The 107,436-nt window shown below is 34.9% G+C and overlaps 8 protein-coding genes across 9 annotated transcripts in view; 4 read left to right on the forward strand and 4 right to left on the reverse strand.

The window, feature by feature from the left end:
- Window positions 1-5,064, reverse strand: part of LOC109049884 (complement component 1 Q subcomponent-binding protein, mitochondrial-like) — a 5,557-nt gene extending 493 nt beyond the window's left edge. The window contains exons 1-6 of the mRNA XM_042757285.1: window positions 4,842-5,064; window positions 3,078-3,228; window positions 2,717-2,804; window positions 1,514-1,609; window positions 1,285-1,410; window positions 1-230 (exon numbers count right to left, since the gene is read on the reverse strand). The exon at window positions 1-230 is cut by the window's left edge and continues 493 nt beyond it. Of these exons, the coding sequence (XP_042613219.1) occupies window positions 81-230; window positions 1,285-1,410; window positions 1,514-1,609; window positions 2,717-2,804; window positions 3,078-3,228; window positions 4,842-5,064 (834 nt within the window). The 3' untranslated portion in view covers window positions 1-80. The remainder of the gene's footprint in view (window positions 231-1,284; window positions 1,411-1,513; window positions 1,610-2,716; window positions 2,805-3,077; window positions 3,229-4,841) is intronic.
- Window positions 5,065-5,218: 154 nt separating this feature from the next.
- On the forward strand, window positions 5,219-7,059 carry LOC109049875 (zinc finger HIT domain-containing protein 3-like). The gene is made up of 5 exons (XM_042757297.1): window positions 5,219-5,371; window positions 5,472-5,509; window positions 6,222-6,284; window positions 6,403-6,486; window positions 6,570-7,059. Exons 1-5 carry the CDS (start codon window positions 5,304-5,306, stop codon window positions 6,761-6,763), a joined length of 447 nt encoding a protein of 148 aa, XP_042613231.1. The 5' UTR covers window positions 5,219-5,303; the 3' UTR covers window positions 6,764-7,059.
- Window positions 7,060-8,354: 1,295 nt separating this feature from the next.
- Window positions 8,355-32,410, reverse strand: LOC109066446 (unconventional myosin-XIX-like). Its single transcript, XM_042757299.1, has 23 exons — window positions 32,121-32,410; window positions 26,198-26,345; window positions 25,705-25,826; window positions 23,572-23,703; window positions 22,113-22,239; window positions 21,928-21,997; window positions 21,742-21,844; window positions 21,447-21,543; window positions 21,271-21,347; window positions 20,809-20,899; window positions 19,856-20,021; window positions 19,609-19,682; window positions 19,238-19,473; window positions 18,786-18,962; window positions 18,497-18,637; window positions 18,094-18,201; window positions 17,889-17,959; window positions 15,894-15,973; window positions 12,938-13,095; window positions 12,670-12,799; window positions 10,954-11,039; window positions 9,964-10,305; window positions 8,355-8,779 (listed from the first exon to the last, which is right to left on the reverse strand). Exons 1-23 carry the CDS (start codon window positions 32,238-32,240, stop codon window positions 8,663-8,665), a joined length of 2,973 nt encoding a protein of 990 aa, XP_042613233.1. The 5' UTR covers window positions 32,241-32,410; the 3' UTR covers window positions 8,355-8,662.
- Window positions 32,411-35,738: 3,328 nt separating this feature from the next.
- pigw (phosphatidylinositol glycan anchor biosynthesis, class W) lies at window positions 35,739-38,263 on the forward strand. The gene is made up of 2 exons (XM_042757276.1): window positions 35,739-35,994; window positions 36,674-38,263. Exon 2 carries the CDS (start codon window positions 36,677-36,679, stop codon window positions 38,153-38,155), a length of 1,479 nt encoding a protein of 492 aa, XP_042613210.1. The 5' UTR covers window positions 35,739-35,994; window positions 36,674-36,676; the 3' UTR covers window positions 38,156-38,263.
- Window positions 38,264-39,018: 755 nt separating this feature from the next.
- LOC109066454 (gametogenetin-binding protein 2-like) lies at window positions 39,019-50,787 on the forward strand. Its single transcript, XM_042757270.1, has 14 exons — window positions 39,019-39,173; window positions 40,879-40,989; window positions 42,273-42,353; window positions 42,497-42,750; window positions 43,099-43,197; window positions 43,841-43,954; window positions 44,055-44,264; window positions 44,403-44,577; window positions 45,434-45,616; window positions 46,473-46,620; window positions 46,719-46,844; window positions 47,076-47,230; window positions 48,198-48,422; window positions 50,044-50,787. The coding sequence occupies exons 2-14, from the start codon at window positions 40,897-40,899 to the stop codon at window positions 50,218-50,220; spliced, it is 2,040 nt and encodes a 679-aa protein (XP_042613204.1). The 5' UTR covers window positions 39,019-39,173; window positions 40,879-40,896; the 3' UTR covers window positions 50,221-50,787.
- A 902-nt stretch (window positions 50,788-51,689) lies between these two features.
- On the forward strand, window positions 51,690-74,236 carry LOC109066456 (dehydrogenase/reductase SDR family member 11). Its single transcript, XM_042757287.1, has 7 exons — window positions 51,690-52,084; window positions 66,300-66,509; window positions 68,666-68,760; window positions 68,855-68,984; window positions 69,986-70,078; window positions 70,156-70,221; window positions 72,130-74,236. Exons 1-7 carry the CDS (start codon window positions 51,944-51,946, stop codon window positions 72,169-72,171), a joined length of 777 nt encoding a protein of 258 aa, XP_042613221.1. The 5' UTR covers window positions 51,690-51,943; the 3' UTR covers window positions 72,172-74,236.
- A 65-nt stretch (window positions 74,237-74,301) lies between these two features.
- On the reverse strand, window positions 74,302-88,205 carry si:ch211-283g2.1 (sodium- and chloride-dependent GABA transporter ine). Its single transcript, XM_042757271.1, has 13 exons — window positions 88,040-88,205; window positions 83,281-83,415; window positions 82,720-82,924; window positions 81,463-81,595; window positions 79,758-79,892; window positions 79,205-79,308; window positions 78,786-78,910; window positions 78,573-78,685; window positions 77,636-77,776; window positions 76,389-76,488; window positions 76,190-76,290; window positions 75,928-76,095; window positions 74,302-74,746 (listed from the first exon to the last, which is right to left on the reverse strand). The coding sequence occupies exons 1-13, from the start codon at window positions 88,170-88,172 to the stop codon at window positions 74,588-74,590; spliced, it is 1,752 nt and encodes a 583-aa protein (XP_042613205.1). The 5' UTR covers window positions 88,173-88,205; the 3' UTR covers window positions 74,302-74,587.
- Window positions 88,206-89,745: 1,540 nt separating this feature from the next.
- si:ch211-283g2.2 (C-type lectin domain family 4 member F) lies at window positions 89,746-104,866 on the reverse strand. Of its 2 annotated transcripts, XM_042757275.1 has the most exons (18): window positions 104,715-104,866; window positions 104,481-104,567; window positions 103,957-104,052; window positions 103,788-103,883; window positions 103,288-103,392; window positions 103,091-103,186; window positions 95,468-95,575; window positions 94,677-94,769; window positions 94,494-94,583; window positions 94,313-94,411; window positions 94,022-94,114; window positions 92,884-92,964; window positions 92,693-92,791; window positions 92,215-92,307; window positions 91,852-91,911; window positions 91,448-91,602; window positions 91,258-91,367; window positions 89,746-90,038 (listed from the first exon to the last, which is right to left on the reverse strand). In XM_042757275.1, the coding sequence occupies exons 1-18, from the start codon at window positions 104,779-104,781 to the stop codon at window positions 89,891-89,893; spliced, it is 1,776 nt and encodes a 591-aa protein (XP_042613209.1). In that variant the 5' UTR covers window positions 104,782-104,866; the 3' UTR covers window positions 89,746-89,890. The 2 variants fall into 2 exon arrangements, with proteins under 2 accessions (XP_042613209.1, XP_042613208.1); XM_042757274.1 differs by lacking the exons at window positions 103,091-103,186; window positions 103,288-103,392; window positions 103,788-103,883; ... (1 more) ...; window positions 104,481-104,567; window positions 104,715-104,866 and adding exons at window positions 95,699-95,791; window positions 96,358-96,453; window positions 96,618-96,698; window positions 97,761-97,919.
- Window positions 104,867-107,436: the final 2,570 nt, after the last annotated feature.

Here is a 107,436-nt window from a genome sequence, read left to right on the forward strand (position 1 = left end):
CGTCTTCGTCTTCGTCCAGTCATCACATCAGACCACGTGAGCCAGACACATCACAGAGTTTTGTGATAAATCTAGAAAATCTATTTGCATTTGACGAAAGTGCTGAGATCTTCCAGGAACTTGATGTACTCCTGATGCTCCAGCGCCGTGCTCAACTCCGTCAGCTCGTCCGCAAACGTGTTGTCGACGCCGCGGTCAGCCAGGAAGTCCATCAGATGGTCATACAGGGCCTAGAGAGTGTGAGGGGTCAGAGGTCACCGCTGTGCATTCGTTAGAGCTCTTTGAAATCGGTTTTATTTCTTCCCCATTTTCATTTTTCTGGATTCTAGTTTAATGGTTAAATTCAATTTCAGTAATCAAAATAATAATAATGAAACCTATACAATTTAACAACTATTTATTATCAAAAATTAAATTTTTAGGGCTCTGTGAATGGCCTGTTTTATTTTTTCTGAAATTCCATTTTAATGGCCTAATTAAATTTCAATAATCAAAAGGCGCGTTTAATCAATTAAATTAATAAAATAAAATGTTAAAAATTAAAAATTTTACAATAACAAGGCTCAATGAAATGAATTAAATTAATAAATTAGAGTTTTTATGGATTCCTTTCCCCCCATTTTAATCTTTCCAGATTCTGATTTAACGGTTATATTAGATTTTAGTAACTAAATTAAACTAAATAAATTAAATATTGAAACTATACAATTTAACGACAATTTATTCCAATTTTTACAACAAATTAAGCTTTTAAGTTTTAATTATTCTGGATTCAGTTTTACTATTTTAATTAAATTTTAGTAATAAAAAAGCAAGCCAATGAAATAAATAAATATTAATATATATATATATATATATATATATATATATATATATATATATATATATATATATATATATATATATATTTTTTTTTTTTTTTAGAAATTCTGTTTTTAATTTTTTTTTCTGGATTTATGATTTAATAAAATTACATTATCAAAAATTGTGGTGATCAAATTAAGGCACAAAACATCAACAATTTAATTAATCTTTTAAAATGCAATCAATTGAAAATGTTACAATTCCTTTTTTTCAACGTGAGGCGTACAGTTAAAATTAAAACATTCAAATAATAAAAATTGTTATATTCCTTAAAAAAAAAAAAATTTGTAGCAATTGTATTATTACTTTGAAAGTAGTCTATTGTGCAGAAGTAATATACTTCTATTAGAATTTCAAGATTCAAGTTAAATCAAAGTTTTATTTTGACAGGTTGCCATGGAGACAGTGTTTAGCTCTCACCCAGTCCAGAGAGTCTGTGTTGAGTGTGTAACTGGTTTCCTTCCACTCGACGTCTCCCTCCGGCTGGAAACTGACCTCACGGATGGCGAAGATGTCGCTCTCCTCCTCACCCTCACCGTGACCGGTCTGCTCAGACACAGAGCTTTGGATATGACATCCATTCATTACGTTCCACAAGCTCTTTATGATAACGGGACCCACAACAACGAGAGAGAGAAAACCCACCCACCTCATCCTCGGGGAAATGACAGTCAAACACTAGTGAACTCTTTACTCCTGGTTTGGTCACTTCAACCACAAAGTTGGGTGTTGAGACAATTTCAGGCTGAAAAACACAGTAAAAACATGTTAAAAACATGCCGTGATGAGGTACAAGCTAGTGCTCAGTTATGTCCCGTTTTTAAAGCATAAAGGGCCTCAGCATGCTTACAAGATGACTGAAAACGACTAAACACAAAACAAGCAATAAAATCAGCTAGAAGAACTAAAAATCAAGAGATTTCTTATTTTAATTGTTTTTAATCTGAAGAAGCAGGATTCACACAGTTTTGAAAAACATGATTTTGATTTTAACGGTGTGATTTCCAGACAGTAAAGTCACACAAATGAATAAAACTCAATGACTATGTGCATTTTTTGAATTTTTGTATATGTTTTTGTATTTTTGCAGTTATGTAAAATTTTTTATATGTTTTATATTGTAGGTATTGAAAATATTTGCTAACATTTATTTTAAAGTGCTTGTTAGTAGTAAGTAGATAACCCCAAAATTACTTATTTGTGTACTTGCACTGCAGCAAAGATTTTATATATGTATATATACACATTTATATTTTTTATATTCTCTAGATCTTTTATATATTATATTCTACGGTGAATTGCTTATGTTCCTCTCCTTATAAGCTGCTTTGAATAAAATATTTATTAATATAATTCATCTAATAATAATAATAATAATAATAATAATAATAATAAATATTTAAAAAAATGAATTTTAAATCTTATATTCTCTAGAATTATATTCCTTGGTGAATTGCTTATGTTCCTCTATAAGCTGCTTTGAATAAAATATTTATTAATATAATTCATATAATAATAATAATAATATTTTTATTTATTTTTATAATGATAATAATAATAATGATAATAAATATTTTAAAAATGAATTTATTTTAAATTTTATATTTTCTAGAATTAAATTCTATCATTATTGCTTTTGTTTCTCTACTGGAAGTTTGCTTTGGATAAAAGTGTTTGCATACTGCAAATTGACATTATGTTCACTTTCATGTAATAAAAAAAAGCCATTTTATTAATGCATTTATGACTCACGTGTGATTTCATGCTGCAACCTTAATCTTATAAAACAACCCAAACAGCAACACCTTGAACAGTTTGAGAAGATGAGGCGTGTAGTTGTCTGTGCTTTTACCTCGTCCTCCGGACTCTTCTGCGCGTGCTCAGGATCCTCCTCCAGCTGCGGCGGGATGCTGTTGTTCACGTTAAAAGTGATGGTGACTCTGTCAAACACAAAACCCCACATAAGCATAAATATGATCAAACTATTTCTGCAAACGACACTTGATGAATTTGCTCAATGCATCTATTAATAATAAACGTTTGCTTGTGTGCTCTTGCATGCAATGCAACTGGATAAAAACATCGGTTTACTCTAAACAGAACTGATTTATAAAGCAATAATGCACGTGTGCCATCAGCCCTTGAGATGTGAAATAGCCATCACGTTGCTTGCATCTGATTCTGGTGGAGCGGATTAAACACACAGCGCTTACTTCTCTCCGGACAGCGAGCGGATGAGTTTGGCCTCCGTGCCGTTGAGCTCGAGCTCCCAGCCGCCGGACATTTTAGGAAGACTCTTGTTCTTCTGGATCTTCTTTTCTTCTTTGATTTCATCGGTGAGGAACTCTGCAAACGCTTTATCACCTGCAGAATAAAGACAGAATTAATAGACAACATACTGTTCTAGTGCACTAGTGATGAACCACACCTCACTGGTGACTTCATATGACCCCCGCACAGGAGAGGAATAGAAAGACATGTTCAACTTTTAGAAAACACATCTCGAGAATTTGTGGGGTTTTATTCCATTCCGCAGTGTCTCATATGTTCTGAATCTCACTCGTGTGGTTGGCGCCTTGGCTATTTGTATTAAGCTATGCATAAATACATGATGCTGTTTTGTTCTTATTGTTTATGCAATTTACTAAATTACATCGGATTTATAAATATTAGTTTAGACGTATACACTTTTTCACAGACAGTCGTTATTTCAATGCACTGAATGATCAGTTTAACGAGGAGCTTTATTTTGCTCATCGCGTCCTAACACTTATTTAATCTGTGTATAAAACATAAAGGAGATATTTGTTTAAATTTTATTTAGTTTGACTGTTAAAACTAAAATAAGCTGTCGTTTGATTTCGTAAACTGGGTAAATTAAAAACACAGTGGTTAAATTTAAACCCTTTTTCTGCTGCTCATTGTTTAAGAAAGGTTATTAAAAAAAAGTCATTAATTATCGATACCCAACGATAATATGAAAGATTATATCGTGATCCTTTTTAAAAATTATATTGCACAGCCCTGCTTTTACCGTGGTACTTTTTATTAGTTACCGTCAGTAGTTTTACCATAAAAAACAACTTTACCATGCTACTTTTTAGTTTGTACCTATACCTTTTACCATAAAAACTAATTTACCATGCTACTTTTTAGTTTGCACCTATACCTTTTACCGTAAAAAAAACCAACTTTACCGTGGACTTTTTAGTTTGCACCTATACCTTTTACTAATAAAAACAACTTTACCATGCTACTTTTTAGTTTGCACCTATACCTTTTACCGTAAAAAACAACTTTACCATGCTACTTTTTAGTTTGTACCTATACCTTTTACCATAAAAAACAACTTTACCGTGGTACTTTTTAGTTTGCCTATACCCTTTTACCATAAAAAAACAACTTTACCATGGTACTTTTTAGTTTGCACCTATACCTTTTACCATAAAAAAACAACTTTACCATGGTACTTTTTAGTTCGCACCTATACCTTTTACCATAAAAACAACTTTACCATGCTACTTTTTAGTTTGTACCTATACCTTTTACCATAAAAACAACTTTACCATGCTACTTTTTAGTTTGTACCTATACCTTTTACCATAAAAACAACTTTACCATGCTACTTTTTAGTTTGCACCTATACCTTTTACCATAAAAACAACTTTACCATGCTACTTTTTAGTTTGTACCTATACCTTTTACCATAAAAAACAACTTTACCGTGGTACTTTTTAGTTTGCACCTATACCTTTTACCATAAAAAAAAACAACTTTACCATTCTACTTTTTAGTTCGCACCTATACCTTTTACCATAAAAAAACAACTTTACCATGGTACTTTTTAGTTCGCACCTATACCTTTTACCATAAAAACAACTTTACCATGGTACTTTTATTAGTTAGCGTTCATAGCTTAAGCATAAATATAGGTTTCTGATGGTAGTTGGCTCGTGTGAGTGCGGAGCAGCGTGTACCCTCGGTGTGCAGGCTCCCGCAGCCGCAGGACAGTGTGGGCAGAGCCCGTGTCGCGGTGAGCAGCCTCGGCCTGGATCCGGACGCCGCTCCGCTGCTGCTGAGGCTCCAGAAGGACCTGCTGAAGCTCCTGCGGAGGGACGGCGCGGGTCTGACGGCGGGAGCGGAGCTGCTGAGGGACAGTCGGGCTGCGAGCTGAACCGCGCGGCTCACGGACTTCAGCATGACGGAGGTCGTGTTCGGTTGAGCTCAGAGCTGCTGGACGCGGATCACACCTGATGACACACACGTGGGGAAGGACACCGCGACCTCAGCGCTCTAACACCGGAAGCGTTCCGAAACGGAAACGAGATAAAAGTCTTGCACGCTGTCAACAACATAAACACGTGGCTCCAGTAGCTACAAGCGGATTAATACAACTCGTTTTATTCTGTTTGTTTGCTTGTTGATCTTCTAGATCCGTCATGCAGCTTTGTGGAGTTTGTAGCGAACATGTTCCTAAATACAGATGTCCGGCCTGCAGAATCAGATAGTGAGTCATTCATTCAACACTTTATACCATAAATAGATTTATCAGCTCACTTTTGCTTTTGGGACAAATCCTGATCATAACACCTTCCTTTCCCTTCTAGTTGTTCAGTGAGTTGCTTTAAAAGACACAAAGATGATGGTAAGTCTCTACTAAGCTATTATTCTGTGGACAATTATTTAGATTACATTTACATTTATGCATTTGACAGAAGCGACATACGTTGCTTTCAATGTTTATACTTAATCAGTTCATGCATTTCTTGGGAATAGAGCCCATGAACATGATGATGTTCAACTGTTTTCTTCTTAAAAGCTTTATTTTTTTATTTTTTTTTTTTTTTTTTTTTTTTTTTTTTTTTGTTTGTTTTTTTTTTTAATGTATTAATTTCATTATTGTTGGTATAATTTTATTATTCGTATTATTTATTAGATTACTTTTATTACTAACTAATAATTAATGTTTTAATAAAATTGTTATTGATGATATTTATTATTGTTATTTTTAATTAATTATTTTTTACTGATTGCATTATATTTTATTATTTTCTACTGATATTATTTTTTTTGTATTGATTTATTGTTTCATGTATTTATTATATTTAATTAAATAGTATTATACTAATTATTATTGGTATTCATTCAATTATTTTATTATTACTAATATAAATATCATTATTTTTATTATTATAACTATTAGTAGTAGTAGTAATACAATTTTTGCAACTGTTACTATTTGCTATTATTATTATTAGTTATTTTGTACCTTAAACTTCCAGACTGCCCTGAGCACAAAGTCAAAAAATTAGTCAAAACCAAACTATTGAAGTGATTATTTCTCTTTCCTCTGACAGATGCATGCCATCCAGTTAAAGAATCAGATTCAGCCTCCAGCAGCTCAACACCAGCGAGCAGCGGTGAGTACATGATCATCAGTAATAGATGTGATGCTTTATGGGCGATCAGGAGAACTTTTCTGCCTCCTTTTGATGATGATTTTGAACAAAAAAGTTCAGTAAATGTGTTTGATTTCAGCTGAACAGCCGTGGACTGTCGAGGATCGTTTTGATGAAGACATTCAGACTGACAAAGTGCCGTTACAGAAACTTCAGCAGCTGGGTATGAAATGATAAACACCCCGTTCTCATGATCTGTAATGCTGTTTTTGTGAGATCAGTTCCAGACTGTTTTCATCCACACAGCTGATTCAGAGGCACTGAAGGGTCTGCTGAGGAATCCTCATCTCCGCCGGTTAATGATGTCCGTGGACTCGGCTGAAGATAAAGCCAAAGCCACGAAAGACGCCATGCAGGAGCCGCTGTTCGTGGAGTTTGCTGATCAGTGCTTAAAAATTATTGAACCGACAGAAGCAGAGAATGACGATGATGGCTTCTGATTGGACCGAACTGTCACATAACGGACCGATTCCTAACACAAGTGCATCAAGTTTTCACACAAATGTTAATACAGTCATGTACAATTTTGTACTAAACCAAGGCCTTTTGAATGCCAACAATGTCTTAAAGGAATAGTTCACCCAAAAATTAAAATGTACCCCACCTCAAGCCATACAATGATGTAAATGAGTTTGTTTCTTCATCAGATTTGGAGAAATGTAGCATTGCATCACTTGCTCACTGGTGGATCCTCTGCAGTGAATGGGTGCCGTCAGAATGAGAGTCTGGTGAAAAAGTGGTCTGAATCAGGAGAGAAATCCGCACAGATCAAGCACCGTTATATTGATGTATTTTGATGTGAGAGACAACAGGAGGAAGCGTTTTATGGATTATGGACTCATATTTTAGCCGGAAGCAACGGTCTGAAGTTAAAAACTTCTTAATGATGGATTTGTTTCTTACAAACACGCAGCTTCTGGCTTCTCAAGACATTAACTGATGGACTGGTGTTTTTTGTGATGTTTTTATCAGCTGTTTGGACTCTCATTCTGACGGCACCCATTCAACAAACTCCCCTACATCTTGGATGACCTGAGGGTGATTACATTTTTCATTTTGGGGTGAACTATTCCTTTACGAGACTATCTGCGGCGTAATTCCAGCATTTGCACAACTTGTTCTTCAGAGGTTTAAACATAGACTAAGAAACACGTTTTGTCATTCCTGAGGGATTTAGACTCCTATCTGACAAATAAACCTTTACGATAAAATAGCTGTCACTTTGTAGCATTTAGTATTCTGAAAATGTGTTGTTGAATATTCATGTTTTCTCAACATTACTGAGCTTTTGTGCTGTCAGACTCAATACAGCAGTCAGTAATTAATTACATGCATTTTACAATTAATTTTCCAGACTACAGATTGTGTAAAAAGAAATCAAGAACAGAACAAGTCTGTAAAGATCTTTATTGGCATTATCAAAGTTTGACAAGTCTTGGATTGGTTCGTTAAAGAAGCACTGTGTGTTTTGCTGATTAACACCCTGAGAGTATAAATATACAGAGATCTAGATTATTATTGATCATAAATGCAGTTTGCACATGCAATTCAGTGTTTCATAACCAAAAACTCATATTTAAGGAGAAATGTTGTGTTTTGCTTTTGAGCAGTTGGTGTTTGAAAATACTGTACGTTTCGGTCTAAAACAGCAAAAAGTAATCTGACAAAATTAAGAACTATAGATACATATGCATATAGTATTTTAATTCAGTTTGCTTTGGTAAGAGCATCAACAGCAATGCAGAAACCATGGCTTTTCCCAGTATTTACCATGTAGTGTTTCATGTCTTGCATTGTGCAAAAAAAAAAAAAAAAAAAAAAAAAAAAGTGCAAAACTTGTAATAATTTAGTTTTTATGAATACTATACTCTCCAGTGTCTCCCTCAATTATCATTATAACTTACTGATATCATTATAGCATCATAATGTTTTAAAGTCTGTTATTTTATCAGTTTGTACACAATCAAATGCAAGGTTCTGAAAATTTTGGTTTTTTTATATTTATATTATTATTATAAATAGAGAAAAAAATATAATATTTTATATAAATATCATTTTCAAGCTGTGCAAGAAACATTATTTCAATCATGACAGCTCATGCTAGTATAAAATGGAAGTTTTGTTGTGTAAAGTAATAGTTCTAAAAAACTCTAGTGTTTACTGATTGAATGCACAGCAGAATTAAAAGGCACTTGTGCTTCACGCTGAAACCTGAGAGAGTAAAAACAACTAAACACTGAATTGCACTAACAGTAAGGCAGCTAAATGTTTCATATCACTTAATGTAGTGTATTTCAAAGGTGCATTGATTGCATGACAGCTTTTAACAGGATGAAATCTCAGGTCCTCTCCTCCAGCAGGATCTGGTTGAATCCGGTCACCACGTCTGTCTTGTGCACTGGGTGCATGTCAGCGTACAGCAGCGGAGATCTCTGAAGATGCATCTTAATGGAGCCCTGTCAAAAATATAGAGTTACATAGCAGTTAAAGCAATGTTTAAAAATATACTCACATCTCTCATTAAAATCTGTCTGGGTTATTACAGTTAACTAGAACCATAAACATTTTTGTTACTTTGTGTTAATGTTTATTTGACACATTATTACACACTTTTTGTTCTTTATTTTGTATTTTATTATATCTTTATTTTGTACTGTACTGTCTTGGAAACTAGCCGAAATAAAATGTGTTTAACTTGAAGTACTAAAATAAGTAAACAAAAATTAATAAAAACTTTACAGACATTTAAAAACTAAAAAAAGACAAAAACATACAAGACGATGACAAAAACTTTAACCAAAATTTAAGTGAAAAAAAAAAAATCTAATTCAAAATAATAACAAAAACTATAAGAGTATATTAATACTAAAATAACACAGCTCTGAGTAAACTTGATTTACAAAGTGTTATTGTCAACTAAAACTAACTTAAAAAAAAAAAAACCATTCATAAAGTAATAAAGCTAAAAAATAAAGATAAAATAAAATAAAAAAATCTAATGAAAATTAGAAATGTTACCATGGCAACTAACTGAACTAAATAAGTTTAAGTACTAAAATTACTAAATAAATAAATAAAAATGAAAGCTAAATAGAAATAAAATTACAAAAGCACATTACAAAATGACAAAAAATAAAATTAAATACAATAGTACATAAATATTACAGTTTACAAAATTTCATAATACATGAAAAAAAAAAAAAACTTGATCTACATCAGAGTAAAGATCTATTAAAAATATTTTAAGAAATAAAGCAAAAATAAAATACAAATATTACATGAAAAACAAACTTAAAACCAAGAAATGTTACCTTGGTAACTAACTGAAATTAATCTTAAACTGAAGAACTAAAACATAAAATAATAAATATAGATATAATTTTTTTTTTTAATATTAAATATAATTATAATTGTAAATGAGTGAATTGCATAAATGAATGACAAACTTAAAAACTAAAATGAAAATGAAACCTGAAAATAAAAAAATAAAACCTAATTCAAAATATTAATAAATACTATAATAGTATATAAATAATACTAAAGTAATTGACAGCATGTCATTGACATGAGTGTAAGGTGTATTTATCCTGGAATCACTCAAGGTCACTCAGATAACCCGTGTGTGTGAAGCGTCTCTTACCCGCGGCTGAGCTCTGATAGACGCCACACCCTCATAGACGTCAAACTGGTTGGTCTTTACTTTGTATTCACCGTTTCTGAATGGGATCCTCAGACAAGCCATCATAGACCTGATCTGCTGGAAACCCGTGGCTGTCAGAGAGACAGTGACGCTGGGAGCAGAGGCCATGACCAGACCGATGGGCCAACCTCTGACCAGCACAGGCTCCTGGATGCTGGAGAGCTGCACGGAGCCTCTCTCCTTCAGCAGAGGGTCCAGCTTCGGCAACACAGACGATGCTTCCTTCTCCATGAAATCCTCAGCATCGTCCAGCTCCGCCTCTGCTAACGCATCCATCCACGCCTGTCGAGGAGGAACGCAGAACGATTGCACAAAACGCATTCATCTGAAGCTAAATCTACACTTAAACTCCGCATGACACTGCGTTCAGAACCCATTTTACTTCTGTAACGTTACACTTTTCTAAAACACAAACATTTCATTTGATAAAGATTATCAAATAAACACAGAAACTCAAAGGTCTTCACTACAAAACAGCAAAGTTAATGTTGAGCAAATTTACACAGAAATATATTAATATAAAAATTTTCATCCATGTTTTCATTTTAAACAGTGTGGCACTCATTACAAATCGCAAAAAAAAAAAAAACTTGGAGAAATTCCTATTATATATAATAATGTACTTCTCAAAGTAGTAATAATAATAATAATAATAATAAAAATTTTAAGGAATATCACACTATTTATCATCTATGTTTTAATTTAATACCTCTATTCTGCAGCAGTTTGTTTGCCAAAATATATATAAAAAAAAACAATTGTTACATTTTCATTTGATTACATTTTAAAAGATTAATAAATAATACAAATAATTGTTAAATTGGCATTTTAATTTTTTTCACAGTCCAAACAATTCCCAGTAGAGAGAGAAAAAAAAAGTCCTGTCCGACCTCTATATTAATAAAAAAAAAAAATCGGCACAATGCTTACCCTCCAGCGCCTCCATCTGGTCTGGATGACTGATGCAGCTTTGTGCCATTTCCCAATCTCTCTTCTGACCAGCCAGGATCTCACACCTGTGATAAAGATGCACATAAAGAGAGTTAAAAACACTACATAATACTGTACAAATACTGGATTACAGCGGTTAGTCCTAGAATATCCCTTCCCTCACACAATAGCTAAACGCATCTGCTAGTTAGATAGTTCATATGTATTAAATCATAAAAACAGAACAGAGAAGAATTAAAACAGGCTGAATTTGGGGAAAAATGCGGCATGTTTTATAGCACCCTATTTACTGTTTAAATTTTAACTAGTTATTAAATTGTTAAACTTAAGAGGTCTATGTGAGTGCAACAGTGTTACAAATCAAAACAGAACCACAACCAGATAGAACAAGGTGATAAACAGTCATCATTATACTGTAATCCATCAATTAACCACCTGTCTTTGATTTGCAGGTCTAAATCAGTGTAGTCTGATTACAGGACACACTCATATTTCCTGAGATCTTACTGTGACTCAGTTGGAGGCAAAAGTATGTTTGGCTCTACTGATCTCAGTGACGCAGGTATTTGGCTCGGGTGAGCTGCATCTGTTCTGTTCTGAGTTTAAGGGATAATCAGGAGGAAGTTTACCAGGTGACAGCGTCTAGACGCACAGCAGATGTCTGCTCCTTCAGCCAAGCAGAGGTCAGAGAGTAATGCACAGTCACTGGGTCTACGGCTTCTCGCTTGTGCACTTTATCTCTAAGCTGTCTGAAACTGTCCTACTAACACACCCAGCTGATTCCCGGCTTTAGGTCTAGAACAAGGTCATGTGTCTTTAGGGTTGCATGCTTAATCGAAATGAAACAAATTGCAATATAGCTTAATGCAATTATTAAACTGCAAAGGCTGTGATTTAATGCATTAAATGTATGCACGGCGTGTTTCAGAGTGAAGCGCAGGACTGTGTTCATTTACATCCGCTGGTGTTTCAGCATCTCAGAGCGGCTCGGTTCACAGTAAATGCTGCTCCACATCAACATCTCTGCATTTGCTCTGAGTTTAAGTCACTTTAACCTGCATTTAGGAATGCAACGTGTCAACTATCTTCACAAAGTTGAAATAAGTGTTTTTCAACAAAAGCGAAGTTTTAACGTCTCCATGCATTTTTCTGTCAAAATAAAAGTTCAGTGGTTTAATGTAATGGTTAAAATGATTAAATTAAGACGGCCACAATGTTAGTATTGTTATTTTACTGTTGAAGTGCAAAAACAAATAATAAATAAATACATACATAAATAAATAAATAAAATTCGTAAATTAGATTTTTTTACAGTGAAATGTTACTATAATATAAGTATTTCTTATTTAGTTTTTTAGTATTTCTTCTATTTTCATTTAGTAGTTGTAGTAGTAGTAGTAATAATAATAATAATAATAACAACAACAATCATTTATTATGATATTAATAATGTTTTTTTTTTTTAATAATCATAACAATATGATCAAAAAAATTTGGCCAAATTGTGCAGCCCTACAAACAAGCAAATTTTGATTTTTTTAAAATCGCAAATCATTATTTTTTTTTTTAAATAAATAAAACAAATAAATTATTTAAAAAAAAAATCTATTAGATTTTTTTCCCCAAATTGTGCAGCCCTATTTGTTATACAACCATACTACCCGTAATCACAAAATAAAGATGTTAAATCCTAACCTGCTTGTAAGCGGGTGGCAGCCTGTCTCTTGAGGTTACGCCGACGGTTCTGGTGCCTGCGCCAGCAGCACTGGATACAGAACGCCTTCTGTGAGCGCACCCTGTTCCTGTGCTCCTCCAGCATCTCCAACTACACAACATATGATAAATTAACTACTGACATTACATTAAATCACATCTGACCGCTTGTGATTGGATCAGCCGAGACAGGGTAAACAGGGCGAAAGACTTCAATGAACTTTCAACAGCTGCTGACTGCATGCTTCACCAGGGAGTGTGTGAGAAAGACTTTGGTCCTGCCACAGTGCACCATGTTGTTGTTGTCATCAGGGCTGAGGGTGGAGTTCGGGGCACGTCTCTTGAGAAGCACATTGAGCACATCCTCTACAGCAGATCCCAGAACAGCCTGATTGCTCATCTCAGAGCCTGTGGGTGAAAGCGGCGCTTTAGAAATACATATTTATGATACTTCGTTTGTGTTTTACGGCAAGACACTAGACGTAAAACCAATGCTTTTTTTTAATGCACTGGGCAATTTTGAAAATGTAGGCTTTTTTTTCTCCATTGATGTGAGTTGGAGGGTGGGGCTTAGTGTGAGTTTAAAATCGCTCTGGCCGCCCTGCTCACAACGCTGCAGAAAGATTCGCAAGCGCTCTGACGCTCTGACGTAGATCGAATGCTTATCGTGTATTTAAAGTGGCCGCAAAGCAAACAAGCTTGTTGATCTTGTGCAGACTGACCATAATGAGCGTAACGTTATAAGTTAACCTCATTAAATATTGTTGTGGACGAAGTATTAAGATCCTTTACCTAATAATGTATAAAGCACTGTAAAAAGACTCTCTGATGCAATGAAAAGTCCTGCATTAAAAATGTTACTGAAGTAAATATAATCAAGTGTAAACATTACTTAATGTACGTATAATCAAGGAAATTTTTTTAAAAAGTAAACTGGGACTACTGTAGCCTAGTATATTTATTATATCATTAGATTATTATTCTTATATCGTTACTGCACATCAGCAACTCACCAGAAACATGAACAATTTCAGACACCTTGGTCCACGTATCATTTTTATTTAATTTTTTATGTCCCTGTACGCAAACAGGGACACATAATAGATTACTGCGAACCCACCACAGCAATAATCAACCTTTTATTTTGAGAACTAATGTGGTTGGAGCTGCGTTCTCTATCCTCTCAAGCGGTGGACTTCTACGTTCTGATTGGTTGCTGCCCAACCGCGTCATAGATCATTACCATAAAGTTGCCCTGATTTCAACTCTCCTCGACGCTCTCAACGGCCAAGTCGCGCCGCGCCGCTCCTCGACGCCGGCTCACATTGAAAATGAATGACTTCCGGCCACTTTGACGCTCTCGACGCTGGCGGTGTGAACGCACAGTGGCTTGTATTGTTTATGAATGACTTAAGGAAAATTTGAAGATTTCGAAGTTGGGTGTTTGTTTTATAACACTTTATGTAATTGCGTCTGTGGATTTCAAATACAATGTATATCTTTGAAGGCTGTGAGATCCACTTCAGCAGCACTTGCATACACCAAACTTTACGCTTTTTTTTTTCCTATCTATATTCTGAAGGTTTTTATAAAGGGGTTTGTTCATATATCATTCACCTGGATTATATAACAGTTTATTCCTAAAAACAAGTATTTTTTCTGACTGTTGACAGTATTTTCTGATGTATGGAGTGATGTTCTGGAAATGTATGATAATTTATTCATATTTTATTCAATAATGCCTCATTTGCATATTAAACAAAATTTCAGAAAACCTGTAATACAAACAACTGTCGTAATGTACTGTAATTAATCAACTGGGGAAGTATAATGACATTTATTAGTTAAAAACTTTACCCTATTCACCTGTGATGTCTTCACAGCAACTGAAATCAAGCTTTTTAGTGTCATCTTATAGGTGCATCATGTTTAGTTAAAAGTTTGCTTTGACTCTCGGTGGTTTGAGGTATTAGAGCAGACATGTTCAATCCTGTTCCCATAAATCCACCTTCCTGTAGATTTTACTTCCAATCCTGCTCTAACTCACGCCTGTAATTTTTTAAAATACCTAGCTTAGTTAGTTTAGGTGTGTTTGATTAGAGCTAGACTCTGCAGAAACGTAGATCTTCAGGACCTAGGCTGAGCTTCCTTGGTTTATCTGAGATGTAAAACAGCTTTTTATTGGCACTAAACCAACTAATGTGCACATCTAAGAAATTCTTATCTGTGCCAAATCCCACAAGCAGTGACAAGAAACCACATGCAAAAAAAAAAAAAAAAAAAAACACTTGGAAAAAAATTTGTCAGATTAAGCCAAGATTTAAATAACACACAGAAGACAGTCCCTCCAGGAATTCGTGGAACTTTTTTCTGATTATTGCAGCCTAAAATGCTTTTTTCTCAAAATTTGCGGTGATATTTGCAGCATTTCTTATTGTTTTGCAGTGAAAATATACCACAGACAACATTCTCCTAACACTGTTATGACTTTTCTGACTTCAAGAACCACTGTAGGTCTCCAGATTAACGTTTGAGGACACCAGCACCAGTGCCATTAAATTCTACAGAAGGTGGCTCCAGCACCTGACAGTAAAGCACTCACCCTAATCACACATGTACATCTCGGAGACATCTATTTAATATCTGCATTTATATATGCAAGTTGTATTTTTCAGAGTGCTTGTTCATCTGCAGTACGTCTCTAAGATGTTTCCTGTCAGATGTCAAATAGACATTTATTAGAATGCAAGTAAGAGACCTTTATCAGAGTACACAGCAGATGATTCCCAGATCTTTAGCAGACGTCTCACAGATGTAATAAATATATTATGCGTCTAAGACCAAATTCTGCGGAAAATTTCCAGCAATTATGAAAATTTGTGATCTTTTGCAAAAATTTCGGAGTCTGCTTGATTTTGCGATAAATTCAGCGATCGCAAAATCCTGGAGGGACTGACAAGAGGGAAATTGTGAAGAGAGAAATAAGGCAAGCAAATGCATTACTGCATGCAAAATATCCTCTAAATAAGCATGCAGTAATTCACCTGAGGAATTCAGATACACATTATTTAAGTACTGCATTCATAAAAGAAGAAAGGAATAAAAGAGAGGAGGATACTGAAAGAAAAAGACAAGAATCAGGAATTAAAGAGGAGAATAAAAAAACAAACAAATAGTACTTTGCATTCACTTAATGATCTACATACTGTTCATTTGGTTCATTTGCGCAGTTAGTCTGGTGTTTGTGATCAGCCCGTATCTTTGGAAGAAACTGCCATATGGGATCCTGTACAAAAAATAATTTAGCTTTGATTCTGAAAGGAATTCTGTAATAACGAAAGAAAGAAAAGATGTTTATAATATATGATGTAGGTAAGCAACATTACACGAAGAAATTACACAGTGTTTTCACGAATATCAGCATGATTGCAATATGACATTTATTATGTACACAATAGTAGTTCAATAAACAAGAAGCTAATATCAAGTGACTTACATTTTAGACAACGAATCGAGTGTGTCAATGATTCAGTAACCCATAAATACTCATAAGACAGTCACTTGTTTAATTTCTGAATGAATCAGCAGTTTGAACGAATTGGTTAAATGAATGACTCGCCCATTAAAATATTTGCCGCCAACTACTGCTGGTTTGGTTTCATATTTAAAAGTATCATTGCATTTCCCCAACATTGCTTATTTGTATGTTCAGAATTTATTTAAAACATTAATCTTATGATATTATTTATGCATTTGCAATTTTTCTGGTGTAAATTAATTTATGGCACCTCTTCTAAAATAGAAATTTGATTGCAATACCACATTCAGTTCTTTTAAAATTTTACAGTACAATTTAAATAATAATAGTAATAATGATAATAATAATAATAACAACAACAGGTTAGGAAAAAGTTGAATTTTTAAACAGTGGAAAAATGACATCTGTGTTGTTATAATCGCCTACGTCACTGTGACGTCACCGCTCTAGCTGGAGGCAAAACATAAGGAAGAACTCATAGCAGGCGCGCTAAAAGTTTGAGGTTTTGACTTTAAAATGTCGTCTTGATGTGTTTTTGGCTGCCAGAATAGAAGGAACAGCACTTTTGGTTCAAAACTAAAGTTTCACCGGATCCCGGCCGACATTCCTTCACAGAAATCAAGAAGACAATTGTGGTTGAATGCAATACGGCTTACAGACTAGACAGAGACGATCATAAATAATGCTCTTGTTTGCAGTGCACACTTCAAATTAGGTAAAAATAATCTATGCATATGTACTGGTGTGTTGGTTTTTTTATCTAGTACAAAATCAGCAAGTTTATGTTTTATAGGTGAAAAGTCGCCAACCTTCAGGCGCACTAGCTAGCTTAAATGTTAAAACAAAACATACAGCGATAGATGTGTGTGCCATCCTTTGAATGGTCTCTTAAAATAATCCACATTGCTAATCATAGTTAGCCCAGCGATAGGTTACATTAGACAATAAGCCTTGACAAAATTCCCCAAACCACCCGAAAGTAATTTCATATGTTGTCTAGGAAATATCCAAAAAACTGGTTAAAATGTTTTCCAATGAGAACAAGATACAAGAACTACACCAGGCTTAGCTAAAAATAAATAAAATAAATAAATTAGGCTACTGTAATGTTATCCTCTCGTCATTATATTTTCGTCAGATAAACCAGTTTGGTCAGTGAACTGAGTGATCAACTGAATTAACTGATAAATGTATGCTAACTCCACTTTTTTTATTATTATTATTTTTTTGTCACGGTCCCGCAGAGTCAGTGACTGTACATATTCGGACAGTTCCGAACCTTCTTCTGCATCCATGTTTAATAAATCCCCCCTAAAACGTGCTAGTTTACGCTTTTCTACATTGCATCCGCGCCTCTTTTTGCCTCCAGTTAAGCCCCGCCCACCCGGAGACGTTGCAATGTTTACAAACTTTTAAGGGGTCTATATAAAGCAACTCATTTTCAGTTAATTGTATTTCTACCTCTTTCCAGTTACAAAGCACTTTATTTTGAGAGTGAGAGAACATCCTATAGTTCATAGAAAACTGGAATCAGCAAAAATCTGTACAGACAGGCCACACTTACCAAAAAAATTTAAATCAGCCAAGAAAATTGCAATCAGTGCATCTCTATTTTGAATTAAATTATTTGTTGTAAGAGATTGAGGTGTGTTTGTAGTGTTACCTGATGGGAAATCCTGCTGCACTGATGTTTATGGTCTCCACTATCCCACAGGCCTCAAGCTGAGCGATAACCTGAACGCAAACCAAACCGAGACTCACTAACCAGTATAACTATAAACTCTCACTAACTCAGTCTGTGAACTATAAACCTGTAACTCTCAAGGGAATCCCAAGAGGGCAGACAGAAATGCATCTGTTTTTCCTACCTCTTCCCTTTTGAAGGTGAGCGGTCTGCAGTCGGGGTTGGGTTTGATGCAGCGTGTGTAGTGTGGCGTGGTGCTGTGTAAAATCTTCATCAGGCTTTCAAGAGAGTTCTGCATATTCACAGAAAGACAAACAAATGATCATAATAAACACAGATGCAGGTCAATCTAAAATGAGTATCTGTATCCTTTATCTAGATCAGTATCGGTCTCCTTTAAAATTTCTCTTTGACAAACTCGTACAATCAAGAATATAAGAGGTACTGGGACAACGAAATGATCTCTAATCATCTTTAAATGTGAATCCTATTGATTAAGAGCTAATGCAAAATCATTCATAACACAATGAAATTTACCACAAAACAAAATGCAACACAATAACATCTTTAATCTTTAAAATCTTTACCCTAAATTTGGAGACGACAGTGACCACTTTACTGTGTCCCCTACAACCCTCGCTCTCACGGTCACCGTCAGCAAAAAGACCGTGCAGCAATGAATCCTGGGAATTCTGCAGGAGACTGATGAGCTCAGGGGAAACTGGATCCTGCAGAACAAATGGACATTTAACTCAATATTAGGCATTCACTACAAATCAATAAAACGCTTTATAAACTTTATTAATCCCAACGGAAGAAATTTAAACTTAGACAAGCTACATAGTTTAAGTATGCAACTATTTATATAGTTTGCACCTTGTTCTTCTCCATCATGCCCTCGATCTGGTAGCTGACTTTGCCTGCGTAATGGGCCACAGTGAAATGGGGCTGCTTGCTGAATTTGTCCCAGCTGATGCTGGTGTTATCTGACAGCTCCTTCTGCAGACGCACACAAAACTGCTTCGCATCCGATGCTCTGTTCAGACGACACTCCTGGAGGACAGACAGACAGCGGACAAAGAATTAGAAAAACAGAAAGAAAGAATAAACTCATTAGTGCTCTTAAAAAAAGCTATACACTATGTATGATGATCATAAAGCTATCTACGCTAATCACTACATTTATGAGGCAATTTCAAATAGAATACAATCCAAAAGAAATGAAAGATGCCTTGACAGACAAAGCCATTGTCTTCATGCAAAAATCCCGGATAACGATTATATTTATACGTCACATCTTTTTCTGAGATGAAGGAGTGTGAGCAAACCTCATTGAGCAGGGAGAAAATACTGGAGGGACTGCCTTCAATCAGGTCCAGGCAGCCCTGGTTGTCTTGGTACTGTATGAAGGACCACTGCAGCCCCTCGGTCACATACTCCTCCTGCTGGGCCTTCAGGTAATGAGCCACAAAGTGCTGCTGCAGCTTCTCGTTAGCGTAATTAATACACAACTGCTCCAGATTGTTCAGGAGGAAGCATTCAAAACCATATACATCCAGCAGACCTGTAGAAGACACCAGTAAAGGATTAAATGTGTTTTTTTTTTATTACTTTCAGAAAACAAGAAAAAATATTTGACATTAAATTCTGACTAGAAAGTAAAATATTGAAATAAAAAGTGAATAATTAGAATATGTACCGATGAAGTTGCACCACATGGAACTGTCTGCACACATACTGTTGTTTATGAAGGTGACTAACCAGTCAAACAGCCTGTAAATAAAAAATAAAGCAGACTTTAAATGTGTTCATTAAAACTGTTTGCTTCAGTATATTGCATTTTATAAATAATGCATAATTCTACATGCTCCATTATACAAAATTTGCTGTTTTACTGTAGCTATAAGCATCTTCATTAAATGTCTAACCTAGTTTATGCGACTCACTGTGCGTAAATGACTTTAGCAAGACAGTCTCTGCGGACACTGCACTCCGACTGAGAGCAAGGTTTGAGGACGTTCTGTTTGCCAGCGCGCAGAGTTCTCACGATCAGACACGACTGCAGCTCGTCTAACGGCACCTGCAGCAGGTCAGCGGTCTTCTGCAGGAAACCTGCACACAGCATTGAGAGAGAGAGAGAGAGAGAGAGAGAGAGGAGAGACGAGAGAGAGAGAGGAGAGAAGAGAGAGAGAGGAGAGGGAGAGGGGAGGACGGGAGAGGGGGGGAGAGAGGGGAGAGAGAGAGAGAGAGAGAGAGAGAGAGAGAGAGAGAGAGAGAGAGAGAGAGAGAGCGAGAGAGAGAGAGAGAGCAGTAATCAACACACGCCACTTATCAGATATCTGACACATGTCCAGCATGTCCTTGGGGGGAATATTTACTAATGGCTTTGGCCTCTGTATATAACAGATACTGATTTTAATAAATTTATTCAGCAAGGATGCATTAAACTGAAAAAGTGACAGTAAAGACATTTAACGTTACAAAAGATTTCTATTGGAAATACATGATTTTGAACAATCTATTCATCAAAGACACAAAAAAAGTTTCCACAAAAATATCAACACTGATAATAATAAGGCATGTTTTTTGAGCTGCAAATCAGCAAGCATATTAGAATGATTTCTGAAGATCATGTGACGCTGAAGACTGGAGTAATGATGCTGAAAATTCAGCTTTGATCACAGGAATAAATTACATTTTTAAAATATTTTCACATTTCACATTTTTTAAATTGCAATTTGAAAATTTTTAAATAGCAATGTGTCACAGGGAAATATTAGTGAGACAAGAGGAACATGATGGGTACACGTCACAACCCAGACATGAACTTGCATCATCCATAAAAGTACTTTGCCTCATCATGTCTGGAATATTCATCTTGCCATAACTTTGCTCACACCTTTGGAGTGTTCATCAAGATCACATGCCTGAGCCTCTTCTGATGCAGGTCTGAAGTCCACATTCCCCAGCTGCAGAAGACCTGCAAGGATCTTTGCAAAAAGACAACAATTATTTCAACAACTATTTCTATAACCTTCCCCATTAACAAAGTAGTTAACACTGTACTTTCTTGTCTGCTGCTGTGTCTTATTTTGGTGCATGAACCTATATAACTTCTATCAAAAGCTAAATGATAATTCACCTTCATGAATCAAAAGGTTAATTTACTTTTTTTACTTTCAAAGTGTGAAGTAATTTAGTGTTTCCACCCACTATTTATATAAATACTGTATGGTTTTATAACATCACTACAGTCATTTAAAAGTGTAATCAGTATCTAAAAACATAACAACCAAACATGGATACTATTAATCTCCAATCACCATTAAGGTATTGATTTAATTTTACACTTATCGCTTACTCTGAAAATCTGTGTCTGTTTCCTCTCATCAATGCCAAGGTTGATCATGGCTTCCACAGTCTCTTGCAAACAGTCTTCTGCTCAGACACAAACAAGAATGCAAATAATAACACACTGCCTCCTCAAATTCCACATTTCATACTTTAAAAGACAAATTCTTGAAGTACAATACTTGCCTTCTAAGGTTTTCTCAGCATGTGGCAACCAAGCAAAGTCTTGCTCCAAAGGCAGCATCCATTCCAGTCTCTGCTTCTCTGTGGCTCCTTTCATCATTTCAAATCAAACCGATTAAAAACTACCAATAAAACTATCCAACTGCCTGATACCGTTGAATGATTGTAGATAATGTACATATATACAGCAATAGAACTGATAGTATTACTTGAAATAAACTGGCAGAATAAAAAATACGGAAATCTTAGGTTGTATTTTATTCCTGGTAAATTCTGTGAAGGCATTCGTTTATTTTACCTGGTAAAATATGTGAAAATTTCTCTCATTTGGAGCTTGGAAAGCCACTCTGGTTTTCTCCAAGAGATACGTCTGCACTGATGCCCCAACCAGCAGCTGAGAGCTGCATTATAAAACCACAGATGTTTACACCAATCGCAAGATGCTTCAGGTTCATGTGTGAAACGGAGAGAAAGCAAAACTGACCCGTTGAGCTGAAGCTGAATGTATTTCCCAAAGCGACTGCTGTTGCTATTGCGTAATGTGCAGGCATTGCCTGGGGAAGAAATGAAAAGGAAATTAAAGGCTTTTAGAAAGAGCGTAATGAAGATATCACAGAACTTCAGAGAGGAATTGAGACTAAAACATCATCTGCTCTCTGTCTTTCTCACCAAACGCCTCCATGACGGGGTTGGAGCCCAGTACTCGTCTTTCTATCTTCTCTACGGTGTCCTGGCACTTCTGAGAAGAGGTCGCCACAGTGGCATAATACTTCATCAGACAGCGTGACGTCCATGTCTGAGGAGATATTTAATAAAAGGAGATGTGGTCTAAATCATGTACAGTATTTAAATTGTATTTAGATCAGTCCTAAACTTAGTATATATTTGAAATATTGAGCTTGACAGATCATTTAAAGATGGTAAATAACGAGAAATCATAATAAACACAGCACGCTCACCAATCAAACAGCTGCGTTGCGCTTCCCTCAAAAACCAAACCAGTTTTCTCTCAAAAGTAGGCTAATAATCAACTTAGATACAGATACATTTTCTATCTGGCCTACATGTTTGCATCTTTATCTTTTGCTGGTTTGCGTGGCACATTTGTTTAGTGAAGTTCAAAAAAAGATTCGCTTAAAGAGTTCTGCGTAATGAAAATGTGCGCATTGAATTAATTCAGTCGTATTCAAATGATCACTAAACGTTTGTCATGACATCTCTCTACTTCCATGATAAATATATTTTTAAGAATTAATAATCATTTTAGTTTAACACTGCATACTTGTTCAGTGATAACTATGAAAAAAAAAGTCTTATCAAGTAACTATACGACGTTCCACTTGGTTTTATCCGAATGCAGATATGAATAATTTAGCGATTGTTACAGAAACAAATACAGATACAAATACTACTGTTACATGAAAATTTAAATATGCCTTTTCATAATTATAACGTTTTGACAATCTACATATGTAATTGTTGCATTAGGCTATGAATTAATAAGTGTTTGTTTTTTTGATGTGATTTATTTTATTTTTTTTTATTTTAGGTTGAATGAAGAGTGGTTGGTTGAGTAGATTGTTTGTTTGACTGAAATCAGTAGTCGTGCAACCCCTAGCAAGGGGGCATGACGTTTCCAGACAACATGCATTCGGCGGTTAGCGAATCATAACACACTAGGCCAGAAAACCAATCTGAGCCCACTGCGTATTACTGAGGGAGGGGCTTCATAGAACCAGGAACTCAACAGCTTTGACGAGAACGGAAAGAGCGGTGTAGAATAAAAAGTTAAATATTTCAAAATGCGTTTTTATTTTAAATGAGGCATGAACACGTTACACTGCACCCCATGAACACAATCAAGCCTTCGAAAAAGCTGATCAACCACCCCTTTAAAAATCAAGCAGTGGGTTTATTTTGATCAGGTGTGTTTTGGTAACTGTAATCTGATCTGAACAGTTTGAGCGGCACATTTCAACCGGGATTGTTTTATAAATCTGTAACAGTGTGATGTAGCTTTACAAAGAGACTGGCATTGAAGAATAGCTTTTGGACCACTTTCATATCATGGAGCAGCTGTAAAACATAAGTATGAATAAGGAACTTACACCAAACAAACATCACTTACCTTCCCAGCTCCACTCTCTCCAGAGACGACCAGCGATTGGTTTATGGGCTCCACCTGGCCTTGCACGTTCCTATAAGCCTCTTCTGCTACGATGAAGATGTGTGGCTTAAACTCCTGTGTACAAAGAGATGCCTTAACATTGCTTTCTGTAAATCAGGTTGAGATGGCTAATGCTTCAGTGCATATAATATAACCTGCCTTTACCTGTCTCAGAAAACGTCCTTAAAAGGTTAGTCAATATTATCTAAAGAGGCCTCAGTTTAAGTTTTTTTCTAACTTCCTGATTTGCAATTTTTTCAATAACATTCTCTGGCGTTAAAATAAACATGCAGAGCAAAGCATTGTCTAAGTTACTGGCCCACGGCACAATGTGGTTACCTCATAATAAAACAATAGCTTGCATTTTACTTAATTATTGTAGAAATTAATGATAAGTTGACAACAAGATGCAACAAAAAAAAAACACAAAGATTGTTTGGTGATGCATTAAACATAAAGACTGACTTATTAACTGTACATTTAATGTCAGTGAACCTACAGCTGAACAAAGCAGGTGTGCAAACATTGTTTTGACACTATAACAAAAGGCAAATGGACAGCTAAACATCGTCCTGCCATCTGTTATGCATTAACAGCGTTTGAAAGAGAGAAACCGATCTCTTATTTCAAAAGACAACATATAAAACCCATACAGCTAGGAGTGGATGGTATGACCAAAACTTCACGGTACAAGTAATTTTATATCATATCAATGGTAGATAATCACAATATAGTTATTTTTGCATCATTCAACAAAAATGTAACCAAGAGATATTTTATGTATTACTTACATAGTCATCAGTAGTGCCTGTTTTTGATTAATTTGAATAATTTCCAGTAAACTAAACACTTAAGGCTGTTTTTTTTATAACAAAACCAAATCAGTTGACATACAGTACAGACCAAAAGTTTGGAAACATTACTATTTTTAATGTTTTTGAAAGAAGTTTCTTCTGCTCATCAAGCCTGCATTTATTTGATCAAAAATACAGAAAAAAACAGTAATTTGTGAATATTATTACCAGCAACTTAAAATAATAGTTTTCTATTTGAATATACTGGAGGAAAAAAAATAACCGCCTTTAGCAATTCCAGGTGATGCAAAGCTGAATTTTTCAGCATCATTACTCCCGCTTCAGTGTCACATGGAACATCCAGTCTAAACATGATCATGTAGAAACCCATTCTAATATTCTGATACTATTATGAGTGTTGGAAACAGTTTCTGCTGTCTAATACATTTGATGACTAAAAGGTTAAAAAGACACTGCATTTAATTCAAAAAAAAAAAAAAAATCTAATAACGATCATTATTGTTCTTTGCAAGTCATAACGTAGCCTTTAAAGGCTTGTCTTTCGCTATCACTTTTTATCAATTGAAAGCTGTGTAGGGAAGATGAGTGCGTTTGGGTCGCTCCCTTGCTGGAATAAAAGTATTGATTTTATTTAAAAAAAAGAAAAAAAAAATGTACTGACCCCATTGACCACAATTACTGACCAGTAGTGTATATTTTATTACAAAATAACGTAATATATTTTAAAAAACATAGCTTCTTTTTTTTTATTTTTTTACTTTTTATTCATCAAAGTATCCTAAAAAGTATCACATGTCCAGCCTTCTTGACAAAAATATTAAGCAAGCAGAACTGTTTCCAACTTTGAATGAATATCATATTAGAATGATTTCTAAAGGATCATGTGATAATGACTTCCTAAAAATTCAGCTTTGCATCACAGAAATAAATGATCATTTAAAGTATAATGTTATAGAAAAAATTTAAGATCTTTCCTTTATTTTAAATTGTAATAATATATAACAATATTACATTTTTTTTCTGTATTTTTGATCAAATAAATGCAGGCTTGATGAGCAGAAGAAACTTCTTTCAAAAACATTAAAAATAGTAATGTTTCCAAAATTTTGGTCTGTACTGTATTTCTTCCAATGCATGGAATGAAGTATCAAACCACTAATATGAACAGAACTCCTGCTTCTACATTAAAGTATTTGTAACTTCCATATTTTTACGTTAGAGATCTTTATTTTTTATATTCTTTTTTTTTAAGTTGGGGTTCTTTGGTTGTAGTATCAACCCTCATCACATCCAGAGAGTACAGGTGAGGGATGGGCTGGAAGGGGTTGAGGGCGACCAGCGTGCAGCCTGCATGTGTGTAGAAAACCTTTGCGCTGTACCTGGCCTGCAGACATTTCAGCACTGCCAAACACAAAGCTCCACAGCTGTAACTGACTGTAACTGACACATTAACTCACAATAGGACATACAGGACTGGTGTGGAAGCTTGCTTCTGAATTGCAAGATGTTAACTCGCAATTGTGATAAGAAAGTCGCATTTTTGATGTGATATGAAGGTCAATTTTATGAATCAGAATTCAAGCTCCAGTCTAGAATTTCACATGCTAGAATTAAAACCAGGCATCAAATTATTGTAAGGTGGAAGATTATCATATTATCTGAATTGGGGAAGAAAAAAAATCTTGACGTTATTTACTTTCAATAAACATCATAAGGCCAATGCTGATAAATGATCAATATAATTACTTCCCAAGTGCTTTGGCACACTGTACCTGTAGAAGGCGTAACCGGGTTGACTTTAGTGAGGTCGTCATACGTGTGAAGTTCTGCTTCATTGATGAGGAAGTCTCGGATGTCCTCTTCCAGTAAATCAGTGAAAGATTTCCTGAGGTCCTGGTCTCTGTCTTTCAGTCTATTTACCTGCAGGATGCAATTAATAAAGACCATGCTATCATAAAAAATAGGTTCCAAACTTACTGTACAGATCATGCAGCAATCCAATTCAGAAAAGTACAGTACAAGCCCTGATGCCGTTCGGCACAATCACATTTTGTAATTCTATTAACAAACAGGTTCAGTGATCAGAAAGGCCAAGTGGTCATTTTCTTTGAAAGAGCCCTCTATCCATAATATTGCTTTCTCCAGTTAAAAAAAGTCATCTTGTCTGAATCAGGAGAGAAATATACACACTTCCACAGATCTGAGAGGACATCAGAAGATGGACTTTTACACTGAAAAAAAGCGTTATAATGGGTTATGGACTCATATTTTAGCCGGAAGCAACGGTTTGAAGTTAAAAACGTCTTAATAATGGTGATTTGTTTCTTACAAACATGCAGCTTTTGTCTTCTCAAGACATTAACTGATGGACTGGAGTGGTGTGGATTACTTGTGGATTATTGTGATGTTTTTATCAGCTGTTTGGACTCTCATTCTGACGGCACCCATTTACTGCAGAGGAACCACTGGAGAGCAAGTGATGTATTGCTAAATTCTCCAAATCTGTTCCCATGATAAAACAAACTCATCTACATCTTAAATGGCCTGAGGGTGATTAAATAGCTAGCAAATTTAAATTTTTGGGTGAACTATTCATTTAAAAAAAAAAGTTTATTTTCAGAGCCATGGTGGTATGCAACTATATATTAATGCATAATGCACAATATCATCATTAAGCTTATGTCAGATGTGTTTATCAAAGGAAAGAGCCTTTTACTTTTGTCAATCATTTATCATGCTTGTTATATTTGCTTGTCATTTTTTTGACCACCTTTGGTTTTGAATTTTTGCTTGTACTATTCCTCATTTGAAAGACAAAGCAAAAGTTTATAAATGAGCAACAACAGAGTCAGAACATTTCCTAAAAACAATATGCCTGGACTTCACTTTATAGATATAAGGTGAGACATGTTAAAACTGAGACATGTAACTGCACATCCTTCCTCTGATGCTGCTGTGAATCCATATGCTCTGATGACAGCATGTGTCAGGACATGCTGAACACAAGATAATCATACACACTGTCTGCTGGAATCCGCTCCTAATCCAATAACACAGGTACACCACAACAAGACTAAGCTAAGAGGAATCTGAACTGACTGGTGAACATCTTAAAAACTAATAATGGTAAGACAGACCTTGGCTAGTGCAGGGATCACATCAATGACAGACTAATTTGCAACATTTGTAATTTGTTCATGTGAACCTCTAACTCTAGGGCTCTCTATTCTTACTACTTGTCTTCTTTAAAAGGGTCATATGATGCGATTTCAAGTTTTCCTTTCTCTTTGGAGTGTTACAAGCTCTTGGTGCATAAAGAAGATCTGTAAAGTTGCAAAGACTAAAGTCTCAAACCCAAAGAGATATTCTTTATCAAAGTTAAGACTCTGCCACACCCCCCTAAACGGCTCGTTTAAACACGCCCCCACGTCTACATCATTATGTGGAAATATTTGCATAATGCCACCCAAATGTTCACTCAAAGAAAGAAGGTGTGGTTTCAGTAACACAGTTAGTGTTGAAGCAGCAATGTCAGGGAGATGCTGTGTGTTTCTAGGCGAAAGCGAAATTCGTTTATTTGGTATTCTGAAAGTAGATGCGTTTAGGAATCTTTAAGATTACTTACAACAGAACAGCAACGCATTTTATGGATGACCGTTTCATGAACCTAGGAGAGGAGGTCATTCTGACTCTGCTACGACAATCTGGTGCTTCTGAATCAGCTACTGTAAGTATGTTTTGTTATTAGTTTAAGTATTCGCTATTGAATGTACAAATGCGGAGTTTTGCTTAAGTATTCGCTATTGAATGTACAAATGCGGAGTTTTTCTTATTTTTCAAATACAACTGTAAGGTCTTAACTCGCTTCTACTCTCCACAGTTTAGCACAAATTTCAACTTGTGTTTTGCTGAATGTTGCTCACAGTTGCACTTGGATCATGTCCGTTATCTGACTTGGATGCTGATCAACATCTTAGCCTCTTGAACTCTGCCTGGCTTAAGGCAGCAAATGCAACTGCCCCCCTTAAGCCTCACAAGCAAAAAAACAAAATCTGTACTGTGGCAAAACTCTGATACCCGTCTCCTAAGACAAATCTGTAGAAAGGCAGAACGTAAATGGAAACAAGACAGGCTGCATATCTCTCTTCAGATATTCAGAGACTCTCTTACATCTTACCAGACTGCAGCGAAGTCTGCAAAAGCTGCATACTTTTCTAACCTAATTGAAACTAATCACTCTAAACCTAAGGTTTTGTTTTCAATTATTCAATCTGTTACCAATCCTTCTGTTAACACCTTGCCTGTTGCTTTCTGATGCTCTTGTGAAAGCATCTTGAGATATTTTAGTGACAAAAATTACTAACTTAAGACTTGGTGGTCTGCCCCACTTTAACTTTAACCATCTCTCCAGTCATGCATCTTCCTCTGCATTTTTTGATGCTTTTAACCCATCAGTCTCCAGGAATTGAAGGAGGTGATTGACAATCTTAAACCCTCATTCTGTTTCTAGCGATATCATTCAGCCCCAAATTTTTAAAATTTAATTATTGATTCGATGGGGCCAAGTTTGCTGTCTCTTATTAATAAGTGTCTCCAAACTGGCTCTGTTCCTGCCGATTTTAAAGTTGCTACAGTCACTCCTCTACTCAAGAAGTCTTCACTGGACCACACTGTTCTAAAAAATTTTCGTCCAATTTCTGTTTTGCCTTTCATTTCAAAAGTTTTAGAGAAAATCGTGCTGAATCAACTTCAACACTTTCTGACTAGTAATTCTATTTATGAGGTTTTTCAATCTGGTTTTAAGTCTGCTCACAGCACTGAGTCCGCCCTTTTGAGAGTGTTAAATGATATTTACCTCTCCACTGATTCCGGGGACTCTGTGGGTTCTTATTCTTTTAGATTTATCGGCTGCTTTTGATACCATAGACCACTCCTTACTATTATCTAGATTAGAGTCTTGGGTAGGTCTAAAAGCAAACGCTCTGAAATGGTTTCCAGTCATACCTATCTGACAGAAAGTTTTAAGTGAAACTGGGAAATTTTTTCTCTTCCCCTGCTCCTCTGACCTGTGGCAAAGCACAAGGCTCTATTTTAGCTCCCTCTCTTTCTCTCTGTACATGCTACCTCTGGGTTCTATTCTAAAAAACATGGTGTGTCTTTTCATTTTACGCAGATGACATCAAATCTATCTTCCAGTTAAGAAAAAACAACTCCACTGCGATCACTTCTCTTCTCCAATGTTTAGAGGAGGTTAAATTATGGCTAGCCCAAAATTTCCTCTTGTAAACGAGGACAAGCCGAGGTAATTGTTTTCGGTCCTAATGAGAACTCTCAGTGTTATAAGCCCTGAGCTAGAAAGTTTTTATCCGTTTTTAGTTCCTCACGGGTGCAGAACCTAGGTATTCTTATTGACCAACACTTAAAATTTGATAGACATGATCTCTTCTGTTATTGGATCCAGTTTCTATCAGCTTCGTTTACTGTCTAAAATCAAAAACTTTCTCACTCCAAAAACTCTAGAAATGGCTGTTCATGCATTTGTTACATCGCGTCTAGATTACTGCAATTCTTTATATTGCGGTATATCTAAATCTCAAATTGCACGACTTCAGTTTGTCAGCTTGTCAGCTTGTCGTGCTGCAGCCAGACTTCTTTTAAACTGTCGTAAACATGAACACATCACTCCAATTCTTAGATCCCTTCACTGGTTGCCGATTTCTCAGAGAATAGACTTCAAAAAATTCTCCTCTTCATTTTTAATCACTTCATAACAAAGCTCCTTCTATTTATCCGAACTTCTTCATCCGTATACTCCATCTAGAAGCCTACGATCCTGTGACCAGGCTCTGTTGGTGGTCCCTCGCGTTAGGCTAAAGCGTAGAGGTTAGCGTGCATTTGCGGTGGCTGGGCCACGACTCTGGAATACCCTGTGTTTAGGAGATCAGACTGGCCCCTTCTTTGTCTATTTTTAAGTCCTTGCTAAAAAACTTTTTTATTTTCCTCAGTGTACTGTCTACGGTGATATGCTAAATTTTGTGAAAATGGGTGGTTTTAAATTTTTGTCTGGTCTATTTTTCATGTAGGTAATATTCTTGCTCTTCTGTAAAGCACTTTGGTCAGCCTGGAGGCTGTTGTAAATGCGCTATATAAATAAAATTGAAATTGAATTGAAATTGAAATGCGGAGTTTTGCACGTTGTGTGTGTGTGTGTGCACGCACACGCGCTTGTATGTGTGTGTGTGAAAGAGAGAGAGAGACAGGGTCACAAGGGAGGAGGAGGGACTTTGTAGAAAACGATGCATTTGAGAGAGGCGGGGGATAGAGGACCTACAATAATGTACAGTATTTGAAAAATAATGTTTTTTGAACATTAAAGCATGTGAACATATTCTGTTACACCAAAAACACAAAATAATGAATATGACCCCTTTAAAAGAGAGAGAGAGAGAGAGAGAGAGTCTGTGAGAGAGTTTGTGTTATTTTCTTTTTTTTTTCTTTTTTTTTTAGGTGTTTAGTAAATGTAACAAGACAATTACAGATTCCCATAGAAATGATCCTATTCCATCTGTCAGGAACTTTCTTTCTGACACCAACACTTGAGTCGATGCATGAATCATAAAGGCGCAGAAAAAAAATTAAATGAAGACTTAATCTATGCCAAGGCCTGCGGGCATGACAAACACTGCATGGCACAACAAACCAACTGCATTATTCACACTTATTGGTAAACAAAACTTAATAACTGAGGGTAAATGCTGCACAAAAAAAAAATAAAATGACCATATCAAACATGAACACAGACAATATAATTTGTCTTCATTTACACTAAAATAGGTTGCAAGTTCGCTTTGGAATGACGACATATAACCTTGTTATGCGAAAAAAAAAAAAAAAAAAAAAAAAAAAAAAAGAGGCTCGCCTGAAATAAATGTGTTCAGGTGGTTATTTTGCGCATGCTCAGATTAGGCTGACCCGCGGAATAATCTGAGTATATTCTTCAGATTAACTGCGCCGGTGTAGTGCCGAAATTTGCACCCTGCCAGATTATGCACCTCCTGGTATTGGTAGGTTTAGGAGTAGATGTGGGGGAGGGGTTAGGATTAGGGGTGGGGTTGGGATTAGGCAATCAGGAGTGACTTCACTGAGGTGGGACATGCAGAATCTGGCAGGGGTGAAGAATTCGGGCACACCACCGGTTCAAAAAAAAAGAAAATCCCCCAATGACATCATCACACGAACACGTCATGAACAGTGCAAATTAGTAAAAATCACTCCAGTTCAAATCACTTTAGTAATAATCGGTTATTTCACTGTTATTAACGGTTATAGTTCCCCCCAGTAATAATCATTGTAAATCACTTTATTAACGGTTATTGTTCTGTTCACTAGCCCTAAAAATAAAATATTTAGGATGGTTATAAAATTGGAGCAATTTAAAATTCAGAATGTAATTTACGTTGATTCTGAAAGTGAAGTGTATTGTATTTCTTAAAAAACAAAAACCTAGTAAATACCACCATGATGTTTGATGATGATGATGACCAACGGTGTGTTTTTTAATGGGGTTTTTGTAACTTTAGTAAGTTTTTTTTTTTTTTTTTTTTTTTTTGTAGGTAACACATTTTAAATTTCAAAATGAGGTAAAAAGTGTCAGATGAGCAATAAAAAAAATAAAAAAAAGTTAGAGTAACTTACCTTTTCCTTCTGTCGGTTTGGTCTTCCAGCCTTTTCCAAACTCCTTGATGTCCCGTCAGAACTGTTAACGGTCGAAACCTCTTTGTTTTTGAATAAAAACTTCTGTTTGACATCCGCCATAGCTGTAACTCTAAGAAGACACGTTTCGCAGTATTTACTGTGTCATATCGCTGCCATTAGGCTGATATTTTGTGAGTTATTTTTTGGTTTTTTTAAGCCTCACTGAAGGACAAAACTCTCAGCCACGCTCGCTCTCGCGCCGGTCGGCGTCTACTGACACGCGCGGTGACGTCACGTCTTTTAGGCACAAGGAATAGGTCCCGCCCATACAATGACGTTTGTCTGAAAGCCACGACCAACGCGGAAGAGAAGCGTCCCATATGGAGTCAATATAATATCACATATATACGCAAAAAAATAAAGTTTTGCAAAAGAAAATAAAGTTTTTGCCAAACAAAAATTAAAGTATTGAGGAAAATAATTTTGCTTTTGCAAACAAAAATAAAGAATTGCAAAACATAAATGATACCGCGCGGAAAGCAATGATTTTGCAATACTATTTTCCATGGTCATATCTACAATTTTGTTTGCAACACTGATTTTAGTTTGCGCGTCAGTCTAGTTTGAGCTTGCGCTGCAGTTTTTCCTGTGCGCTTCATTTTTCTGCGCGTCTCGCTTTGTGACACTGTTTTGACGTGGGGGTGGAGTCAAGGGGCAGGGCGTGTACAACAGGCCTCCCTGGAAGTGACGTCATCGGCCCGAGACGCAGCTCACTGATCCAGGTACTGTCATGATGAGCAGATGCATGCGAGTGGATCGCTTCCTTTTATTCACTAGCATTAAAACATGCATGGTTTCGTTTTTATTAACTTTATTAACAAATGTATATGTGTATTAGCAGCGTTTGCTCAAGGTTAAAGAAGTTGTTACCATGCACATCGGTATTGTTTATTTCCTCTCGATGTGCACTCTTTTACTGGCATAAAGTTGGCTTGACGTTGGACGTTTCGATATTCGCAAATCTAGGGAACGTCTCTAAAGTTACATGCGAAACTACTATACACTTCTCTAACGTCAATAGCATGCAAGGAGAATGACTAACAGTCATGAAAAAAGCTGTTAACTGTTCATCCAGGTGTCAACTATAATGCACACCTTTTATATTTTTTGAAAAATTATTAAAATAAACTGTAAATCATATGTAAAATATTGCTACTTTTCATTACACTTTTCATTAAAGTGCACTTTAGAGGATGAATTTAACAATAACCCTATTAATAATAAATACTAGAATTATAAATGAATAATTTCGCTAGTTTCATTTGTAAATGAAAACACTAATTTAACAAAGAACGTTAATTAGGTAAGCAATACACGAATTAAAAGGGGAAATAAGCATAACAATAAATATAAAAATATAGCCCTATTTAATATAATATTATTATCAATTATTATATACGTTTAGCCTATATGAATAAATGAATGATGCATTTATATAGCGTTTTATAATGTATGGTTGTACACCCAATTCGCTGTACGATCATGTGGGGGGTCTCTCCTCAACCACCAGCAGTGTGCAGCATCCACTTGGATATATTATATATATATAATGATAAAAATAATAATAAAGCTTATATGCACATATATTACATAAAAAGACACGATCAACGGACTGTGGGATGGATAAAAATATTTGATCAATCTCTGATAATCTCAGGTTGCTATGGTCACGCGGGTTTGTTTATGCATTAAACTCGTGGCAAAATTAAACCAAAAAGATTCGAGCTTCACCTTTTTTTTTTTTGTCTTACAATGACAGTCATTTATTAATTTATGCCAGGAGTTATGTAAATGAAAAACGAAGTCGAGATCGACTATAAAACTTGAGTCGTAGACCTGTTTAATGATGTACGTTATAGTTTATGAAGTGAATTGCATAATTTTACATTAAAACTAGCAGTAACTCTGAACAAATGTGAACAAAGAACGCTTCTGTGCGCTGGCGTCCTCCCACAGGTTAGATCTTAAACAAACACTGTTAATACACATGCAGTTAACCAAATGAAAACAATATACATTTAATGCTATAAAAGTGTGTGACTGGCATAAAGTTGGCTTGACGTTGGACGTTCGATATTCGCAAATCTAGGGACCGTCTCTAAAGTTACATGCGAAACTACTATACACTTCTCTAACGTCGATAGCAAATGCAAGGAGAATGACTAACAGTCATGAAAACACACTGTTAACTGTTCATCCAGGTGTCAACTACTATAATGCACACCTTTTATATTTTTTTGATAATTATTAAAAATAAACTGTAAATCAAATGTAAAAATATCCTTGCTACTTTTCATTACCGAATGGGCTCAAATTTAAAATATGCCATAATTTGAAGCTCAATAGCATTTGAACAGAAGTACTCACTTTCATAAAACATACTATAAAGTGTTCATCTAGGTGTCAACTATAATGCACACCATTCATATTTTTCATAATTATTCAAGTAAACTGTAAATCATATGTAAAATATTGCTACTTTTCATTACCGATTGCACTTAAATACAAATTTAAGCTCAATAGCATTTGAACAGAATGACTCACTTTCATAAAACATACTGTAAAGTGTTCATCTTCGTGTCAGCTATAATACACACCGTTCATATTTTTCATAATTATTCAAATAAACTGTCAAATCATATGTAAAATATTGCTATTTTTCATTTGAGCTTTTGAGCTTTAAATTAGTGTTTACGTCCATTGGTAATGAAAAAAGTAGCAATATTTGCACATATGATTTACAGTTTATTTTAATAATTATCAAAAAATATAAAAGGTGTGCATTATAGTTGACACCTGGATGAACAGTTTAACAGTTGTTTTCATGACTGTTAGTCATTCTCCTTGGCATGCTATTGACGTTAGAGAAGTGTTTAGTAGTTTCGCATGTAACTTTAGAGACGGTCCCTAGGATTTGCGAATATCGAACGTCCAACGTCAAGCCAACTTTATGCCAGTAAAAGAGTGCACATCGAGAGAAATAAACAACAGATGTGCATGGTAACAACTTCTTTAACTTGAGCAAACGCTGCTAATACACATATCACATTTGTTAATAAAGTTAATAAAACGAAAACCATGCATGTTTTAATGCTAGTGAATAACAAGGAAGCGATCCACTCGCATGCATCTGCTCATCATGACAGTACCTGGATCAGTGAGCTGCGTCTCGGGCCGATGACAGTCACTTCCAGGGAGGCATGTTGTACACGCCCCTGTCCCTTGACTCCACCCCACGTCAAAACAGTGTCACAAAGCGAGACGCGCAAAAAATGAAGCGCACAGGAAAAAACTGCAGCGCAAGCTCAAACTAGACTGACGCGCGAAATAAAATCAGTGTTGCAAATAAAATTGTAGATATGACCATGGAAAATATGTATTGCAAAATCATTGCTTTCGCGCGGTATCATTTATGTTTTGCAATTCTTTATTTTTGTTTGCAAAAAGCAAAATTATTTTCCTCAATACTTTAATTTTTGTTTGCAAAACTTTATTTTCTTTTGCAAAACTTTATTTTTTTGCGTATATATGTGATATTATATTGACTCCATAGTCCCAAACCCAATGTGTGGCTGCACTTTGTTATAAAGTGAGGATTATGACTGAAGAATGAACGATCTGTAAGACGAATGTTTATTTGTACTATTTAATAAAGAGGTAAACGTACAGTAAGCATATATTGGAGTCCATATTTAGTGTCCTAAACTGGTTTATCCTGACAGCCCACTGCTGTAATGTTGGTCTCTGCAGTTTAGTTTAAAATTAGTTTAACCTAACCTGGTTTATCTAATGTCCACACATCACACGGGAAGAGGTTGGTCACATTTTCCTTATCCATACCATAAATAGTTAATTAAATATGTTTCTTGATTGAATTGCTTTCATGTCTGGAATTGTTTGAACATAAAACTTTGAGATCAAAACCACCACTGCATCCTAATGGAAGATTTTAGGTGATTGATTTAATTAATGTGTGTGTGTGTGTGTGTGTCTATCTATCATCCATCTATCTAAAAAAACAATTTGAAACTTTATGTAAAATAATTAGAAAAATGTATTTTAAACAAATATTTCATGAAGTCATTTAATTAAATTATATTCCAACTAATATGTGATCATATAAACGGAATGCATAAGAATTATAAAAAATAAAAGTGATGATTTATTCATATTACAAAGTCTTTTAATTATATGTTAATTCATATCAAGTACTAAAACTGTATGAATATAATTGCGAACAAATTAGAAAATGCATTAATGTAGTCTTTCAATTAATTATTATTTTAATATAAAAACTGCATGCATGCAAATTGTAAAATAATTGCATATTATTGCAATTAATTAATATATCAACTAATATGTGATCATAAAAATATCTGTCTGTCTTTATTTCAGTAAAGTGTGCACAAACTATCTACTGCATCATCTGCTGAAAGTGAGTAAAGCTGTGTTTGTTTATTTTACTCATTTTCACATTTGTCTCTTCTTTACAGAGAATGGCATCGGCAGAAGTAAAAGTTGCATTTGTCAGTAATCACAATGGGACGACCTTGACGGAGGTTTCGCTGGGATCCCTCTTAGCCCCGCTGTGTTTTCTCAGCCGAGGACTCTTACTGATAGTCTTCCACTTGGGAAAAGGGGATCTTCCGTTCTCCTGGGGATCCCATCTCCTGCTGGACTTCACTTCACTGATAATGCCTCTGGTCCTGTCATGCACCGCACTGAGCGACATCCTTCACTTTGTCATCACAGGCATCGCTGTAGTTGATGTTGTTGTCCTTTACCTTGTATACAAGAACAGAAAGCATCAAGGTTCCCTCCACAGTACAATTGACAGGTTTGTGCAAAGCAGAGTAGAATCCAACCTGGTCCCGTTTGTAACCGTGTTCCGGGTTCTGGTCAACGTGAAGACCGCCATAAGCATTCTGGCTGTTGATTTTAGCGTCTTCCCAAGACGTTATGCAAAAACGGAGACGTATGGAACAGGGGTGATGGATTTCGGCGTCGGAGCGTACGTAATGGCCAACGCGTTGGTGTGTCCCGAAGCAAGAGGAAAGAACATTCAAGGCTCGAAGATCAGTCATGTGTTTAAACAGTTGATTTCCGTCTGGCCTATGGTCTTGTTAGGGTTTGTGAGACTTGCGAGCGTCAAATCGTCAGGGTACCACGAACATGTGACGGAGTATGGAGTTCACTGGAACTTCTTCTTCACGTTAGCCATCGTCAGAGTGGTGGCGTCCGCACTTCTGGCTCTGTTTCCTGTGAACTCCTCATGGCTTCTTGCTCTTCTCATTGGTGGGACCTACCAGGTTGTTTTGGAGACAACAGGTCTGAAGTCCTTTCTCCTTCACAATAACGAGCGCACAGGCTTTCTGCAGGCAAACAGAGAGGGCATCTTCTCGGTTGTGGGTTATATAGTTATCTACATGGCTGGGGTTCAGGTTGGCCGCTACCTCATGCAGAGCAGAAATTTGGTTAAAGACTGGATCAGAGTGATCCGTAACCTTCTGTTAAGCAGTTTTGTGTTGTTCTTCACTCTTTACGTGTGCCAGATATGCACTGAGCCAGTGTCACGCAGAATGGCCAACCTTTCCTTCTGTATTTGGACTGTAGCACAGGCTTTATTCTTTCTCTCATGCCTTAGCATTGCTGATTTACTGCTACTTTTTTCTAAAGCCATCTCTAATTTTTCTTTTGTGTCTGCATCGTGGTGTCCGTATCAAAACAGGAAGTCATTAGCGGTCGAGAAAATGAGAAAAAATACGGATGCATTATGCCTCGTACAGTCTGTTAACCGGAATCAGTTGTTATATTTCCTACTCGCAAATGTCATGACTGGTTTGACCAATGTGTTAGTCGACACGCTGAACAGCAGCGATGTTTTAGCTGTAAGTGTCCTGCTATTGTATATGTTCATGAACAGCTTACTCATATTCATATTGCATATCAATAAAATAACCGTTAAGTTCTGGTAAAGAACTTTTTGTTTAGTTTCCGATTACACTGTATTTTTTTTTTTTAATGGCTCTCTCGTTTTAACTGCTGTGAAATACGCTGTATAAATAATAAATTGTTTGCAAAGTGCAAATAAAATTGAATGTGTTTTATGTAAATTTTTACTAATAATACAAAGACTTTAATATTAACTTAAGTCGTAAAACTATATGAAAAAATAATTGTAAAAGTATTAGAGAAATTGTATTTTAAATGTTTCATGTGGCCTTATAATTAAATAATATTTTGACTAATAAGCAATCATGAAAACTGCATGCATACTATTTATAAAGAATCAAAGAATGCTGATTTTTACTAATATTCCAGTCTCTTAATTACACTTTTAATTAATATAAAGTAATAAAACTATACGAAAAATAATAATAAAAGATTAGAAAATGCATTTTAAACAAACATTCCATGTAGTCTAATATGCAGTCATAAAAACTGCTTTTTCCTAACAATACAAAGTTATTTTTAATTGTTTTATGGATTGAAATACAATTCTATAATCATTTTTAAATGCCTCAAAACAAGAAGAAACTGAAACAAACGTACATTTATGTATATAAAACCTGGCCACAATCAACATATTATTGCACAGAAATGAAATATCTTTATTTTGCATAAAGACACCAAATTTATGCAAGGTAATAGTCACATTTTTGGTATTCAACCACTCAAAAAATTGGTAAAAAAAATAAAAAAAGATGTTGATGAGGTTCAGTATCTTTCAGGCAGAAAATAAATACATTAAAATCCAAATTAAATCATGGATAAATTATTGTTTTGTACTTCTTTCATTTTAAGTATAGGAAATGACAAGCTCCATCCATGCGTCAATCAAACGGCGCACCTGACGTCGCGCCCCTCAGAGCCCGGAAGTAGTTTTCTGACGTATTAGGGGGCCAAGGGTCATAGAACATTCGCCTGCCACATACGCCTCTGTCGCATTTGTTTGTTTTTGTCCAAAAACAAAGAAACAACTTTCGAAAACAGGTGAGTACGACAGCTACAGCTTGATATTAGTGCATTTAGTCGCTCTTTTAAGTGCAATAACGGCTGAAAAGTAACGCCACAGGGAGGATAAACCCGAAAAGCGGGGAGTCAGTCAGTCAAAGTAGGTCTGTGACAGCACACTTTAGAATGTAAACGCTTGATTTGTTTTAAAAGTACATTTGCACCCTGTTTAGCATCAAATAAAACGTGTTTTGTTCGGTTTAAAGGCTCCCTCGGGCGAGCTAGAGACAGAACTAGCATGCTAATCGGCTTGAATAAAACTTTCGCAGGTTAGCTGTGTGCTAACTTGACTCCGAGACACAAAACGTTCTCTCTTTTTTGTAACATCATCTCAGATTCCATCCCCGCAGCATTAAATATGTCAAAATGACTCGTTTAAGTTGCTCTACAGGTGGGTGCGAGCGTTTCGATCGCTAACAGGCTAATTAGCTAATGTGTCGTTGGTCGTGAGTACAGCTCTGATTATTTCACTGTTGTCATGACTACCAGACTGTCAGGCTGATCTAATATGAATATGAATATGATCTGAAAATGTTTTATAGATATTCTAGAGCTTCGAGAGGCTGGTTTGGTGGTTGTTTTTTAGCTGCTCGTTGTTAGCATGTAATGTGGCTTGACCTCTGATGAAGAAGTTAAGTTACTGTATTTATTTGACACTTCTGTACCTAAATATGCAGATATGATGCATGTACATAAGTTTCATTCAGACTGGGGTGTACAGCTGGGGATAGTAAGTGTTTAAGCTCGTATGTGTAAGCTAATAATCCTTAGAAAAGCTCCAAGGGCTGCTGGGAATCCAGTGTTTGTGTTTTAGAAACGGACAAATATTAATTAATCTGGGTGAGAAAAGCAGGTATGTGAAAGAATAAAATAGTATATTAATTTTATAAAAATTATTTAATTATTATTAATTTAATTAAACCAATAAATAGTTTATAACTAGTTGCAGTAATACTATTGTACCGCAAAAAATAAGTATTAATAATAAAAATATTATTTATTTTTATTATTTAAATTATTAAATGAAATATTACTGTTGCAGATAATTCTTTTGTACTGTAATAATTATAATAATTTAATGTTATTATTTGAATATCAAATATTGAACAAAGAAATATATTGCTATTGCGGTAACAATATTGTGCTGTAAAAAACAAGTATTTAATAATAAGTGAGGGGTAATATACATCCAGCCGGTTGTTATTGAAGAATAACATACCTCGGAATGTTGTGACTGACCCATCAGAATCAAGTATTATACAGAGCCATGTTATATTAATAAATATCTTAATTTGATATTTAAATGATAAAATTAAATAAATATTACTGTCGCAGTAATACTACTGTACTGTAAAAAGCAAGTATTTAAATTTTACATTTTATTTTTATTATTCAAATTATAGAAATTAATCAAACAAATTACTTTTTATTTATTATTATGGTTATTATCGTTATTATTTTAAGGAAAATTACAATACTAACATTAATGTATGCCCTGCGCGTTAAAATTTTCAAAAACTAAAATTCTCGTGGGTCGTGCTTTTCACTTCAGAAAAATTGGCAGTCCATATAAATACGGAAAAATGACGTTCCTGGAAAATGAAAAGTGTCCTGTATTGGAGCTCATAGTGGAGGTGATATTGTGAATGCACGGCTAACTGAGATTGTGTCCTCGCACTCACAGGCAGATCTGGGCAAAGACATGGCGCGTCTGGTGGCTGTCTGCAGGGACGGGGAAGAGGACTATCTGTTTCTTGCACGCCAGATTCCCTTGTACATCGATGACTCTCTCACGGTAAGATCATGTTTTGGTTTCCCTTTGCATTTCACTCTCTCCTTAGTCTATAAACGGTTTATAATGAAGCCAATCTGCCAAAACGACAGCTTGTGGAATGTGCCACTTTATGATATAATAGTGTGGCTAAACCCCGCCCCCGCTGAAGAAGATCAACGCCTGCTTCTCTATCAGTGCCTGTTTAGCTCCGCCCACCCATTCGCACACACGTAGGGTAAATAACGAGAGAGACGAACGCAGGTCTATGCAGAAATCCAACGATAAAGATGCTCCGAAGACAATGAGATGCTGTTTAGAGCCAAGCTGTGGAAAACACAGTCTTTGCATCGCCTTCCTTCTGATCCCAACATTAGGAAAGAGTGGATGAAGTTAATTTTTAATGACCGCATCAGTAAGAACTTGGTCCTTTGTTCACTTCATTTTACCGCGGATTAGTTTACAAACCAGTCACAATTCGACGCAGGTTGAATCTAAAGACGATGCTGTGATGAATATATTGGATCCGACAGTAATGTTGCACCACACAAGTGTGAGTAACTGTTTTAATTACATGGTTTGATAAGTACTGAGTATCAGTCGTGGACTAATGGTTAGAGAGTCAGACTTGTAACCTGAAGGGCGCTTTTCTAGTAACCGTAAGGTTGTCGAACCCCCAACTGCTCCCCAGGTGCCGCAGCAGTATGGCTGCCCACTGCTCCGGGTGTGTGTTCATAGTGTGTGTGTGTGTGTACTGCTGTGTGTGTGTGCACTTGGATGGGTGAAATGCAGAGCACAAATTCAAGAGTATGGGTCACCATACTTGACCACACGTCACTTCACTTATGTGTTTTTAACCTAAATCGCAGCAGCGTCCATCTATGAAAAACTGCAAAACTGTTGGCCAATCATAGCAGTGGGCGTTTACTTCCGAGTCTACAATCCGTCTCGCCTATTGAAAGATGAAAGATGTTTTCATCTCTGAAAACAGGACAGAAAAAGCCTATTACTTCTAAATTATGTTTTTTTTTATGTAAAAATTTTGATAACATTATAAGAAGACCTCAAAGAAACGTACAATATAATAAGAAAAATATGGTCATATGGTGTGTGATTTATCTGGCGATTTGTGTATTTTAGCTGCTGATACCATTAAGCTGGTTAGAGGTTTGTCTTGGCAGGCAATTTTGTATTAAGCAGTTGCACGTTCCCCTATACATGCATTACTGAAAGCAAACTAAAGTCACAGTTATATAGGAAGAAGCGCTGTGTTATTTTGATGATATCTATGCATGTTTATGTTGTAGATGGTGATGGAGTTTCCTGACAGTATTCTGGACTTTGACAGCTATCAGATCAACAGTTCACAAATGAAGCAGTTTATTGAGGTAAACAATGACATTTTCGTATATGTGTGTGTGTATATATAGAATATCACTTTTCCAGCTTGACAGAGGCACAAAAAAAACAAAAGATAGTCAGATTTTTTGGCTTCCGGCTTCACCTTTCCACCTGTGTTTTGGTCCACCAGCATCACAGCATGCTAAAGCAGCAGGACCTGAACATGGCGTTGATGGTGATGTCTCGTGAGGTGTTCAGCGCTCTGTCTCAGTCGGTGCCGTGCGTGGGCTGCCGGCGCAGCGTGGAGCATCTGTTCTCTCAGCTCACGGACTCTGGGTACTTTGCGCTAGATCCGCTCACTGTGGGATCCTCTGGAGTGCTGTCAGTCACACGCGCGTGTCTCACAGACCCCAGGAAGCTCTACACACTCTTTTATGTTCACGGGTAAGTGCTACAGACACTGTTTAGTGTCCGACATTTGCCTCAAACCAACTGAAGTCTGCATAAAACATTTTATTTTTTATTAAAAGTTTCTGGAAAAAATTTGGTTCATTTTTATAATTTTTCTTTAAGGTGGAATGATGGGCAGGGAAAATATTAACTATTAATCATCATCATAGCCTCACAATCCAATAAAATTAAGCTTCAGCCTACATTATGGAAGCTCAGTGCATTATATTAAGTAAAGGATATGCAGTTTGAATCATTTTGTCTGTTAGTTTGTTTTCCTTTGCCTGTATGATTTAGTTGTGTTTTTCATTTTAACGTGTGCTTTTTCTTTCCTTGTTGTAGGTCAAAGTTAAACAGCGTAATTGACTCTATTCCCATGAGTAAAAAGAACAAGCGCTGTCAGCTGCACTCTTTAGACACGCACAAACCGAAGCCTTTAGGGTGAGTCAGTAACTTTTTGTTTTTAATCATCATGTTACATTTGGTGTTTTTTCTTCTGTGCTTCCTTGACAACATAACCAAACAAAAATGTATTATAATGTAAATATTTAGGGGTAAGAAATCAATGAATATATGAAAATCTTGGGTGAGTAGTGGTCAGGGTCGGAAATTAATGAGCGCACCAAAATTAACAAAAACACCTCCCAGATTCAACATAAGGGTTCAAAAAATGCCTCTACAGAAATAAAGTAAATATATTCTGACTCTTGACATTAATAAAATGAATAAAAGTTGGATGTTTCTATTACAATATATATTACAAGAAACCGATAACCGATTATTTATTTTCCATTATATATAGGACAGTTTTATGTAAGATGAGATAAATTACATTGATCTCATAACATTATGCAGTTGTTAACTGTGTGAATAAACCATGGCAGATGCATTGGTAACATATATTTGACATAAAAAACAAAACAGATTCATTCAATGATGTAATTATAAAAAAATGCACTTACAAAGCGCAAAATAAAAATGCCACTGGAAATCAGTCCTGGGGCAAAAATTGTACATTTCTGCTCCTGAGTTACACGTGACAATATCAGTAGGTTGTTTGGTAACCGTGGTTACGGTCCTGCAGGGGCAGCTGGATGGACGTGTGGGAGCTGATGTCACAGGAGTGTCGTGATGAAGTGGTTTTGATTGACAGCACCTCTTTACTGGAGACTCTGGAGACGTACCTGCGCAAACACCGGTGAGAGCGTGTGACCCTGTGACCTCAACATACTTCTCTTCATCGTCTCAGAGACAAAAATGTATTTATTGTTTTTCTCTTTCTGCAACATCATTCTCAGGTTCTGTACTGACTGTAAGAACAAGGTTTTGAGGGCGTATAACATCCTGGTAGGAGATCTGGACTGCAGTAAGGAGAAGGGCTACTGTGCGGCTCTGTATGAGGGGTTACGCTGCTGCCCCCATGAGCACCACATCCACGTCTGCTGCGAGACTGATTTCATCGCACACTTACTGGGCCGAGCAGAACCCGAGTTCGCTGGGGGTTATGAGTGAGTGATCCAGTCCTCGTGGAGTTTGTTTGATGCTGTGCATTAAAGTCACACCATTTAATCTACTGGAAATCAGATGTATTAGCTATTTTAATATCGTAGATATACCTTCATTAAGAGTGTTTGGCTCATTTACAGGCGTCGAGAGAGACACGCGAAGACCATAGATATCGCACAGGAGGAGGTGCTGACGTGTCTAGGAATACACCTGTACGAGCGGCTGCACAGAATCTGGCAGAAGCTGCGAGCAGAAGAGCAGACGTGGCAGATGCTCTTCTATCTGGGCATCGATGCGCTCCGCAAAAGCTTCGAGGTAACGCTCTCATGTGGTGTTCATGCTGAGAGCCATTTCATTCGTAAATGTTACTTTCTATCAGTAGGGTATAAATCCAACAAATAAAATCATTAAAAAGTATTATATTTTCGACACCATCTGGTGAATTAACAGTTAATGGTAGGAAAAGGCTTAAAAAATAGTGTAAATATACAATTGGTATAAATATATAATTTTTTTTTGTTTTGCTGGAAAACATAAAATTCACAGGGTTTTAAATAGTATATGCATATATTTTGTTCACATAGGTTGCAAAAAATAAAACTTCTTATGTAATATTAATATACACAAGCAGTTTTATATAAATAATTTTGACCTCCTGAGGTTCCATTTATTGACCTTTTGTTGTTGTTGTTTGACTTCATTCAGTGAGGGAGTTTTAGGGCCAGATAAACTGACAGCTCATGTCAGTGCAAACCCTCTTTTGCCGTTAAATAAAGGACTGTCAGGATTTACTAAAGACACACAGTGGAAAAATTTGTGATAAAAATACATAGTTAATACATAGTTAACTTAATGTATATCCATTTGTAGGAGTTTCCCTTTCAGATGCATGATTTATGTTGGGAGAGTATTTAAATTAATCATGCAATGCAATTCACTGGTATTTGCACCATTATTTAACACCCGTTTGATTGCATTGATCCTTATGCATATGTGTTTTTTTTTATTTGTGCATTGTCTGTAGATCCACTCCCATCTGTGTTTAAATGGGATTGCACTTTCACACTAATTTGCCCTGTTTAGTAAACCTGGCCCTTCATTCTTATTTTGTACTTCTGGAAAGTTTCATTTATTAGAATGTGCACACTTGATTTATGTTAATGATGTGCAGATGTCGGTGGAGAGGGTTCAGGGCATCAGCCGGCTGGAGCAGCTCTGTGAGGAGCTCTCAGAAGAGGAGCGAGCCAAAGAACTCAAACAGGAGAAAAAGAGGCAAAAACGCAAGAACAGACGCAAAAACAAGTGTGGCTTTGAACAAGAGGTGGAGGGGGAAAAGGATAAAAGTCTTGATGAGGTAATGACAGATTTAATGCGTCTCTGTTTCTCTCCTTCACTGTCTTCTCTAATAGCACTGTTTATTATATTGCCTGAAATACTACAGTGACTACGTTTGATTGGATTGCAAACCAAAACTGAAAGGACTGCGCATGTGCAGTGATGCAGAAATAGCATAATGACATTCTTCCTGTTGAATAAAGTGTTGTATAAATGAGTGTCCTGTCATAATATAACTCTAACTATAATATACAGACGACTGGTTTGGGGGCATTCTTACTGTGCGATAAATATAAGCAGCACAGCACAACAGTTTATGCTTGTTGATGCCAAATTATGAGACAAATAGAGAGAAATGAATAGATATTGATTCCGCTGTTTAAAACAAATAAAGAAACTGTAGGAAAATGCTTATTATGCGCAAACAGCCGGAAACTATATTAATGCAGTGTGTGCAATTCTGATCGGAAGCTTGTGACATATAAACGCGCACATTAACCCGATCACTTTATTTAGCGTTCATGTAAACACTGTTTGGATTTGCTGCTTAAGAAACATTTCTGATTATTATCAATGTTGAAAACAGTTGTTAAGTTTTTATTTTTTTTATATTCTTTCAAGGAAAGTTCAGAAGAACAGCATTTATATGAAACGGAATTCTTTTGTAACATTTATAAATGCATTAACTGTTACTTTTGACAAATTTTTATAAATACTTTTAAATAAAAGTATTATTTCAATTAAAATTAACTTTAAAAAAAATCATTTTAATGGTATAAAATAATGTGGCTTTCAGTTAGGCTAACTCTATTGATTGTTATATTTATTTTAAGTTGTATATATGTATAGTTCCCTTGCTCTTGGTCTTTTTGCAGGGTTCGTCTGAGTCTGTGGACGGCGGCTGTAAGTCGTGTGGCAGTGGAGAGGAGTCTGTCAGCAGCGCGGAGGTCATCATCACCAGCGAGAGTTCATCCTGCACCTGCTCCGCCGCCTCCATCCTGCATTCCCCCCAAATCAAGAAAGGTATAGAGGGCTTTTCTTTTTCTTTAATAATGGAATTATGCATACGAGTTACCCAGAATGCACCTGACTGTCGGGTTTGTGTCTGTTTGTTCCTCTAGCACTGTTGCCTCACAGTAACGGCAGTGACTGTGGCTACTGTTCCAGTATGGAGGGCAGCGAGACTGGATCCAGAGAAGGCTCAGACGTGGCCTGCACCGAGGGCATGTGCAACCATGACGAAACGGGTATGGAAATAAATGTGGTGATAATTTGTCAATCTCCAGGTCTATTTAAAAAAAAAAAAAAAACATTTATTAAGTAATAATGATTTCAGGTGACTGAGTAAAGCCAGCCAATCAGATTTGAGCTTGCTGTTTTACAAGAGCTCCTGCCATTTTTATGTGCAGCCAGGATCATGTATCGATGGATTCCTTTGATAGACATTTGATTATGATCATACTTATGTTTATCATCAGGTGAATACTCATGTAGTCATCACTGCTCGGAGGAGAAGGAAGAGGACGCTGTGGACAGCTGTGTGGAGTGCTGGGCAAACTCAGAAGACAGCACAAAGGGCAAAAATAAAAAGAAGAAAAGAAAAAACAAGGCGTCACTTTGCAGGAGTGAGCATGTGAGTTCCCACTTGTTTTGGACAAAGTAACCAATTACTTTAGTATGGGTTGCTTTGATTTTTTTTTTTATCAGTTGCTTTCAATGAAGATGCTTCCCAGATAAACTGATCATGTTGAACAACATATGTGACCATGAACCACAAAACCACTCTGAGATACAACTATTTGAAAATCTGGAATCTGAGAGTGCAAAAAAATCTAAATAATGAGAAAATCACCTTTAAAGATGTCCAAATGAGGTTCTTAGCAATGCATATTACTAATCAAAAATTAAGTTTTGATATATTTATGGTAGGGTATCTTCATGGAACATGATCTTTACTTAATATCATGATAATTTTTGGCATAAAAGAAAAATTTATAATTTTGACCCATACAATGTATTTTTGGGTGTTGCTACAAATATACCCCAGAGACTCAAGACAGCTTTTGTGCTCCAGGGGCACATATCTCTTTCTGTATCTTTTTTTAGGCAACCTTTTTTTTTTTTTTTTTTTTTTTTTTTTTTTTTTTTTTTTTAAACAAACAGTTACTGGTTACATAACACACTACAAATAATAATTATTAAATGAATTTCAAAAGACAAAAAAATAAATAAAAAATAGGTAGAAAAGCAATAATAATTAAAAAAAAAAATCTCTCTCTCTCTCTCTCTCTCTCTCTCTCTCTACATATATATATATATATATATATATATATATATATATATATATATATATATATATATATATATATATATATATATATATATATATATATATATATATATATATATATATATATAGTTATAATATAAACATACCTGACAGCTGTTGCTAATAAGTATTAACACTAGCATCTGATTCAACAACAATCAAAATTTAAAAGCTGAAATGTATGACATTACTTAATATCCAAATATTCCGGTTCTTTTCAGTGATGCATGCCATCAAGGCACTGGTTGTGATCTTTTCTTCTCTCTCGTAGGGATCTAAAGCAGATTGCAGTAGGAGAGGATCTGGATCTGCTGCTGTTCACGAGTCTCCCTTCCCTTCACCACATCTGTGCAAAAGCAAAGTACCTCCGTGCTGTGAATCCTGTGAGAGCTTCACTCTTCATGTGAGCAGGAGCAGACACTTCCACAGTCAGCCTGTCTTACCGGACACCTGCGTACAGGAAAACAGCTGTGCCAAGAGCCTCATGGAGTTACTGGTGAGTTTGATACCACAAACTGATGTATTTTTGATCTACATTGTGTGAACCAGTGTTATTTTAGTATTATTTATACACCAATATAATCGTAGGGCTCTGATACTGCATGAATTTTTTTTTTTTTTTCGTTTTCCAGATTTAGCACTGCCTTAAATTAACTTATTTTTACCCACTAAATGATGTTTTTTCAACAAATAAAATTTGTTTCTAGAATAACTTTGGCTGCTGATTTGTCAACTAACTTACTTTATATATATTCCTATTTTCTCTGCAATGAAGTATTGTATTTCATGAATTGTGTTTAACACACAAAAGAGTGATCATCACTCTCGGTGACAGATTATCAGATATATTATCAAAAACTTTTAATGGTACATCCCTACTTTTGGATTTGCTTTTCAGTTCATTTTAGCTTAAGTATTAGTAGTTTTATTATGTGCTTTTGTCACATTCATTACTTTTTTCTTTTTAAATATTTCCATATAACTTTATAATTTTTAAATAATTAAAACAATAATTTGAGTACTTAAGGTTTTTTTTTTTTTAGGACTTACACTTTTCAGTTAGATTTCAAGGCAACAATTTCTATTTTAGTAACTAGTTTTTATTAGTTTTTGGTCTTTTTAAAAGTCCATATACCTGTCATTATTATTTTAGTTTTAGTAATTTAAGAATTTTTATATTAACAGTTCCTAAACATTCTTTTTTTTTTTTTTCAGTTAGTTTCTCAGGCATAAATTTTAAAGCTTTTCATCTAATATTAATATTTTATTCCAGCTTTATTTCAATCGACTAAAAATATTTGTAATAGTTTTAGTTATTTATTCAACGATAACAAAACTAAGATTGAGCTGCCTCTTAAAGGAGTAGTTCACTTCCAGAACAAAAAATTTACAGATCATGTACTCAGCCCCTTGTCATCCAAGATGTTCATGACTTTCTTTCTTCAGTCGTAAAGAAATTGTTTTTTGAGCAAATCATTTCAGGATTTCTCTCCATATAATGGACTTCTATGTTGACCCCGAGTTTGAACTTCCGAAATGCAGTTTAAATGCAGTTTCAAAGGATTCTAAACAATTCCAGTCGAGGAAGAAGGGTCTTATCTAGCGAAACGATCGTTTAAAAAAAAAAAATAAAAAATTTATTTTATTTTTTTTCTTAAAATAATATATTGTCTTGTTTTGCTTTGATTGATTTTTTTTTGTTCATGACAGTTAGGGTGTGTCGAAAAACTCTCATTTTCTCCTCCAACTTCAAAATCGTAATTATCATCATAAAATAAGTGCATTATCTGTAAACTTTTGTTCTGGAAGTGAACTACTCCTTTAAGTCTACTTCTTATAGATTGATACACTAAATATTAAAATGTATTGTTGTGGACTGTAGAACAGTGATAGACTGATGATCAGTGATTTTTAAAATGATGGTAAGTTTTATATTAAGTTTTATATTAAATTTTAAATTTGATGCTTGTACAGACCTCTAGGATGTATTCCAGTCTAATGATGTACTTGTTCAGTTAAATTAAAAATGAATTGTGAAATTGTTTATTACTCACTGCTGTTTGTTTATTGAGATAGTTGCAAGTAGTGACGTTTTGTTGTGACTTCTTTGTGAACAGAATGAATCTGAAGTGACCTCAGATGAAGAGAACTGTCTGACGCAGGACGAGATCCAGTCGTTCGTAGAGAACAACAAAACGTTCTACCGCACACGAGACCAGTACAGACAGCACCTTAAAGATCGCTTCACCCAATACTGCCGCGGCGAGTGGCTGCCGGCCACCAGCGTCAACTAGACTCGCCTCCGCACACGCACACTAACTCACACTTATTTTTATAGAGCGTCAAAACACTCATGATCACTGCTGCATTGAGTTTGGGAATATGAAATGGGTAAGAGAATCAGTTTCAGCGCTGTATTTGATAATGTTCATGTTTGCTGGGTAATGTTACACATCTTTCACATCTATATACACTCTTCCCCTTCAGGCCCCTCCTCTTTCACTCTCAGTCCTTCTTAATCAATCACAGCTGGCTTTGTTTTCCTTTCTCTCTTGACACGCTGATTAGGGAGCAGGTCGTTAGGAACACAGCTGTTAAATGAATCATGGAGCTTGCAGGCCTTGACTGTAGGGTTAGGTGTTGGTAGTCTTAATGTATTGTTTGTTAAATATTTCTTTGTTTTTTGTTTTGTTGTTTGTTCATTTTCACTGACTGTGACCGTTTTAGTGGCAAGAATTGTACCGATGAATGTGTACAGAAATAAATATCTGAATAAAAGGATTTTACAGGAAGATGAAAACAAGTGCAATGTGCAAAATTTACAAAATAAAGAATATTTATTAATATGCATCAAATTTGAATGTGTTTTCTGTGTGTGATTGGGTTTCATAAACATGTATAATCATGTCTCTGTTTGTATTGTTCTGTAGGTTTGTAAATATCTGGTTAGCATATAAAAATGACAAGTTCATATAAAGGTTGCAAAAAAAGAAAACTTTAAAAATGCTTTTTTTCACTTCTAACCTCATGTTATCATCAAAAGGCTTGTTTAATGTCAAAAATATAGTCAGCCGCTAGATGGTGTGTTTTTCTGCTTTTTCCTCCTTGTACTATTACCTAGTACAGATAATCATAGTGAGCTAAAAGATAACTGAAATCTAAAAAGAAGTTCTACAGTGACAGTAATAAGAATAATAAAGCTGTTATTATAGTCCACTAAAACCATAAGAAATGTTACTTGGAAATAATTTTATTTCAGCTCGTTTCCAAGGTAAAATTTCTCATTTTTATTAGCTAAAACGACTAAAACTGAAATATCAATAATCACTATTAAAGATATTTAGAAATTTTAAAATAAAATTGAAGTGAGAAAAATAATTAATTATTAATTAATAATTAATTAAAACACTAAATTACAAATAAAAAATAATACAAACTATTAATAAAAACGATAAAAAAAATCACAATGATATTACAAATATATATATTTAAAAGCTTGTGAACTTCTAAGTCTTTGATATTTATGCCTGGTCGCACGCTTGTTTTGATTTTTATACTTGCCTCCTCCGACACCTTTTATTGAATAACTATATATATATATATATAAAGTATATTTATTTTAGTGGTTTATACAAACTTTCGATAATACAGCGTTTGTGTACAGTATCAATTTATGAGTGAAAAATAAACCGTGCTGGCGGCGACAGCAACCTAAATCTCTGTTGTTGTTGTTTTTTTCTTATCTCCGCCGCCGTTAATAATTAATCGCGGTTTCTGCGAGGGTTGGATCCGTGTGTGTCGAGCTGTTTCTGGGTGTTAACCGCAGAAGATCAGGGAGGGCTGGAGTGATTTGTTCCCGCCTTAAACTCGTTCACTGATACCAGCCTGAATCGGATATTACTGCACACGCGCTGCAGTTCTGATACACTGATACACTGTTTCAGTCCGGCGCGGATTAGAACTCTCAGTGTTACATTGTGACATCGCGCCGCGCGGACTCTGATACACTGTATCTGGATGGTGATGATGGAGCGCTGGAAGGGGAGAGTCGCGCTGGTCACCGGAGCGTCTGTCGGGATCGGAGCGGCGGTGGCTCGCGCTCTCGTCCAGCACGGCATGAAGGTGGTCGGCTGCGCGCGGAACGTGGACAAGATCGAGGTAACAAACGAGCTCTTCGACAGATGGTGACCGCTCAAGGGCCTCAGCGCTGCTTGTGTTAGCTCACTGCAGCCCGAGTCAGTCAAGTGCTTCTCCAGATACAGCTTTTCCTCAGGAGACAGACAGGTCATGCTTTATTTAGAAGTTGTGTGTTCATTTGGGGAAATGACAGCTCAGCTACAATCGACCTGTTACAATAATTGATCGCGTGTGAAGTATTGATAGGTTTCGCCCCGCCCACTTTACGCTACAATACAAAACCACTACTGTACATATCGCATGCGTTTCAATACGTTTTTACATTTTTAAGGTTGCTTTTTGTTATATTGCATAATGTTAAATAAACCGTTTTTTAGGTTTAGGAGTAGTTCACCCAAAAATGAGCATTTTGTTACTGTTTTCTCACCACCATGTCATTTTAAACTCGCACACAAGTGTAGTATGATTCGTATTCTTCAAAACAGGGGGTTTTGAACAACACGACAATGAGTAAATGACACTATTTTAAAATTATGGGTGCAACACAAGCACTGACTGTAGAGTAAGTGTCCCTTTAAGATTGAACAGGAGTTGTATTGTTCAGTGAGATTCTCACTTCAACATTCCTCAACCCTTGCTCATAAGCTGTCAATCAATTAATCATGTCTTGTCAATCATTGATGGAATTTTTCCGCCCTGCCCTTGAGTAAAAGACTCCACCAAACTCTCACAAGTTGTGTAGTTGTGTTTACAACAAACTGAATTTGAATATATATATATATATATATATATATATATATATATGTGTGTGTGTGTGTGTGTGTGTGTGTGTGTGTGTGTGGTGTGTGTGTGTATGTGTATGTATGTATGTATGTATGTATGTATTACAGTATATAAAAATTATACTTATTATATTATTAATTATCTATCTATCTATCTTAGACTGATAATATAATAAATAAAAATATATGTATGTATATTAATATGTTTGTTATAATATTATTTATTATTTTTTTGCATTGTTTATTGTATTATTGTATATGATTTTGTATTATAGTATTTATAATATTTTTGTATATTATTATATTAGATATTTTTATATCTATTATATTAATAATTATATTATAACTTTTTTGTGCCAGTGAAGGATTCATTTTTAAAAAAATATCGAAATGCTTTTTTTTCTTGGGGGCTGTAGGTTTACTGTCTGGACAAGCGCAATTTATTATTACATTGTGCCAGATTTATAAAACAATAGCTGCTGAAATGCACTGCTGTAAAGATAATTGTGGAAGCTCATAATGACCCGTTATTGCAGCTTAGATTCAACGAACTGTCTCTTTACACAAGCAAGGAAGTCACAAGTTACAGTGTTTTTATAGTTGGTATCAAGATTTATTTAGAAAGATAAGGGCAAATTTGACTCCTCATAATATAAGCGCTGCTTTTTTTTTTTTTTTTACGAAACAAATGCTTTATTTCCTCACTGCTGATTTATAAAATGACTTTGTGTTTCTGCTCTTTGTTTGTCTGTCTGAACAGTGCAGACCATTCATAATGTGTGTTTGCCTTCATATATTGTTATGAAGGACAAAGGTTGAAGGTTATGACATGGTAAAAGCTGCTCAGATTTACTGCAGCACTTTAAAGCTTTGATTCTCCCGATTAGTAAATGTTTCGTTCCTGGAAATCACTTTTGTGTCATTTTGACAGTCTGTCTGTGTGTGTACATGTAAACCTTCATTGAAAACAGAGTCGAGGCTCTTTGCAGGTTTATCAACAACAAAGACAGAGATACAGTAAGTGGATATTTTATGAGATCCGTATCTGCATAGTGAAACGAGAGACAAGGTGAGCTTTGTGTCCATCCGATCACAAGGCTCCACTCTAATTGTGTCTTTGGCTTTGTTTGTATGTGTGTGTGTGTGTGTGTGTGTGTGTGTGTGTGTGTGTGTGTGTTTGGGACTGTCCCTCAAGAATACAAACATTCACACACAGCAGCCTGATGCTTTGAGTGGATGTAAAGCAAAAGTGTTGTCATCATACTAAAATCTGACACCAATCCCAGTGAAATCTCAGCAGTGGATTTGCCTGTTGGGAACTATTAGTATAGTTGAGCTTTGCAGCCCTGCTTTTGTATTCCAGCCAAACAGAGAGACTGGGGAAATCAGTTAGAAAGGTTTGGGAACAGGATAGTGATGAACAAACTGTGGGAGTAATACTCTGGTCACTATGGGAGACGGGATGGAATGGGAAGCGGGTCTGCATTGGCAGCATCCGTTACAGCAGATTCTTATTTGTGTTCCAGGATCAGTTTTTCCCATGGCAACCTTTGAGCTGATGGGTCACTGATCCTGGACACACCAAACTACAACTAACCACTACAAGTAACTACTGTTACTTGCGGTTTCTGTAATCTGCTGTTTCTTTGTGCTCCATTTTTTGTGTATATTTACATACAGTATCTAAAAGTAATTATATATAAATATATGTATATATATATATGTATGTGTGTGTGTGTGTGTGTGTGTGTGTGTGTGTGTGTGTGTGTGTGTGTGTGTGTGTGTGAAAAATGTAAAATATTTTTTACCTATGTGCCAGCTTTCATATATTAGCAGATAGATGGCCTCAGGGCAGTATATGTAGTTGCACTACAGCCCAGTCCAGTCAGACAACAGTCTGTTCCAATAATACTACAACTCACTCCACCCATACTGCTGTGAAAGCTCACGCTCATGTTGGAGCACTGAGCACTGGACAAGCGTTTGTTGTGTCTGTGTTTGGATTGATCTTTATCGCTTAATATGAGATGCTCCAACATCTTGATCACTTTCCTTCAGTAGCTTTCAGTTGGATGTAACTTTTCATGTTTTCAATATCTTGATTTAGGCTGAACCTGCAGCAGTGGCGAGTGTGTCGTTCGCTTGTCCTTCAAGCCTGATTCCCAGAAAACAAGTGGTGCGTGACACAGTGCATGCAGGCTCTCCGCTGGTGTCATGATCTTTACATCACGCATGGAATCAGTTAGCTGGAATATTCCGCTGACCTTGAGTGCAGGACTGAGTGTTTCGTTGTGATCATGTGATCATGGCTCAACACAGCACTGCACATTTTGTTTGTCTGCCTTACGCACCTGATCAAGAAACACAAAAGAGAGCCACATGAACCAAACTTGTTCTGTTAGAGACTAGATGTTTGCTGAAAATTTGTCTTCTTCATCAGAACAGGTTTGGAGGAAAGTAGCAGTGCATCACTTGCTCACCGATGGATGCTCTGCAGTGAATGGGTGCCGTCAGAATGAGAGTCCAAACAGCTGATTAAAAACATCACAATAATCCACAAGTAATCCACAGTTTTCCAGTACATCAGTTAATGTCTGGAGAAGCCAAGAGCTGCATGTTTGTAAGAAACAAATCTATCATCAAGATGTACATTTTCAGCAAATTTTTGGGTGTTCCTTTAATGTGTAAATCATTGAAACAGTACACACATCTTTGCATTGCATTGCATTAACTACAGATAAGATCAGAAGAGTACATTCAGTGGTGCTTGGTAAGATCCGCAGCACTTTAATCATGACTTTCAGGCAAAGTGACTGGTTAAATCATACTATAGTTACTTTGTGCTCAGCTCTGTGCATTGGCAGATTGTTTCTTAATTTATAGTTTAGTTGTATATTTGCACAGGTTATCGATACTCCCAAGAATTCATAAAATCTGGTTGCAACGAGAATTGACTTGCACATCTTACATTAATTATGCTTACTCAGACTGTGTTGTCTCGTCAGTTATATCAAACTGTATGTCACGTCACTTTTATTGGGAAAGGGGTGATTTTAGTAGAGCAGTTCTACAAATCCTGATCAACACAACACAACTAGATTTGTGCAGATTACCACGGTTTTGGCTTTGCATGAGCACAAAACCTTTATCAGCATGTTCATGGGTTTATTCCGTATATTCATGTCTTGTGCTCATATCTATTATTTTTTTTTTTTGCCATCAAGAAAAGAAAAAAAAAAAGCCTTAATGATTTCAGTGTTTAATGTAATGTTTTATATGAACATTCCATTTTATAATTTTTATCATGTGAATGTTACTTTTGAATGTTCTCTTAATGTTCTGAAACAAGTAGTAACATTTAAAAAAAGTTAAACCGATGTCCAACTAAAACGTTTCAGAAAAAAACATTTCATGAACACACTTAAGTGCAAATGTCACATGCATGCCTGTTCAAGACAGTATGCATGAATGGGGAAATGTCACTGTGTAATGTTGTTATTCCGGTCTGGAAGCTCAGCTTTCTCAAAACACAGTTCCCTGAACTGATCCTTCCAGTTGTCAGTTACAGTAATGGATGGCCCTTGTGTATGTTTTGTTGCAACTGAAGCATGCACAACCAAACCAGTTGTGGGCACTTTTATAATGATGACATCAGCCACCCGTCCATCCATTCATGAGTCAGCATCCATCAGTCATCTCTCTTTTCATCTGGCTCGTAAAGGAACAGTTCACTTAGAAATGAGTGAATCTAAATATATTTATATATAGTGATTTTCATAGTACACATTGTTTCAAAGCAGCTTATAATTTTAATATCTTCATTAAAGTTGCATTTAGCAGATTAGAGTTGAGTGATAATATAGTTTAAATGAAAATTGTCAGTATTTATGATCATGTTGTTTCAAACTCATATGCATTTATTATTTCTGTTAAACAAGGATCATTTTTGAACATTTACTCTGCTATTTTCCAGTTTGAAAATTGTCATTTCCATGCCTGTGTCCTCAAAGTAAATGAATAAATTAAATTTAATGTCATGCAAAAACTAATAATAATTTCTATATTATATATAAATCATTCATTTTAGTTCTAAAATATTTTGTCGGCATGAAATTGATCTTTGTGGAGCAGGTCAAGGCACTTTTTTTTTTAATCTGCTTTTATAAGCAGCATGAACAGTTTAGTAATTTTTTTTTTGTGTTGCATGAATGAAAGAAGGATTGGAGTGACACACAATTCTGAGAATTGTTCATTTCTACAGAGAAGTAAAGCCAGTGAGTTGTATGCAGTGTGAACTATGCTCTATCAGATCTGTGAAAAGCCCTAAGCGCCGCCTCAGTCGTCAGATTTAATGCCAAGTTTCACGGCTCTCGTAAAAGGCACTTAATCAGACCTCAAATAGCCTTCACAGACTCTCAGTTGTCTTCCGGTGGCCGAGGATCGAGGCGCTGCAGCTAATTCATTCTGTCGTCTTGGCAGGAGGCCCATTGTGTTTGTTTAAGCACCACTGCCGTGCCTTCAGACAGACCCGACTCCTCTTTTGTTTTTGCTTCTGTTGAGATCTCTGGGCTGTTTGCCAGCCGCAGTTTTGAGAAAAGAGGGTTTTTCCCCACTGTGCTTTGAAATGATTGTGCTTCATTCACACTTGCTGATGTACACTTGCCATGCTTTTGCTCTTTAGCTCTGTGCCAAAATCTAGTGAGCTGCCTACTTAGACAGCATTATAAGACATCATAGCTATTCCAGTCTTCAGTGTCACATGATCTTCAGAAATCATACTAATGTGCAGATTTGCTGCTCAAGCAACTTTTCTGATTATTATCAATGTTGAAAACAGTTGTGCTGCTGTTTTTATGGTATCCGTGATTTTTTTTTTTCAGGATTTTGAGAATGAATAGAAAGTTCAAAAGGACAGCATTTATTTGAAATGGAAATCTTTTGTAACATGATAAATGTATTAACTGTCACTTTTGATAATTTTAATGTATCCTTGCTATAAAAGCATTAATTTAATAAAAAAAATAACTACTTACTCTGCACATTTCAGCTTTAGTGTAACTGTACAGCATCACCCCATTACTGTGATTAACACATAAATCAACTCATAAAATGCTGAAAGTTCACTGACTACACAGCACATATAGTGCCTGCTGGATAAGTTGGGCTTATTGAGACTGGATACATTGATTCAGCAGTCTCAGATCTATTGAATTTCACAGAGAGAAGCTAAAGAAAGCAAGAGCAACCGTGTATGAGACACAGCACACATCAGCTTCACACCCAGCATGGAAAACAGCTAAAATACTGCAACACAAACAAAACATGTAGCTCACACATGACATGAACATGAACATGCAAAGTGCTTTAAAGGGTCATTTCTATACTTATTCTACACTTGCATAGACTTTTTTTTATTAGTGAAAACATCATATGTCAAACTTTGCATTAAAAACATGTAGCACATCCCTTGTTGTTATATAAAATCATTCATTTAAAAGTGCAGCTGTGCAGAACAATAACAGTTCTGATGTCTGTTGTCTACACAAGCATCTATCATCTAAAACAGCATGCACATGCATGCAAAAGAAACTTCAACACACAAAAATACTAGTTTTTTTTTCTTCACAATATTGCATTGTCATTACTTCAGAGTTTGTTCGGATCAGTAATGTCTGTGATTATGATACTGTGATACACGGCAATGGCATTGTACTGAATCATGACATGCAGATGCTGATGTTTATTATGTAATCATTAAGTAATGGATGATACAGCGTCTGCTGCATCCTCCTGAACTCATGCAAATTGTGATCAGCACTGATTTCATAAGTGTTTATGCATCATCACCTGATTTCCATGATTCCTGTAGTCAGTCAGGTGCTGAAACAACACGAGCAGCACATGCACACTTCCAGTGAACACAATTCATTCTCAGTGAATAACCCCTCTGTGCCTTACATTAAAAAAAGACCAAAGATGGCACAAAATCAACACTTTTGATGAATGGCTATGCTATTTTTAATTTTGTCTTCTCATCTGAATACCAACATTTGTGAGATTTTGTCAGATGAAACAGTTTTGAAGGAAACTGATCTAAATTTGTGTCTTTATTTTGAATTAAGATAAAATTAGACATTTGGGGTAAGATGGGCCACCAGAATTGGCACTAAAGGCCTAAATTGGCATGTTATTTTTTCATATACTTCTTAAAAGTAATGGGCTTATTATTCAGTTTATCCATGAATTAGATTTTCATTAAAACCTATAAGCCAGTTGAGTAGTTTGCATTCATAGTGTTGCTATTTTGACATATCTTCAATTAAAATATGGACAATTAAATATTCATAGTGTTGTTTTTTTTATAGTTTTAAATAGAATAGTTGATTTGGTATTTCCCATCAATGACACTATATAAATATTATAAATATTAATTATGAATAGCAAATATTATTATAAAGATAAATTAGAAAGTCTTCTATAAAATAAACAAATGTATTTTAAGTCTTCTATAAAAGTTTAACCAGGTAGTAGAGGACATTTTGTGCTATGACACTTCATTTATTCCTTTAATAACACAATGACTAATGCACATGCTAAACTTGTATCTAAATATGTTACTATTTAAAAGTAAATGCACTTAATTGTTCTTAAGGGCGGCATCTTTCCTCATCTTCCCCCTATATAATGTGCATGTGTGTGTGTTTTGTCATGTCCAAAGATGCAGCGCATCTAATATTTCTTGTAGAAATTAGCAATATGAGCTTTATATCCGCACAGAGGAGGCCTGAGATATGAAAGCAGATGTGAAGGGCCTCCGGGGGACGTCCCGTGTCTCCTGAAAGCCACTGTCTCTACTCTAAATGACATCACAATCCTGGAGCAGACGTGGACGCGCACAGGTTCACTGAGTGCATGGAGACCCGCTGAGAGAGGCAGAGATGCAGGGGAGACACAGCCCTGCAATAAATCAAATGTGATTATATTTCATAACAAGACTCAAAGCTTTGCTTATTTCTTATTGAGTAGTTTTTTCTCACAGTGAGCTTTTCGTGTAGTTGCATGAAGAAATATGCTGAAAGGCTTTGTGTGGCGTAATCCGTGATTATACTGAGCTGTTGCATAATGAAACCCCCTCGTGCCGCGAGATGGATTCATCCGTCGGTGGTCAGACAGTCTGAGGACGTCTTTTTATTACTGTCTGTGTGTGAACAGCATCTTTCTCTGAACAGCCCCTGGAGACTGATGTCGTGTTTAAAGGCATACAGATCGTCTAGAAATCATCAGGATCGTCTAGTATGCACTGCATTCAAGCTTTGCAATGTTCTCCCACCAAAACACTTCAGATTAAATATAACACGATTATTTAGGGATTTTTCCGTGCCTTTGAAACAAAAGGAGAGAGAAGCGCTCTATGTACTGAGTGTGCATACTAAACATCCTTTGACAGCTCGGTCAATCTTCTTCTGTATCTGCTGAAGGAGATCTATAGAAACAGTTGCTTTAAATACACATTTCCCAGCTAATACTTTCATATCCGTCTCTTATGATGTAAAATTCATGACATTGTTCGTGATATTGCTTTTGGAGATGTTGCATCAGTCTGAATCCCTTTTTTATTATAGTGATATTCCGCTAGTGTTATTGTAAAATTATTTATATTATAGTTATTTTACTATATAATATTATTAAATGGGTTTTTGGGATATCTTTTCAATTTTAATAGAAGTCATTTATAGGTGCTTTTGTCATTTAAATGAAATGAGGAGGCAACTCTTTTTTTTTTAATCAAATGTAAATTCATGTCCCAGTCAAAATCTCTTGCTTAAATAATCATTACTTACACTATCAAAAAAATTATAAATATATATATAAATCTCAATATTTTTCAGTCCTTTTGACAATGTTCAATATTTATCTGTATTTATGTATTTGCTCTAATGGCTTAAAATAGTAATTAGTTTTTAGCAAAGTTGATTTAAAATGTTTAATGCAATTTCACAGATTTCACTAAATAAACAGGATAAATATTGACATTTAATGATATATATATATATATATATATAAACACCAGGGTTATTAGTGTTAACTAAAATGAAATGAATAAAAACGTCATTACTTCAAATAAGATAAACATTAACGAATATAAAATAAAATAAAACTTATTTTATTTCAGCTAGTTGTCAAGACAATAGTTTTTTTGTTTTATTTAAGTTGAAGTAATACAAATAAAAAGTAAAACTTAATAAAAAAACTATATAGACAAGAAACTAATAAAAACACTAAATTAGTAAAACTTGTAACTAAAATTAACACACACACAGTTTTTGGTAGTATTTTGAATATTACCATATATACACACAAACACACACTATACAATAGTCAAAAAGCTATATTTATTTATGTTTTTAACATTTATTAGATCATCTCCTTCAATCAATGTGCACTTTTAATTCTAAATTAATTCTAAATATAATTTAGGTGATTATTTTCAGTCGTGTCACGTACCACAGTTTAAGAACCCACTGATATAAAATATTTTATTATTTTCCTAACAGGTTTTCTATTAATTATCATTCATTTGAAACCATGATTTTTTCCTTGCAAAAATGAATTAGACTGATTGCTCTGTTTGATTGACATGCATGTGTGCCCTCTGTGAAGTATTATAAATCTGACTGTGTTGTTTAATTGCTGTTAATAGAGTGTATTTTACAGAAGTGCTGATATGCTCCTCGCTGCAGCAGCAGCTCACTTCTGTCATCTGTCACGTGTTTGTTTTGCTGCGGCAAAGTGACGTCAAAGACGAAGGTTCTCTGTTCAAAGACCCGATTAATCAGTAATGAAACTGCCTTATTGAAATTGTGTCCATTTTCATTTTAGATTATTAGCGGTTTTATTGAATAGTTGTTTGTGTGTATATATTTACATATATATAATACATACAAATTGCATATACTTTTATTTACATATATATTATTTTTCAAAAGTTTGAGGCCAGAAAGTTATTTTTTTACATTTACATTTGCATTTAGTCATTTAGCACACGCTTCTATTCAAAGCGACTTACAAATGAGGACAATGGAAGCAATCAGACCAACGAAAGACCAACAATATGTTAGTGCAAATGACAAGTCTCAGATTGTCTAACGCAGTTCACATAGCAAGGTATTTTTTATATATATATAGATATATATATATATATATATTTATATATATATATATATATATATACACACACAAAGAAAAACGAGTAGATCAAATAGAAAAAATAGAAAGCTAGTGTTTTTTTAAAGAGGTTAATACTTTTATTTAGCAAGGATGCATTCAGTTGATTTATAATATTAAAAAAGATTTCTATTTTAAATAAATGCTGTTCTTTTGAACTTTCTATGCATCAAAGGATCCTGAAAAATGGTTTCCACAAAAATATGAAGCAGCACTTCTATTTTCAACATTGATGATAATCAGAAATGTTTCTTGAGCAGCAAATCGGCATAGTAGAATGATTTCTGAAGATCATGTGACACTGAAGACTGCAGTAATGATGCTGAAAATACAGCTGCGCATCACAGAAATAAATTACATTTTAACATATATTTACATAGAAAACAGTTATTTGAAATTGCAATGATATTTCACAATATTACAGTTTTTACTGTATTTGTCATCAAATAAATGCAGCCTTGATGAAGAAGAAAAAAAAATGGCTTGTATTTGATAAATCTCAGGTGTTACCCCAGAACAAGCACTTTTTTCACTTAACTTCTCAGTTCTGACAGTGTTCAGTTCTATGTGGCATTATGGGGTATCAGCAGGTCCAGTGGTCGCAGCTGATGCAGTTTCTATTTTCACCGTTCTCTGTAGTGTGTGAGTATTTATAGTAAACGGTGTTGTGCAGATGTGTGTCAGTTGGAGCAGGTTGATGAAATCTGGCCTCACAGGTTGGTTCAGGTGATACACAACACTGATCCTGACGGCCGCACCCGTCCTGTCCTCTGATCTCTGTGCAGGAGAACTAAATCAACAGCTCTTAGGCCATCAGCGCTAATGATCCAGCATTAATGAGCCGGCTGGCGTCTGTGCGGTGTGAATCATTCAAACGAGTCTTATTTTAATGATTTTAATGAATGATTCAGCCCAACCTTTGGACAGTTGTAATCTATCAGAGGTGGAAGTGTGTGTGTGTGTGTGTGTGTGTGTGTGTGTGTGTGTGTGTGTGTGTGTGTGTGTGTGTGTGTGTGTGTGTGTGTGTGTGTGTGTGTGTGTGCGTGATTAATCAGAAGCACCTCCGTGTGCTTAATGTAAATAATGTAAAAGTAATTAAATGGGAGGAAAACACACACACACACACACACTCATATATATATATATATACACATATACATATATAAAGATAAATAAGATGTTTTATATTTTTAAAAGAAGTCCCTTATGTATAAAAGCCAATTTCTGCCACAGAATAAAACTGAAAATTGTAATTGTGACTTTTTATCTCACAATTCAGATTTTTTTTATCTCATAATTCTGCATTTTTATATTTTATTTTATTTTATTTTATTTTAACTGTCCCAATGAATCAGCCTTTTATACTTATGCCAAGGGTGCATTTATTAAATCAAAAATACTGTAATTAATTTAAAATAGCTGTTAGTGCTGTAGATATATACTTCAATATGGACTTGCATCAGTACTGGTAAGTCTGACAGCCCTCGTTAGGAGCGTCTGATTGAATTAGTTGTGGCTATTGTAAGTCTGAGCTGTTTCTGGCTCTTTTGTTCACTTCCTGTTTCATATCTGCAACTTTAATAATGAAGATGTGAATATACAGTGACAGGCCAAATTGCTCTTTACTGTAGGTGAAAGGAGACAGTCATCAGGAAGGAAAGACCTGTGTGTGTGTGTGTGTGTGTGTGTGTGTGTGTGTGTGTACTTATGGCTCAGAATTCCCTAAACATCTCTCCTTCAAACCAGTTTTTTCCTGCTCTTGTACCTATTTCCATACGGTCGTAAGAAAGTGAATTTGAGAGCAGCTCGTCCTGTTATATCCTCTCTCTGTCTAAATGAAGTCTCAGTGCTTTTGTTCTGTAATGCAGTGTGTTGGCATTGATTTCACTTATGTGTCCTGTAGCCAGTGCTGAGAGCCTAAATGTGGATATTTTGAGCATTAATAATATATATTGCTTTCTGTTCAGTGGTAGAATTATTAATATCTTAATTAAAATTCTTAAATAATATTGGCAAATTATAATATACTTTTTAGACCTGCAGGAGTATGTTTGTTTTTAACTAACTTTTTTTTATTTCAAGTTTTAATGTCATCCACCTATTTTTTAACTATCAAATAAAAAGTGGTTCATTTAATTTTTTTTTTAAATTAAATTTGACTCATGTTTTCAGATATGTACATGTTGCACGTTATAGCAAACAATAATTGGATTATTCATTAATTTAAAATATTTTAAATAGATATTTATTGTTAATATATTTAAATACATATTTTTAAATACATTCTTAAAAGTAAGTGTGACCTGCCGAGTGTGACCTGCCGATACTGATTTTTGCCGATTCTAAGAACTATAATTGACAGCATTTTTTTCAATGCAAGAAATTTTTAAACATTACAGTTCCCCCAATCTGGACTAAGCTACAGATGTAACTTACAAACCTTTGGCTTGCTTAGTTGTGGACACAATTCCTGGCAACTGGCTTTAACTGATAAACTGACTGTTTTCTTGCTTTATCAGCACGTTTTTCCTGTTTGACACTGTAAAGCTGCTTTGACACGATCTGTATTGTATAAAGCGCAATATAAATAAAGGTGACTTGACTTGACTTGACATGTTCTCTCACTTAAACATAGAAATGAAATCAGTATCAACAAACTCCATCTTTCCACTGCGGGAAACGAAGCTGCATTTTGCAATTATTATATTGATTTAGACTATTCTCACTGGTTAAGCAGTACCACAACATTAGTGCGAGGATCCTCATGCTTTGCTAAAAGCTCTTTTTTGTCCTCGTTTTAAAATGAACTTAAACGTGTGAGAGAGAGATTGGACACGTCCCGTCATACATCAATGTCAGTTTTTTATCCACTTAGTGATTTTAGACGCAAAGAGTATGGATTGAATGCGTTTAAAAATAGAATACAGATAAAAGTAGGATTGAGGAGGGAGGAAATGGAGGAAACTGCTCTGAGCACAAGAAAATAAGTTTCTTTTCTTATTATTAAGAGCCTTATTAAGTGTGTGTGTGTGTGTGTGTGTGTGTGTGTGTGTGTGTGTGTGTGTGTGTGTGTGTGTGTGTGTGTGTGTGTTTTGTCTTGCAGCATAAAGTATTTCTTTTCATAAAGAAATTAGTTGACAGTGTGTGTAGATTTTGTGATTGAGAATTTCCGCCCATCAAAAGTACTAGAATTATTTTTGATTATGCATATGCAGTTGTGACGTCAGGTGAAGTAATTTCACCTTAAGCAGTGCTTTTCTGTTGCCATGGTGACACGGTGAGGATGGTTGTGTGAAATGAGGTAAAATGCTACAATCATGATAATGGTTTTTGTAATTGCTCTCCACCGTATGGGAATGGAATACAATAATTAGTTCTTTTTTCGCAAATGACTAGTTAAGCAACATTATTGTTCTTCTAATGATAGTGGAGAGAATGTTCAAGTCATTAGTTTAAGGGACATTTATAAATTTAGTCTATAGAACTAAAGCAAGAGTCGTGTGTGTGTGTGTGTGTGTGTGTGTGTGTATGTGTGTGTGTGTGTGTGTGTGTGTGTGTGTGTGTGTGTGTGTGTGTGTCTGTGTGTGTGTGTGTGTGTGTTTGTGTGCTAAATAAATATAATAATTTCTTAAGTAAATAAATAATATTTGATCATATTTAGTTAATATGTATAACATTTTAAATTTGGTGTAATAGTTGTAAAATAAATATAAGTATATATGAATATTTAATAAATATTTAATATTTTTATTTATTTATTTAAAATGGATACTTTTATTCAGAAAGTATTAATTAAATGGATCCAAAGTGACAGTAAAGATATTTATAATGTTCCAAAAGATTTCTATTTCAAATAAACGCTGTTCTTTTGAATTTTTTATTCATCAAATCAGTATATTAGAATGATTTCTGAAGATCATGTGACACTGAAGACTGGAGTAATGATGTTGAAAATTCAGCTTTGCATCGCAGGAATAAATAATATTTTAAAATATATTCACATAGAAAACAGTTATTTGAAATTGTAGCAAGATTTCGCATTTTTACTGTATTTTTAAATGCAGTTTTGGTGAGCGAAAAAACCTTAGTGTTCCTCATGTCACATTTGACCTAAAATCTATTAGCAGCAGTAACACATCAACTTCTTATAATCTCAAACAGTTGTCATCCGTTTCAGAAGACACGGAAAGGTCACAATTTTCAAACCTTTTCTGTTCTGGTCCTTACAGAAGCTGGCAGCCGAGTGTCAGAGCGCGGGATACAGCGGCACTCTGATCCCGTATAAGTGTGATCTGTGCAACGAGGAAGAGATTCTGTCCATGTTTTCGGCCATTAAGACGCTGCATCAGGGAGTGGACGTGTGCATCAACAACGCTGGCCTGGCTCACAACGAACCGCTGCTGAGCGGAAGGACAGAGGGCTGGAGGAACATGATCGATGTAAGTTAAAAACACACACATCATTACTTTTTCTGTCTATATAGGAAGCATCCCGACTGACTGAGTTGTGTGTCATATACTTGCATAAAAGTCAAAGCAGACTTGCAATGCAGTGCTGGTAAATGCAGAGTTGCTATTCTAATGTTGCTGAATACTTTTTCAACAGTCACTGCATCTTAAAATGCTGCCTACGTTTTAAAACAGCCATGGATTGGTCACACTTTTATCCATCACTTTTGCAAATTTTAACTTGCGCTCACCTCTTCAACTCGCTTTTTTCAACACTTCATCAAGTGCAGTTATATGAAGCGCTGTAGGCACTCAAACAGCCCTTCATTTATTTGTTTACTCCAGTTCTGTTCTCACTCAAAACCACTTTCCCTAACTGAACAGCAACTTGAGCGACAGCAAATGTTGCCCATGCAGTGTGGGTCTGCAATGCCAGGCTCATGGATTCGATTCCTAGGGAATGCAAGAACTGATAAAGTGTATAAATATAAGTTGTTTTGTCTGTCAAATGCATGAATGTAAATGTTGATGCACCAACAAACAGTTGCATTGCATTCTGAGTAAGTTTGATTCATGCACTGATATCTGCAACCTTTCAGTGAAGCCCAAACCCGACCCGTACCCGAGATCATCAGACCCGACCCGGCTAAACAAATAAGTTAAGCAATGAAGCTTAGGTACTTCAAAAACAGCGGTTTTACCACCTCATTGCTGAGAAATATAATGCAGCGGGTCAGTATCGAAGCTATTTTATTAATAAAAGTTTCTGTGCACCACAGTGTTTCTGTGTGTGCGCTGCACGATCTCCGGTCTCTGTGTGTGTGCATCAACGAAAGCAGCGTAGCTACTGCATATAGTTTACTTTAGCTACAAACCCGAAGCTATTCGTTAAACATTAAGCATTAGTAGACCTTCATTTTAATTTGTGGAATTGTATTTTGTTTTTTCTTCTTTCCTTTCTCATTAACCCATTACCCCCTTTGTTCCGTTGTCATTTGTGTTTTGTCCTGTACTATACACTACAATTTTTATTCATTTTATTAATTTCATTTTAATATTAAAAGAATTGGCTTATTTAAGGGGAAGTGCTTTGTACGAACTCCTCTGAGATTTTTATTTCCACAGTCTCTCTGCTGTCTTGTAATATTTGCGAGAGCTTGATGTTTGTAGGTGACACTGACGGACCGCTCACTTATATAACACACAATCACTGCATCTAAACAAGGCTTTTAATCTTTGCAGGATAGGGAGGGCTTCAGAAGAAAACAGGCCAGTCATATACAGTATCAGTATTTTAGTATTATTTATTTACTTTTATCATTTTTACTAATATTTTTAATTAGTTTTTTTACTTTTATATTTTCGCTTTAGTTAATATTTTTGTTATTTTGTTATGTGCTTTTGACATTTTTATTATCTTCTATTTATAAAATAATTTTATTTATTTTTATTTATAATTGTCAAAGTATTTTTAGTTTTTGTCCAATTTCAATTTCTTTTTTTTTGTTTTTGGTTTGTTTTAAGTTTTTTGTACTTCAGTTACATGCCAAGGCAATCAAAATTTTGGTGAAGTTTAAGTTGACTCACTAAAAATACTACAACTAAACATTTTTATTTTATTTTATTTTATTTTATTTTATTTTATTTTATTTTATTTTATTTTATTTTATTTCTTCCACAGAATAAAAAAAATAATAAATAATGGAAATTGTGACTTTATCTCACATTCATTCACACTTTTTTTCTGTTTCTGCCACACAATAAAAAAAAAAGATGAAAAAAACAACTTTTGTCTCATAATTCTGACTTTTTTTCCCTCATAACTGAGAGAAAAAAAAAATCTAAAAATTTAAGTTTTAGGTAACTAACAACACAAGTCACAATAGGCTTAATTTTCTTTATGCAAAATAAATTATTATTTTCTTCTTTTTAAATTTTATTTGCTCTGCATTGCTTTTACTTGCATTATATTCAAGGTACACATTTGATCAGTTCATGCATTCCCTGGGATTTGAACCTAGGGTCTTGGCGTTGCTAGCATCATGCATAACTGCTTCAGCTACAGGAATGATTTTGTGATAAAATATGACCTAGACATTATCTGGATCTTTATCATCCATTCATTCACCATCTGTGTTCCTGTGCAGGTCAACATACTCGCTCTGGCCATCTGCACACGCGAGGCCTACCAGTCCATGAAGGAGAGACACGTGGATGACGGACACATCATCAACATCAACAGGTGCTGCGCTTTACTGTGTGTTTGAGGCGTTCAACAGCAGAGATGTGCTGCTGAACACACTCATCTGAGGCTGTTGCTGCTCTTCTCTCGGCAGTATGGGGGGTCACAGGATGGTGCCCAGCGCTGACGAACACTTCTACTGCGCCACGAAATACGCTGTGACTGCTATGACAGAGGGGCTGAGACAGGAGCTACGGGAGGCCAAAACACACATCCGAGCCACGGTGAGCCTGTGCACACACACACACACACACACACACACGCGCACACACACACACACACACGCACACGCACACACACACACACACTTATTAAAGTTAGCTAAAAATAAAAATACATGTATATGTAGTTACTTGAAATAAAATAAACCTTATCTAAAATAAAATATAAACAAAACAAAAAAAAAAAACATTTTATTTCAGCTAGTTGCCAAGGCAACATTTTTCATTTTAATTAATGATGTACTAAAATAACTAAAAATTTGAAAACTATGTAGACATATTTAAAAACATAATAATAATAAAAATGGCACACACAACATAATTACTAAAACTTTAACTAAATTTAAAATGAAAACAGAAAAGTTAAAATAAAAGCTAATTCAAAATATTAATAAAAACTACAATAATATCTCAAGGATCCTAAAATAACAGGGGGATTTATAACCTAGATCAGGGATTCCCAAACTAGGGTTCATGAGTTGATGGAGAGCTAATAATTAATTGAATCAAAAAATGAAAACAAAACGATTAATAATTTTAAAATAAAACGCTTATTTAAAAAAAAATGTTTACATGCATGACTTGTCACCATTAACCAGCATCAGACAACTGTGAATATGTTGTTAAATTATTGAAATATTAATTAATTAATTAATATAAGGTCAAATGGTTTCAGATGACAAAATCATAACCCCTAAGAATAAAATATTTTAGGTATTTTATTCTCGTATAACAAAATAGTTTGTGAACCTGGTAGTTTTAACATTACACTTCAGGTGAGGAAAAGCTTTGCAAAAAATATTTGAGATTTGAGTTCAGTTTTGTTCCACCTCTGAAATTAATTTCTTTTTTGCTGGTTATTAAAAGTCAAATAGTCAGTGCTTTAAGCTGCAGTTGTAGATAATGCAGCCTTTCTGAAATCTTACCAACAGTTGAAAATTAATTTCATTCATTTTATTAACTTTTTATTATTCATATTTATTAACCTATCATTTTTTTTCTAGTGTATATCACCTGGAATAGTGGAAACTGAATTTGCCTTCCGGCATCACAACAGTGATCCAGAGAGAGCCGCGGCTGTTTATGAAAGTATAAAGGTAAATGGATGGCGTGTGTGACGAGTCTCTACACACGAGTCCTGCTGTTTAACTGCATCATTAACTGTCTTCTGCAGTGTTTGAAAGCTGAAGACATCGCCAGCGCCGTCACATACGTCCTGAGCGCGCCTGCTCATGTTCAGGTGAGATCAAAATAAACACACTACCAGTAAGACTCGTCCCTTGAGCAGCAAATCAGCACATTAGAATGATTTCTGAAGATTATGTGACACTGAAGACTGGAGTAATGATGCTGAAAATTCAGCTTTGAAATTTGATAACAGTAATAACTTAAATTTTATTAGATTTTAAAATAGTTATTTTTTATTTTATTTTTTGTTGATTTTGAATGATTTATCACGATTAATCACATCCAAAATAAAAGTTTTGTTTACATAATATATGTGTGTATACTGTGTATATTTATTATGTATATGTAAATACACACACATGCATGTATATATTTAAGAAGAATATGTTATGTTTATATATTTAATATATTTATATATAATATAAAACATAAGAATATAAATATATAAATGTATATACATGTAAATATTTTCTAAATATATAATTTATGTGTGTGTATTTATATATACATAATAAATATACCCTGTACACATACATATATTATGTAAACAAAACTTTTATTTTGGATGTGATTAATCGTGATTAATCATTTGACAGCCCTAGTATTAATATGTGGTTGAATTGCATTTGCAAATTGTGGATCCATGATTTGTCTGGGTGTTTTTTTGGGTCAAAAGCTCTTGATTCCTTTTTTATTTTATAACAATATCAAATTCAGATTCATTTATCAGGTTAATTGGCTACAAAGTCGAAAGTTTGTCCAACTTTCTCTTCAAAACCTGAAAAATGTCAATATCAATCATTTATTAAATAGCAAACATGCAAACAATTATAATTCACACCAGCACATTGTTTATTTTGTACCAAAACCATGTGTAGTTTGAGATGTTTTCAGACAGACAGAACAGCTTTAACTTTAAAGGAAAAGTTCACCCAGAAAATTAAATTTGCTGAAAATGTTCACCCTCAGGTCATCCGAGATGTAGAAGAGTTTGTTTCTTCATCAGGTTTGTAGAAATGTAGCATTGCATCAGTGTCTCATCAATAGATGCTCTGCAGTGAATGGGTGCCGTCAGAATGAGAGTCCAAACAGCTGATAAAAACATCACAATAATCCACAAGTAATCCACACCACTCCAGTACATCAGTTAATGTCTGGAGAAGACAAAAGCTGTGTGTTTGTAAGAAACAAATCCATTAAGGTGTTTTTAACTTAAATTTCTGGCTAAAATGTCCAGAGTCCATAATCCATAATAACGCTTCCTCCAGTGAAAAAGTGCATCTCCTGTTGCCCTCTCACATCAAAATCCAGCCACATATTTGTTTAGAGCCGTTTTGGCTTGTATAGGTTGTTTGTTTTGTTGAGGTTTTTTTGATGGAAACGGTCCAGACCACTTTTCACTGGAGGAAGCGTTATTATGGATTATGGACTCATATTTTAGCCGGAAATTTAAGTTAAAAACACCTTAATGGATTTGTTTCTTACAAACACACAGCTTTTGTCTTCTCCAGATGTTAACTGCTGGACTGGAGTGCTGTGGATTATTGTGAAGTTTTTATCACCTCATTCTGACGGCACCCATTCACTGCAGAGCATCCATTGCTGAGACACTGATGCAATGCTACATTTCTCCAAATCTGATGAAGAAACAAACTCATCTACATCTTGGATGTCCCGAGGGTGAGTACATTTTCACGTAGTCATAAGTGTATGATCCAGCTTTATGCTTATGATCTGTTCTGATGTATGATGTTAGGATCTTTGTGCTGATCTTCAGACAGCGGGGAGACAGAAAAATCAAATCACACTCATCACATGCTGATCAATCTGTATAAAATTTGTCAAACTGAATGAACGGGTTACGCTCTCTCTCTCTCTCTCTCTCTCTCTCTCTCTCTCTCTCTCTCTCTCTCTCTCTCTCTCTCTCTCTCTCTCTCTCTCTCTCTCTTTCCTGCTGTAGATCGGAGACATTCAGATGCGGCCGGTGGAGCAAGTGTCATAGGAGCCGATCGGGAACGGGACAACATGCAGTGGGCGACACCTACTGGGCAAAAACCCTTTTAACTCCTAGTTTTAAAGAACTGATTGAAGGGAATTGGTTTGGGTTTGCAGATCGGATCAAATCTGAGAACGCAGCGCTTTGTGGCTCCATCTGATACTCGGACGCTCGGAAGCGTCGGAGAGCGAGATTACAGATGTACACAGTCTGCTGCTGTCTCAAATATAAGGGGAAACTTACAGGCTTTTCTAAAAACACACAACACGAGAAACTGGAACAAGAGAGCGAAGATTTAATGTGTGTTACTGTTTGATACGGTCATCTGAGACCAGTGCGCCATGAGTTGCACATCATTTTGTTTTGTTTTTTAGGTCATATTACATATCTGTTTGAGAGTGTGACGAACGGTGAGGTGTTGTTAATTACTGTAATATTTTTTAGGAGTATTCTAACTTGAATTGTATGTAGATGTGGTTCTCATACAGATCCAGCTACTGTTCATTTGAATCGGTGAAACAAAATCAAGCGCGTGTTTTTTTTATTAGAGAAACCCGTTTGACTGCAGTCACACTCCGAATCAGAAACCTGATGATAAACAATGGTTTTTACATTGAACTTTCACTGAATGAAAGGTACGACACTGGCTTCTTTCTTAGGAAAACAAGTATGGAAACACTGTTGAGGACTATAATACTTGATGTAGTCGATTCTTACTGATTAAACTTGATTATGATTATTGGTTATGGATAAATTCCTTTCCTTTTCACTGTATGTCACCTCTATATCTCAAAACAATCCAAAACTTGTTTTTGTGTTTGTGTTTCTTTTCTATTAAAATCTTCAAAAATCTTCTAATATTTGGGAAACTACCCTTCATTTCACCAGTGGAAGCTTAAATGTTATTATATGAAATAAATCAAATATCATATCATGAGACCTGTCCAGTGCACATTCACCAGAAAATTAAGATAATATTTTGTGACATTATTTGAATGACAATTAAGAAAATTTTGAGACAATTTGCATTTCTCTAATAATAATAATAATAATAATAATAATAATAATAATAAAATCCTATTAAAATTTAGAATTTTAAATCATGCTATTATTTGTTGTTTGCCTTTTACCAATTTTATGTTTTAATTTACTTTTTAATACAGTAATTACATAAAATTTTTGTTGGTAGTATTTGTTTCACTGCCTTTAAAAAAAATCTTATGGTAATTTTTTTAAACTTAATACAATAAAAATCACTTAATGTGTTTAATTGTAATTATAATAATGTAACAATGTAAATTCTCTATGCTGTATGACATTATTTTCATTACAATTAAGAATACCCCCCCAATTCACATTAGCATAATCCAAAAAAACAAATCCTAATAAATTTGATTGCATGTGTTGTGTTGCCTTTAAGCGTATTTTTAGAAACTATTTAAAAAAAAATTGATTTGTCAACAAAAATACATTATATTACAAATATTTAATGTTGGTCGCAAAACCTTTGCGCAGATTTAAATTTAAATAATTTTTTACAGTAAGTAAAAAACAATTACTTGCGTTACAAAATGTGCTTAATTGTGATTAAAATAATGTCACAATGAAAAATCATTATGCTCCTAAAAATAGGCTTAATGTTCTTATTTCTTTTGGTTTTCCGGTGAACGTGCATGTTTTCTTGAGATTGGCCCTCTTGAATTGGAATCTTATCCATAAATCTACAGCAGGTTGGGATCAAAGAACAAAGTCTTATTCTGAAATGTACCCGTTATCATGTATAAATCCACATGAACTATTACCAGAGTTAACAGTATTTGGTTTGTATATTTTTAGCATGAATGAATTCTGAATTCGCATGAATGTCAGCTTCTAACACTTGCTGAAGATGTACAAAATAAGGAGCTCTTGCTGTGAAGGAGAGCAAAGGAGCCAGTCGCTGAACGCACTGAGGGTGAAGTTCACTGCATGGACCCTGAGCGAGGGTTTTATCTCGTGTTGGACTGTTGTTCAATCATCATGCCCATAAACACCTGCTAATGAGAATAAAAACATGATGGGCTCAAAAAAATGACTCTATGCTCTTTTTCTCTGTGTGTGTGTGTGTGTGTGTCTTTGACTGTAAAACAGAAGAGGTTAATGATCTTTAGTTTTATTGATATCAACATAAATGACTCCTATGACAAAGTTCTGCAATGCATCATACTAAACTGTAAACTGTAAAAGTCCTTGTTTTTTCCAGGGGAATCTTGCAAAGTTTAAGAATTTCAGTCAAATTATAGATATTAAAGTCTTTAACCCCAAATAGGTTTTTTCTATCATAGATGAGATTGTTAAAACAATATTTCAAACAGATCTCCACTGATCCAGTAAACAATGCTTAGACGTGTCTCTGGTTTTGATCAGTCTGGTTTAGTCCAGTTCATAAGTTAGTCTGGATTGGTGGTTTGTCAGATAGAGGTACGATGGAGCTGATGACGGCGATGTTGGGAATCACCTCCATAACGGCTCCTTTCTGCTTGTAATACGGGCTCTCGGAGTCCTCGTCCAGAGAAAACGGTGTGATGGACTTTTTCAGTCTCTGAAACAAAAGAAAGAAGCACAAATCTGTATCTTCACCAGTCCAGTGTTGAAGGGCTTGTATGTAAGAAACAGAAATGTTTATAATTTCATTTCAGTTGTTTTCCCACATCAGGCACAAATATGTTTTTAATTGACTGGTTCAAGTTCAAACAATCACTACAATCAAAAATAATGTGTTACTCCGAAATTGCTAGTAATTTTCACAAATAATTACAAAGAAATTGCAAATGACACAGTGAGTTACAATTAAATTGTAAAGTATAAAAACACAATAATAGTATTTACTTGTGAAACATACTCTGATAATCGTGGTTTTATTTTTCTTAATTTTTTTTTCTTTTTTTTTCAGTGTACATCAAAATTTGTGGTCAGTAAGATTTTTTTTTTATTATATATATATATATATATATATATATATTATATATATATATATATATATATATATATATATATTTTCTTAGAAAGTCTAACTATAAATAAATTATAAATATATTTTATAATATCCGATACTTAATTTTGATTAAAAAAAATATTTTTAATAAAAAATGATGTCAGTATTTATCTTAATGAAATGATCTTGACATTTAAAAATCATTAAAAATTAAAAATCATTTTGATTGCTGAGTAAATTACATTGGCAGGTTTGTTTAGAAATCCTTATGCAAATATGTATTCTGCATATCAGGGACTAAACAGCTATAATTAACTTTTATTCATTTATAATGTTATAAAAGATTCTGTTCTTTTGAAATTTCTATTCATAAAAGCATGTATAATGTTTTCCACAAAAATATGAAGCAGCACAACCGTTTTCAATATTGATAATAATCAGAAATCTTTCTTGAGCAGCAGATCATCATATTAGAATGATTTCTGAAGATCATGTGACACTGAAGACTGCAGTAATGATGCTGAAAATTCAGCTTCGCATCAAAGCAATAAATTATATTTTACAATATATTCAAATACAAAACAGCTATTTTAAATTATAATAATATTTCACAATATTACTGTATTTTTGATTAAATAAATGCAGCCTTGGTGATCAGAAGAGACTTCTTTTAAAAACATTACAGATGTTACTGACCCAAACGTTTGAACAGATGCTTATATCAGTGGTTCCAGATATTTGATATGATATTTCCCTTTCAAAGCATAAACAGAAAGGCCGTAAAGTACCTCGGTAAAGGATCCGGGCAGAAGCCAGAGCGTGTGCACAGCTGCTAGAGGAATCCAGATGATGGAGGCCAAAGCGATGAGCCATCCCACACCCTGAGCCCACGGCGGGTAAACATAATCCTCATACCGCGCTGGCTTAAACTGAATCACCGAGAACACCAGGATAACCTGAGAGACACAGAAACGCCTTTCAGTTCTAACTGCAATCCACGCTGGGCTTTCAGAACAACCACTGTGTCAGAAACGGTGTGATCGCACTCACGGTTATCAAAGCAGGACAAATGACCCACCAGCAGACCCTGAAGAAAATGTTGGGTCTCTTTCCGGTCATCTCAAGTAAATTACTGGACAGACGCTTTACACCTGGTAAAACAAGAAACATAGCAGTTTCGTTCCATGCGTGATGAAACAGATCAAGAGCTGCACACTGCCTGTAGAAACAGACACAGTTTGTCTCTCACCGTAAAGCCAACAAACAGCAACCACCTCAAAAAATGCCAGGAACATGATGGACACGATAGCCGTATAATGATCCATCAGCTGGAACACATAGATCCCCACCTGTGTCCAAAGATGAGCGTTAGTTTGACATTTTCAGGTTCATAACTTCATCAAAACCTGTTTGTAATACATACTCGCTTTACAGCCATAAATGCATCCATAATGTTTTTTTTTTATTAATATTATTGAAAAAGAATCTTTTAAAGAAAGAAAGCTCTTTTAAAACATAATTGTGGTTAAAAATGCATGACAAAAAAAAAAAAAAAAAAAAAAATACAGTGGCTCTAAAAAGCAAAAAGTCACTCTTAAGATCACTGCATTAGAAAATAAAACATCATTTATTTGAAAGAAATTTAGCAATTAAGCTCAAACATGATGGTAAAAACGTCAGTGAGGAAAAAAGATCAAATGCAGCATTTGATTGATATTTTCTATGTATTAATATTTTTTATATGTTTTATGAATTAAATCACGAAAACATGTCCAGGTTAATTTGACTCCAAAATTAAAAAGAAAAGAAAAAATAATAATAATATTTAGCATATAGGAAATAATAATACTTGTAATGTTTAATTTGATCTTCTTTCTCTTTTGTTCATTGTCTTTCTGCTTTTATTTCTTCTTTCTCTTTTTCTTTCTTTCTTTATAATTTTTATTTTTTTTTTTTTGTTGTTATTTTTTTTGATGTCTGTTTTTGTTTCTTTTTTTTTATTTTTCCTGTTTTTTCTTTCTTTTCTTCTTTCTTTTCTCTTCTTGTCTATTTTCTTCTTTCTCTTTTTCTTTCTTTCTTTCTTTCTATACAGCATTTAATATTTGGACATTGAAGTCATACTTAATATCATTGCATTAGACAAAATGCAGAGAATGCAAAAAAATAACGCAAATGTCATTTATCTGAAGAAAAAAAAAAGCAATTAATAGCAAGAAGAATAAACTAAAAATCTTAAATACTAAATATTTGCTAAATTGTAAGCTATTTTATTGGTGAGCTACAAAGAAAATAAAATCTAATAAAAAAATATAAAATAATATTAAAACATAATAATATAAAATAATATGTATTAAAATAAAATAAAATGTATTAAAATAAATAAATAAATATGTATTTAATAAAAATACTAAAAATAAAAATAATATTTAATAAAATAAAATAAAATAAAATAAAATAAAATAAAATAAAATAAAATAAAAACAGTGTTCTTGTAACCTGCATGACATTAGGGATGCCTAGCAGGAAGGCCGAACCACAGACTACTAGCACAAGAAACTCCTTGCGTTTCAGGTACTTGAGTATGGGTTTACTGTAGCTGTCCAACAGACTGGTCACCATCACCTCGACCATGGCAAACTACAGAACACAAACACAACAGAAGCTAAAGTTTAACAATGCGTTAGCTGTGATTTCTGTGAAATGATTCGAACAGCATTACTCCAGCAAACATTCATGCACGTGTTGCTTAATGTTTTATGAGAGTGAGATGAACAAAGTCAATGAGCAGCTCGCGTTTCATGAATTATAAATCACAGATGTAACAGTTTTAGCTTTCATCTGTCTTCAGTCATCATATAATCCTCATGAAAAATTCTCCTGGTTCATTTGACTCCAAAATGAAAAGAAAAAATATATATAAATAATATTTTGCATATAGAAAATGAAGCCTGATAAGGACATTAAGTTTTATTTATTTATTTTGATTTTTTCTGTAATTCCCGTCATGTTAAATTATGGTTTTCATTAGATAAAGGCAGTACAACACTACCATGATTTTTATATATTATTACAATTTGTTATAATTTTTTTTTTTAAACTCCCAAAAATAGACATTATTTTCTTTAAGCAAAATATAATTTAGCTTGAGTTCATGAGCAATGTTTAATAATTGATCTGCTAACAGTGCAAAGTAGCATTATAGAAAAAAAACAATTAATTAAAGATAAAATGATAACTTATCTCTTGTTATGTATTTAAACCTTGACATAGGTTTTTGTTTATGAATACAATGCTAATTCAATATAGGAACTCACTTTAACATCATATCAGCTAATTTAACACAGGTTGATCAGACCGCGTGTCATAAATGTTGTGTTATTCACATTAACCAGGTATGGGTTAGTCCAAATGACAGGAAGTGTTCTCATCATACCTGACTGTCCAGGCCGAGGCACAGTAGCATGAAAAAGAAGAGAAAGGCCCACAGAGGAGCAACGGGCATCGTCGCAAAGGCTTGTGGGTAAACCACAAACACTAGACCCGGACCTGCATGGAGAATCATTATGAGACACAGCAGATTTAACAACACTAGTTAAATGCTTTGATGCAAACATTATGTAATAAAATGAACATTAAAGTAACCCACCGTCCACTGCGATTTCACTGACCGGCACATTCTGGAGGTGCGACATGTAGCCGAATGCAGAAAAAATTACGAATCCGGCGAAAATACTAGTCACGGAATTTGTGATGGAAATAGCCAGAGTGTCTCTACATTTATTTGTGATGGAAATTGTGGGACTGTCTCTACAGGAAAAAAGCGATGAATATGGGGTGTATATTCAGGAAAAAAGCGATGAATATGAGAAGAAAAATCAATGTTGGTGATTGATTTCATAAGTGTATATTCACATAAAATGCAAGGCCATATAAATTCATTAGAGCAATAAATTCATTATCATAGTGATCTTTGCTCCAGAGACATGCAAGTACAACTTGATTTGCAATAATAATATAACTTGAAAGTAGATTAGGGATGGTATGTTGTATGCAACAAGTTCTCACTTGAGGATATTGTTGTTGTAGGAGTTGTAGCTGGCCATCGCCATCAGTGAGCCGAAGCCAATCCCAATGGAGTTAAAGATTTGAGCTGCTGCATTAATCCATACCTAAACACACACACGCATTACACAACGTTAATATAAAACACAGGCCAAACAATGTACTGTACAATCAGAACTACACAACTAAAATCAATTCTCTCCTAGCTGTCAGTTCAGTTTTTACTAGGGCTACCACATTTAACATGTTCAAGATTCAAGATTTTTATTTGTCACATACATGGTTATATGGAGAGCATATGACTAGCAGTGAAATGTAAGTAAAAGTTAATTTAAAGTGTTTATTAAATACGGATAATGGCAGGAGTCACAGCATAAATTATTTTGCATGCATTTGTTTTCTTTCTGTAAAATAATAGCAAATGCATTGCAATTTTTAATGGCAAACCAAACAAATTATCCAAAACAATTAAATAAAAAACTTATATTTTAATAATAAATTATTAGAATATATTACCAGGTCTGTTTCACATTTATTTCAGTCTTCTCGTACCCACCTCCACATTGAGCAGCTTGTCCCACTCGGGTATGATGAAGAATCGGATGCCGTCTATGGCTCCCGGCAGCTGCACGTTATTGATCAGAAGAGCCAGAAGAATCACGTACGGAAATAGAGCGGTGAAGTAAACCACCTGTGACGCACACAAAAACATCAACTTACAATAAATGTATATTTGAGAAAAAAAAAACATCATTATTATATAAAAAAAAATAAAAATAAATAAACTTCTGAATATTTAAAAAATAACAATTTAACTAAAAATTTGAGGATAATTTATGTTTTTTGGAGTGTGACAAGATTTTCATTACAGTTAAGCACATTTTGACCATTATTATTATGCTTATTTAAATCTGCATACATAAAAGGTTATACAACACATACTTCCATGATGTTTAAATACATTAGGCCTACCATTTAAAAACATTTACTATATTTTATGAGTTAATGAGAACTGTGCGCAGTAATGATGGTTTAATTGTAATTATAAAAACAATGAAATGCAACAAATATTAGTGTAGTAGTGCATGAAGATGACTGATGCATTCTATTTTAACTTGCAATAAATAAACATGGAATTAGGTACATGGTTTTAAGTACATGATGCCATGGTAATACCGTGGTGTTCTTTGAAGCACCTTGGAATCACACATAAATGGGTGAATCTTACAAAAATAAAAAATGTTTGCGTGACATTTCAGCCAACATAAAGAAAATAAAATTATTTTGCATTTATATTTTGCATGAATAATAAAATATTTTTGTTACACACTGCAACATTAACTACTTTTTTTGCTGTTTTTCAATGTCTGATTTGTTTATCACTTGTTTATTACACACTGATTTGTTTTGTATGGAAGCCCGTTTCTGACACTGAATCCTTTTTTTTAAAAAAAAGGTTATTACGACTTTTTATCTCACAATTCTGACTTTTTTTCACAGATTTGTGAGATATAAACTCACAATTGTGAGCTATAAAGTCAGAATTGCGAGTTATAAAGTCACAATTGCGAGATAAAAACTTGCAATTCCAACTTTTTTTTTTCGCAATTGGAAAGTTTATATCTCACAATTCTGACTTTATATCTTGCAATTCTGACTTAATATCTCAAAATTCTGGCTTTTTTTCTTGCAATTCTGACTTTATAACGCAATTACGAGTTAAAAAGTCAGAATTGCGTGATAAAACACAATTGTGAGTTAAAGTTCAATTTTGGGTGAGGGGGACTGATATGTGCTCAGAATTGTGAGTTTATATCTCACAATTCTGAGAAAAAAAGTCAGAATTGCGAGATATAAACTTGCATTTGCAATTGTGAGTTTATATATCGCAGTTCTGACTTTATTTCTCAGAATTGTGACTTTATGTCTCGCAAATGCGAGTTTATATCACGCAATTCAGAGAAAAAAGTCAGAACTATGAGATAAAAAGTCAAAATTACCTTTTTAATTTTTTTTTCAGTTGTGGAAACAGGCTTCCATAGAGTCATCCCCCAACCCCACCCCGGAAACAAAAATGGTTAGAATTTTCTTTAAAACAAACAATTTTAAATTTTCAGAGATTGCTAGTAAACTTGACAAATAATTACAAAGACACGACAAGAAGTAAACATGAAATTCTCAAATAGAAATACTGAAGTGGTATTTTGTAGACTTTGACCAGCAAGATGCTGACTGATGCTCTTCATCTGTTCACGTCTTACCTTCCCAGTGGATTTGACTCCTTTAAAGATACAGAGGTAGACGAGGATCCAGGCCAGCAGCAGCAGGAGGAAGAGCTCCCACCTCAAGGTGCCCGTCTCCTCCACACCACTGGTCCTCTCCAGCACCTTATAACTAACACAGCCGACACATCCACTGCAGTCAATACAACAAACTTCACTAACAAATCAAAACTGAAAGCTACACTATGTAACTGGGGGGTGGGGGGGGGGACTAGTTACTTGCGGAAGAACATTGTTTCGGTCATTACATGAGTAGTGCTTCGGCTCCGCTATTCTGCGCGGATGAATCTGAAATATTGTGTGACATCAACAAAAATGTTTTATGTTATGTTATGACCAGGTAAGTAGCTTATATGCTGCTGTTGTTTTGACTTGTTAAAAACGATGGTTTTAAAATAACGTCAGAAAAGTCTGGCGACGCTGACTTTAAACATAACCAAGGAGTAACTGGTTTGGAGATTGGCAACATTGTTTTGTGAAAATAGTCCATGCATCCAATATGCTAACTATGTTGATGCGTGTTTTATTACGTGCGCTTCAGCTTCTCAGTTCGAGGTTCATTTGTTCATTTGTAACTTCAAGCTACTATAGTCGCCTACCCTTCTTTCTTTTATTTATGGATGTGATATAAACACACATGGAGGAATGATGTATGTATGCAGTTTCTCAGGAAATCCAGCTCTAAAACATAAGTACTTACTATAAGCTTACTATATTAATTTAGGGAAAGGTTTGGAAGATGGTCTTACCCCAGCTAACAGGGAATGTTCTCAGAACTTTTTCTAACATTCTGTCAAGATTTTTTTCAAAATTATGAATAAACATTCTTCCAAGTAATACAAATAGAACGCTGAAGTTATCTGTCTTTAATAAGATTCTCAAAATGTTAGCAGTAAAATGTTATCATAATATTTTAGTTGGATGTTTTTCTAACTTATTTTATAAGAACATTCAGAAGTAACGTTCCCGTAATGTGTACAAATGGAATATATTCCCTTAAAATGTTCACATAACCAATAAAACGTTTTTTTTTTTTTTTTAAACATTCAAAACACTGGACATTTTAAACATTCAGAGATAACATTTAGATAACTTAATGGGAACATTAGCAAAACGTTCTTGGAACATACTTTTGTGAGCTGGCATGATGTACTCCCTTATTATTTAAATGTTAATTTCGAACAAACAAAATAAATTACACAGTGTAGCTTTAACAAGAAAAGCATATGAACACACTTGAAGAATTGCTGGCTGGCGGTGGAGGATGAGGAGCTGTTGGTCACACGGTCGGTGCAGTTGGCCGTGTTCCATGTGTTGTTGCAGTTTTCCCAAAGCAGCTCGCTCCGAAAAGAGCTGAACATGTAGTACAGCGCCCATGTGATAATGACATTATAGTATGTGCACATGATGAAAGAGATGGCCACCGTTGCCATGCCAACACCTGGATAGATTTATTACAGTTACTGACCTTTAGCCAGACCTTGAGTCGGTAATATATTTACATTTACATTTAATCATTTAGCAGACGCTTTAATCTATAGCAGCTTACAAATGAGGAGAACAACAGAAGCAATCAGACCAACAGTATACAAGTGATGTGACAAGTCTCAGTTAGTCTAGCACAGTACACATAGCAAGCTGCTTTTTTTTATTTTAAATTAATTAGAGCAAATAGAATAGAATAGTAATATATTCCCATATCATCTTATCATTATCAGCGACAATGATATTGCATCTACTGTATATGGATCTGAAAGTCTGTATACAGCATTAATCTGCATTAAACTTGAAATTAACCTTTCAGCAGGGGACAGGCTTTGGTCAGGGCCATGACGGGGCCCCTCCTCAGATACTGGCCTAGCGTCAGCTCCATGTGTAGCAGCGGGATCCCCAGCACTACCAGCATCAGCAGGTAAGGCACCAGGAACGCACCTGAGGATGACAATAAACACATCAACATTTAACTGAGAGATGCACAGATGACCACATCTGCATCCAGTTTGGAAAATAAGTGTGTTCATTCCAGTTCACTTGATGTATGATATACCGCAATTTCCTTTATACTATATATAAACCAGGAAACAGGAAATAATCATATGAAATCTAAATAATATATGTAAAAATCCTAAATATTTGAATGTAAATCGTGAATTTAAAAGTGTAAATACAAATATATAGTAATAATTCTGAATATAGGAATTAAATCATGTATATAACTCTGAATATAGAAATGTTCATCTAAATGTATAGTTACAATTTTTAAAAAAATTAAATGTATATTGTAAATATATAAATCTAAATACCAATTTATAGTTGTAACTAATTATGTAAAGGTATGTTAATTATGAAAAGGTAATGTTAATTATGAATGTAAGATATACCCTGATTACAGAAATGTAAATTGTGATTTTAAAAATGTAAATATGAATATATAGTTATATCTCTGAATATATGCATGCAAATCTGAATATATACATGTAAATGGAATATAGTTATAATTCTGATTATATAAATGTAAATCTATATATAGTTATAACTCTTAATATAAAAATGTATATCAGAATATATAGTTAGAATTCTGAATATATAAATGAAAATTATGAATATTTTATAATGTCTTGGTATGGTATGTATGGTAACCCTCATTCCCTGAAGGAGGGAACGGAGACGTCACGTCGGATGACCGACGAATTGGGATCTCGCTTAGAGACCAATCTACTTAGAGTGTAAACTAAATGAGCCAATGCACATTGCCATGCAATTATTGCATCCAGCTGCCGCTGATCACAGTGTGAGTATAAGTAGGCAGAAGGTGCAGCGCATATTCAGGTTTTCGCTGAGGAACCGTGCCGGTAACCCGGCCGCTCAGCAGTGGTACAGAAGCTATGGCAACGGGACTTGATGTCTCCGTTCCCTCCTTCAGAGAACAAGGGTTACCATATGTAAACGAGACATTCCTTTTCAGTTGGTAACTCTCAACATCACGTCAGATGACCGACGAATTGGAATCCCTACCAAAGGGCCACAGATACTGCCCCTTCCAGTGTCCTGTGGAAGCCTCCTGAGCCCCTTCTTTTTAGCGTAGGAAGGGGCTTACCACAAGAAGACCAGCTACTGCTGCTATGGTACTACCCACTCAGTAAGACAGGATAACACCGGGAAAACATACCCATACCATTTGGAACAGGGACGTTCCAAGAAGACCCATCCTTCCCAAAGGAGGTTTCGGAAGCACTCATATGAACAACCATTTAGGATTAGAGGTGATTGTAACCCTCTTGGAAAAATAGCAGAAAGTCTGCTGTGGAAACACGGGCTCTGAGGCTATACCGTTGACTTTACCCATATGGGATCCACTTAGGTCTCTACATATGGAACCCAGCCCTCTACTGATTCTCATGGATTCATAGATTGAGGGCCTTGCACCGGACACTCTGCCACATCTGGCTGCCGAGGGAATGGAGGAACTCAACAGAGTCTACGATATAGACTCTCTGGAGCAGTTTTAGCAAGCCAACCTGAAGCCGGGGCCTCTCAGTGTTTCTACACGTTTGATGTGAGAACACAGGAGGATACCAGCTACACATGAAGGCTAAGAATCTAGCGAATGTGTTGGGGGGAGTCGCAGCTTTACAGATATCTGCCAGCGAGCTTCTCTGCCGGCGAGATATCTGCCCGCCTCCATAACAGACAAAGAGCTGGTCTGAGGTCCTGAAGCTTTTTGTCTGGTCTATGTAGCATCTTAATGCTCGGACTGGACAGCAAACTAAGGATGGGTCTGTTTCCTCCGGGGGCAGCGCTTGCAGGCTCACTACCTGATCCCTGAAGGAAGTAGTGGGAAGGTTGTGAAGCTTTTTGTCTGGTCTATGTAGCATCTTAAAGCTCGGAAGTAGTCCCAAACTCTAGGCACGATTCGTCGACCGAAAATGCGTGCAGGTCCCCTACCCTCTTGATGGGGGCCAATGCAAGCAGGAGCAAAGTTTTCATTGAAAGAAACTTTAGCTCGACTGTCTGCAAAGGCTCAAATGGGCCCTGCTGTAGTTCTCTGAGCACTAGAGTCAGGTCCCAAGAGGGTATAGAGGGGGGCCATTGAGGATTTAGCCTTCTCATCCCCCAAGGAACCTGATGATCAGGTCATGCTTCCCTAGCGACTTCCCTTCTACGGGGTTGTGGTCAGCAGCAATCGCAGTGACATAGACTTTGAGGGTGGAGGGAGACAGCCTTTCGCTCCAACCCTTTCTGCAAGAAGGACAGCCTGACTCTGACCGGGCATCTTCAGGGTTCTTCTCGGTGAGAAGAGCACCACTCGACGAACAGGTTCCACTTCAAGGCATAAGCGTGTCTTGTAGATGGTGCTCTGGCCGAAGTGATGGTGTCAACTACCTCTTGGGGTAGGTCACCTAGAACCTCCACGTCTCATCCAGGTACCAGACATGAAGTTTCTGGAAGTCTGGACGTGGGTGCCACGGGGTGCCCTGTCTCTGAGTCCAGAGGAGGAGGTGGCAGCCGAGTTGCAACATGCGACGGGAGCGTAGACCACCTTGTTGGTTGATGTACGCAATGGTCGCAGTGTTGTCCATACAGACTAGTACATGCTTGCCTCGTAAGCACCCTTTGAGACGGATCAAAGCAAGGCGCTCTGCCAGTAACTCGAGGCAATTGATGTGACAGTGCAGCTGGGGGCCCGTCCACACCCCTGACACTGCAAGCCCGTCAAACATGGCCCCCCAGCCAGTGGTTGAGGCATCTGTGTGAACCACAGCATGCCTGGAGATCCGAAGGCCCAACTTGCTGAGGGGAGAGAGCACCAAGTCCCTGTGTTCGCATAACTGATCCTGAGACGGAGATGGTATGAGCCAGTCGACGAGGTAGTTGAATGCGAATGCCTTGTTCTCTCTGCGGAACAAGGGTTGCCTCCGCAAGAGGATCAATGGTCCCCCGAGGGTTAGTTCCCTGGAGGGTTTGCCATCACTGTTACTCTCAGACTGCCCATGCTACTGCCTGAATTAGCCCCTGTCTGACTGCCACCATGACAAGAAATAGATTGAGGCAGATGCAATGGCATTCCACCCCTTTGAGGAAACAAAGCTTGGTCCGCGACTCTGAGATGATCGTCTTCCCCCAATGAGAACATGACACATCCACAAACACCACCTCAGCATGGTAAATGCCCAGGCATGTGAGGCAGTGATTGTGACCATCACCCAGCACCAGGTAACGACCGCATCCAGAAACGTCCGGGTGATACGTTGTCTATAGCAAGACCCACATTGTTTTTACAAAGACGTAACATCAAGTTTGCCACACAACGTCGTCTTTAAAAAGATGCACCTGTGAATGCTCTTTTAGGGAAAAAGCTCTTTTAGGTTGCTGAAGCACACAAGGGCGATGGCTGCCTGCAACACAAACAGGGAGTAGTGCAGCCTGATGTGTGCAACCCACTCAACACGGGAAACCACCACTTCTGAAACACCATACCACCAACAGCTCTCAAAGAGCACACTGAACTCGTTCAGTCTTCTTCTCTCAGTAGAGTAGTCAAGAGCACAATGATATGATCGCTGAACTCTGAAGCAAAAAGCTGAATATGCGCTGCACCTGTTGCCTACTTATACTCATGCTGTGATCAGCGGCAGCTCAATGTAATAATCGCTTGCCAATGTGCATTGGCTCATTTAGTCTACACTCAAAATAGATTGGTCTCTCTAAGCGAGATCCCAATTCGTCGGTCATCCGACGTGACGTTGAGAGTGACCGACTGAAAGGAAACTAATTATGTGAATGTAAATAGTGAATTTAAAAATGAAAATGCAAATACACCATTATAATTCTGAATATACAGATGCAAATCTGAATACATCAGTGTCGCAATATATATATTTCTAAGGTACTTAAATGGAATTTTTGAATATATAAATGTAAACCTGAATATGATTATAATTCTGAATGTATAAGTGTAAATTGTAAATATATAAATGTAAATCTGAATATATAGTTATAACTCTGAATATACAAATTAAAATTTTAAAAATGAAAATGTACATCTGAACATATATTTATATATTATATTATAACTAAATATATAAAAGTAAATTGTGATTATAAAAATGTAAACCCGAAAAAATATTTATAATTCTGAATCAGTCACCATCTCTTGATGGTGCACCTGCATTTGGATAACATATTAGTTACGTGGAAACATTGTGGCAATATGTGATCTGAGATGAACTGCAGAGTCATGGTTGATCTTACGCACTGTTACAGTTACAGATAAACTCATTTATCCACTGTCATTCACGTGTGGACATATGATCTAACTTTTACAGTCTGAAAGGTAAAGGTGAAATTGTTAAATAACAACAGAAGATAACAGACTCTGCTGTCATTGTTGGTATTTTCATATGCATGGCTTCATAATGCCAGTTTTCACAGCAAAAGTCCAATAAAAGTTGTAATACAATGGTACATGAGTCATGGGAGAAAAACATCTTTAAATCAGATTCATAGCATTAGTTAACATTAGTCAGAAACATTAGTTAACCAGTCTGTGTCTTACCTCCACCGCTCCTGTAGCACAGGTACGGGAACCTCCAGATATTCCCCAAGCCCACAGCGCAGCCGATCCCAGCCAGAGTGAACTCTACCTGCCTGCTCCATGTGGGTCTGCCGGCCTCCTCTTTCTCCGCCATGCTTCTTCAGAGAGACTGAGTGGTGTGAAAGCAAACTGAGATTACAAGAGTAAGAGGTGTTGGTGGTGTAATGATTGTCCAGGAGCTGTAATGATTAGCTGGGAGGCGTGGGACAGGCAAACTTCTGTTGATGTTATTTACTGCTTTTTCAAGCAATCACCAGAATTAGGGTAACCAGTCAAAATAAAAGATTATAGTTAGATTTCTTTCAAATACGTAGAGTATATATGTGACCCTGGAGCACAAAAGCAGTCTTAAGTCTCTGGGGTATATTTGTAGCAATAGCCAAAAATACATTGTATGGGTCAAAATTATAGATTTTTCTTTTATGCCAAAAATAAGTAAAGTAAAGATCATGTTCCATGAAGATATTTTGTACATTTCCTACCGTAAATATATCAAAACTTAATTTTTCATTAGTAATATGCATTGCTAAGAATTAATTTGGACAAATTTAATGGTGATTTTCTCAGTATTTTTTTTTTTTTTTGCACCCTCAGATTCCAGATTTTCAAATAGTTTGATGTAAGCCAAATATTGTTCTATCCTAACAAACCATACATCAATGGAATGATGACATCAGATCATGTATAAATCTCAATTTAAAAAACTTGACCCTTGTTTTGTGGTCCAGGGTCACATATTTCAACAAGGCATTTTAGTACAAATGCACATCAAACTTCAGCTTTGAAAACACAGTATGACAATGAACTTAAACTTAACGTCAACTTGTTATAAATTAAGTTTTGCTCATTCAAAGGTCATATTTTACATTTACAAAGGTTTAAGGCAACTTTTAAAGGTTTGACAACATTTATTTTCTCAACTAAAACAAATTTATTTTAATTTAATTAAAATAAAATTAATATTTATTTAAAATATGGGAAATCTTCAGTAAACGTTTCAGTTAGTTGCCAAGGCAACAGCTTTTAATTCAGTTTAATTACTAAAACTAATAAAGCTAAAACTGAAAATAACAAAAATTGAAAAAAAAAAAATCTAAATTGACATAAAAAAACAAAATAAGAAAAAACAAATAAGAACAAATTCACTATATAATGAAAAATCTAAACGAATTCACTAAATACTATCTTCCTATAAGCTTATAATGCATTTGACATAATGAATATTCCCAACCAAATCTATTACATTAACTGAAATAAAATAAATGTTAGATGTAACTTCAAACATTTTTTCAAAATTTCAAATTCAAGTTTAAGTACTAAAAGGACTAAAACTAAAATAAAAATAATAAAAACGAAATAGACGTATTGTGTTTTTCTCTCCATATTTTATATATTAAAAACAGTAAAGCTAGCAAAAAATTTAACTAAAATTAAAACATATAAAATGTAAATTAATACTATATTACTATATTACTGATACTAAAATATTTTTTACACGCAAGGAATTTATAAGAAACTGGTGACATTAATAATAGTTTCAGCTACATGACTATATATTTAGGTTTGGCAATATTTCTATAAATGCTGGGAACCATCAGAGCATCTCCAGTGGACCGTATAGGTTTCCTGAGATTGGGGCCTACAGGAACAGACAGAAAGCAGCCAACTACTTGTGAAATATTTTTATTTCTATAAAAAAGATTAAGTTAACACAAGAAAAAGGCAAGAAAGGTTTTGAAGTGTCTTACACAGTGTGATACAACAAAGCACTCTGAAAGAGATTTTATCTTCCTTCATCAGACATTTTGAGTTTCAGAATTGCACTCTGCATATAAATCTCATTTTGACAGAGCAGTGGTTGTCATTCAGTTTCCCAGTATATACTATCTGCCCACAGTCCTCTCCTTCTTCTCCCATACCATGTTCTGTCCAGTCATCCGGCTGCCCAGGATTCCAGCGTCTGAAACAATGCCAACAAATGTAATACATTTATTACATCTGCGTGCATCTAGAGCATCTTTCTGGCATCCCATCCCATCTAAAGTTCGCTTTATGTTATTCATTTAATCCCAACACTACCAACAACAATTTAAACAACTGAAATATTTGTTTAATGCAAGATGCATTTAATTGACAAATACATCATCTTGACTTGATGTAGCTGCTTTCTTTCCTATTTATAACTGCAGTGGGCAATAATAAGAGAAAACAAGAAAACAAATACAAACACATATGCCAAATATTAAAGAACGCATCCTGTGAAATGGAAATTGAAAACTATGTGACTATTATATTAGGGCATACTTATGGATAGGATAAACATGTAAATGTAGCGCCATCTTAAGGCCAAAATGTGTACATAACCTCATGGAGGGATAAATAAGCTTGTGGTCAAATGTGTGGAATAATTGAGATTTTTGTTTCTGAAAGAAGTCTCATCTGCTCACCATCAAAAATACAGAAAAAAAGGGCAAAAAGGTGAAATATTACTATTTCAAATAACTGTTTGAATATTTTGTAAAGCAAAATTATTCCTGTGATCAAAGCTGTATTTTCAGCATCATTACTGCAGTCTTCAGTGTCACATGATCTTCAGAAATCATTCTAATATTCATGATTCTTTGATTAATACAAAGTTTAAAAAAAAATAATAGCCTTTATTTGAAACAGGATCTTTTGTAACATTATAAATGTCATCACTGTCAATTCTGATCAATTTAATGCATCCTTGCTGAATAAAAGTATTACTATTACTATTTTTAAGCTACCCCAAAATTTCCACAAAAATATTCGGCAGCACAGCTGTTTTCAGCACTGATAATAATAATCAGAAATGTTTCTTGAGCAGCAAATCAGCATATTAGAAGGATTTCTGAAGATCATGTGACACTGAAGACTGGAGTAATGATGCTGAAAATTCAGCTGCACATCACAGAAATAAATTATATTTTATAGTATGTTACAATAGAAAACAGTTCATTTTAATTGTAATAATAATGTCACAATATTAAAGTTTTTACTGTATTTTTGATCAAATAAATGCATCCTCAGTGAACATGAGAGACTTCTTTCAAAAACATTAACATGACAGCCAGTGTATATCAATCAAAGAAAAATTATTGTCGTGCATGTTTGCTGAGAAATGCGAGTTGTGAATCGTTTATAATAAATCAGCTCACTCTTTATTCATGATGTAAGGAGTTTCATCCGCCCATCTCCACTGGCCTGTGGTCTGATCCGTTAGACCCACCCAGTAGCTTTGGGGTATGGTATTTTTGTTCAGAAAGGCCTATGGGGAAAAATAAGAAATGAGAAAGAGCAAAAAATATGAAAACAAAATAATATGTTATGTGTGTGAATATTACACACCCACTCTTCATCGTCCTCTTGTATTTTCAGGAGTAACGCCTCCTGCGCTTTGCAGTAATCTCGTGCCTCTGACCAGTTGAGTTCATTACTAGAAAACAAGAAACAGCTGCTTTTGTACAAGATCCAGCCAGATTTACAGTTGGCCACAGGGACGTCTGTGTCAGAGACAGAGAAAACATGCCAAATGTGAAGTACGAATATACACTGTAAAAAATTATTGATAAGTCACGGCGACATATGCTTTTCCATTACTTTAACTCATAAATATAATTTTTTAGATGAGATTTTTAAGTCAGTTTAATATTATTTAAATGAACTGGAAAAAAAATAAATGACAATGCCAATTTGATTATACTTCAAGTTAAGTGAAAGCACATCTAATCATGTAAATTAGTGCTAAATACCTGCTGTTTTGGCGCTCATTTTAGTTATCAGCTCCTTCAGAGTGTTCATGACTCTTTCCTCTGATTGAACATAAGAAGAAAACACATCAGTGAGGATTTCAATCCAATTAATTCAATGTAAAAAATAATTTCTACCTTAATTCTAAAATCTCTGCACTCTGACAGTGATATATTTCTGAAATCATGTCTTCATGTTCAACTAAAATTTAATTTAAAGGCATACTATATTAAAAAATTTCAACTGCAATAATATTGAAATGCTGAGCTCATGTCATGATAATAGTCTGTTTCGGTTTTATTTCCAATGTATGTTTCCTTGGTTCTCCTTTTCCCCTCTAGTAAGTTTCGATGGTTTGCACTCACCAGAGGTTTGTTGTTTTGAGGAAATAGATGCTACAGAAGAAGTGAGATCTGAAACTGAACTCTTCAGGTCCCTCAATGAGCTCTTCAGAGACTCTTTAACACGAGACAAAAGCCGTAAATGTGATGTAGTGTATGAGACAGGCTTGTAGGCAATACAGTTAATTTAACAATTAAAAATACACAAAGCATGTATTCATCTTAATGTTAACGTCAACATTTACCAATGCATTATTAATATCAAAAGTTGTATCTTTTAATATTATTTAAGGAACCAGAGCTAACACGAACTAACTAATGAAAAGATATTTTATTAACTCATGTTAACAAAGATGCTATAACAAATATATTGACTAATGCATTAACGAACAGTAACTAATGGGACCTTATTGTGATTGTAAAAGTCTATAATAACATACAAACATTTATGTATACATGCTTCTGTAAATATTAGCTGTATGATTTTATGATTCTGTCTCACCCAAGTCACGCTGTTTGTTTTGTTGATCAGACTGTACAGACGACTTTAAACTGTCCAATGATCTTTCTGTTTCCGTCTGTTTCTGTTCCTGCTTTTTAACTGGGAGAAAAAAAAGGATGCAGTTAAATAAATTATGTCCTTCAATACACAGATAATATGAACAGTGTGAAAATATGAAAATATTTCCACACCTGCATCATTTAGTGTAGATGTCAGTGCTGAAACTGTAAAATTCAAACTGTTCATCAGGCTTTTCACATCCTGCTGTTGCACTGCGGAAAAGAAGTGTGTGGACAGATGCATTTAGATGTTGAATGTAGTAGATTGTATAATGCTATTACCATGACTCTTTTTAAAGGGATAGTTCACCCAAAAATTGAAATTTGCTGTAAATGTCCTGACCCTCAGGTCATCTAAGATGTAGATAAGTTTGTTTCTTCATAAGAACAGATTTGGAAGAATGTAACATTACATCACTTGCTCATCAATGGATCCTCTGCAGTGAATGGGTGCCGTCAGAATGAGAGTCCAAACAGCTGTTAATAACATCACAATAATCCAAAAGTAAACCACACCACTCCAGTCCATCTATTAACGTCTTCTGAAGTGAAAAGTTACATGTTTGTGAGAAACAAATCCATCAGTAAGACGTTTTTAACTTCAAACCACTGCTTCTGTGTAAAATTCAAGTCTATAATCCATAATATCACTTCCTCCAGTGAAAAAGTCCATCTCCTGTTATCATCTCACATCAAAATCCACACACATATTATTTTTGTGTTTTATATATTAACTGTTTTAGACTGTTTATGCTTGTAAACAGTGCTTGATCTGTGCATATTTCTGCATAGAAAACAATATTATAGATAGAGGACTAGTATTTTGGCTAAAAGCGACAGTTTAAAGTCAAAAACATCTTGATTAATGTGTTTCTTAAAAACACGCAGCTTTTGGCTTCACAAGATTGATTACTTGTGGATTATTGTGATGTTTTTATCAGCTGTTTGGACTCTCATTCTGACGGCACCCATTCACCGCAGAGCATCCATTGATGAGCAAGTGATGCAATGCTACATTCTTCCAAATCTGTTCTGATTAAGAAACAAACTCATCTACATCTTGGATGACCCGAGGGTGAGTAAATGCAAATTTTTATTTTGGGGTGAACTATTCCTTTAAGACTATTCCTTCTTATGAAATATATTCACTAAATACTTTCGTTATGATGTCTGTTGGAGGGGTTCAGACCACCTCACTCTATAATTCACACCCTGATTGTAGAGTTATAGATTCGAGTGCTGTATTGCACGTAATGTAAGGTTTACTCACTGCTGACTGATAGTTGAGAAGAAATAGATGCGACAGAAGAAGTGAGAACTGAAACTGAACTCTTCAGGTCCCTCAATGAGCTCGAAAGAGACTCTTTAACACGAGACAAAAGCCATAAATTAGACAGTATCAGCAAGGTCACTGTGCGCATTCGAGTTAATAGTGATTTTTTTTCACTAGGAGCAATTAAGTGCATAATACAATTATTATATAACATTTTATTATTCTGTGCTGATTTCTATGTACTCATGCTTCTATGAATATCTCAGTAGCTTATAATAATGCTTTTACCGAAGTCACGTTGTTTATTTTGTTGATCAGACTCTACAGATGCCTTCAAACTGTCCAGTGATCTTTCCGCTTCACTCTGTTTCTGGTCCTGCTTGTTAACTGGGAGGGAAAAAGCATTGCAGTTTAAAAATCCACAGATAATAATATTTCTGTGATTTATGTTATTGAAAGATTCCCACACCTGCATCGTTCAGCTGCGCCGTCAGCGCTGACACTGCAGAACTCAAAGTGTTCATCAAACCCTTTATGTCAGTTTGTGACACATCCTGAACTGTGAATGAGAAGTTTATGGGAAAATGTTGCATTTATTAGACTGTTACTGAATCGAGTGCTGTATTGCACATGTAATGTAAGGTTTACTCACTGTGGACTGATAGTTGAGAAGATATAGATGCGACAGAAGAAGAGAGCTCTGAAGTTGAACTCTTCAGATCATTCAGTGAGCTCGACAGAGACTCTTTAACACAAGACAAAAGCCATAAATAAGATATATTAATAAGATCACTGTGTGCAGAGCAATAAAGGCTTGATAAATGAGAAGAAAATATGAAAAAAGACATATATAACATACATAAAACATATATAAGGGTATAATCAACATCTCCTCATAGCAATTTTGCATACATTTTTCACATTAGTTATTGCATTAACCAACATGAAATAATGAGTAAATATATATTAATGTTCATATTAATATTAGTTCACAGTGCATTAACTAATGTTAACAGATCTTAAAGAAGCATTAGTAAATATTGATATTTGCTAAGATTAATAAATGCTGTTGAAGTATTGTTCATTGTTAGTTCATGCAGTTAATTAATGTAAAAAATACCAAATTCCCTTTACACTCTTTGCACTTACTTCTTTGAAATTAAATATAAACATTTTTCACATTTTTATCATTCCTTGAAATTGAAATTGAAATTGAAATTGAAATTCCTTGGAATTATATTCACACGTCTCTAATAAGATGTAATAAAATGCGGCCCAATTTAGGATTTCGCTTTCTGAGCTCACATGCATCCAGATGAATTATACGTTCACTACAGATGTTCTTATGACTTATTACTTTTTCTTAAGTTTCCTGGGTGCAGAAATAATATTTTAAAATAATAATAATGGAACATTTATATTAATTTTAGGTTTCTGTCTTACCAAAGTCACTCTGCTTCTTTTGTTGATCAGACTGTAGTGAAGTAACAGATGAGCTCAAACTGTCTAATAATTCTTTTGTTTCAGTCTGTTTCTGGTCCTGTTTGCCAACTGTGAAGTTAAAAAATTATATTAGATTGTTAAACAATGAAGAATGTATATGTTCAAAGAGATTGCTCATAAAATGATTTCTTGTGGTTGTCACGTTTCCTTGAAATGAAAAGATTTGCAGACCTGCATCATTTAGTTTGGATGTCAGCGCTGATACTGCAGAACTCAAACCGAGCATCAAACTCTTCACTTCAGTGTATAACACATCCTGACGCTCTGTGAAGAAATGATTTATTTAGACAGCTCATCTTCATGTGTGGGATTTGGAAGATTTAAAGGTACATAATCACCCAGCTTTTGAAGGTTTTCCTACAAAAATGATTAAAACTCAATGAAGAGGCAAGATTGATCATCAAGGTCTCAATATTTGACTTTTCCTGCACTTCTTATGTTGTATAAAGTGACAGAGATGTAAAAATTCATATCACACTTTTTTTTTGAAGTTAAGGAGGAAAAATAGGCAAAGACAGGAAACTAATGATTAGTCATTGCTTGATCTGGAGATATGCATGTTCGAATATGAGTAGTGCTTAGAAAAAAGGGATCTAAGGAATACTTCAACCAAAAATGAAAGATGTAGATGAGTTTGTTTCTTCTTCTGAACAGATTTGGAGAAATTTAGCATTACATCACTTGTCTGGACTCTCATTCTGACGGCACCCATTCACTGCAGAGGATCCGTTGTTGAGCAAGTGATGCAATGCTACATTTCTTAAATCTGCATCTTGGATGACCTGAGGATGTTTTCAGCTATTTTGTGAAGTATTATTTTAAGTTCTCACCTGTGTTCTGAAGATCAGGTTTGACTGAAGTTAGATTTGAACTCTGACTGTTCATCCAACTCTCCAGCATCGAGAATTTTCTTTGTTGATGCAAAACTATGAGCGAAAACAAAGATTTTTTATAATCAGCATAATATAAAGGCAGTATACTCTGCAAATACTTTTTTTCAATTACAGTTTCCTTTTTTTGCATTACAGCTCACTTTCTTAAATATTTATAGCATAACACATAAAGATTGTATGTTGTTTAATCCACTCACAGATGACAAAAGTCATGGTCATGAAAACAATCATGCACACTCCTAGAATTAGGACGATGCCAGTTTGTCTGCTACAACGATCTGCAAAAAAAAAAAAAAAAAAAAACACAGAATGAAATTTTTCCACTAGAAAATGTGACAATTGTGACAATTTTTTGTGACAAATTTGCATCAGCCTTTAAAGTAATATACTCATATGCAATATGATCAGGAATGTTTATTAACATGACTATTATTGCAAATATATCATGTTTGACATGAGGAAATTTAATTAAATACGTGCCTGCTTGATGAGTATACAAATAACATTGAATTATAAGGCCAAATAACGTACATTTCACTACTGGTTATGTATCATAAGTGAGTATGTGACAAATAAAAATCTTGTATTTTTTTGAATCATTTACATTCAAATATAAAATAAATAAAGTTTCTTAATAATTCTAACTATTTCAATGTTTATTATTTTGTTAAGCATTATATAATGCATTTAAAAAAAAAAAATAATTATTAATGAAGTGATTATAAAGTGTTTGCAGACATAACACTGCAAAAATTATGTTCTTCCTCAGTATTTTTGTCTTGTTTTCCAGTAAAAATATATTAACATTTTCCAATCAAGATTTACTATAGAAGCAAAAAAAAAAAAAAAAAGGAAAAAAAAAAAGGATTAAAATGACGTGTTTATGCTTAAAATAAGAAAAAATATCTGCCAGTGGGGTAAAAGAAATAAACTTAATTTAAATGGAAATAAGTTTATTTTTCTTACCCCATTGGTAGGTCTTATTTTAAACAGTCACTTCATTTTTATGCACTTTTCTGAAAACAAGACTCGTTTTCTTTTGTGTTATTTTGCTTCTAAGTCAACATCTGTTCCTGTGGCTCAGTGGTAGAGCATTGTGTTAATAACACAAAAGGTTGTAGGTTCAATTCCCAGGGAGCACACATGGTAAGAAAAAATGTATAACCTGAATGCACTGTAAGTTGCAGCGTCTGCCAAATGCATAAATGAATATCTTGATCTAAGAATGTTTAGATATTTGTACCAGAAAACTAACTAAATCTCACTTTCTCTCTTATATAACACAAAAACGTAGTTTCATTCTGAACCAAATACAGTTTAGTTTCATAAATCTAGCAAACCTTTGCGAAACGTCGTCCTCTTTTCATATTCCATGTCCATTTTCATGATTTGTTCAGTACTATCTGCACTTTTCTGATATAGCATCATGACAACACTCTTGCAATTACTTTCTTCTTAATGAGTATCCAAAACTCCTCCTTATTAATAGTCCCTTTTGAAACAACACCACTGGAAAGACCATATGACAGGGTGTTTTTGTGAATTGTATATAGCAAGCACTTTCAGTTCCTCATTACAAGAAACAATAAAAGAAACAATGCAAGGCACGTCACCTCGGATGGGGGTCCTGTAACAAAGTCATTCTGGAGAAACGCATCAGCTAAACGACTGCTTGCTCAGTGTTTTCATCTTTTTTTCACTCAAGGGCACTTTGGTTTGTTTACCTCTTGTTTGTTCCCAGTTTGCTAGATTTGTTGGTTGGTGTTTTCATCTTTTTTTTTTTGGTGTGTGATTTGGTTTGTTTACATAGCTTCATTGTTTATTAAATTAAATAAATTAAAATAAATTTTGCATTTAGCAGAAATTTTATATATTCGGAGTTACAGTGCATTCAGGCTCCAGGTCGCTCCGCTTAGATGTGTGTTTTTATTTATCTTTTTTACCTACTTTTGCTTTCTTTTTTACACAATGCTCTCTGCACTGATTACTCACAGGTCATTGCTGGTACATATGCTCTATTTAATTGTGTATGTGACGAATAAAAATCTTGAATCTTGAATATATATAGATAGATAGATAGATAGATAGATAGATAGATAGATAGATAGATAGATAGATTGATTTCTGGCAAAACATATTTTAAATATATGTTGTAAACAATGAAGCTATATTTAGTTTCAACCTTCACATACCAAAATATATTTCAAAAAGAAAAGATAATATTTCTTACAGTAGCCTACAAATATGGATGGAATAGCCTATCAAAGCTTTATAATGACTTAAAAATAACTTATTTTATTTATTTAGTTTTACATTGTAAAGTATGTTCCTAGGTGAATTTCTTTTTTTTTTTATCATAATGTGTTATATGATGTCGTGTTATTTATTTATTTTTTGGACGGAAATATTTGGAGGACAAAATCTATTTTTTAAATATATATATATATATATATATATATATATATATATATATATATATATATATTATTTTTTTTTTTTTTTTTTGGGCTGTATAGTTGTGTTTGTCCTAGCTATTACATCTATGTAGCCTACTACATTTTATTAAGTTATTTTTTGGAATTTGTCAAATGTCAAAATCAAAATTTTTGTGCAATTTTAGTTGATTAGAATAGTTTGTTTATTTTAAGGGCACTATGGTTTGTTTGCCTATTACGTTCCGTATCAGTTACAAAATATTATTACTTACTTATAAGGCCCTAAATGGTTTAGCTCCTGCGTACCTAACTAGTCTTCTACCACGCTACATCCCATCACGATCCCTATGGTCACAAAACGCTGGACTTTTGATAGTACCTAGGATAGCAAAGTCCACTAAAGGAGGTAGAGCTTTTTCACATTTGGCTCCCAAACTCTGGAATAGTCTTCCTGATAATGTTCGGGGTTCAGACACACTTTCTCTGTTTAAATCTAGATTAAAAAAACACACCTCTTTGGCCAAGCATTCAAATAATGCATCTCATAATTCTGGACTGCAGTTATATTTGATCAAATGTGCATTATTAGTTTTTAGCTTGGGTTAATCTAATTAATTTTACTTGGCTGGAACAGCAGCTATGCTAATACTGTCTCTATTTGTTTCTCTGTTTGTGCTGGATTTACATCCCGTGGTAACTAGGATTTACACAAGCTCCAGTCTGGATCCAGAACACCTGGGAAGAGATGATGCCAACCCCTCAGAGGACCTCAGATGATGCTAACCCAGAGACAACATACAGAACTACCACATTTTGCTATAAGTTTGATTGCATAATTGCTGTTAATAGTGTTAATCGTCTGTTTGTTTACGTCTTTTATTGATTTTTTCAGAACATTTCTGCCTTATGCACATAAACTGACAGTCATAACTGATAAGCTACTACTAAATATTAAAGAAACTTAATTTTCTGTAAAGTTGCTTTGCAATGATTGGTATTGTAAAAAGTGCTATACAAATAAACTTGAATTGAATTGAACTGAATGAAAGCGTGGCAGCGTGAGCATATGAGGCTACTGCGCATACGCACACTATCTATTAGTGGTCTGTATTTCTTTTCGTACATTACAATGTTTAATTAGGTGTCTAAATGTTGCTGTTGTTACCGGTACAAAACACCTGAGTGATGTACCACAGCCACATAAAGATGGCAGAGAACATTTCAATACCTTAGAATGAAGCAAAACTATTACATATTAGAAACGTTGCTATATTGCTTTTTTATTCAAAAACAGTTTAGTGACAGTTTGGGTTTTGTGTAGATTAATTACAATTTGGTTGTTGTCTTCTTCTCATGTAAATTAGATTTTGTGATTAGTTTGTAATTATTCTGAATAACACACTACCATTATTTAAATACTCAACGTAACTTTGACATCACACATTAGAGCACGTGCTAGAAACACCAAAGTCTTCATGGGTTTGATTCCCAGGGAATGCATTATTAACTGATGCTTTGAATGCAAGTCACTTAAATTGAGGTTAAAAAGCATCTGCCAAAATGCATATACATAAATGTAAATGTAACATCATTAACTGCAAATGGGGAAGTTGTGGCCTAGTGGTTAGAGAGTTTGGGTTGTGAGTTTGAGTCTCGGGTGAATTGTAATTTACACAATTCACACACACGAAAACTCAATACAGTCAAAAAATAAAAAAAAAAAGCTATTTACACAGCGCTTTCAGAATTGTATTTATTCAGTTTTGCTTTTCACATATAAACTTCATTTTGGCAGAGCAGTGGGCGTCATTAAGCAACCCATCATATGCAATTTGCCCACAGTCCTCTCCTCCTTCCCCCAGGCCGTGTTCGGTCCATTCATCCGGCTGCCCAGCTCTCCAGTGTCTGCAAAAATAACATCTACAATCTGTAACATATTCATTTATAGTTTGTTTATTATGCTAGCAGTGTTTCCCACAGGATTCTGTGAGACTGGTGAACTTCTGTCAAGAAAATGTTGTAGAGTAAAAAGTCTTTGCATTGACTTTTACCTGGACTTACACCTCTTTTTAGTTGTGATAAAGTGTGTCAGTCTACATTACATTCACACTGGTGTTTTAAGAAGGTAAACAATTAAATATAATATTGCATGTGTTTATTTATTTTGTACAGACACTACTTGTTTTTAAATGTGCTACATAAATAAATTGACCTTGACCTTCATAATTATAATATATATATATAATATATATATATATATATATATATGAATATATTTTATATTATTATTATTATTATACCCAATACGAATAGTATGTATTGTAAAATAAACACAATGTAAATTAAAAATTTGTATTTCATAAGTTTATTGTTTAATTTACAGCAGGCCTGTCGTGATAACTACTTTTTTTTTGGGTGATATATTGCCCCAGAAATAATCTTGATAAACAATATTATTGTCATTTTAAGACCACTTTATGTTATTCACTAAATAATGATAATATTTCAGCAGTAATGATCAACACTAGTCAGTGTAGTTACATTGTTACGCCAGTAGATGGCAGCAAAGAAAAGCCCTCATGAAACCCTTCAGTCAACGCTGAAGCTGACCTTTCACTTCATAAATTAACAGTGCTGTTGATTCCATGAACTGAATGGTAGTACATGCAACCCTATCAGATCATGGATTATGGTCATGAATGTGAGTTCTCAATAATCAGACTCCATTATCCAGAACCAAAATATCTAGTGCTCTCTATACATTTCACTCACTCTCTATTCATGATGTAAGGAGTGTCATCTGTCCATCTCCACTGGCCTGTGTTCTGGTCCGTTAGACCCACCCAGTAGTCATGTGGTTTGGCGAAATTGATAACAAATTGCTAGAAAGAGAGATAAATGTTATTAAGAATTTCCGAAATACAGAATGGAAGGAATTAAGGAAAAAGGTGTCTGTGTGTGTTACGCACCCACTCCTTCTCAGAGCCATCTTCTATTTTTAGGAGTAACGCGCCCTTCTCTTCACAGTAATCCCTTGCTTTGGTCCAGTTCATTACGTCCTGTGAGAACAGGTAACAGCTGTTTCTGAACGGGATCCAGTCAGGTTCATTACAGCCTGATGTAAGTAAGTCTATAAGCGAGAGAAACAAAGAGTGCAAAATGGTGTTGCATGAAACTTATGTTTTTGCAAAACATTTAATCAAAACAGTAAAAAAAATAAAATAATTGGTAACACTTTACTATAAGGTTCCATTTGTTAATGTTAGTTATTAACCAACATGAAAGAACAATGAGCAGTACATTTATTACAGTATTTATAAAACAGTCGTTCATTGTTAGTTCATATTAATTCACACTAACCTTAACAAGCACACCTTTTGATTTTAATAATGCATTAGTAAATGTTGGAATCAACTAAGATTAATAAATGCTGTAATCATTCTTAGTGCATGTTAACTAAATAAACCTTATTGTAAAGTAATACCCCAAAATTAAGAGGGACACATGACTAATTGAACAATTAACTGAATTTGAATAACTGAATTTTTATTTTGGTGAATCTCTCTTATAAACCTTATTTGGACAGTTTCATAAATTCTTATTTCACTATACTGTTGTTGTTTGATTTTAAGTATTTTTTTGCACACCCTCAGACCTTTTTCTGTATTTCTACACATTATTTTTTTGTTTGCTCGAGCAGATTAAATACATTTAATCCTGCAGATAGTGCTGAATATTACTTTCCCCTCACACAATGCTTCTCGTCATTTATTTTGCCCATCATCAAATACTGTAACTGAAGCTATAATTGGTGCACATTCATTATGAACTCTCTAGGTGAAATAACAGTGGTTTTTCTGCATTGAAACAGAAGCAGCTTATATTTGATTGCAAATTTGCACCTTGGGTTTAGAATTGACTCACTTGTAAATGACAGTTTATAAGAAAGAGTTTGAAGAGATGATCTCAGCAACCCTACTGAACGCTTCAGTTCCGACAGTGAGTTTGACATGTCCACTACAGTTGAAGAAAACAACAATACATCAGCATGAGTTCCTCTAATATAGGCAAAACGTAATTCTGTAGAATATTTACATTTTTTTAAATGAAATGTTTAGTAACATTTGGATTTAAATGAATATTTCTGTTATTTTAATTTATCTCATTTCAGGTCTTACTCAAGAGCCGTTGTGTGCGTGGAATAGACTGTAGAGAAACCAAAGATGTCATCAAACTGTCTTCTCTCAGTTTATCCCTAAGAGTAGATACTGCAGAACTCAAACTGTCCATCAAACTCTTGACTTCAGTGTGTGACACATCCTGCTGGCGCTCTGTAGGAGAAAAAAAATGCCAATTAATAAACAGCTTCAAACTCATGAAATGCTGATTTAAAGTTGAGGATTCAAAGCTGAAAAGTACGTCCAGTGCTCACCCAGCTTTTGTAGGTTTTCTTCTTGTTTGGATGCGAGTGAACTCAGTGACGAGCCGAGAGAGTTCATCAGGGTCTCAATATTAGACAGCTTCTTTATTTGCATTTCTGTGCATACAGAGTCAAAGAGACAGATAATAATTAAAATTGTGCGTTTTTTATGAGAATATAATATGTTTGAATGTTTTTTGTGTAAATATTATATGTTGGAATGTTTTGTTAGAGGTTTTTATCTGTTCAGATTGACTGAGTCAGAAACTTGAATCACGCAAAAATTCATTGCATTAAATATTTTCCCTCTGAACAAGCATTAGAAATGTGACATTTTTCATGGAAGACATTTGAAAAGTGTTATGTTGAAACTGTATGATGAATTTATGATTAAAATATTCCCATCATGAATGATCATATTATACTTGCGTGCAAATGTTTTTTTTTTTTTTTTTAATTCAATTAAATGGTCTTGCGATCTGCCACAAAATAAAACAATGCAAAGCACCAACCTCTGGTCTCTGGGCTTGATCCAGACGTGTTGAAATATGTACTCAGACTGAACACTAAGTTCTGCAGCTCAGCAGCCTTCTTTTCTAGGTCACCTCCTGTCAAAAATAATCAGTAATTTAAAAGTCCATTCCCAGAACTGATCTGTGACAATGATGATGAAGTTCTCACCCGTGTTCTGAAAATCAGATTTGACTGAGGTTAGATCAGAAGTATGGCTTTTCATCCAGCTCTCCAGCATTGAGAACTTTCGTTCTTGATGGGAATCTTTGAACCAAAGTACACAGAAAGACAAGCAAACGAACTGATTTTCACCGGAGATTACGTAAACTCGGTTCATGAGCAAGATTCATATTACAGTTACTGGTTAATTAGTTAACTGAGCAGTTTTTAGAATATTGTAACATTTCATCTCAATCTATTTTAAAACAAAATAATCTTTTTTCATTCTTTTTTTGTATAATTAAACAGCTTTGTAATATCATGTTAATAGAGAGAATACAACATTTGTATATTGTATACGTGAATATCATGTTAATAGAGAGAATACAACATTTGTATATTGTATACGTGTAATATTTTTAATATTTAAAAAATTAATTGGTGATGCTACAGGACAACTATGAAAAATGGTGGGAAAAATAATAATAATAATAATAATAAAATATTATAACCATGGTGTTTAATTTACTCACAGATGACAGAAGTCAAGACCATGAAAATAATCATGCAGACTGTTCCTAGAAGCACAAGGATGCCAGTTTGTCTCCTGCATGGAAGACCTGCAGAGAACAAAAACATCCCCATGATTTCACCTGAACTGTAAAAGTCAAATTAGTTTAATGCCTTAAGATTCAAGTTAGTTTCTCTATTTCTCAAAGAGTTTCTTTCAGTATCAAATAGAATGTGATTTTATAAATATTTCAAACCTCTCTCAAATGATTTCTTTGGTTCACATTCCATCTCCATTTTAATGTATTCTTCAGAGCAGTCCATCTTGTGAGACCGTGAAATGGTAGTAAAATAAGCAGTCACTTGCGTCTCTCAATGAGAAATCAAAAGAACACCTCCCTTATATCATAATCCATTATGCAATCGTGTTCCTTAAATTAAATGAAAGGTACATTCACTTCCACATTCTGAAATTTAGTGAACTGGGAGGATTCTAGGTATTCTGTTACAGAGACACTGATGTGAAAATGAATGTCTAACAAAATTGTATCTTTTTTATGAAGTGTTCTTCATGAGAAGTATGATGATGGTAAGTTCTACTTAATATAATGCAATAGCTAAAGATTCTGTTAATTACAAAAAAAAAAAAAAAAAATCTGTGTGAATTTTTGCCTATTTTTGATGTTATTAGCTGTGAGTGGATTGTAGCCTATTTTTGTTTTTTTTTTCTGTAGATCATCTGCTTCAGGGTTCGACGTGTTGTGCGTTCAGAGATGGTATTCTGTATACTTTGGTTTTTTCTGTTTACTTTTGTTTTACTGTCATCTCTAACCAGTCTGCCCATTCACCTCTGACCTCTGACATCAAGGCACACAACTGCCGCTCACTGGATATTTTCTCTTTTTCGGACCATTCTCTGTAGACCCAGATGGTTGAGTGTGAAAATCCCAGTAGATCAGTTTTTTGAAATACTCGGACCATTCTCTGGTAACCATTCCACTCAGATCACAAAAAATCCCCTTCCTTCCCCATTCTGAGGCTCGGTTTGTGTCGTCTTCACCACATCTATAATAATCTATATATATATATATTATATATATATATATATATATAGATATATATAGCAGTTTAATGTTTGTTTAAATACGGTCCAGACAATCAACATACAGTACCTGTAGGCTGGCAAGCCTACCCTTTGTACATAATTATCAATCAAATGAGCGGCACTTTTTCACTAGTAGCGATTAATCAGGCACAAGTCAAGTATATAAGAAAAAATAAATAAAATAAATTATAATACCGTTAAATTAAATATCTTAACCACCTTGTTTTTAAACCTTAAATTACAAAGTGGAATGATGCTCCGTATGCAAAATTATTCCATAGATTAACCCCTTTGACAGAGCAGTTCTTACCCTTATTTTTTTAAACATATGCATCCTCTTATTCCATACTGACTTCTCTCTATTTCAAATGCCTAAAGTTTGGAAGCAAATTACTGTAGACTTTATACATTGTCTGTACAGTATAGAAATTTATAAATCCAAAAATTTTAAAGCATTTAAGTTACTAAACAATTGATTAGTTGGTTCGTGATAGGCTGATTATTGCTCTTTTTTGCAACAATATAATATTGGATTTATATTGGTTTTATGTCCCCCACCTCCAGCAATTGATCATGTATGGTATGAGCGCCAATACAAAAATATAAGAATTTGGCATTCGAATATGTTTAGTTTTATGTGTGGATTGTGTATTTTATGTATTTTTTTTACATGATTAATATGTGGTTTCCAACTTAATTTTATGATGTATAACACCTAGAAATTTATTTCATATACTTCTTTTCCTTTGTAATCCTAATTTTTAACTTTATTTATACTCTTTCGATTACCAAATATTATGGACTTTGTTTTACTTTTCAATACAATCTATTTTCATTCAAACCATTTTTTTAAAGTATTCATGTTAGCTGTTCCAATTTTTCCCTACAAATAAATTTGTCATCAGCAAACAAAAACATTTTTAATATTTTTGACACTTCACAAATATCATTTATATACAGTACAAACATTATGGGCCTAACACCGAGCCCTGTGGAACACCACAAGTTACTTTTCATTGGATCTAACATCATTTATTTTTACAAATTGATATCTGTCACAGGTAAAACAAAAAATAATATACTGTCCTGTTGACTAATATATATACTGTCCTGTTCGTTACTTTTTTTTTGTTTGTGGCGGCTGTAGTGTATTTTTTAGTGAAAGACTAAAATAATTTGGCTGAATTAACAAAATACTGCTGTTGTGCTGATCTTGGACTTTTAAACTTTTTTGGACTTTTAAAAAACTGACCTAGGGAAGTGAAAATAATTTGTATGAAATTTTGACTTTTAACCATTTTGGCTATAAATAAATATGGAGTTACTGTGAAAATGATGCATGAAGTCTGCCATGGAAATTCCTGTACGTTTCTTTTAGTACAATCTGTGTGAAAATACCACCGGCTAGACCTCTTTTATTGCTTAAACATATTGATCAGCAGATGTCAACCAAATGCATCTAATATGAGATTTCATTAAAAGAATGTCGCAAGGTAAATAAAGCAGAGCTCTGTTGACTACATTTGTGACATAATGACAACTACCACAAAAGTATTTGTACATTCAAATATACACTTTAGCCAAAAGACTAACCTTTAAGTTTTCACATGATTAAATTGTTCACAGGAAGACAAGTTTGTGATTTTATTACAGTTCATCAGTGTGATTCTTGTTGACTTGAATTTTTGAGACAGAATGAGAAGGGTTAATTTGCTAGGATGAGATATTAATTTAGTCACATTACAGGATTCCTGTGGAGCCTTAAAGTCTTACATCAAATTTAATGGCCTAAAATGTCAAATAGTACACAAAAAAATCTTGATTATTTTAAGAGGTCTTTAATTTGGGGACACAAAACAGTCATTGCAATACGG

Source organism: Cyprinus carpio, chromosome A5, assembly GCF_018340385.1.
Source record: "Cyprinus carpio isolate SPL01 chromosome A5, ASM1834038v1, whole genome shotgun sequence".
Lineage (NCBI taxonomy): Eukaryota > Metazoa > Chordata > Actinopteri > Cypriniformes > Cyprinidae > Cyprinus > Cyprinus carpio.

Excerpts from the sequence above, each read along its gene's own strand:
- LOC109066456 (XM_042757287.1), top strand. The coding sequence starts at position 51,944 with ATGGTGATGATGGAGCGCTGGAAGGGGAGAGTCGCGCTGGTCACCGGA. Across the intron at positions 68,761-68,854 it reads CACATCATCAACATCAACAG|TATGGGGGGTCACAGGATGG; the intron begins GTGCTGCGCTTT and ends TTCTCTCGGCAG. Across the intron at positions 70,079-70,155 it reads CTGTTTATGAAAGTATAAAG|TGTTTGAAAGCTGAAGACAT; the intron begins GTAAATGGATGG and ends TGTCTTCTGCAG.
- LOC109049875 (XM_042757297.1), top strand. The coding sequence starts at position 5,304 with ATGCAGCTTTGTGGAGTTTGTAGCGAACATGTTCCTAAATACAGATGT. Across the intron at positions 6,285-6,402 it reads CTCAACACCAGCGAGCAGCG|CTGAACAGCCGTGGACTGTC; the intron begins GTGAGTACATGA and ends GTTTGATTTCAG. Across the intron at positions 6,487-6,569 it reads ACAGAAACTTCAGCAGCTGG|CTGATTCAGAGGCACTGAAG; the intron begins GTATGAAATGAT and ends TCATCCACACAG.
- LOC109066446 (XM_042757299.1), bottom strand. The coding sequence starts at position 32,240 with ATGGCGGATGTCAAACAGAAGTTTTTATTCAAAAACAAAGAGGTTTCG. Across the intron at positions 26,346-32,120 it reads CAAACCGACAGAAGGAAAAG|GTAAATAGACTGAAAGACAG; the intron begins GTAAGTTACTCT and ends TGCATCCTGCAG. Across the intron at positions 20,900-21,270 it reads AACAGACACAGATTTTCAGA|ATCCTTGCAGGTCTTCTGCA; the intron begins GTAAGCGATAAG and ends CTTTTTGCAAAG.
- si:ch211-283g2.2 (XM_042757275.1), bottom strand. The coding sequence starts at position 104,781 with ATGGACTGCTCTGAAGAATACATTAAAATGGAGATGGAATGTGAACCA. Across the intron at positions 103,884-103,956 it reads ATCTGATTTTCAGAACACGG|GAGGTGACCTAGAAAAGAAG; the intron begins GTGAGAACTTCA and ends TATTTTTGACAG. Across the intron at positions 90,039-91,257 it reads CCTTACATCATGAATAAAGA|ACGCTGGAATCCTGGGCAGC; the intron begins GTGAGCTGATTT and ends GCATTGTTTCAG.
- si:ch211-283g2.1 (XM_042757271.1), bottom strand. The coding sequence starts at position 88,172 with ATGGCGGAGAAAGAGGAGGCCGGCAGACCCACATGGAGCAGGCAGGTA. Across the intron at positions 78,686-78,785 it reads CAGTGAAATCGCAGTGGACG|GTCCGGGTCTAGTGTTTGTG; the intron begins GTGGGTTACTTT and ends TTCTCCATGCAG. Across the intron at positions 77,777-78,572 it reads GCCTCGGCCTGGACAGTCAG|TTTGCCATGGTCGAGGTGAT; the intron begins GTATGATGAGAA and ends TGTGTTCTGTAG.
- pigw (XM_042757276.1), top strand. The coding sequence starts at position 36,677 with ATGGCATCGGCAGAAGTAAAAGTTGCATTTGTCAGTAATCACAATGGG.
- LOC109066454 (XM_042757270.1), top strand. The coding sequence starts at position 40,897 with ATGGCGCGTCTGGTGGCTGTCTGCAGGGACGGGGAAGAGGACTATCTG. Across the intron at positions 43,198-43,840 it reads CACAAACCGAAGCCTTTAGG|GGGCAGCTGGATGGACGTGT; the intron begins GTGAGTCAGTAA and ends ACGGTCCTGCAG. Across the intron at positions 43,955-44,054 it reads ACGTACCTGCGCAAACACCG|GTTCTGTACTGACTGTAAGA; the intron begins GTGAGAGCGTGT and ends CATCATTCTCAG.